Genomic DNA, 144179 nt, shown 5'->3' on the forward strand with positions numbered 1-144179 from the left:
GCTGGGCTCGTGCTTGCGTTTTTTCGGTTGTGTCGTAAGCGTCTTGTCATACCGCTAACTTTAGCTTGGTACTGAGCAAAAAAAGATAAGAACTCAACGCGTTCGACCCTCTTTCGAGAAATTGCACCGTTTCATCAATGGATTGATCCGATCTCTGACCTTAGGATCTAATATTTGATCATGGTTACCACCCAAGCTGATAGTAGGACATTTCACAGTACAAGGTTTTATCGTTCAGAATTTTCACGAATGTTAAAGTTTTTCTCGAAAGAGTGCCTGTGCTAGGAGATACATGGCATACCTTGCGACTGAGGCTGCTGTAAGGGCTGCAGAGTGATCCGTTCAGGCTTGGCGTGCGTGACCGCAATGAAAACTATACACAATGACCGTGCGAAAAAAAAGTAAACGATTAAGAAAGCAATAATAAAAATTAAAAAAACGATAAAAATCAAATTCGTGATATAATAATCGTTCGAGTATGTATATATAATGTATGTATAATATACGTATAATATATATAATACCGAGAACCGTACATCGAAGCGTGCGGAATATAGTATACAACGAACACGTTCATAGGAGAGAATGCACAAGTCGAAAGCGAAAAATATCGTTCAGTAGAAAAAATTAAGCTATACACAAAGCTGTTACGAGTGAAAAAAAGTATTATAGGCGTTCACGAAAGGCTCTAGTAAATTGGTCTACTCTCTAATTTGGTATCGAACAACTGGACACTGAACACAAGACTTCTCCAACCGGGCAACAAGATATCATTTTCACACGAAACACGTCGTACAACAGTCCAGAATAAGCACGATGCAAGCTGACGTAAAGTGTGTATTCGAATCCCTCGACCGTTCGCCGATTAAATACTCTGTCCCGATTGGTATTTTACAGATTCGTACGGCAAACACGGCGCAACTATGCAAAATTCGCGTCGTTCCGACAGCGTACGATGCAACTAAACGAATACAAAAAAAAAAAAAAAAAAAAAAAAAAAAAAAAAACGACGTGCATATAATATTAAATGTATATTGGACGATATCGAGCGTCATTGTGATCGTTAAGATAGCGAGCGCCAACTAAACGTGTTAACAATGAACGTTAGTATAGATACATTACACAAAAGAAAATTAATGATAATCCACCCATGGATTTAACCAAACCCGTTTGTGAACATATGAGAAATGACTTCAAGAATGACATTGTAATCGTAAGTTACCATACCGCCAATACGATGAACGAGAAATGCAACAGTATACACAGATGAACACATCAATGAATCTACGCTTGCACTCGTTGTATAGTACACTATGTTACAAGAGACCGATTCACACGGTTCCGCCAGTTCTGAGTTAAATTCGAGTTCAGGATAGACACGTGTATAGTATGTAGCTTTTGAAAAAGCTCCAAAGAACCACAATTCAATCACAGTCGAGTCCAATACGACTGTTTCATAATTGCTCTCGGGTGTCGTTGCCACCGTCTCGGGGACAACTTTCGATCGCAGTTTCCCCCGAACCAAGTTGCACGAAGAGAATGCACAATTTTCAACCATTCTCGAGTCTTACCTGCATCTCCGAGGCACTGCTGGAGATTCGTTCGGACTCCCGATGCTGAGGAGTGTGAGCCTCGCTGTGGCCGTTCACGATACCATTTGGCCCGCTGGGCCCTGGACCGCAACGGGGGTGCCATATCGCGGCGCCCTGCAAGTACATCTCCTCACCGTCACCGAACGGATCGCCGCACTTGGTGCATCTGGCGCAGGTAGGGTGAAAGTGATGATTGTCGCCCGCTTGCAAAACTTTGCCGCTTATGTAACGGTTGCAGTATGCGCACTTCACGCCGAACTGTTTTTGATAATCTTTCTCGCAGTAAGGCACCCCATCTCTGGAGGAAAACAGCAGGATGATTGCATTTGATGCAGTTCCGTCTGGTAAATTGTCTGACTGGCTCGGTTTTATCTTGGAGCAACCAGTTTACGAACTATGAAAATGTTGAGTTTGCTAGTACTAGAATAGATTAGTCAGGTCAAGTTATTTGACTGCTACAATATTTTGACTGCTAATCTAGCAACTGCAAAAATTCTGTGATTACTTAACCCTTGGAAGATGGACGTGGTTAATGCTCGTACAGCAGCAGTGTATACTCAGGCAACTTTGTAAGCATAGGGGAAGGTTGCTGTATTTGGACCATTGTCTACGTTGAATCAATACTGTAACTTGTCATGTGTGAGCAATTTGCGTCGTTTGACTTATCCAAATCAGATTTGTTATACTAAATATCAAACTCTAAAGAATTTTAACTCCAGAGAACCGACCCACATATGGGTACCACTGCAGTCAAAGTGTTGAGTCCCTATCAAGGAAGTTCCCAAGAAATTTATCAACCAACTTCATTCCCCTAATTAAAATTTCACGCTTCAGCAAGATACCTATCCACGTTCTTTAACATTCATCCCCTCAGGACTTTCATTCCCAACCGAACTTCCAAATCCAATCTGTGCTCCCTCTCTCTAATCCTGTACGGTGCTCGGCAATCGATACCAGAGCAGCGAACCTCGAAAGTCAATCTCATTTCCGCAACCAACGTTTTTCGCAGTCTAGAAAATCCGTGCTCGAGGGTGAAACTATCCTCTGTAGATAGAGTCTGGGGCTCCCGCGATCCAATAAAAATTTCACGCGCCCGACGCATAGGAAGCTCCTCATCAGCCTGGACTCCAAGATCAACCGAGACACTGTCGTTGACTGACAAAAACCCTTTTTTTCTTGAACTCACTTTCCCATGTACTCGCCGTGCAGCACGGTGTCGCAGCTGTGGCACTTGAAGCACCAGACGTGCCATTGCCGATCGAGAGCGACCAGGGCCTGACCTTCCCGTAATTGGTTACCGCAACCGGCGCAGGCACCGGGGTCGGAGGGCCCGTCTCCGGCTCCTCTAGTCGCGGTGTTATTGCCGACCGGCGTCGAGGCCTCTCGAACCGGGATTCCGACGCATCGATGGCATAGAGCTTGACCTATAGACAATGCTTGGGTTAGTTTCGCGATTGGACAGATCCGGTCGTCGATCTGCGCTGTTGTCCCGATGACGCACACACTCAGAGAGGCTCCATACACGCCGCCTATTGTCTCTCTTTTATCCCTGGTGCGTATCTTCGACACGCTGATTCATCGTTTGTACGCGCGAAACGCAGCTTTTGCGACGATTTGTTTACTGGCTGATATTTGCGCGTCTCTCGTCGTATAAATAGCCGCGTAATTCGTCGATGTCGATCTTACCCCGACCCCTTGTCTGCATAGGGAGAGAGACTGGTTTCGAGGGATTCAATTCCGTGGGAATGGTTCGCGACCGTTCTTGGTGCTAGATTTTTTTTACTTGGGATTTTATGGATTGGAAATGGTGGAAAGAGCGAGTTCTAGTTGTCGAGGAGAAGGGTCTAGTAGTATCACAACCGTTGGAGGGTTAATCAGGGTGAAGAGTTGTTAGTAGAGATCCGAATGGATCCTTGATACCTGTGGATCTTAATTACTGACTGATCTTGAAAACTTTGTAAATTCTTAGGAACATGAATGGTCTGTAAATAACAGTAACACTTGGATCCAATATCTGTCTATGTTGCCTAACTGAACCCTTTTTCTCCCTATTGAACTCCAGGTCTACCAGAAATGACGTTTAAAAAATTGCACGAACAGGCCGGAACAACGATCGCGCGCAGACCAAGCATCTGGAGCTGGTTCTCTAAAAATACGCACCGGTTCTCTTTCGCGAGAAGATCGATAAAGCGGCCGAGGTTGCAAAGATGCGCATAAATATTTGCCCGAGAACAATGTAACGATCGGATCGAGACGGGGGGAAGGGAGGTAGGGAACGGCGCTTTAACTCGCGACAGGGTCGTTTCAGGTGGTATCTCTCCCTCCCGTGCAGACGTACATTTTCAAGCATGAACCGTGGCAATCGGTACAAGGCCACGCGCGCGTGCACGGTCTCGTTAAGCCGTGTGCGATCCTACACCCAAGTGGTAATTTGCTTTAACAGGTTCGCCGGTAACGCCAATTTCGCGGGTCTCATCGAAAAGGGAACCTACGACGATACCGTTTCGTTGGTTCTATGGAACCGCGCGTGATGATCGTATACTCGTTCTTTAACGATTTTGGAGTCTTCGAGCACTCATCGACGATTTACCGTAACTCTACTCACCTTGCACAAGGGACACTTTTGTCCCTTGACCCAACAGAGGTTGCCTGCATCTCTGACAGTGAAAGCAGTTCGGATGGAACGCGTGCTTCTCGCCCGCGGTGACCACATCGCCCTCCACGTACTCCCCGCAGCCGGCGCACTTGGTGCCCCAGCGTTCCCTGTAGTCCTGCAACAACCAAGAACGTACGTTGCCCCGTGATTGTTTCAACCAACATCGCCAGACACAACATTCATACGCCTGGACGCGGTGTATCGTACGAAGGATCGTGGGCGCCTCTCGTTTTTCGCAGCCGTGTTTGTCAATCGTGGCGCGACCAGCTTCCAGCCCCGAGGAGTTTATTTACGCGCGATGACAAATGGCCCCCTTCACGAGGGGCATTCTTAACGCGAGATTCTCGTTCACCATCGAAACGGGAATAAAACTTGGGAGGGATTCGTGGATCGTCGTCCTCAAGGTTTGCACAGAAAACGTGAGTTAAAGTGAGTTTAGCCCTTTTTTTTTTTAGGTAAAAGTTTGGAAATTCGAAGTCGAAATTTTATCTTATATCATCCCTATAATTTGGGTCGCATACGACCCGGACCTTACTGTCAGAGGGTTAAAACACAGATGACTACAGTTGTTTATGTGGTTTAATAGGCTTTATGTATAGCGGGAGGTGTAACATGAAGTACGAAGCAAGTAAAAATGAAGTGTAAAACGGTGAGACTGCGTTTACCGCGAGTGAATTACGCGCTCCAAATAGTGGCGAACCCCCCGCACGTTCTCTATTTTTTTTTTCTTATCGGGACGGTGATTTTTTATTTATACGTTTCAGTACCTTGGTGCAGTAGTAAGAGCCCTCGCGAGCGAAAAAGCCGCCTTGCGCTAAACTCGCGTTGCACTGAGCACACTTGAAACACCCTATGTGGAAATACTTGTCCTGCACTCGTAGCACCTCCCCGCTGCACTTCTTCTTGCAAGCCTGGCAGAACGTTTTACCTGGAAAAGAGTAAAAAAAAAAAAAAAAATGATTGCGATATTGTAAGCGTGCCTGTATGGGAATCGGGTGACGTGGGGTGTAGCGAAGGAAATGGTGAAGGAAATAAAGGGAAAAGAGTAGTTAGGGCTAGTTAAGGGATACAATAGGAAAAATGGCCTTGAGTAACGGACAATCTGTTCTGTCCTCGTCCATAACTGTAGCTTCAATTTCACGAATTTTTGACACGCTCATGCTTTGTCCTCCATTCTGCTCCTCCACAGACTCTACTTTAACTCTCTAGGTCACGTTAAATGCAGGTTCCATTCCTAGTACCGCGTAACCATCACGTGGAATGATTAATGAGCCGTGTTCAATCGTTCGATAGCTCCGTAACATGTAGTTTAATCCCGATCGTGAATAAAGCCGTGAACGGTAATTCCTGTTATTCCCCATGACCGTGTGTATTAATATTAACGCGGCGTGCCACGGACATAATTTATCAATCTCGAAATAGTCTCTTTTTTCCGACCCATCGCCGACGAGCACTCAGACGATCCTGTGCATCGAATCCTACAGTCTTGTTATCGTTTTAATTCGTGGATCGCGTTCTTTACCGCGAGGAGAAAGGAAGAAACTGCCCCGGCTGATCTTTAATCTACGATCGTCCGAGGTCTTTCACTCGTCGAAGGTAAAAGTTTCGCGGCGAAACCAGTGCTCTCTCTCTCTCCTCGAGCGATCGCTTGGAAAGGACTTCCTACTAGACTCGTGGAAAAAAAATTTCGAGAATTGTTTCGCTAGCAAAACATCCGCCACCTGGTAAGGTGTGCTAATTAATAGCAAATAGAGCGAGACAGCTACGCCTGTTTTATCCCCCAATATGGCCGATTTCTAAGAAACTGTAACATTCTTGTTGGATCGATATTTTCATCGAATAAAAAACAACAACGCTCGATCTCTGTCGTTCCTGATTCGCGACTTCTACTGATCGAATAATGTACCTCGATCTACGTACAGTCTGTCTAGTAAAAGCGTGACCGGCCAAATTATTACCTGGATGCAGTTATCAGAAAAATTCCGGTGAAATTCTTTCATTAGACAGACTGTATGATCATCGATAAAGCGTATCTGGCGTTCGAACGTTCTGAGGTCCGAAGAACTCAAGATAAACCGGCCGTGGAAACGGGCGAAAATTGAAACGAGTTCCTGGCATTCCGCTCGAAATTTTACGAGGCAGCCCAGAATTTCATTTATCCGCCGCGATTTCACCGGTGCAATTCGCGGTTTTCCAATGGCACGATCATCTGCAGACAATTAACGCGGGCTCCCGTGGTTATCCTAGCAGGAACAAATGCAACCTTGCGAAATCGATATCACTGGAGATCGCTAAACCAGGGTCTGAAAATATGTGAAGTACCAATGTACAGATATAAATACCCGACGAACGAAATATCGAGATTACTGTACGCTTAAACGGAGAAGTGGATTTATAACAAGTAAATCCTGTATTACACGGTGGTCGGGTTCGTAAAAATTGCAGCATTATTGTGAATTTCTGTTGTAAGAAACTAGGAACTAGTACATACGAAAAATATAATTAGATTCCGAAAACTAACAAAAGTATCGTGTTATAGGAATATCGTCACATTCTCACACCACAACGTAATGAATTCGGTGGTGAGCCCGAATGTTCCCAGCTGGTTCAATCAACGGTTGTTCGTTCCGATCGACAACTCGGCTCACGTACCGGTCGAATATGGCGCGTTACACGCGTAATCCGGTCGTGGTGTGGAACCTCTAACTAAAGCGTGACTCAAAGGTCCTGCTTAGCGTATATACCTGTCGCGCAGTTACACCAGGGGGAAGAGTGGAGAAAGAAAGGAAAAAAAAAAAAAAAAGAGGTCGTCAAGCAGACGAAGAAAAAGGTGGTTCCCCCGAGCACTTGTCGGAGTGCACTTATGTACGCCGCGAGCCGGGGCCCGCGTATCGAATCCGGGTGAAGGTCTTCTCTTTCAGACCACGCGCAGCAGCACAAGTGGTCGAGAACCGGCCTGCATTCGAGTCGTGAATTTCCAAGTCGTCAGCAAGTGAGATTGGCGAAAAAAATCCACGGATAATATATTACCTGTCCGTCGACACGGCTCGAAGTAATCGGCTGGCGAACAAAGCAACAGAAAAGAGAAACACACGCAAGGAGGGGACGCTTGATTCTGTCAGCCGATCAAATTGTTCGTTGCTCGAGTCGACGCGATTAAATTGTTCTCGCCGGTTTTTACCGTAATTTTCAGTCGTAAGATTTCTAAAGGTAATAACAATGTAGTAAACGTACATTAAGGGTTAATGGATCTTTCGGCGGGGCCCCAGGTTTTTCAATTACCACCACGCACGCAATAAACCGATCCAGTTTTTTTCGCGGTTAATTCGACGTTTGCTGGGCGAATGGTCGTACAATTATTGTATATCCCTGTCGCGATCGTGATCGATGTGGAGGTGGTTCATAGCGTGGGTGGGCGCAGTTTTACTGGGAAAACTTGGGTATACATGTAACACCTTCTCTCGAAGATCAGAACGGAGCGCGATCGATTTTTCGAGTTGCATCGGGGGCTTAGCTTCAGAGCGATCGTAAATCGTGGCGAAACGATCCAGCGAGATACCACCACGTGTCACAGCTGCGACGAGAGTTGACACACCACGTTCTCGGTTACGTAAACGCAATTATATTCAACACTCTGGCGATCGTTGACTTCGTGCTATATTCGTTGCGTTTGTAGCTGGGTCGAATAAGTTGACTTATCGCTGGACTCGCTTGTAACAACGGCGTTAAGAACTTTTAACGTGTTCACTGCCATGGTGGTTGTCACCGGTGATCGGAGCCATTACATTACACTCAGGATTCATTACATTTACAAAGAATAAGATCGCATCAATCTCAAGATTACATTTTTCTCCAATTTCGACCAGAGAAGATCCAAAACCCGTAGCGAAGTTAAGTACAGATTTCGTCATTTTTGGAGGTCAAGTGTCTGGACAGATCAACAATAGACCTTTAATATATTCTGATTGGCGAGATCTGACGTAATAGTACGTTTTTTCGTTACAAAGACCAGGTCAGAATGTATTCACGTTGTATCCTTGGTTACGCAATTGCCGATTCGTTTTTCGTACGCCGTTCTTTTTAGCATCCAATTCCCGGTACACACGATGACAAATGGCAATGGCTGGATAGGTGTTTGTTTCTCCTATTCTACTCCCAGCCCACGAAGTGTTAAGGAAAACGGCGAACGACCGTCAGACTTGTCCAAGCGACTGGTTGACTCACGCTGAGAACTTTTTCTCCGCCGTTCTCGGCTTCCTCCCGGTGAAATGGACATTCCTTTCACGCCTCGAGAAAGAAACCGATTTTTCCTAATCGGCGACGAACGATTCACGGTCACACAAGCGGTGAACGTCGTCCATGTGACTCTCGGATCTGTAGCAATTGATAACAACTGAACATCGAATTAAGCTTAGACTGTGAGGTCTCGTTAACTGCTCGCGAGTGTATCCTTATTAGTCTCAAATTCTCCACCAATCCTCTAGACCAGTGTTCTCCGACCTTTTTTGGGTCATTCCCCACCTCAACAACTCAAAGATCTCGATGTTCCCTTAGCATAATAGTAAAACCAAACTTCCCTTTCAGTGAGGCGTACGACCCACGTTGGGAAACTCTGCCCTAGAAAAATTGCTCCGAAAGTTTTCAATCACTACTATGCTAACAAACTGTACGCCAGAAAGATCCTCGCAACGTGTGCAAAGAAGCCACGAGAGTCCAAGATGGAGTATATCTCGGTAGCTCCGACTCAATGAATCAATCGACCCCATGCCAGTAGGGTACCAGATAATAAACGCCGTCTGTTTCACTAACTTATCTGTTGTTTTGAACGCTAGTCTCTATCTCTTTCTCTCTTCCAGGCGGTCTATAAATTACTCTGGCCCGTCTGTCGCTCACAGTAGTGTTAGCGGCGTAAGAAAGGGGATGTCCGGCCTGGTCTCTCTGCGCAGAGCGCGATTCATTATTGGAAAAGCCGGAGAGAACGAACGGGGCCAGTTATCTTCCCGAATGAGTCGATCGATTCGCCTCGTTATGCAAACAAAACATTATTCCGCCTCGTATCGCGAGACTGTGTTCGCGGTCGAGGAAAACACGATTAGCGTAATCCACTTTCTCGCCCCGACCGATGAGTAATTAGGTCTCTTCGCGTCGTCGAGGCGAAAAACAGGAGCGTCCTCTACTCCGATATTTGGGGCGATGTCATCATTCGTACGAAAATACGAGGGTGACTCAAAAATGATGCGGCTGGAAAAGTCGACAGGATTATTCCACGGTTTCGAGGGAAGGTCGAGGTCTTTGATATAGCTGGAAACGGGAGTTGCATCAGCATCGAGGAATTCCTAATCTTTTCAACGCCTCGAAATGTATGCTTAAGTAATAGGCTCGTCGAAGAATTTCTTGAAGCCACTGGCATTCCATTTGGAGATTTACCTCGTATCTTTTCAACTACCGACGATTTCTTCCTGAGTAATAGGATTGTCAAGGGATTTCTTGAACCCCTTGACACTTTATGTATTGGGGAATTTATCTCTTCAGCATGGGACATCACAAAAATTCCCGAATCAATACGACTGGACCTTATTAAATTATTTTTGCTATACTTGAACTGTGATCTTCCCTCTCCATTCTAATTTTTAAGCTAGAATATTAAAAAATTAAATGGAAGAAATCATATTTTCAGCAGGCTCTCACCGTTCTCTTACTTAAACCACACCTCAATCGAATCCGGTAGGTACGTGACACAATGCGACAACATCGTGTCGAGTGTATAAAACACGCACCAATTTGTCCACGCAACTTGACATTTTTCCAGTGCGACCGGTCTCGCTTTCCGGAAGCATAAATCAAGCTTTCTCGGCTTGTCTCCTTAATCCCGTTTAAACGTCTGTACTTAAGTGACGGATCACGGAGGAGTACAGCGAGTAAGTATGGCGTCGAATCTCGCGGTACGAGATTTATCTAAATCATCAGATAAGGCTCGATAAGTTTCATTGAGACACTCGTATCCTGAAGACTCCCACTCGACGATCTTCCATGACGAAGAAGCAACTCGTCTTCGTCGGCCGGCGGAGCTTATGCAAATAAAGTGCGGTTTAATAGACGACGATTTACAGAAATTTTCGTGTGCGGAACGGTTCACGCCGTATTTAATTTAAAAATACACGGTGACATCACTCGAAGCGAGCGTGCTCGTACATTTTGACGTCATTCCCGCTGTCACGTGAGTTAAAAGCGGACTATCCTCTTTATTCCCGGTGAATTTAATTGCCCGCGGAGTATCGACGGACGATTCTTCATTGTTCTGTGCTGTGTCTCCAATCATCGGAAAATTGAACAACTTATAGATCGATTTACGTGGATCTGATTGTAGCGGAATTATTTGCGGTCGGGGGTCAGAAGATTCGTTCTAGGGACGTTCATACTTTTGGCCGTTAATCTATGTGTTATATATGGCAGTGACGTGATACCCAACGGAATCGATCTTCCGAAGAATCGAATCGTAATCGAAGATCTCCAATTCGTTACCGAATACACCACTGAACAAACAAGAATCTCGGACGTACAGGCTTTCTCGTGGTCGTTTTCCAGACACGAGATCGCGTGGCCAGCAGGGAAATTTAACGAGGAACGCTGACAACGGGCGAGTTCTGTTTGAATTGTGCGGAGTCTGTCGTTCGTGAAGAGACACACCCTCGTCTGGGCGTCACTCCTTCCAATTTACGGCGGCTTTCGATCGACTGACTGGTGTGCGTCATTAAAAGCTAACGAGAAATTGGTCGAATATTCTGCACGGCGAACGAATTCGAAATATCAAGGCTGTTTACTTACTTCGAATAATTAAGTCTGTTTACTCACTTCGAATAATTAAACAATCGCGGGAGAGAAACTCGGTGTTCGAAGAAAATAGAGAAGCCCAATACGTTTACCGATCACTAGACTGCGGATGTGTATGCAAATATAGATTTTTATGAATTTATTTCTCAAAAGCGGTCGGAAAGAAAATTTTATTTGGCCTGTTAAAGGTTCTGGTAAGTTCGAAAAAAAAAAAAAAAGGAAAACCTAAATAAGCTTACTAAAACTTTTTACTGTCTTCTAGATGATCGAATATTCTATAAATGCATAAAATTCGCAGTCTACTGATCACGATCGACAGTAAATCATTCGAACATCGGTAATTTCACATTGTAAGCCTGATAATAATCTATGTCAAGTCTCGTGAAGATTTATACTGTAATCGATTAATGTTTACCACGCCCTCGTTAACTCTGACGTTTACTACAATACCGAAGATCGTAATACGCTACTGGGAAGCGCAAAATTTCCGTACAGCGTTTGGTATTTCTCTGATATGTTATGGCGTACACGTTCTCATGAATGGATCGCTATTGTATACGTTACACATGTATGTATGTACATAACGGAGCAAGCACGAAAGAATAGGCAGCCAAGGGAAGTCTTCTGAATGCTCGCGACTCGATCGCGGATTTTATACGTTCGCGGCGTATACGAAGAGGGTGTCTATACGGTGCAAAGTGCAAACACATATTTTCTTAATTGGCACTCGTCTCTCTGTTCACAAAGCCGCGTTTGTACCGCGAAGCCTCGCAAAGAAGAACTTATATTTTTCGCGTACTTATCAACACGCATATACACTGTCGTTCGAGTTTGTAAACGACTTTATCGTGTTTGCAAGCATCAACCGTTCCCCGATACACCTCATTTCATTGAATGTTCTTCGTCATGCTATCCTCATGCGTATTCGAAATATTGAATTTCGAGCTGAACCGTCTCCGAGCTCAAGAAGAAAAGTAAAGACCGAACGAGGTATCGCGAATGATTGCAAAATCGAAAGTTATCGTTATTGATAAATATTTTCGTTATCTAAGTAAAATAAACTAATCCCTATTTATTCCGATCCATGATATTTAATTCCTCGAACCAAAATCTCTTTGGATACAGTAAATATCCTGGGTATTAACCTTGGAAACACGCCCTCGTCTTCGAAACTCCATAGGAAGAAAATTGCGTGCAAAATATTAACAAGATAGTGAGACACAATTGCAAATGAATCTCAAAAGAGTATGGTATCCAAAGATGAACAGAATTCCTAAATCACGTGTCGACCAACGATTAACTCTCGTAATCCTCCCCGAAAGCGTTTCAGAATCGTGAAATACGCGAGATATTTAGAGGCAAACACGGTAGCTGAACGATCCCGTTGAAATTCCAGGGGGCCGAATTGACGACGGCTAATCGCGTGCAAACCGGTAAGAGCCGCCGTGGGAGGCGCTCGGAATTTCTAATGAGCGATGATAAGGCGGGAAACGTCGCGACAGCTGGACGAATCCGGTGACCTAAAACACCTACGAGGCCCCACTTATGGCTGAAAACTTTTTATTTGTTCCTAGGCAACATCCGCTCGAAACAGGCTTAGCGATTTCGAACGGTCGACGATTTATTTGGCGGGAAACGGAGGGAGACATTTACGCCTCGAGGGATCGTAACGACGTTAGAGAGAAGAAGAAGAAGAAAAAAGTTACATCACTGGTGTTCACCCACACGCTGTTTGTCCTACATCCACCGTACCCCGACTCGCAGCATGTTAACATGATTCATAAGCCGGTCTAAATGGGATGTCGCGAAACGGTGTTTCCAGGTTACCTAAAATTCCCCCTGAAATTCCTTGTTATTAATTCCCCCGGTTCAACGAACGGACGACCTATCATTTACATCGTTTATTAACTAGATATTTCGTGGAGTTTGCCACGTCCGATTCACTTTGTTACGATGTTCTTCCTTTAGTAATTCGATCTATTACTGGGAAATTCAGGTGTCCATCCTCCTACTTATTAATTCAGATTAGATATTTCCCTTTGCAAACGCCCACGGGACATTCCTCGTCGAATTGTGAATTCGAATTCACAGACTTTCAACGCAGAAAATTCGATCTTCAAAAGATCGACTGACTTTCAATACGCCAATCAATTTGTTTACAACCTGAATCGTAATATGTACAGACAGAAATTCATTTGAAGGTGCTGACATAATAAAACTCCCTGGCCTGCGGTTCAAAGCGGAAGCTTAAAGAGGAAAACCGCTAAAAACAGACCGCATTCCTCCGTTTCGAAAAAGTGAACCGGTTTCCACGGTGTTGTACGAGGAGGCTCCCGTAATAGCGATTCATCGTCGAACAGCACGTTCTACATAATGTTCCTCTCTCCGCTTCGGTATGTTAATATGATTCATAAAGTGGTCTAAATAGGATGTCGCAAAGTGGGGTCAAATGCGACGACCCCTAAGTGGCCCGGCTCTTTCTCCCAATGCACTCTGGGTCAGAGGAATCGGGGGACGATTGAATGCGTCCGATGCACCGTTTACCAATCACTGACCAATTATTATGCACTTCTCGGTTTTTTTTTTACTTTGCGTCCATTGAAAGTTGCGAACGAGCGGTAGCAAGCGTAGAGAACGTGTCCACGGAATGTTTGGGGACGACCATTAACAGAATTAACGCCTGAGCCGTGAGCCGGCTGACAAATAATATAACTGAATTACACCGTGTAAATAAATTTATTTAACGGTTCGTTGACGACCAGCCGTCGTAAAATATCTTGTTGGCTGCTTGAAGCGCCTGGATACATAGCCGGAGAGGTTCCATTGCCTGTTTCAAGTTTGCACGATAATTACACTTCAACGATAGAGGGTATCAAGATTATGTAACGAATGGTAGTCGCGATTAAAAAACGCAACTATGGAACTGAAGAGAAATCTACAAAAAAAAAAAAGCAACTTCAACAATATAGGATATCAAGATTATGTAACGAATGTTATTCGCGATTGGAAATTGCAGCTATGAAACTGTCTATGCAACTGACAAGAAATTGCATTAACGAATACCTGTTTAGATTGTGTTTCTTGTAACTCCTAATTCTTAAACTGTAGTCTCGACTAAAAATTGCCCGAGAATCTGGCGGTCTGGCGTTATCAGCGCTCCACTCGTTTAATAGCTCATTCTCTCGTTATCGGTATTTTTGCACGCTGTATCTGGGCGTATTAACGGTGTATAAAAAAAAAAAAAAAAAGTATAACAAATCGGACAGTTACGTGGTGATAAGAGCCCTTCCATCGCTGTCTTCTTCGTTACTCGACATACAATTCGACACTCGGAAGAGTTCCCCGTTCCGAAACAAGACGAAAAGGAGGACCGGCGAAGCACACGCGGATTCTTCCTGTAATTCATTTTTACGCAAGCCAGGCTAACACAATATAACCGAGCGTTGCGTATGCAACAGGATGCAACGGGCCTTCGGCGTGTAATTAACTGCATTACAATCGTGTTACAACTATTTAATAATGTATCGGGCATCGCGGGACGGTAGGCCCACGGGAAATGAATGGAAGAATTGAATTACAAAGTGGCTCCTCCGTGGCACAACCGTGTACTTAAGTTCTATCTAGGCGTTGCCGATTAGCGAAACAATATCGCAACGATTGCGGGTCCACGATGCAGAAAAACCGGTGGATAAGCATTCATTATCGAGCATAATGGTACGTTAATTGCCTCATTTTGTGAAACAGTCCAGTAAGAAGGAATCACCACAGCCAGAGAAAACTCGTTTACAACTTTTCATAAGTCATTATTTCCTTGTGATTAGTTCAATCCTTTTTTTTGCGTAATGGACCAAATTGTTTTCCTTTACTGCCTGTTCACATGGTGTATATTCACTAGGGAAACAATCAATGAAAATGTGAAGTACACTTCTAAATCGGTAACACACACCGTCAGTTGAAACACTAGAAGTGATAACGTACCCACATAATAGATGCAAGGCTAAAATAAATTCGCAAATTATTTCCAGATTGATCCATTGATAATAAAAGTCGACGGTGCTTCACCAACTGCGGATCGTGGTTGCTTAAAGATTCATCGTCCGTGTCAGACGGTCACGTCCGTTTGATCGGCTCGTCACGAACGGAGGGAAATCATGACAAACTTTTCAAGGAAATAATATAAAACGATATCGAAGTACTTTTTTGCACTTATAAAATCGTAGTCGGCTTGAATGTAAAGTGAAATCTATCGCATTCTTTTTTTTTTGGGGGGGAGAAACTGCTCCAGCAAGTTTGAAGATGAACATAGATTCTGGAGATCTAAACGCGCCACTCCCTCGTTATAATCTACTCGAAGGACCCGTGCGAAGAGCGTTAATCGAGGGAATTCTATAAAATGGCCAATCGCGTACTTCTTAATAAAGCTACCTGTCGTCTGTAACCGTCTTATCTAATCACTACTTCTTCGCTATCTGAAATGACTCGCTATTGCCGATTTAAAATTCGACACGCTTCTCTCTCTCCTTTCTGAAAATACAACAGCGTTATCTGCGAATGGCGGATGATGTCATGCGACCATCGAGGAACGTTACGTATATATTCTACATTAACCGATATACTTAGCTGTCGTAAGCAATGGACTCTAGTCCGACTTTTGCGCGCTGATAGTTCAGGGAAAGTCCAATCTGACGCGACAATTTTCGCAACAAGAAGCTACTGTCTCACGATCTTGATCACAGCATCGATATTTGGATAGAGTGCACTCTCGGATAGGAGTAAGCGATGGGACTTGTAACAAGAATTTCCCTCGAATGGAGATTACCAGGTAATACTTCTGCCGAAGAAAACAGTGGTTTATCTATTTAGAACGTTACAATTCTAAGACGACATTTAACATACGATTCGTATCTGAACAAGTGTTCAAAATGACCTCGTTTGCAGTGCCCGGTGTGTGTGTATGAGTCACCATTCCCGTTTAGAATAACTATCATTTCGAACCAAGAAATAGCAATTAATCCCTCCATTAATTACACGTTACCCGATAATTACGTTGCCTATTAGTACACGCACTTCATAAAACACTGTACAAACGATTCTGCCTGTACTCGGTGACATTTCATGAAACGAATAATTAAAAGCTCACTGGATATACAACAACAATATCATTCACACCGAGAGAAGTCGCCTACTACCCTCTCTTACCCTTCTTCAGCAGCTTCTGCTTCAGTTCCACGTCCTTCTTGACCCCGTTACTTTCACTGGCTATGAAATTCTCGCTCGTCTTCGACTTCATTGTCCCAGTCGGTGGTCGTCGACTGTTGCGTAACAATCCAGCGCGGGCGAGGCGGCGGACTACACCTCCGTTTCTTTTTCTCCGCTCGATAAGATAGCAGGCGAATACCTTGATACGGAACGCGAGCCAGTGAATTCGGTTCGACGTGACACGTTCGCGATATATTCGAAACTGATGGTTTTCAGTCGATTTAATTCAACTCGTAGCACTCGAAACCACTCGCGATCCTCACTTTCACACACGATATCATCGGCACGACCGCCGATCGTAGACTGACTGCGCCGCCGCCTTCGTGGTCGTCAATGTTCGGGATCGGCGGCGCGGGGAAAAAGAGAGAGAGAGAGAGAGAGAGATCCGTGCGTCGAGTTTCGATTGTCAAGTGAAGCCACGGGGTTCCACTGACGTTTACTTTTCACGGCCGTCACCCGGCGTGATTGCGTGCGGCTGATCCTGGCACGACGACGGCTTCGTGACAGCGAATGTCGATCCGTGGGGAACCGACAGGAAACTTTGAGACCGGGGAATCGTTTACTTCGGAACTTGCGTAGCCAACTAATGAGTCCTGCGCTAACGGGAACGGGATATACGGGGTGGGCTGCGATTTCTAGGCGATAGTAGAAAGAGTTTCATTCAATGATTTCCGAAAGAAATTATTTTCTTTTGTACGAAGTGACTTTGAAAATTGGATTAGAAAAATACAAATTTTATTGCGTTTTAGTTTCTACTGAACATTGCCTATATCCTCTACAACTACCTATTCATTCCTTTTTTCAGGCAAGAGATTAGGAGTCGTCCCAGGAACATTGTCCCGGCAACAACACGAATCATTCGGTGAAGCCATTGTACCAGGCAGGCAGGTTTAGCAATCCACCTGAACGAACCGAGCACAATAATACTCAAAGACGTACTACGTCTAGTACGGCGGGGGATCGGTTCCGGTAAAAATTGGAAAGGCCGCGGATACTGTTTCGCCTCGATCGCTTTCAGGCGCAGCACGCGAGACCGAAACTTTTCGACTCCCTCCCACACGGGGGTTGCGTAAACAAAGTCTTTGATTCCAAGGTATTTCTCCGTCGGCGTGTCTGTATACGCTTCTGTAACACATACCAGGACGCTATCTGAAAGCAGATAACGCTTGGCCGGTGTAGAATTCCCGCTCTCGATGCACAGAGATCTGGTAACATAATAACGCGATCTTGTAATTGATTTCGTGATAAAGGTAGTTAGTTCTTCCTCCCCATTGTCGCGGGGAAACGCGCAAGTGGTGGACGCAATTCCGATCGAGGAAACGGTTGTTCCCCTGTGGCTTGCTACCGTTCTTACGCAACAGCACCGTGCAACTACCAGGCCAAAGTCGAACTTTCGGTATTAGCCCCGGAATTCATTTGACGTTAACGAGCTAACGGTTCGGAAGTTCGCCGTGGTCGCCTGATTTCTGCGTACTTAGAGTCGGAAACCACGGGTACACAACCGAGGGTAAACAGAAATTTATGCAACTGCCTCTTCCGTGTTGGTCCTCGACCCGACGATACCACCTTGATCTCCGTGGAATTTAAATTGCCGGCGGACGTGACAGGCGTGTTGTGAACAGTACCAAGAATCCGTGAATGGTAACTCTACACAGAATGACTACCCTCTTCCCACTCTGCATTAATCGAATGATAACGAAGTATCGCGAGTTGCGAAGAGCAACTTAACCGTTCCTGCAGTTACTTATATCAGTGGCTACAACTGCTGCGAAGACACTCGAGAAGAGTGTTTTCGTGTTCGAGTTATCTCACAAAATTACCCTGCTTTGTTTCCGATAGGATCGCATTTAGCGACACGGCTGCTAGAGAGATAATTAGTCGTGTGTATACGGTGCATTATCGCGGGATATTTAAAGGCAAGAAAGGGAAGAGGAAAGGATCGTATGAACGCGATGCAAGATCGACTGCCGTTCGAAAATAGCCTGGGGGGGGGGGGATATCGTGCAACTAAATATACCTGCATGCTGATTGGTAACAGCCTGCGATGTGTCTCATACAATGCGTCTTCTAAGGCCAAGCCGTAGTTTTCTTTATCGTAGAATGTATTTCTAGAGTATTCGAACCGGAATAATCTGTTTTCCCCTGTTTTCACGTACAACCGTCGATCCGATGAAATATCCACCCGGTTGTTGGACTTTCGAACGAGAATTTCAACGAGAAAAAGCCGAGATTCATTCGGCCGTGATCGATCGGCGCTCGATCAGGAATGCGTGACGCCCGGTATCGTGGCGTCGGAATCGGAGAAACGCGAAACTGGATAGAAAAATAAGACGAGTGTCAATATGTACGTACATGCGTGACTGACAATGAGTCACGTACTTTTCGATTCTTTAAGGCGAGTTTCTTGTTCCGTGCTCGTTATCGAAAAGCCACCGCCGCCTATCCCAACTTCGACTCGTAATTAGCAGATTGGTTATCTGCGAACTACGAAAAAATCCCGGTACTCGATTGAAGGGTTTCGTGGTTCCCTCTCTGACGATGATTGCACAAGACGTCGATCCGTTTAGGTCTTGAGGCGGTACGATGACCGCAATCCCCACCGCGCTACCATTTTGTCACTTTAAACTTGTAGCCAGCAGATAAGAACGTTGTTACCTCTGGAGACGTTTGTAGGATGCAAGAGGACGGTGAAACTTCGTGCAGTCTTCTTTCTGAGTTCGTACGTCTATTCCGAGGCTACGAACATTGATGAAAGTTAATTGGACACCAAGTTGGGAGCTCTTCTGAATTGGTGCACCCTTTGATCTTCCAGTTTTGCCCCTGAAAATTCTTTGCTTTTGTGATCTATTAACAAATCCACTTGGAAATTTCAGGTACGATTTCAAAGTTCACGTTGTTGTTAGGAAGAATTTTAGAATTCTTCTGTTGCAAGAATAGAGCCTAATTAATATTCAGATGTAACTGTATCTGCTTATTAGATAATAAACACCATTTCCCCGTATTTCGCTGGTTACATAACCAGAGAGTTACGTTACATCCACTATGGAGACTTCCTTGCAGGATCTCCACCAACTGGTAACCCGAATACGGTAGGTAGGCGAAATATTGATTCGCGGATAATCAGGAGAAAGGACACCGGGGATTCGAGCCCCGTGGTCCTTTGTCCTTAAACAGGGAGGATCCTTTAGATTCCTCGATTCTTTTCTTTGACACTTGTGCGTGAATGTTAAATATTGTATTATAAGTTTAGACACAATTTATTAACTGACAATCGAGTATTCCTCGTACATAAGTTACACAATCGATATCATAAATAGTAAATGATTCCTCGTAACGAAATAAAAATAGAATAAATGTCCTCGTTTTCGTGAGTATTAACTTTGAAATAAAGATTTATCTGGTGTTTCATTGTACCATTATCAAGGTGCACGTGTAATAATCGATGTAAGATTCGCAGTCAAGGTTCGTCTTCTCGTTAACGAGCGTCAGAACGACTGCGACAAGTTCCGGTGCATTTTGCTGCACGAGATTTTCCCTTCCGGCTAGCGGCGCAGTGTGAATCGAATGCAACGAGAGTGGAGAGGGTGGGTATCGATCTGCAGCGGTTGCAGTTTCACTGAAAAGCGGCAACGGAGTAAACGACAACTCGGAGAGGGTGAGACCCTTGTGCCAAATGTATGTCAATGTACAAGGGACGCGAAAAGAAAATCAATACCATTCGTCGATCGTTGCATTATTTAGAACGATAGTCGAAATGCACCCTCGTCGCGAAATAATACACCACGATTCCAGAGAAATGACACGGCTACACTCCCAACGCTTGTCTCTGCGTTAGTACATAGTTCTGAATTAAAATCGATTCGGCTGTGAACGATACACAATCATACTTGGACTAATCGTTTTGTAAATTGATTCACTGAAACACAAACTGCATGGAAATTTATTTCGCCCGTGAAAAATGTGATAATACAGTTGATTTGTTTGTGATCTCATGCAAGTATTTCCACAAGTTTCTTGAGGCCCTAAAATCCCTCCTCATCACACGAGGGTTAAACATTATTTTTTGTAATAAAAATCATGTTTTGATCTCTAATGTTATCTACATAAGCCATTTATAACTATAACGGTATTAGCATATTTATTACTTTTTAATAGAAATCTAATTTTATAATTAGATCGAGCCGTAATTCCTTACAACATACGGTTTCCACTACGAGCGTCCGTGTATGTATAATATAAATGAGCAATCTAGATATCGTTACACACGTAGCATACACGATGTCGCGAAATTCGAGTGTATAAATATCAACCGCAATTTCCTGCGATACAGATAACACGGCGATTACACTCGAGCGAAGTCAATATCCAAAGCCAACAGACGCATACACGGCACCGCGTCTGGTACTTCGGTTCATTAAGCTTGTTGTATTCGTGTGCACTTTTACTGAATTGATATTAATCATGCTTACCGATGGATCAAGCATCTCCGGTAGATACAATCGATACACAGAAATACACTGTTATTCGGCTTTGTGAGCATGATAAAGGTGGAAATTGTGCATAATATCATCGATTGAAGAAAATACTACTTGAGTCGGTAGGATAAACTTTCGTCTCGCAGGATGCAGAAACGCTGGGGCTGCATGCGCTACGTTGCAGCCGCTTCTCTCGACGCTGCATGCGTATTGAAGCGCACACACGATGCATCGTGCAAGGCACGGTGGTTGCGTGGGTAGAACGCATAATTGCGAGGAGCAAATTTACGAGCGTGGCGTCCTCAGATACAGCCCTGAAACTGCTAGTGCACACACACATACGAACATAGGGGCTACCGAACAGAACCTTTCCGCCCTTGTCAATATTTCATGTCGATTTTAAGAATACTGGTTGACGTATGATTTGATTTGAAAAAGTCAATCTGTACGATTGTACGTGTTCTAGTGATAAAAATTGTTTATTAGGTTTTATGAATGTTCTACAGCGGACTATTGTAAGCAGGTCATAAAACACTGTAAGATATTTCGGTAAAGTTTATCAATTCTGTCAGAGTGGGATACTTTTATGAGCAACTGTATACGCGGTTATATTGGGTCGTTCGGAAAGTTTGCAGCGTTCCAGGTGTCTTTATTACCTTTTTATTTGAGTAGCAAAGAATCGATTGATCTGGTAAACGTACACCGTCTTCGAATGTATATTTCAAATGTATCCACTGTGTAAATTACTCATCGACCTTTTTCTTTTTTTTATTAGAGCAAAACAAACGAAGATAGTAAGTCTATACGCAAAGAACGATTCAAGTTAGCTTAAACTGCGAGGTATATACAGTAAAATCGGGCTGTTACAACCTGACCAAAACGATGACCTACAAACTAACTTCCAATTAGTTAATTGAAACTAATTGAAACTAATTGAAAACATGTAAAAATTGCACAAAAAATGTGAAAATAAAACCGAGATTGCGTATTAAGAACCACAGGCCAGAAAGGTTGTACCTTCAAAAAATCGAGAAACCATCCGAACGACCCAACATGTCTGACGTTAGACCGTCGTCTCTGAAAAGGTAGAATCTTCGTTTGCATTCCAAACACGCATGGTTACGCAACAGTGTGACACACGTTGAAAACCCGAAGATGCGACGCGTGTGCACTCGGTCCCGTTTTTCTTTTACGTAGGAATCGATGCGCATAGGACGAAAGGTGTCACGGTGGGAAAGGAGAGGTGAATAAAGGGTCGGCGGTCGGCGGATTTTGGGAGTCGGTAAAGGTGGCGGCCCTAGACGAGCAGGATCGAATGCGACCCAGGCTAGCGGGCACCGCTCGAGAATGCAGGTCACTCTCTCTCGAATAGCGCGAAAACAAAATGAAAAGGAAAAACAGCCGGTGCGCAGAGGTATATAGACGTGTCCGGCTCACCCTAGGAAACGTCAAACCGATGGATCCGTCTATTTATAGAGGCCCCGAGCGAGTTTAGCGGGGGTACGATCTTCGCGGAAAACATTCGGCGTGCTCGTCACGAGGGAACGGGGGGAACACCCGTGAAAATCGGGCGGAAACCGCGAACGAGGAGGCACACACACAACAGGGGCGTACCCCGCACACACAACGCTTTTTTATTTTCGTCGGCGAGAACGATAAGCGTACACACGGGATCCACGCGCGCACACATGCTCTCGCCCACAGGGGGGAACAACGAAGCCGCGAATAGAAAGAGAGAGAAAAAGCTTTAGCCGGCATTCGCCACTTGGTTTCCACTTTCTTACTCACCCATCTTTACCGTCTGTACCCGAGATACGATGCTTCCTGATCACGTGTCGTCGCAGACGGTGAGTTACACGATCATATTACACCACTGGACACGATTAAAAACGACACGCGCGCGGGATTTCACTTAGGAAATCACGGGAAACGCAAGAGACCTTCTCACCACCGAACGCTCGACGTCCGACATTGTAGTGGCGGCGAGCGCGACAACGCGCATGCGCGTCCCTTGGACCACTGCCGTACCTAGATTTCGAATCGCCTCGCGTTTTCTTCTTGATAAAATATGAAGAAAATCCTTAGAGTGAGGATTCTAATTGGTCTATATGACTTCTTTCAAATTTCTAAGTATCTTATTCATATTCTCTGATGTTCTTTATGTAATTTAAGTAGTTTTATTGCTGGAAATCGTAGTTACGCTAATTGGCGCCAAAAAGGGGAAGCGAAAGAAATAGTACTGTTCATTACGTGCGCGTATGTATGCGAGGTGGGAAACGCAAGTTCTTCGAGTGCAGTGAATCTGTGAATTAATGTATTTTTGAACAATATAATAATGGATGTTTAAGAAGCAAATGGTTCTGAGTGATAGAAGTACGGAAAGAGAATCAAGAATCCTGGAAAATATTCGTCGTAACTCAATGCATTAGAAATTAAGCGGTCGTGCCTGGTGACGGTGGTAAGTATTAATTGAACTTTAATTTACATGCGTTGTTCAAACGATATCATAAATGAATTATTGCGTATAAGATAACGTAAATAATTCATAAGCACTCTGCATATTATTAGCATTTGCAAATGTAACATGACACTGTTAACTGTTGTTGAATATCCAATGATTATTGGGGGTTATAAAATTGAAAAATGGCGGCACTTTTGAAATATTCTACACTTGTGGTCTAGGAAAAAATGTATGTGTACTACACTATTAAACTTATTTTTCCAATTAAAAGGTACGCTATTGTATACAGTGTAGCAGTAAATTGTTTAAATAACAAATTTTGCACACGTTTTCGTATTGACATTCGATAATGTCGTGTTACTACAATAGCGTCGCGTTTTAAAGCAATCGAACTACACTACAGTCGATAATATAGGTTACTAAATGTAGTACATACCATTCATCAAAAAGGCAGAATTTTATGAAACTTGGTATTTCATGCTGCAGTTTTTATTATTTTATTTACAAATAAACATAACCTGACATTTAAATCTATAAATCAGAATCTTGAACTTAAACAATCAAAGCTGCGCTCAATGGAATATTTAGGGTTATGTACAATCGTCTCCGTATAATTACCATTTATCTTATCATTCGAAACTAATGTTTCTGAAACAGTAAAAAGAATACCAATAATATTATTAAGTTCCGTTATTGTTTAATAAACTTAGAAAAAACTGTCCTCATTCACATTGAACGACCAAGTTTACCACGATCGTTCATCAGATGGAGCCACCGTAGCGTTGAGATGCTTGAAAGAGAAAACACTAATATCTATATTACAATTAGAGCACTAATTGAATGCATCCTTTTTCTGCAAACAATTTCATTACTAGTTCCAGCAAGAATATAATATACGTAATATCCTAATTACAGTAAATACTAATATTTCAGCACGCTATCCAGGAGCAATCACGTTTTTGCTAGCTATCACTTCATGAACCACGGCAACCTCCTAACTGTAGTTTTCCCTGTAACATTAATCACGGAAGTTTTTACAGTGGACACGTAAATAGAATGTGTCCGGCACGACAGGCTCGCAACAGCGTTATTTCTCGCTTCATTACGCGCTAATTTGTAATTTCTGATGATTGCGTGTCTTCGGACATACGGCGAATCAAGTAGGAAGAATTTGAACGTCATTCGAATCTGTAATTCAGTACAGACCCAATGAGACTTTATCGTTCATTATGTTCGAATCAAGATCAATTTGTCGACAATCGAAGCTCTTATATCTAACGCCAGTTAGCTTGTTGAAGTCGTTTTTCGGATCTATTCAAATCTTTGACGGACTCCCAAAATATCCCGTCAAGTTCCCACCGGCCCTAAAAGATAAAACAAAGTCACCAGTCGCGTTACACGGGCATTATTCACGCGTGATCCTTTCATTTTTGATTAATTCATGGAAACGGGGGCCCGAAAGGCGCCAATGGACATCCGCGGGCACACTAAATGGAGCCGCTCCGACGAACCGTGAAATTAGGTAGCATCGTTATCGAAACACTGAACAGGAGTAATGAAGACTTGAGGCTGATTGTACCGGGACCCATGCCAACGTCTTCGATGGCTAGGATAAAGCCCAGTCGTGAATTTCACTCCGCTTCGAGTAATTACTCGGTCCCTGCCGTTGATTGACTCGTTTAGGCTCGAACCGTCTGTTAATCGATATTAATCAAAGTAGCGATCTCTCACAGAGGCCTGGTCTCACGGTATCGGTCGTCAAAGCAAAGAATTAACTTTAATCGACTTACAACGCGAACGACATACCTACCACGTCCACGGTGAACCAGTAGATAAAGTTAGGCGATTGTTACGTATCCATCGATATACGACTGCACGCGAAATTAGTTTTTTCGCGGTCTTTACTTACCCATTATCATGCATGAAGAGATTAACACCAATGGGGCCGTGGACGTATCGTGGGAAATGCAACTCCGTTTGCTCTGAAATGGCACTTCGATCATCTTTATTTCCCATCAAGATTCTAGCATATCGCAGTTTAATCGTCAAGAGGTCTAAATTCGAACACGATGAAATCACGATGCTTCGTTCGTTAATTCTCCACCGTTTTGAGTCCCGAGATAAGGCATCGGGCGACTTCCTCCGTTTCTTCCCTCGGCGACGCTAAAACCGCAAACGGGGACGAGGAGGCGTAGAAGCAGTCGCGGAGGGTGGGAGGGAGGAGGAGGACGATGGTTAAAAAGACGGCGATTAGTCAAGCGAAATCGTCCATCACGTCTGAACATACGAGGAACACATGCGGGGTCTAGCTTCTGCCGCACCTCTCGAAATAGAGGGAGAAAGAGCGAGGAGGCGCGCACACAGGGAGGGAAAAGGCTATGCCGGGGGCCGAAAGTACCGAGTTCTTTTCGGCTAACCGCCTACTTAATTAAAACAACATTAAGCCGGCCGGCTTACGCTGTTCTTCATGGACCGTGCAGCGGACAGGCGAACCGCGAAACACCAAGAAAGAAGAAGGTGGAAGAAGAGGAGGAACAGGGTGAAGGCACACAAGACGAGAAGAGAGCAGGCAACGTCGTAGCTGTTAAATCTCGGCTGTAACTGCTCTGAAACCCACGAGTGTGAGCTCTCGGCTCCCGCGCCGCCTCATAAACTACGTTCCTTATTAAATTATGTACATTTGGCCGTCTCCGCCTTGCGTATTACGCTCTTTCCGTCCATCTTGGATCCGGCTGGTTGTCCTCGCTAACCGATTGTGACGCTCGGAATAGCCAGAGCCTTGCTAATTCAGAGTGATCCTACTCCGATGGTCACACACACATACGCACACGGTCCCATCAAGTAATTTGCGACTCTGATTTCAGGATAGCCGAGATTACTACGTATCTCGATCTAATCCGGTTGCGTATAAGTATTGAGACGTGTTGGCCAACTGATTATACCTCTTCGTACCTCTACTCATACGGTGGTGTCCTCGACTTCAATATATTCAGCGATGACTAAGTTATCTACTGTGACGACTTTATAGTTTAGCCGACCGAAGGCGGTTGGCAACGATTCCGTCGGCGGTATCAATGAATAAGAGATTCGGGACTTGGAATCAACTGGTCAAACATGAACCGTGACCTTATTATATCGTATCGCTGTGTTAATTACGTCGTAAAGAATATTGCTTATTAAAGGAGATCCGCTTTCGGCAGCGAACGTATTCATGGCGTCATTTTATTCGCGCTCATTCCGGCGGACTGAAAACGATATTTCTTCTCGACGATACTGAAACTCCTCGATGTTTTTACTCTCACTGGGAACCGACGAAAGTTTCTTCTGGTTAAGAATTATGAGTCTGTATCAACGAGACTATTCCAGAATCGGGGAACGAAGTAACGGCCTTAGTTGTCAGCGCACGCTAACCAATTAAGTGCCGATGAACGAATCACACGGGAGTGTGTCTGGCTTCCATCGGGGGCCGCGATGGCGACGGGTTTTGCGTTATTTAAACGGCGTGAATTTAGACCTGACAGGTGTTTCCGTCGTCCGCCTGTCAGAGTTTTTACTATCGTTTGTTAGTCCCGCGACCGTTTCTCGTAAAACCGTTGCCGTACCGCTGCCGCTCATTACAGTCGTTCATCTCTTAATCTGACCAAGCCTCGCGCGCGGTTTTTCGGTCCTCCGCGGTATGATATCCGTCCGACGTTCCCCGTACGTGACCTCGTCCGCGTAAAGGTATCAATCTATTTAAAATTCCATTTGATTTAATTAGATCGAACAGATCGGGATAGCAGTAGTACATGGATTTAAGCCGAGACTAATTCGGAGTAGACACGCGCGACGGCGGCGGCGCATCCGAGGTGGGGAAACACGCAAGCACGCGCTAGCCAATTAAGTGCAATGCTGAAGACGAAAGGGTGAGAAATGACCGTGACACTTAGCAGTCTTAAGTAGGAAGATTTAGAGGCGACAGGTGCTCCCGATAGCATCCTGGTCTCGTCCCCTCGAGGCGGCACGGTTTTCCCTTTCGAGCTACCGCGGCCACGGGGAAAAAAGAGTACACGGACATGTTGTGCATTTTGGCAGGCAAACGGCTCTGCGTATTAATAATAAGCGCTTGACACTACGCCAACTGTCGCCCCCTCCCCCTTTCTACTCCTATAAGCAAATTACTGTAAACCGAGAGACGAAATTTGCATCGCGCGAATGGTATCTCCTCCCCGTCGCGAAATTTTAACCGGTTACATACGAGACTCGTTTAGTCATTAGCTGTCCATCGATCTGACAAAGGAGAAGACGGAAGAAAATACAACCGAGGACAATCATGCGCAGCTCTCAATGTCATGCGTGTTCCAGAATCGTTCTCCGAGAGTTTCAACAATTCTGCACGATATATACATGTGTGCGAATTCTCGAGAACAATTTACGTGAAACCAAATGGGACAACATTGGTATATAAACGTCAAAGCCGAGGTGTCCATCAACGGCTCCGTTTGCGATGAGCTTCTCGCGAAACTTTGTTTCTCTTTTTTCTTTTCGCAACCACGCGAGTCCCCACGCGAGTTTCATGAATAAAAGAGAACAATGTCCGTTTTGCAGCAACTTCTTCTGTGCCACGCACACGTGGTACCGTCCACAATAGGACGAATTGCGCGCGGCCTCTTCGGGGGTAATTTAAGTGGGGATCGATCCCGTCCCGAACGAGAGGCGCTCCACCGTCCCCCGGTGGTATTCGAGCCCCACGCACAAAAGAAACGCGCCAGTGTATTCTGTGAAAAAGTAACTATATACGTAATGAAAAAAAAAAAAGAAAAAAGAAAAATGGCGAAGAGGAACACACGAGGCGGACCTGATACATGGAAGAAAATTAAATGACCGCCTACGAGTCGGTATTTAGCGTATTGTTAAGGAGCTCACCGAAGCGTAGCTCCTTCGAGTATGTATGTAAGTACTCGGCCAGCGGGTACGTTCTTGCGGGAGACATTGTGTTGGCCGGCGACGCACTTTGTGTCCAATAAGTCCGAAAGAAACAAGTAATTGCCGTTCTTTAGGCCCGTCAAATAGCTTGAAAATTATGGGAACGTATTCGAGGGGGACCCTCGCTTCACTACCACGACCTCTCCCCCCTGTGACGAAAATGAATTCCACCACCCTCCCGGTTTAAACATTGCATTTAATGTTGCAAGAATTACACAACACGCGGTTAATAAATCGAAACTATCGGGGCCGCACACGACGAAGCGTTCGGTGACTCGTTAATTTATGCAGAAAACGTTTAATTCCTGGAGCGCTGTTCCATTATCTACCCCAGACATCAGGCGAGAGGAGGTCGCGTAGTAGGAAGGTACACGGTAACGAGACTCGAATCGCGGAGTTACGAACTTTGCGAGTTTAATTGGCCGCTACGAGTTCGCCGCTTCGAGTTTAAGTTGGGATCCGTGGAGCATTGATAAATTAAGCTTTTCGTGGGGATCGGTAAAAATAGAGGTACGAGGGGCACGGCTGGAAAACGGTTTGTGAGATTCAAGCGAAGAGTATTTGTAAGTGAACGTCATTTATTTTTCTTTCTTTCCGGGACAGAGATGAGCTATGCTTTACTCGGGAATTTATGAAATTATTATAAGTAGAAAGTAATTGATTGAAATTCTGACTTGAACTGATTATTATTATTGTAGAATTTTTAACTATAACATCTGCTTGACTAATGCATGTAATTAATGGAATTTACGATAATTCTTAACTAATGCGAAATTTTGTAAGACTGGTAAAAGTTACTCGCGTAACTAGTCGGTCATCATAGTGTTAATGTTTACAATTTAGACGTCTGAATCGAAGATAAAACGTAGCAAGGGACTTAAGTTTGTTGTTATTTTCGTGACGGTAAATAATTCAGTTGTTTCCTTGGTGTTCGTTCGAATCCGTTTCGAGTTCGACGTGTTCACGTGTAGTCGAGACTCGCCATTGTCTCAAGAGGAACAATCAACTCTTTGCGGTCACGCGTTCCTTCCCTTTTTCGGGGGGTTTTTATTAGTGAAATGATCAGCTGCGTCTGTCAGGTGTTCCAGTAAAAGAACGGATATAAATTCTTCCCTCGTATTTTCTCAAATAGATCAATAGCACAATTTCCCCCGAACCCCTATATATTTCGAGACGTTTCGAATTTGGCTTCGTAACGCTCCGGTGTCGGACGATTAATGAAGGGGTGGCCGAGCACTAAAATTTCACCCTGCTAAACATCGGTTCTCACTTGTTGCTCGAACTTCTTTCGTAATGCTGGTACCATTATTAAACGGACCGCAAGACTTTATTCCTTTATTGCTTCCGACGGTTGCTTCTACGATAGAAAATACTTCATTGTATCCACAACCACGAGAAAAAAGGTTAATTCCAAACGAAGGTAACAGTCTTACATTGATCAATATTCCGACATCATAGAAGTCAAAGTTTGATCTTTGATCCTCAAATTCTTCAAGTCACAAACTCTCCCTTTTTTACGAATCGACGATTCATTGTTGGTAAACCACATAATTAGAAATTCAAAGCTACATTCTACTTTTCAATGGTCAGCCTGAGTCGTTCCGTCGTACTATTAATACCTTTACCCCGTTCTCTTCACAATTTCTCCTCTATTCTCGTTACAGGGAAACAGTGTTTCAAGAGAAATTCCACGCGGTAAAAATCAATCGAACGTTTCCACACCGTTCATGCCGACTGATGCGTTCGTTCCCCGATTGTTCATCATTTGTCCAAGGTTTGCGCAAAAAGCCTATGACACACGGTGGCGCGCGGCGTCATTCTTCGCCAACCGTGGTGCACACACGTGAATGGCGGCGCATTACGGTCCCGCAAACGGTAGTGACACCTGAGCAGTAATAATCGTATACAAACGGCAGTTCATTTTATAGTTTGTTGAGTCGTCCCCTTATGGTACACGGGTTTAACGCGGCGGGGACGCGTCCATTATTTTTCTCGTTCGTTCGTTCGTTCGTATGCGCATGTTTATTGGCCAGTAAAAAGATTGATGCGTTACGTTCCCTGACGTTCTTTCGGGAGTTGCACACCGTCTTTCAACGAGAATATATATACCAGTCTGTACTCCCAAACAACTGGGGGGTCCGGTGCAAGAGGGAGCTATGTATATCATAAAATGTTGAAAAATTAGATTTTTATTAACTCCGACATCTCTTGGTGTTTGTACTATGATTCTATTGTATAACGATGAACACTATTTTTCATAAAAGCCTTAATATCGGTATTCTACCTCGAAACAAATTCTATTCGAAATCGGTCTACTTTAAAGGAAAAAAAAAACACAAGTTTACCATTATTTTTATTGTCGTGACCTGCTCATAATACTTTGACTATCTGTAACGGTTCCGTTTACAACCGGGTTCGATAAGGGCGCCTATGCTCCGTACCGATAATTGCAGAAACATCTGACAATAAAAAAAAAACTTGTCTTGGTTGTACAACGATAAAACATTTACATCGTCGATAATAGTGAAACGGAGCGATTGTTCACCTTGAGGAAATATTAAGAAATATTGGAAGCAGAAGGCTTTGTAAAATGTATCGATTTCGGTCTGAAAAAAAGGTGGAATTGAAATGGAGTCCTCTAGTGCTGAACGATGGAGGGCACGATAAACACGAAAACGTTCCGCGTCTCCAGCAGGCCGAGACGGTAACGAAGGGGTTTAAACACATTGTTAAAACTACTTAGTGCACCTTTTATGCATCCGGAGGGGACACGCCCCCGCTTCCTGGTCCCGAACTACGACGATGACGACGAGTCGTCTCCCCGGGGGCCCGCACTAAACGGCGGGAATCGAATTTTATATGGAGATTGCCGTTGTTCCCGGGGAAACAGTAAAGGAGTTAAGGGCCTCTTAAAATGGCTGTCGTTTGTCCGTAAGAGAGGCAGCAGCATCTCTTGCCCTCCCCTACCTCCCGACGTTCATTCTTTTCCCGCGCCGCGGTAAGGGTAGCTGCTGCTGCTGCTGCTGTTATTATTATTATTACAAAGAGGCGTCCGTATGGCATAAATAAATCGTAAATCAAACCGCCCGTCATAAACGTCGAAAAGCTTCGAGACAGTTCGGACCGTACGATCGCCGCACAATGGTGCCGCAATTTTGCAATTTGAACGCTTATAACACCTCAACCCTATCTCGCCCTTGGCGTACGCCCACCGTGGTTCAGGGCGCTGTAGCTATGGAACCGTCCGCCAACCGGTGAAACGCGATTACCTTCATTTTTTATATCATCGTTCTCGCGGCGGAGACACGAAGGTGCATCCGCGTCTGTGAAGAATCGATTTTCTGGATTTACCACGTCGTAGTCGCGAATGGTCGCTCGTCGTATATTCAGAAATGTCGCTCGTAACAGAGAAAGTTCAGGAGAGACGCAATAATTTTTTTGGTTTTGTACTAATTAATACGTTTTTTTTTATTATAATAACACACTCTCAGAAAATATCTGTTCTTAAGTTTCATTAGAATTCCCCTTCCTGAGGATCAAACGATACCAAGATGGCGGACGATCAGGGACTCCACACGACGGTGGTTGTTTCCGAACCGCTGCCTCATTGTTTATTAGACACAGTGTCTTGTAGGTAGCACCACGCCGATCATTTCCTACGTTCGTGGGGTCCCTGTCTTTTTACCCGACGATCCTGGTTCCTTTTGGTCCCCCCTTCGTCCGTTGTCTTCGCAAGCCCCGGCGGGAACAAAAACGTTTAACGAAGTCGTTCCGATCGAACGATTCCTCATCGTGGCGTTCCGGGCCACGGTCACCTTTTTTTCTCTTCGTCGAGGCAATTAGAATAACGTGCAATAGTCTCTGTGTGTCCGGGGCGGATTTACTTAGAACGCCGGTGAATTAATTAAAACCCTGATTGATGCGGGCTCACCGTGTTTCCTTGGTGTTTTGTACAGATTATCCGTTCGTAAATCTGTTGGAAAATCGTATTCTGACCGCCTGGCTACCGTAACGATTATTCCGTGGAGTAACGTACCCAGCGGCTAAAAATAATAGAAACGAGTGTGGATTCGATACACGCTCGAATTATCCAATGGCACGTTTTTTTTTATCACGAATTTCCTCGGGCGATGCTATTAGAGGATAAACCGTTTCGAGACCGTATCGTTTCCCTTGGACTCGGCGAATGACGCAACACGATAAAGAGATCAATTGCAAGGAGAGAGACCGTGCTATGGTGGCACAGGTATAGCGGGTAGGCAGGGGTAGGTCGAGTGTCCAAGTTTTAAAATAAGACCGGATTCGCTCGAGGGTGCAATTAATCATGCCGGAAAGAGAACTGCCTTTCGGGGGTTTTATTAACCAATTACCCGGGGACGCGGTATATTCGATGCTCCGAATAAATATCCAGCAAAACAGCGTAGGGGAATTAATTAACGGGATCATTGGACCACCGGTGCCAACTTGATCGTTCCACTTTGGTGCTTAGACGAACGTATATTACCGATGGTACGAAATATGTTGTTTGTGCATATTTATTTATCCTTGGTTCTATATATTTAGGCTTCAAATGACAGATAATGATAAAAAGATCTCCGTATATAGCTGGTCACCGAATAGCCACAACAATACCTCAACACCTGTATAGATGTCTTTCCTGTTCTATTATTTCTAGAAGTCTGACGAACTTGTTTATTCAAACTATGAAAATTTCTCCACGTCGAACTATAGATTCCTTCCACGCGACCAATGAATTTCTCTGGCAACGTTCCAGGACTATAACACGCTGAAACGACAGTACAGCAATGACGATGCTACATATACCGATCTTCGGTTTATCAGCCATAAAGTATCAGCGACGTAAAAGTTCTTTTATGTCACATTCGAATTTCTCCGAAGAAGAAATCTCTCTTCTACCCACAAAATAGTAAAATATAACTTCAGTCAGCCTCCCTTCGAAAGTAGAAGAAGGCATACGAAATTACTGTCTGGACAGTTAACTACATTAGAGAACCGCAGTCCGAGTCACGATTCAATAGGACCGAAGGGGATAGGATCCGAGACAAGAAGAAGTCAATCACCGTCATTCAGAGAGTGAGACGTAATGGGTATGGGGTTGGGGAGGGAAGGAACAGAACGCATCTGTTCCGTTCGAAATCGACAGGATCACGTGAACGAAAACCTCGAGACGCAATCGTTTCGAGTCGTTTCGCGGCTTCCTGCGAACCGCCGCGAGGACCTCGCCCCGGCCCGAGAAGACGTTATTTCGTGCGGAGCGGTCGCCGTCGCGGCATTGTTGCCGTGGCGCGGAGGATGCACGAGAAAAAAAAGTGAAGAAGACGTCAAAGAGGATGCGGCGACGATATATAGGAGAATAGCAGCGTATTGCCAGTTTTAGAGTGGAGAGCAAGAGAAAGAAAAAGATGGAGAGAGAGAGAGAGAGAAAGAACGCTGCACGAGCGCAGTGTGTGCGGTTCGGTAACGCGTAGCGGCGGGCGTAGCGTGTGGCGTGCATACCACCGTGGTTGTATGTCTCGTCTGGTCCGGTCTCTCTCCCCCGCGGACGGTATTCTCTCTCTTACGTTCGCGGTGGTACCAACGGCGGCACCCTTTGATCTACCCTGGCCACGCCCCCTTTTTTCATTTTTTCACTCCTTAAAAGGCAGATGGACAAAGTGTATTGTAAAGTGGGCAGCGCGCCCAAGAAGACACTCAGCGGAGGAGAAGAAGAAGACGAAGACGAAGAAGAGGATGAGGAGGAATATGAGAGAAGGAGAGAAAAACAGATAGGTAGATCTAGGGAAAGGTGGGAGAAGGAAGAAACCAAGAAGAGGGTATATTGAGAGGAAAGAAGAGAAAGTGAAGGTATGGAAGATAGAGATGAAACCGCAGGGGGGAAAAAGAGATAGAGAACGACGCTGTAGGTGAGGCTGCTGGCTCCGTGTCCAGTTACAATTATTAAGGACTCTCCCCAGCTGAAACGGGAAGAGAAAGAGAGAGAGGGGTGAACGAAGGATCAGAGAAGGAGGCAGGAATCGGGCGAATGCTTCGCTAATTATCCGATCCCCGCGTCTCGGGGCTAATGGGCCGAGAAGGAGCGACCGAGAGACAACGAGAAAGGGAGAGAAAGAGATCGCCGGTCACCGGCAATATCCAATTGATCATCCGACAAACCTTGCTGATGAACGAGGAACTTCCTATCCCATCACACACAGCCTACCCGTCCTCTGTAAAACCTGCTGGCTCCGCGATAGGCCGGCGATATTGGACGAGCGGACTCGCTGTTAAGTCACCGTAATTCCCTTCGAGCGCTGGTGTTTTGTTCCGACGCCGATTCGCGCCTGCGCCACGGCGTCAGGCTTTATGGTCCCAGCGATTGTTTGCGCACGTCAGCCGGCTCTTTCAATTTTCCGTTTTAATCGTCCGCCGCCGGACACTCTGACGTATCGAGAATCATACCCAGGTCGTTGGTGTTAATCGATGAGACGTTTACAGAGAGGATCGGGAGATGGCTAGCGATGATCGGTAGCGGTGAAAGGGCTCCGTTGGTGAAGTTCGTCCATATGTACCCTGGATCTTTGGGAAAAGTAACTCTGTTGATCTTCACAACACGAGATCTCGTTAGTCCTCTGTTATTCTCGAGTTGTCCATTCGTCACTTTTGAATCTTAGAATGACATGTTTCGCGAGGATCGAAAGATGAAGACAAGACCCTGTTCAATCCTGGTTCTCAATGTTTGACAGAAAGGGATACTTCAGGCAACTTGGTACACAATTGTATATCTCAATCGAACCTCTATTCCAGCTCTCAATCGTCGTTCGACGATACATTTCGAGACGATGACGAAAGCGATTGGTCGCACAGATCACCGAGACCAATCGCCACCCGTGCGATCTTTGCTGTTTAATGGTTGAAACAAAAGTTCCATCGGGACCTGGTAATCCATTTCACGGTCGAGTCACGTAGCCCAGAGTCTACGCTACTTGGCAGGTTATTCAAATTTTTAGCGAATCACGGTGGTCCCTAGGGCTCGGGGGCCTCGAACTGCCTCCGCGCCGCGGCTCGGCCACTACCACCGTCATAGGCAGAGGCATCGTAGGTGAGACGAGGTGACTGGACTGCCGAACTAATTCTCCCGCCTCTCTTTTTCTTCCTCGTTTCGCCTCGAACGTCTCCCCCTCTTTTTTTTTCTTTTTAATTTCGTTTTTTTTTGTTAGTTCTTTGCCGGCCGACCAGCACGCAATTGTTGCTGTCTTTGTACCGGTTATTGACGTCCGCTTTCGCGGCGAATTACTCTGCCCAGAAATGATGTCTTAATTGGAAGTTCGGGGAGGGAGGGGAGGGACAGAAAAAGTAACGCTGCCGGAGTGGTTCATTTATTAATCTGACAGACGGTAGTCGCTGCTCGTTCCATTTTTTCCTGTTGCTTTTAAAGAAGAATCCTCTCGGGACAGCGGGACGATTCTTGTTTCACGCAGACGACTAAATTGATCATTCTCGAGATGACAAATTGAAGTATACCAATTATAAACGCATTCGGATAGTCCGTCTAACGACTGACTAAATTGACGATCGAATTACGCCGGGGTTTTCTTTGCGCTCGAAGTACCAAGGAAGTATTACGCTAATCACGTACAAAAATAATACGATGATTTATTCCAGAAAATTAACATAATTTATCTCGACGTTATCCGAGGTGAACAAGATCATCCGATACCCTAACGCGGAGACATTCCTGGCGGGTATATACACGTGCTCGTGGCACGAGTTCGGAAAGATCAATTAGAATCGTTTGTAAAATGTAGAGACAGGGTCGTTGCGTCGTCGCTGTGCACGTAGAACGCACTCGGATAGCTCCCATAGAAATTATTTATTTAACCGTAAGACAGTGTGTCGGCCGGATAATTTGCGTCGAACGACCCAACGTCCACCGCGTCGCGGCGGCGGTCCGACGGAAAAGTATAGTTGCTCGATGTTCGGAACCGCAATTAGCCTTCGAATACGATGCTAACGACAGTATTATAGATGTCGGGATCGTTCGCAAGGAACTATCGATTAGCTCGAAAAAAATGGAAAGTTTGAAAGGACGGGGAGGAGGTGGGGCTCACATGAACGCGATATCCTCGCGGTACACGAACCCTTTACTCGCAGAAGGGGAATGTGTGGAACTTTTTGGACCGATTCCGTCGTTATTTCAGCCGCTCGACGATTACACTCCCCTCATCCCCGCACCAGTAATAAACGATATCGACGAGCTGAACGTATAATAACCGCGAGCCGTATAATTCGAACGGACCTCGCGAATGCTTTTCCGCGTTTCCTCGGCGCCAGTTTCGTTTAGCCAGGGAATAATTGTTTTATAATAGTTACGAAAGACGAGGTAGCAGAGTAAATGTCGGGTTTCGGGCAACCGTGATCGTTAGTTTATCGTGCTTAGTGGTCGCGGTTTGCGATTTCGAGGCCTCTCGAGGCGTACTCGACCATTGGCCAGGAAAACGGAATCGAGTTTGCTTGTGTCGCTATATTGCACGATAAGTTTCGTTCAATCGTGTCGCGTTTTCCTGGTACCTGAATGTACTTTTGTATCGAGGTGATCGAATGCACTCTTGGTGAAAAGGATTTTATATAGTATGGCCGTGGAACAGAGTCCGTTTCGGAAAGTCTGGTAACGCAAATGCAAATAATAGATCAGTCTCGAGTATCAAATTCAAATCAAGTTCTCGTCCCTTTTTGAACCAATTATTAACCCCTTAAATGGGGAAAGAATTTTCGCACTGTGGAGTTTAATCAGAAAGAAAAACAATGTCTTTTTTCTTCTAATATTATTACACAAAATTACTTGAAACGCTATTTCTCCGCGACTCCCTTCGTAATACAAAATCGGACAGATAATATCCGTCCGTTTAAAAACGTAAAAGTGACCATCGATCCACCAGCCAGGCCCATTTCCTCCCGAGGTATCAAAGGGATAATAAGAAACGCTCGTTACCTCATTGAAAAATTCAAGCATACACGAGGCATCGCGCGCGTTGGGGTGGTAATTTTCGGTTCGAATGCAAATGGAGTGTCGACGAGTTCATTATGGGACCGGGCGTTCATCGCAGACGCTGGTATACATGCGTACATACATACGTATCGAGAAGTGCTACCCATGCAACCGGCCACCGGTTTCGTGATCGTCCCGCAGCCAATAACTTCCGTCGATCCTCGGCCCCGCGTGACGCCTGTGGTCTGACGTAACGCGTCAATAGCGTCGCGTATGTATGTACTTACATATGCACGTCGTCGTTGGAAGATCCCTTTCTCAAACAGCGACCGACCGTACACATAATACATGCGTCCTCTTCAATTCCATCCGCCATCTTACGAGGAGCCAAAGGATATGGTTATTAAAATTGCAGAGCAGGGTACGAAGCGGACTTCCTCGAAGGTAACGAGTGTCCGCGCGCGAGCTCCACAAGAAGAGAGAGAAAGAACGAACCGCGCGTTGTCGTGAGAGATCTCGTTGACACGGAAAAAAATATTCACGTGTAAATGCACGCGTTTGACACACACACACACACACACACACACACACATACACATACACATACACGTACTCGTGTCCCCCATTTTCTACGTATGTATAGTTATTTGCACCCATTTTCAATGTTGCGTCGTGCATCATTACCAAGGGGGGTCGCGGCACAAAAAAAAGTCGTGAGAGTCCTTCTCGGTAAGCGTACCTATCCGGGAGTCGTGTTCTCTTCTCTCTTTGTTTTTTTTTCCTCTGTCCTTTTTATCGGGCAGCAAACAGAAACGCGGGACCCCCTCCTCCCGCCGTCCTGAAAGTGACCGTTCTGGTACCGTTTTGCGCACCCGTACCACAGCAAATTGGACGTTTTAAGATGTATTTTACCCACGGCAACAAAGGAATCATAGGGAATACGGCTCTTTAGGGACATTAGCCGCCATCTTGGAGCGCAACGACGCGGCGCGTTCCGCCCGCGTGGCTAATGGAGGGAAATCCATCGGTGGAGAGGGTGGATGGTTTTATGAAATTCTAGGCCTCGGGTACCGAACCGACACGACGGTGGTGTGGCGTCATTAGGATCGGCCATTTAAGCGGTTTCGTGAACCCAAATGATATCCCCTTGGCTGCAATCTGTGCTCTGTACAGACCGATGACCGATAATCGTGTCCTTCTTTCTACGTAAGTCGTTACGGAAAGAAAAACCTACGGATGCCTTTTTTCTTCTTTTTGTCGTTTCGATACTTTGAAACTAGAGAAATTGAAGAGTACAATATACCGCCGCGTCACTTTTAAATGTCAATTGTGGAAACGTTCCGTGGCTTGCGGGCAGCCGTGCATATTTAATTGGGTTCGAGTTCAGCTCGTGCGACAGTATGTCCGATACGGAGTGTTCAAGAGAGAGAGAGACAGAACGGTTCTGGGGTCGATAATGTGTCTCCGTTAATTCGAAAAGTTTCCATCGTTTGCGGGCATATAAGTTTCAAATTGTGCACGATTCGCGGGCATGGGGGAACGAAAGAGCGGGCATGTGGGCAACATAGATTTTCCATGGAAATCAATTTCTTGCACATGAAACGAACGCTCTGATTGCGAACTATGAATGTTTTGTACCGGACGATTGCGCGTAGGAAAGTGATTACACTATTATAGTTGCGTTGTTACCTCTATTTAGGATCTATAATTCCACGGAACGGGCACCGCTATTATTATGCCGGGATCACTTTTCAAAACTTCGTGCACGCTTTATCGAAGTTTGTACGATTCTTCCAACAATCTGTCGGCATGAAACAACAAGAAGACTCTTTCTCCCCTTTTTTTGCAGATTTTTTACTCGATCCTTTTACGGCAATTTTCTTCGATCCGTCATTTTTGCTATCATTGTTGTTTAAAACTTTCAAGTATCTGTAGATGCTTCGTGTTGTCTCCCGGCGGTTTTATTTCTAACCGCTTTCAGGTGGAATAATCACGCTGCTCCGATTTTCTTTCTTATTTTCAATCGCGACGAGGAAACGCAATATCAAACGAAGACCGATCAATTTATAGATTACATACCCCGCTTCTATTTTTGTGTTAGGTATAAAATTGTCGGTCGAAACGTTGCTCCGTTTAACCCAGTCACCGAGACTGCACCTGCCAGCCGGGACAATTATTAGAAAGCAGCGTTCGTTCGACGCTCTACAAATCTACGTGACTTATACACGCTCCGGTGTTAATGATACTAGAAACGATTACCCGGGCGCACGCGAAATACTCGTAAGCTCATAAACATTCTGCACGTTCGTTCGCCGGCGGCACGGCGGTGACGCGGATAAAGGATTTCGCGGCGGTCCGTGTATTAACGAGACCCACCAGCGGCGTACAGAACAAAAAAGAAACGTCGCCCTGCGAACGATCTTTCGATGAATCGTGTCCGTTGCTGGAATTTGTCAATCTAGCAAAAGAGCTCCCGCACGAAATAATAGGTATGTTAAACGAAGCTTGGTACGCACGAAAACAAATTTGACGTACCCTTTGATCTTCCGAACTATCAATCTTCGTGACATACACAGCAAATGATGGAATGCAGTCCATATTTAAATTGTGGTAATATATTTCTTATAATTTGTGTAGGTACATAACACCTTGCCTTTTTTTCTCGAGCTTGTATAAATTACACTCATGGCTGCTAATATTCTCTAGTATCACGTAATATTTGTGCAATTTATGTATATGTACAGTGAATTTGCGAGAGTGATTTAACCCTTTCCTGACCAATGGGATGTATACACGCCACTTGAGTACTCGAACAAAAATTGATCTTAATGTAGCGTTACAGACTCGATTAATGGTAGATAAGCAACAAATTAATCCTGAAAAAAATAGTTCAAATATTAGTTAAAAAGTCCTAAGAATAAGAATAATCACGATACAAGTATGAAGAGGCTTCATTTTTTGAATTCAGATCTTCAAAATTATTATTTACCTGAATTCAAATCATCGAGGTTTGGTCGCTTTCTGTGCAACTTGGCCCAATTATACTTCAATGTCTCGATCTAGATCCGATAAGTTCTTCCAACGAGAAGGGTCGTCTTTAGCTTCATTCACCCCCGGTCAATAAGACGTGAGGAACGCGCGAATGGGTTCTCCGTTCCCCGCCACGACGCATCAAGATGGAGAACACGCAATTTTTCGGGAACCATCACCATGTTTAACCGGTCATTTGAACCCAGTGTGAACGAGGCTGGCAACAATGTCGTGAGATCGTTTCCCCGGGTGTCTGCACGGAAGAGAAGAACGTCCATTGAAGCGGTGCGCGGTTCTGTTTGTTCACGTTCCTGAAACTTTTACGCGGCACAATAGCCCCCGGGGTGGCAGTTAATGGTCCATCATTTAGCGACCGTCTGTTTGTTTGCACAAATGTTCGATCCGTTAGCCACCTTGTGTCGCCGTCGCCGCTGGTGTGAAGTGTCGAATCGAAATTGCGAGAACGTAAACCGGATACCAGTTACGGAAAATAACAGTGTTGCGAGCGGTGACGCTACGAGGTGGCAGGACAGACGTGGCTTTGCACCCTCCCCCGCGTCGCCAACCCCAAGGTACCTGTCCCGACATCGTGCTTATTATTTCCGGTGTCGTAACAGAGTCTGCTATTCTCAGCGAGCATCAGCCTTTTCCTTGTCTCGTAGACAGAGATCTAGAAATCTATCTTCTTCACAGAGCTATGTATTTATTGTAAAGATCTGGAAGAAAATTTATCGTACAACAGAATTTTTATGATTCAATTCATACATCTGTGGATTCTTTAGCGTTTACGTTTACATTAATATCGTCTGTTTAATTCGATGAATTATGACAGCAAAACGTACGTAGACAGAGATAAACATGATGTAACGAACAAAATTCCTTTCAAACTCAACGATGTATCTTTTATCCCGAACGGACAGATCGGTATTACTGTTTTTTCTATTGGAAACGAATGAGCGTGAAAAGAATTTTTTTCTGTCGTGTCACGTTTGCCCTTTAGAACCGCTTGCTTCCAACCTGAAATACCATTTTGTGGCCTGTTTCTGGCGGACCACCCTGTAGGATAGCACGCTGTTCCGACACACAATAGTTTTCCCAGCATCGAAAATATACCTAATAAGTTCCCATTTTCCTAAACGTCTAAAAGTCTTCACTTAACCTTTCGTTATTTCAATTCTCATCGAACATATATTTCGAATTACAAACAAGCATTATATTTTCGTGTTAATTGAAATCGATAGCAGCCGGTAGTCGGGGCCAGCCATTTTATTAACACAAAAACGATAAAGAACAGTGGACAGGAGACAGTGGCGGTTGGTCGTCGTTGGGACGGTGGCTCGAGTGCTTGAATATTTGATACGACCACGACGGTCGGCCATCTTGCGTGCCCGCGGAGCATTAAACAACAAGGGTTGCTAGCCTCTTTATCTATAGTCTCGTGTAGACCGGCTCTACGTTCACGCGGACGGCAACAAACAATTGATTAAGTTAACTTCTCGCGGGGTAATGCAACGGCGATGCCACAGCGCACATGGTTGTGTACTTTATCGATGACTCGCGTCACGATGAAATTATGGTTCTTCGGCTTTGCAACTGGGATTGCATTATGGCGATTCGTCGCCCGTACGGAAGCATACACGTATTGCGTACCATCGATGCCTGTCCTCGACCCACCGATTCTTCCTGCTTTCCCTTTCGATATCACAATTTTCAGTGCACCGCAATTGTCCGCATGAAAGGACCTATTTATTGCTTACTGTTCGTTGCCACTGGCCGATCTGATCTAAGGATTGCTTTCGACGGTAACGATCGTTCCTCATGAATCGTTATATGGTTACTTTCATGGGCGTAGCCAGGTTATAAGTCGAGGGGGTGGGGGGTGAAGTTTATCTTAAGGTAAATATTATTTTTCTTTTCTAGAGGAGGACAAAATCCATTTTTTCCCTCTAGAGTAAGGAAACGGTCTCTTTGTTCCTGAAGGGAAAATTGCAAGTACCCCCTACTCCACCTGGCTACGCCCCTGGTTTCGTTCACGTTGCAAATTCGTGAAAGTTGGAGAGCTCGACTAATCGAATATTTGACTTAGACCGCGATTTTAGGTGAATTTCCACGAAGTTTTGCGATGAGGAAACGATTTATCTAAGAACGTGGCCGGTCTCGTGACCGGATCCAGTAAAATGTGAAGCGCAAATAGAGGGGGCTCTTGTAGGTGGTGGAAGTTGGTTGCGGCTAGATTACCGTTGTCGAGGCGAATCGAAAAGAGGTCTATGCTAGACGGACTGATTGCTGTTGGAACTCATCTGCATCGACGGAATTCGCTTCTGACACGAACTCACGCTTCCTGTATTCCCCCTCCACCTCGCCGTGGATTGCCCCGCGGCGGCTGGTTCGTTCTTTCAGCGAGGTTTCCGTGGATTCGGTACGGGATCGACGAATTACTCTCGTGAAATTCACTTTACCTTTGTAATTTTGACGATTAAAGGGTTCTGTATGACGAATTTGTCTATGAAACGTGGTACACGTGGCTGCAACACGGAATAACAAAATATATATCACGTCATACGGTTTAAGAAACTTAATTGCACGCTAATTCTGGAATATTTCACAAGTCTGTGGATTAAAATGTCCAATCGTTCAGGAAGTGAGAAAATACTTTTTTCTTATCTTTCATCCATTACTCCGATCTCTTTATCCAGATAACAAATGTCCCCATATCTGCTCTCGCAACACCTTCTCGACTCCCCTCGCAAGAATCCGAAAACGGGCCCCAGCCAAGCGACTTCCGGTACCCAAGAAACCGCAAGAGTGGCCTCTCTGCGAGCTAGTAATTAAAACGATCGGAGGACTGAAATAAGCAAACGCGGGGTTGGAGGGTAGGTGGGGTTCCGCGGCAATTCCGGGCGTTGATGCACAGACGAGATCCGAGGTAATCAACGAAACACCGTAACCGTCTCGTGTATAATACCGCCTTTTCACCGGCAGCCAGCATCTTTCCCCCAGTGCTTCCTCGTGCGCGCGCGCGCGCGCGCGAGCGTGTTCTCTCTCCCATTATCGTGTCCGCGCCACCCCGCATGTAAATTGTCCGCGGCGGGTTTCCAGCGGCTGGTATAATATCATTTTAATGACGAAAAAGCTTCGCGTCGGTGGCAATTAATCCCTGGAAAAAATTCATATACACCTACTTTTATGTGTGTGTGTACAACCGTCGATTATTACCGCGGTGTCTAACGTCTTCTGTCTTCGTCACGTTCACAGTCCAATCCTCTTCTGTCCCTCGATATTGCGCGACCGTGTGGGTGGACGGTCTGTAATCGAGATTAGAAAATGTCATTAGACCGTAGGGAGATGTATATACTGGCGCGTTTGTCTCATCCTGAAACCGGGCTAAATTGTTGGAAATGTTCCGCGTACGAGGGCAGGTACGACTGATGAACGCGAGAGGACGAGGCACACGAGGACAGAGGTGGGGGGAGGAGGAGGACTGTGGACTACGAGTTATTATCCGAGTGGCTCTCGCTCTGGAAACTTTTCGTGACGGCGGAGAATAATTATCGCGGCGCGGAGTCTCGTCGGAAATTTCGCGGCGGGAGGAGGACCGTCTATTAGTTTCGCACCTGGCCCGTAATCAGAACGGTGGAAGAACCAATCCCCCGTGGATGGGTCTCTATAGGTTCCCATTCCGTTTGCGGAGGGAATTGGCGACGCGAAAGGGGAATCGGAATTCGAGGTGTGACAGAGTTATTAGCGGGAATTTTTTCTTGGGATTGATGGGGAGATCTTGTGGTACGGAGAGTCTGAACGATTTTTCGATTTAATGGTTTTATTTGTACAGGTCACATCCAACTTTCGGTTATTAGTAATCACAAAAGAGTTCCTACGGTGTAATATACAAATTTTGAACAACTTCGTGCACATTTTAGTTTAGTAAATCTATATTTTAGATACCCTCGTCGCTGGTATGATTTCGTGATCGAAGAGGGTTAATCGACTTTCGTGCTTGAAGGGAACTAAAAAAGTTAGTACAGAGAATAGTTGTGTATATACAGCACCGGACAAATGTTTCCAGACAAAAAACCTTTTGCTGTACTAGTACTTTATTGTACAGTGTTGGCGCTCCGTTTAAGCCGTTTGTAATGTTTTGTTTTAAAATTTTTCTCTCACACCATCCTGGAATGGATAAAATAAAGATATAACACAATATGAACTGTTCATGAAACTCATGTTTCACGATACGATTTACTGCTCATAAATGGAACGTCCGAATACTTTCGTCCAGCTGCATATACATACATAGATAAAACTTGTTTTGAATTTCGTACTATGTAGGTATCTCCGTGTAATTTTATGAAAGCTAGCATTTTTGCAGAAGTTTTGTCACATCAGCAAACATAAAGAGAAATGTCTGTGCCCGAATTCATTTTTCCGTTATACATACTGTACATTTTATTTTCTTATTCATGGAACAAACTTCAGTGTGAAACAGAAGTTAATCTTTTAATTAGAGGGGAAACTTGAGGAAAAAGTGATAGGAGTTTAAACTTCGTAACGAGTAAATAGATCTATCAACTGTTTTTTCCCTCCGCGTAGTTCACAGTATCGGTGTATAATAGTGTCTCGAGTGCAGCTAAAACGTAGGAACTACTTTCAAAGCTATAATAAAGCTGTCGTCGGGCTGCCTATTCCACAAATCCACGGAGAAAAACGCCGTCGGATCCAGAATAAGAAACGAGATCTGTTTTCGAGATCCCGATGATTTACCATTCACCGAGTGCTCGAGCTGCGGCGTGGGCGTTACATCGCCTCGAGGAACTTGCAAACATTATTGGAATAGAACGACCATGCCTGCTATCGAATCAAATTTGTTAATTCAGTCGATTCTTAGCACTAGACCGTGAATAAATCTCGTACGCAATTGCAGATTACTTCAAAGAAAAAGAACCTGACTCATGTGGAAAGATTGTTCACGTCGAACCTATTTAGAAAATACGAAGATTAGCCAGAAAATATGAAACGTAATGATAAGTAGGGAAATCTTTTAGAAAATTGAATTTCTATACAATGTATTTTTATCATAGATGACAATTTTCGTAGCAATCTCTTCTGTATTCGCTCCTAAATGATAAACGAAGACGTTTATTAACACGGTCCGTGGCCAGTGTGACCAAACTTTCCATTTTGGCCACTTGGGTTCTTGCTACCGATATGATAATATCAATTATTTCGACTTACTCGTCTCGTTACACACCACACTTTATATATCGCCTCTTTTCCTTCATGAAATTGGTATTTTCATTCTTGGAAACGTCATATGGTGTACACTGTACCTAAATGTTTGTAGCGTGTTTCGCTTTGGGCAATCGTTGACCCACGTCACCCACGTGGCGTGAACGGAAAGTCACGCGAGGAGGTCTGGCTACGGAACGTATCAAAATATATATACATATATATATATATATATATAAAAGAATTCTGTCATGATACGTTTAACCCTTTCGAAACAATGGGCGAATATAGTCTCCCACCTTGAAGCGACCTCCGTGTAGACTATGGACGATTACAGTCGCTCGCCATTATCTACAACATAACTACTCTGTCCATTAAACAGTTCTTAAACTGTCGAAGCAGAATTAATATTAAATTTCATTGCTATTAACACGTTAAGCGCAATCATGCTTTAATCACTGTGTAAAAAAAACCCCGCCCATTAAGCCAGAACGTAGTGTATTTATTTGAATACAAATGGCGTTTATCCTATTACGTTTCACTCGAACGTTTATTTTCTTATTCAAAGATTATTCATAATTCAATATGTGAACGTAGGGAAGCATTGCCAACGTTTGTGTCGCGACAAAGTATATACATGCGCGGTTCGTGCAGCCCCATCGTGTTGTACGTTTCCCAACAGACATGGCCGTATCGAAAGGGTTAAACACTACCTGTACACGTGACGATTCAATGGAAATAGCCTGGAACGACGAGTTCGTACGAACGAAAATCGACCAGTGTCGATGACTCGATCGCAAACTTCTTACGGAATCGTCGGATCGTCTGATAATTCTCGGAACTCGTAACTACGTCGAGGAAACGGCGTTCAGGCAGAAGTTTCCCGGTAAACAACAAAAAAAGGGGGAGGGGAAGCTACCGACGGCGTGTAATCAATCTTTCGATAGTTTCGCTTAATCGACGTAGCGGAATGGCCGTTCCGCAGCGAAACTATAACGGTACAAACGGTGGTGGAATACGCGGCGCGAGGGTTATCGTTCGCGAGGCAGTAATTGGAAGATGATACACCGCGTTAGGCTTTTAACCGAGCCAGGGTAATTGCTTGTGTAATTCTTAATTTCACGTTACGCTGGAATTCCGAAAGCAGCCTCCCTCTGCTCGCACTTCGTCCGTCTTTTAGCTGGTATCTTCCATCTCGATGGTTGTGTGTCCGGCACGCATACATCCGCGAGCGCATATGTGCCTACGTAGCCGCGTAGTAACACGATAGACAAACGCTGACACGCTTCGTTAACGTGGCTCCGCGGTCTCTCGCGCGCTAATTAATTCGTAGATAATTTTTAATTTCGCCTCGCGCCGCCGCAGCCGCAGCCGACCTCGACAACCGGCTGATTTACGCGCGTCTACGTAATTAGCTGACCTGTCTGTCAGATGCAGACCGCGATACGAGAAAATTATAGCGCGATTTAAGGTCGGGGTGTTGCGCGGGACAAACCTGTTAAATTGATTTCATCGTGGCGGATCGTTGTCTTGGATGATCTTTCTGCTTTTGATTTCGGCGGTGGGAACGATATTTCTTTGATGTGGGGCAAATCCGACGGAAGAGAACTCATGGTAGAGTGTGGACTTGGAAGTTTCATCTGTTAGATCGTCTGAGTACTTGGAAGTAGGGATGTTCGATTCCTATTCGACTCTTTGGAAGATCGATTCCCTTAGGTGGCAGCGTTTAGCTACCACGAATTGAGGTAACTTTGTCCCAAAATGAAAATATAATCATTTTTGATTTTGCAGCTCCTTGGGAGGTATTTTTTACGTGAAATACTAAACTTGGGATAAGGACTTTCGGATAAAGTTACTACCTCACTGATTGTGAGTCGAAGTTACCCCAACTTACGATACCGGAAAAAGTAGACTTACTGTTATTAAATTGTATTTAATTAGTGCGTAGATCTACGTTCTTTAGAAATGGATAGCTGCAGATCAACCAACCGAAAGGAACATCTGTCTTGTCGTTAAGATCCGTACACCTACGCCGCTTCGTGGCCAACGAATTTTAAGACACTTCGCAAGACACTTCCATTTAAACACGTACAGAGACTTCTGAAGATTGATGATCCAAACGTGGCTGGCCACGCGTGGTGCCCCGTCAAGGTAAACAGGAAAGCGTCAATAAAACACGGGTCCAGAAATCAATGGTTACCGAGTCATAAGGAAAAGTTTTATTCAAAACGTGTACGATCGCTCGTTTCTTAATGCCCGACCGGGTGACAAGTGGTCTTGGCTGACACGACCTTGCACATCCGCCATTTACTCCGCTCCAATCTTCGGTTTCATGCTAATGATTCGGTGGGCAGGACGCCAGCTTGTCTGCTCCCGTTCGGCAATCCTCGCGACTTCGCGCGCACCTCTTTTGCTACTCTGCTGTGTATGTATTTATTCTTAGAATCCTAGGCACGTTTACATCTGCTCTCTATCACAGCGTGCGCGAAACGTTCTCCGAGTGTTCAGCTTTCCGGAAGTTAGATCTCGCGAGCGAGTTTACCATTATTGCTGAATTACATTTCATAAGTCTTAGAGTATATTACACGTTCCCTTGTAAGAAAAATATTAACGTTATTAATAATCGTTGGAAAGAATCTGTTTCTTAATCTATTAAACAATTAACCGCTCAGACATTTCTATGGGCCCACCTGGCAGTCCTGTAGGTATCAGCACAGCTGCCAATTATCATTCGTTGTCGCGCGGAACTGTTGCAAAGTTCTATTAATCATCGCTGATTTGGCGTGGGCTCGGATCTAAATATAAAGGCCACCGATTAGACCGTCGACAACGGTACTCCTTGGCCGTTGCTTACCACGTGCGCCTGTACGCTCCGCCGGCGACGTATTATTAAATGTCAGATCGCTAATGAAACGCTCGTGTAACGATCTAACGACGTTGCGGTAATATCTAAATACAACCGATAATTGCTGGGCTCGATTGTGCCGATTCTTAACTGTACAATAAATTCATTAATGAATTCGTCCTTTTACGATTTTTCAACGGGAAATCGGGTCAGAAAAATATATATATGTATACAACCAATTACTGGTATGTGGTCTATCTACTAATAAACCTGATTGTGAGGTGGTCGTATGATTGATTATCTCCAAAGCATCATTTGAATTAATTTTCTGATTGGCTGCGTCCTATTGTATATTACAATAGGATGAAACTATTACAATTGGAAAATGGACATAAATCCTCAGAGGAAAGCTTTATAAGTAATCCTATGAACACTTCTTAGGCGAGTAAAGAGAAGAAAATAATATTTGATACCGTATTTGAATCCCAATTTTCACATCGAGCCAAGACAAGGAGCTAACATTTCCTGCACACAAGACCAGTTTCCATAAAAGACGCATTCCTCGGAAGGATTCGAAAAAAAAGAAAAAAAAAGAAAGAAAAATAACACAAAGAAGCCACAGAGCTATTCGACTTTCTTGTGTCCCATCGACGAAGTGGATCCGAATCGTTCGACTGGTTCTCTAGCCCGTCAGATCCGGAATTTGTTTTTCTGATCGCGCGTATCGCAGACGCGCGATCTCAGGTAGCCAAGCATAAAGTACATCGCGAGGCGTGTGTTCGAGGTGTAAAAACGTCGATGAAGAAAATGCACGGGCCTGAAAGAGAGGGAAAGTTGAACGTGGAGGAAAAGGGCTCGACGAGATGCCGGGTTTGCGGGCGAGAACGAGACAGAAGTAAGAGGTTAGCGTGGCTGGTAAAGGGATTCAACGAAGGGTTGAGGGGTGGGGGCGAGAGACCGGAGAAGTGACTCCCACCAGACGCGCGCGCGGGTAGGCTGAACATCAAAGGGAACCGACTTCTCGTTCGCGAGGTGAAGAACCGGCCATCTCCGGGCCACACACGAATTGCTTTTATATACTTACTTTAAGTTCTGTGCCACTAAAGTGTAATACCTTCTGTGAGCTCGCTGCGCGCCTCACGCTCGCGCGGCCATTGCTGATACACACACGGAAATCCGGAAGTCAAGCTGGATGCATTGGTGTATACGTACTTGTAAACAGGCTCGATAATACTTCAAACGTACAGGTATTTTTCTTTAGTTCAATTCACTGTGTAGAAGATTGTGATCGCGAATGTAAGACCGTGGTAACTTTGGAAAGGATCGAAGATTACATCTTTAGAGGACGAACAGGTCTTTCCGTGACTTTTTGCATTTTCGAGTTAGAGTTTTAATGTTGTACTATGACTTTCGGTCATCTACAGATTAATCAGTGATTATTGGATAAATTAGATTACTTATGAAATTTGACTTAGGTCTGTGGAAATTCGACATTTTTTTTTAACCCTTCAGCGACGTACGCACCATATGTAAATATACATCAGTGAAAGTACTGTGTTTTCTCAGAAAAAAATATAATAACTGCATGCGTATCCTACTATGTTTCGAAATGTTTCTATTCATTCTAGGAAATAATACTTTACTGGATTATGAATAAGAATAAGGTTTTTTAGAAATCCGGGAACTAGAATTTAAAGTTAGATACACATTTTATATTTTCATCACATCACTGGGAAGCTCGTTTTTGACAATTACTCAACGATTATTGACATACCAGTTCAGACCTTACCCGTGACAAAACACGTATATCACCGAAGGACTAAAACGAAAAAGCAAAAGTTCCCCTGTAAAATCTTCTTGTTAACAAAATCAACCGTAAACTTTTTCGACTAAAAGTTCGCGGTAGAAAATCGATCGGCTTCAATCTTCGTCGCGAACTTGCTCCAAAGTCGGGTTCCCCTGTATCCTTCCACCTCATCCGCGCGCTACGTGTGGCCGAGGACATCGGGCCCCACACAGTGGGTCCGCGGGCACGGCGGCACGGAAGTCGGCCGTGATCCGGCTACGTTCCACGGGCCCTGACGTTGCTAAATTGAAATAGACCCGTCGAAACGTTGTCACTTCGATCTACATTAAATCGTGGCTCCCCCCTTAACAGAAGAAAGAAAAAAAAACGATTGGGTACAAAACGTCTGGGGGACGACGGGTAAATAACACGGGCGCCTACAATTCTTTCGCGCTCGAAGTATCAAGTCATCAACGGGCTATTCAGCGGCCAGTGTTGGGGGGAGGGGAGTGAGGAACGGATCACGGTCCCCGGGCATGACGAATCCGTCGATGTCGTTGGCTTTACGAACCGAGTTTTTAAAAGAGATCCTAGTGTCGCGACGGTCGACGAGAGGGACGAACCTCTGTTGTGCGTGAAACGGTGGAAGGGATCATCGGGCGTGAGGCGCGAGCCGGAACGGAAAATTGATGGAACGTCACGGAGTGGCGAGCAACAAAAAGACCTCGGATGCCACTCGAGAACACAGTCCACGAAAATCCACACGACGCGGATCCCTCTGAATGGCCCACGAAACGATCCCTCGTGTCTCCCCTTGTTCCTCCCCCCCCCTCCCCTTCCCGTAAAAGTGGTTAGTGAAACTGATTCGGGCTAAATGGAGCCTAAATGGAGTTGGAATTGACTGGCGGGGCTCTACGCCGCTGGCTGGCTTTTGTGCTCGCGGGACAAACTCGGATGTTTGACCGCCCCGAGCGACGCGATTATCGGGGCTGAATGCGACGAGCTCTGGGCCCGAGGGGCATCAGGGTGCTTGTCGCCGCCATGTCACCAGCTTGCCACGCGCTGCTTTCCGCCGCTATTGCCCGACCAATTGCTTTCGTTTCGTTCACCGATACACAGGACTCTTTGAAGCCTCTTCTTTTGTGGGACTCTCATGATTGAAGAGGAAACGTTTAAAAGTTCATTGATTTTCATTCAAAGACATACACATTTATTTCATTCGAATGTTTCGAAGGTATTCTAGGTGTTTCTAACTATACAGTGTCTGTATATTGTATAATATACAGGCCATAGATATCGTTACCATTACAATTCACAATTACCTTCTTAACAATAACAAACAACAAGAAGATGATACGTATTAGTATATAATTGTAACAATACAGTGAATAGTTGAAAAAGTGAAACAATCGACAACGAACGACATATCGTGTATACTTTCCAGCCAGAACTGGAGGACACAGAGGAAAAGGGAATGAAGACATCGCGAATTAACTAACTATCGTGCAGAACGGTTCGGAGCGATGTGTATATTATCTCGTCTTCGTTCCGCGGAGTACAGAAAAATATTTATTGCCCCGCCGGGTTACGAGCGGTTTTCTGTTGAAAGGGCAATTCCGCGGGAATCGTATCCGTCTCAGGGTCGATTAGCCGGGATCACTCCGCACGTCCGCCATGTTGGCTCACGACGACGGCGGCGCAACTGACCGGAGCCCAGCGTGGATGCGCGGCGGCGGTAACCGCAAACAGGAAATACACAAGGAATTTACGACGTCGTATGGCAACCGAGCAGTGAGCGAGCACAAGTGAACTGCGGTTAATATCGAGGCGCGGAGTTTCGAGAACGATACCAATGGTGGCCATTCGAAAAAATATCGCGGACGTCCGAGCTTGCGCGTGCGCATTATGTCGCAACGGAAACGGGATGTAGTTGTCGTCTTCGTCGTCTACCTGGAACCACTGCTGTTTCACGTTCGACCAATAATTACCCACATGTATACAACTGTCGTTACTCTTCCTTCAAACACCGAACGACTCGCGGTGTGATTGCGTTGCAGATGCTTCTTTCGCAGAGTCAATCGCTTACAATTTATTCACCGTGATGCATTATCCCGACGAATTAACATGACAAGAGGAAGAGAAGGGAAGTGGGATTCCATATCCTGTGTCTGTGTTCCCGACGTATCACCGACGAGTTCCTGATTCGATTCAACCTATTCGAAAGAGGAACAACCCCGGAAGGTGATGCACGCCCTTCTCCATACGGGGACCAGTACCCCATCGAAAACTAGACCGAGAATATACACCGCTCCGGAAGTACACAGCCATCGTGGATCGTCCCTTCGCCAATTATCGGGGTCATTCAATGAAGAGATTTATTGTAACTCAGCGTGATGGAGTATCTTCCCCTCGAGCCGATCAGGGCACGCCCTGAACGCGACACGTCAAATTTCGGAGAATAACTTATGTGTGTGTGTGCTCGTCAGCTGACCCTGTGGTCGTCGAACAGCTTCATTCGATGCGTTCGAAGTAGGGGAAATCTTGGTGGTTCCATGCTCGAGTTTTTTTTTTTTGCTCGACGTGGAAACTGGCCCACCCCTCTTGGATGGTAATTATTATTATTCTCCATGGTTCTTTCTCACTCCCTCCATTTTTTCTTCCGTTGTCTCGGTTAAGATTGAAACGTTGATGTTACATTATAGCGTCGAGGGGGGAACGAGTAGATTAAACGCGTTTCGATTAGTCGTCCGCGTTAACCGCGCTTTCTAAACGGCCGCGTCGTAATTCTCGAATAATTTATAATTTAAATGCGACGCCTCGGGGCGACACGTCTCCGCCATGAGAGAGATAATAAAACCGTCGAGGGAATCGTAGATAGCCAGGGCCCCCCCTTTGCTTCCAGTATTTTGCATCGACTTTCGGCGGTCGCGTTCCCCGGGCCCTGGTGTTCGCCTGGTTGGCTCGACCGGTAGCCGGGTCCATCGATTTATTGGTATCGATGGGCGTGTCTAGCACTCGTTCGCTATCTGCTCGCCACTCGTCCTCTATTACGACCCAAAATATATACAACGTTGCTATTAGTGTATCAAACTTCAATGAAACTTTACAGATGTAAAGTGGCAAGTTTTTTCATGACTTTTCATATTTTGGAGTTCGAACTTTTGTATATTTGTTATAGTATGATATATTACGAAAAATAAGCTTCCTGTCGGAGGACGGTTAAGGATTAAGTATATAACTCTTAGATTAAGGATTTGGTATATAACTCCCTGCGTAAAATTTTGTTGGATTATTTAAAAAAAAAAATAGTATAGATCATCCTGAGAATGAACACCTTATTATCCATTTGCTTCTCATCAGTCGAACGCCACATCAAACTTGAATGGTAAAGATCGAGGGTAGAGAGGTTCCCTAGAAAAGCGTAATTTGCACAATTCTCTCGACACTCGACGGATAAATCGAAGCGAAACGAACGGTGCTCGCCTCGGTGACAGGGAGATTCACGAGTACAAGCGGGAGCCAGGTTTCAAGGAGAGAGAGAGAGAGGTCGACCGACTCTTTCCGAGTATCGCGAATCGATCGGACCCAGAGTCACGGTTGCAAATAAAACGCCCGCGGAGAACCGAAGTGCTGTAGCCCGTATTCATCGGGCCTTTATACCTACCTGTCCGTGTTCTTCTGGCTGTGGAGACACGGGGGCTGTAGGCGTCGAACGCCATCTCGTCGTGCCCACCCATAGACACCGAGCCCGAAGTAGGCAAGCGTATCTAACGCCTGTATACAGTTCGGTAAAAGACCTAGGCGCTCGTGGAGTCAAGTCAACGAAGAGTCTCTAGTTTCCGAGTTCATCATCGATTTCGGATTTACATGTCCCGTGCGCCGACACCGCGATTTGTTCCGGTCACCGGGCACACAAAGCCCGTGGGAAACGCTCTGGAAATTAATAATGGCAAGAGGATCGGTGCTCGTCGAATCGCCGTAGCAGCCTCGGAGAATGAAACCTGATTGCCTCGATTCTACTCTGGACTAAAGTATTTTTCGAGGGTACTTTGGTGGCTTTCAGCAGTGTTCGAGAAACACCTGAAGAGGGTACGGAATACTGTTATGTAATCGTTTGAGAAGATTGTTCTTCGTGGTTTGAAATTTTCTTGAAGTTTGAGGATTGTCGTGGAAGAGAGTATCGATCGAACGATGGACGGAAAGAATCTTCGTGTTCCACGGTGACCGAGACGACACTCGATTTGTCAGCACCCTGACTTCGCTGGCTGACGTTCTCGGGCTATATCGAATCATTTCCGGGCGATAGAACACGAATTCCCTTTCTATGGGGGAACAAGGAGCGTGGGGAAGGAGAAGACCGGCGACGCTAGCTCAAACCTCCTCGAGGGTGTCGTTAGTTTGTTGACAAAGCAATGGACAAATTCTGGCATATAATCTGTCTGTAAAAAATGTCTACCAAAGCTACATCGAACTGTCGATATTAAAACGAAAGGAATATTGATATTAAAACCATAACGTGAAACTTTTTATCACCGTTCAAGTTTTTGCAGGATTGAAGAGCCATTCGTAAAACTGGTTCCGTCAGTTCAATCTGTACTTCCAAGCGGCATTTTACTACAATCTTTATTCCTTTAGTTCCTATTCCGCGATTAAACGTGTTCACAGTTCCTGGTCTGAAGGTCAGTTCGTTCACCTTTCTTGTAATTTTTCTTCTTTCAAACCAGGCCCAACAAAGTTATTCAGCAATGAGAACATAATGAAGTCCTACGGGCAACAATGCGTTCTCCGAAGTTTCTATCGGGACTGAACGAACAGAAGAACAACGCGTCTTTGTCCGCGTTTGATTCGCCGTTCTCCGATTTCGCCCCCTCCAAACCCTTTCGCGGCGGATCTCGATAGAAAAGTCTCAAGCTCATTGTCTCCCATCCGACTCGCAGTTGAGCCGGCAGCGATCTTCATTCTACGAGGGTCGCGTGCCTAATAAGAGATGCTTCGGAGACCCGACACCTTCGCAGGGGTTAACAATGGCCGGTCGTTTGTCCAATTGGTCCCGGCCATCGGTCGGCATTGTTCGAGTCCTCGAAGAGACCTCCGGTCATCTGCAGGTATTTACCTCGATAGCCGCAAAAGAGCGATCTCCAAGCAGTTTCGTGGCTTCTTTGTGACCCTCTGAAAGCTCCCACCCATCGATGAATACCACTTCCACCCTTGATTTCTGCTTGTCCATTAAATCAAAATATTCTTCCCTCAACACCCTCTGGTTTCTCAATACATACTACAATGGATTCCGCTTATTTGGGCCATAATCGAGGTAGCCATTTATATGGGGCAATGCTCAAAGAACACAACCTAACTGAATATACCATGATACTTATAATTGGGACAACCGCTGAATTGGGCCGAAAGGAGACCGAACTGGAGTCCATTGTATTAACTGGACCATTTCATTTATTAAAAACGACATCAGGATCCGCTACCTCTGTAAAACATCCACGATTTAGACATAACTCTTTCTTTCTCCGTATTTCAAAATGGAAGCTAAACAACCTCAATACGTATCTTCTACCCCTAATCATCCCCCATTTCCGCCAAATCAAAGTCTCCCTTTCCAACAGCCTACTCAATATTTCAATTTCGGAGCGACTCGGTCGGAACGCGTCGAATCTCCGTCGCGATGGTTATCCCCCACCCTCCCCCTATCAACCCCCGTTTTCCACGTCATTCGAACTTTCCCCCGGTGGAGGACAGATAGTGTCGGCAGTCTCCAAGGAAACCTCGTTAAATCAGTCCGGCCGCGCGTAATTTCGCCGGGCGAACCTGGAGGAGCGAGAGGTCGGTGATGAGAAAAATACGGGGCGTCACGAGGGGGGGGGGGGGGGGTAAGTGGTGTGACGACGACGACTGTCGCGCAACCCCCGGGGGTTGGACATAAAAATTTCGGCGAACGCACGTTAGAGGGCGCCACGATGGAAGGGGAGGGGGCGAGAGAGAACGGTTGCCGCGGCAGGCGAAGATATAAATCGGTCCCAAGGACCAGTTCGTCCGGGTTCGTTCGCCAATCAGGTCCAAGGAGGGGCGTGGACTGGTGGGAAGCGGCTGGGCGCTGAGCGACGAGCACGAGGGTGGTGGTACCAGGAACAGGCGCGATAACCTTGAACAGGAGAGAGACGACGAAACGGACGAGGGCGTGTTGAGGGCTGTACGATGGGGGCCGAGTGGGGTTAATTCCGACGCTGTGGATACTACGGTCGGTATACGTACCCGCGGCACACGTGGAAGGGGAAAATAGATAGACTCCCTACCCCCCTATATCCACGGGACGAGGTAGACAGAGAGAAAGTGAGCGAGGGAAAAAGAAGAGAGAGGTAACCGAGCTCTGCACATGCGCGGAGCCACGTTAAACTGCTGTCGGAGCGGGTTCGCGTGACTCGTTCCTGGCTCTCTCGTCAATTATGGCTATAAGTACACGTATCGCGTCTAACGCGGAGGACACAGAACGTGATGGAATAGGTCGATACCGACCCGAAGACGTCGTGTACACATTATTAGCGGGCGTCGTCGCGTTACGGGGCGCGCCGCCACGTTTTTGAGCGAGACCCGTGGCCCGAGGCGGTCGATGGTCTGGGGTGTCGAGGAATGAAGTTTCGCGGGACAATAGGGCACGAAGTTTGCGGTCAAACAGGAGATTAATTTGGGTAGAAGTCCTGGAGGTTAGTGGGGGCAGGATATTTGTCTGTCATATTCTCGAAAGCTTTCCGAAGGTATGTGGTCTTTTTGGAGGAACACAAATAAGAATTCCAAGTCCATGATTTTAGGTGAAGTTACACTTTCGATTAGGGTCGAGGGGCCAAGGTTTGAGCATGAAAGATGGGTTATGGAAGTGGACACGTACACAAGTTTTACCTTTAGTTCACCCACTCTTTAGGCTTCAATAATTAACAAACCTTGCCTAAAACATAGCAGGAAGGGATACAACCCGAGTCTTTGATAAACCCGACATCTCACTTTTATTCATAAAGAAATTACACTTCCGCCCATAACTAACAGCAAACATTAAAAAGCATTGGTCGATGGGGTATCACTTAGGGCTATTATATTGATATTAAAGCTCGATGGACAACGCTTATGCTGCTATGAAGCAATAAAAGTGGCCTAAAGTGTATCATTTGTATGGAACATCTCATTTCCTTCGTATAGAACAGGTGTCCTAATACTTACGAATGGTTGTGTACAAAGAATCGTTGACAGTACCAAGGGTTGAATCCAGAGAATAACAAGAACGATGAAACGTCTCGAAGACCACAGGCCGCGCGGTGCTCTGTCAAACACGGGGACTCGGTTTGGACACCGATGGAGGTAACCTTCGAGAGTGGACGCAAACAAGTGTTCACCATGGACTGCGAGTTGTTCACTGGATCGTTATTACGAGACGCACGCGGCAATTACTGTTAAGTATAGGTGTCCATTATATCAGGTGAATGAGAGCCTCAGATTCGATGGAACGGCTCGATAAGAATGACGGCGTCGTGGATAGTTATTAGTGCTCGTCACGTCGCTTTACCCGTACGACTACGAGTATATGTACCTCGCCTCCTCGGTGTTCCATTAACCATAGAATACGTATCTGAACCTGATTCTTTGCCCGTCGCGAAATCGTTGTACGCGTTTCCCCCGTATCAGTGGATTCACCTGTAACCTGCTTGGTAATTTAATTGGGTAGCCACCTTCTGCACGTATTTAACGAGTTATTAAGCCGGACAAGGTGTAAATATCTCTGTAGATTCAATTCGTTGATATTCGATGAAACATTTCATGCTGTAAAGCAACGTGGTTCGCGTGGATGCAAGAAAAATGGGATCGTCTGGTTAATGCACTAAATCGAGGAATATACGGCCTAAGTCGTCTGAATATTCGAAAGATAAGAATGGTTAGTCAAGTGCAACATAAGCAAGATAGAACTGAAGATGACTTTTTTAATTTTTGGAGAGCTGGCAGCGAAATAATGGAAAACAAAATTATACAGAATTTTTTTTCATAAATTGGTATAAATGTGTAATAATGGAAAGGAAATATATTATACCGTAAATATTGCGTTATGTTATATGATAAGGGAATGGATCATATGTGACCTGGTTTCTGTTGACGTATCTTCAATTTCACTTTGAGACTCGTCCTAATGTGACTTCATTCGCCAGCAGGATTTCCAGCTAATATTCTATTCATTCAGCGTGAAATACCGTCTGATAATCTCAGTTTCTAATGTCATCATCACTCCTTGCAGAAATATATTTTTAAAACGATAACGGGTGGGTGTCCTGTAAGCGACCAGTCCGAACAAAGAGGATCGCCAACGAGTCACGCCATTTGGAATATGTTAATTTTCCTACAGAATTCCGTTCAGATATAGCAACAATTCGTACATCGACCTCCTAACATTCCGTGAAATGTCACGAAACCTTTGCCAAAGGGAAAGCCGAGGCCGTTGGTGGGTCCACGGGATACGCGAAACACTCTTGTCTCGTATTGCGAAAGGTCTTCGTTGTGCATGCTTATTTATTCGACTACGGATCCAAACGCCGAATCCAGCCTGCATAAAGTCAGCGCGTATCCGGCAGATTACAAGCCAGCGTACTGTTATCGCATAAATATCCCTTCATTAGCGAGCAGTCGCTAAAGCTTCGGTCCCCGGTGCCAACTCGTTTCGTCACGTTTCGCAAATTCTCTCGGCCAGGACGGTGCCTTGCCTCCTTGTTTCTTCATCCTGGTCGTCTGCGTTGGCGCGCGCGCGCGCGCGTTGGAAATCCAAATGACTTCGTTTCTGTGGTCTTACGGGCAGGTGTTGATGGGAAGCGAAAAGACGAAGTAGACAAGAAGATGAAACATCGGACCAGGATACTGATGTTGGTTTTGCGCATAGTTTTTTTTTAACGAATCACGTTATTATTATGCCTGATGATCTTGTGAAACTTCGAACATTGGTTGATCAGAGATAATTTAATTTATACGTATGGTACATTCCTACAGATAAAACCTGGTGTGGTAATCTAAATGGTTAGTATAATAATAGCCGCAAATGTAGAACCAACGGTGTTTATCTATACAGGGTGATACAAGAAAAAAGATTCGTAACTTCTATGGTAAAGAAAATTGTAAATGAAAACTAATAAAAACTATCTAAAACCTTTTGTGACCAGGAAAAAAAAAATGATAAGATAATCTATCGTTCCCCCCGAGGCGAGAAAGTCCATTGCTGTAACCGAAGGAGAAAATTGTTTATGATTTTGAAATTATTCAGTTTTCGATCCATGTTTATCAGAACTTTTTTTCATCACGCGGTGAGTACTATCTACCCTAGAAGTTACGAACCCTTTTTCTGTATTACCCTGCTGATCAGAATTCGTCGCACGGATTAATAGACGGTCACTTTGTGTCCGAGTTAACTATACGCATTAAATGGCACCAGACGGTATCGAGACCAACAAGACTTTCCCCTTTCGGTACCAAGTTTTTCCATATTCCATCATCCGAGGAAGATTAAAAGGGAGCACCGGAGATTAATTCCCAGGGGGAATAGACCGGTCGGATCGCTCAAGGCGCTCGCGTGTGGTCCAATTGAGGAGCCCGTCGAAGAAAGAGGAAAGGTGAAACGGGAGGAAAGTGTAAATTTCACCGAAAAAAAGTGCTCATTGATGAATAGTTTATCGTGTCCCGGTTCACGAAGACCGCGAGAGCCCGGCTCCATGGGCCAGGCCCCCGTATACGAAACTCCCTCTCCACCACAATCACCACCACCACCACCACCATAACGATCCGGTGTGCACGAGGTTTTCCCCTTCCATCGGGGCAGGACAATGGGGCCCTACCTAAATATCGGGGGATCATGCTAAACGGCGGTAGATCAAAGGGACCGACAGAATCCAGTGGCGAGCTATCATAATAATTAGGCTCGCTCGCGCCTCTTTGTATCGGGATAGAAAAGCCGACGGGAAGGCCGAGAGACGAAGAAAAAGGGCCGAGGCATGGGACCGCCGCTCTTTGGTTAGCTTTGCTCAACCGACTCTCTTGCTCTCCCATTCACACTACCCGTTCGCTGAATCGCGGCCAGAAATACACTCGGCAAGATTTTATACCGATTCTCTTGGACCCCCAGATCCTTACCCATCTCTTTGCTCTTGCTACATTGTTTCCTGGGACCGTGATCGAGGTTCCATGTACGCGTATGATTGGAAAAGTAGGATTGCATGCTCATTTAAGTTGTCTTGCAGTTGAATACCTATAGGGACATATACACTACCGGCCAAAACTATGGGATCAGAATTGATGATTGATGGAACAGTAACTCATTACTCTGTTACGATATAATAAAAACTTAGGAGTACTTTTATCAAATCATTGTGGAATAATATTTTTCTATAGAGTAAGTATTTACTTTCCGTCAGACGTACATATTAGTCTGAAATGAATATTTTTTAGGGAGCATTAACCCTCAGAAGCCACACCCCACCCAATATACGTAAACACTATACTAGCACGAATTGGAGTTCTGAATTTTTGATGATTAAGAACTTGAAGAGAATAAAAGCCAATTGAACTCGTAACATATTTTTTAGGGTAAAATTTTTACAGAAATTCAATGGTAATAGTTGCAAAAGTGAGAAATAATTTTTTAACTATGAAAATTTATTATAAAGATATATATATACGCTGGTGTAAATTCCCACTAGTGTGGTGTCTGAGGGTTAAAGCTCGACGGATAATGCTTATGTTACTATGATGTAATAAAATTTGTCCTGAAATATATAATTTTTACGAAATATCAGATTTTCTTTATACAGACCAGGTGTCTTAATACTTACGAGCGGTAGTGGATGTATTTCAGGCTACATTGAGTGGAAGAGTAACATTATAGCTATACTAGGGGAACCTGAAGCGTTTCTGTGATTTTGGAGCGAGTTGGAGGCGTGGTTTTGATTCGATTAGTGGCAACGTCGTATACAAAAGAATCTAGGAGGTTCAGATCAAAGTGTTAGCGTCCATTTTTGATTTTGTCAGTGAAACGTAAAGTGTTCGAAAAACGTTGAATCATTACTTCTTTATTAAAATGTTACAACAGAAACATTATACGTAGCAGAAACGGATTAGATCATTTTGTAGCGATCGGTCTTATCCTATGTTGTAATACCAGAGACACCATTAAACTATAATAAACGTATCGGTATATGTTGAAAATGAATATGTGAATTCGTGGACATAAAGTGTTTCGCACACGACACGGCTCACAGTCTCTCCACCGCAAGAATCTCGAGTCCCGAGCTCGTATCTCGGTCGAAAATCCCGGGCATTACACGCAAAATATTGGCTGCGAACTCGTTCTTCCTTTTTCCGTTCGGTTCGACGGTTGTTCCTTCTGTCGTTTAACTTCATAGTCACGCGAGGCCTCCCGAGATAGAGGAGTGTCAGGCAGATGGGGCGCAAAAAATACCAGGGTCTCTTCCCCCCCGGTGGTAGTGAACTGTGAAGGAATAAAATGGGGAGGGGGGTGCAAAAGCAAGATACCCATTCCATCTTCGACGGCGCAAGAAGAGCACTCTCGGCCACCACCGCCGCCGTGCAATTTCTAACGACTCCCGCGATACCCACCGATGGTGTGGATATCTTTCGCGTGGTGTCTGAACATCGGCCGCTAGGTTGTCGACACTGATTGCTACAATTACATGGACTGAATCGATTCTCAGGAGTGACCCGCGCGGTAGAATAATGGGTCTGTATGTAATAGTCGCGATACACCTTTCTCTAGACCCCGTTCCGGACCAGCGACGCTCGAAACGACGGTCATTCGGACCGTGATTTTTCCGAACGATCGATGTCCTACACGGGACGAGCGAGAGAGAGGACGACGTTTCCAACCGATATCCGGAAACATGTTCATCGTGGGCACCGCACCGGTGGACTTCCGCTTGTACACGATCTTCGGAGATCAATCGCTGAAACGCGAGCAACCTACCGAAAAAAGAACCCAAGAGACCATGGCGAACTTTACGTTTCATGCCAGGGAAGCGACTTCCACTGGAAAGTGATCGTTACCGTTTATTGGAATCGGTTCCCTCGACTATCTTCGAACTGGTTGCGCTCCGTTCCTTTTCGATTCTCAGTGTTTCGCGGTTGATATTCAGGGATTACGACCAGCCATAATCGTATTTATGTTCCATAAAAATTCGATGAATGATGCAATAACCGAAGGGGATACATGTTCGAATGAAGACGCGCGCGTCTGTAAGAGGCGGGAGGAGGGGGGTCGTTACAAAGGTCGAGGATGGTTGTAAAAGTACGTGGACAATGGGCACATAGTATTGTACTTAAGTATTTTATACTAATAATACATTCACCTGTCGATAGACTGTACCTGCATATACTTATTTTATTCCTCTAATCTACATACATACTGTCTGTAATTGCCAACATGAATGTCTATTGATCAGAATTGCATAATCCTATGTTAACAGATGCTTTATTGTAAAAGTATATATTACTAAAGTTATGCAATTTCTAAAATATCTGAACAATTCACGTTCGAAAGTTTTACTTGAAAGAGGTTCGAAATTGCATCCAATAGCATAATAAATTTTCTACACCACGTACGGTGATTCATGTATTCGTTCACTTTCAAAACAACAATTAAGTACACAAGTTTTTATGTATTTTCTATTCATACATATTTATTATCTTTCCTCCAGTCACCATCTCGTGAAAAATTTTTCTTAATTCTGATAAAATTCACGTGTTGGTATATAATTCGATCAAATAAATGCTACAAAGCCTTTCACGAACAAATTTGCGAATCACTATATGTTTCTTCATATGTGTTCGAATCCTCTTTTTTTTCTCCAATCTATGAAATCGTAAATTAAGAAAGCTTTATTATACTTTCTTAAACTTTTTTACCTCATTACTATTCATTACTACATCATACATCAGAATCACTTAAAAAATTTCTGTCCACTTGATGGAGACGCTCGCCTACTACCTCCCCGTGGCATAGAACGATGAAAATCATCAAACGATTCGATCGAGTCAGCCGCATTGGTTCGATTACCAGAAACCCCGTGGATCGCGCGACGGCAACGGCGTCCAGTTTTTGCCAGGGCGGTCCGATAAGTCCCGGTGGAGCGGAACCTAGGAAATCGGCGACGGCCCGGGTGGGATGGAACCACGGCGGTGGGCCTCGTTAGGCGTTTTCGTCGTGGAGGGTCAAGTCCCACGTTCCGTAGGCCTCAGCACTGGGCACAGGAAGAGATTTCAGAGGCTGGAAACACGACGAAAGAGCGACGAGGAGAGGCCGCTGGTCGACGCGGGGGTATCGTGGCTGTGTGTGGAAAGGGAGGAAAGAAGGAAGAAGAAGGTCGAAGGCCGGGGTATATACGCGGTGAGGCAGGTTCGCGGTGCAGCGCCACAGGACGTTAAGTACGTCTCGTAAAAATTCCATCGGGGCAGCGTCATTTTGCCGTGTCGTAGGGCCACGTTTAAGTCCGTCGTGGGGCTAGATGGGGGCGTGGCCACGAGCGGTACCGCCCATATGCCAGACCCCGGGCTCGGTTAGGCCACGTCCCCCATCGCGGTAGAGGTGGCGCGACCGTGGGCTACCGCGTCCGTAGTAGAGGGGGGGTTTCAAAACGATCGAGCGCTCCCACCTACTGTTCGTATCGAGGCGGTCGTGAGAGAAGTGCCTGCCCCTGCGGGAACAAGAGCCGGGGCCGATACCGAGAGATCCCCGTCCCCGCGTACCATTTCGAGTCACTGGCTTGGACTGGGCTGATACCGAAGGCCCCACGAACTCCACCGTGTCGCTCGTTTACCATCGACGTTCCTATTGACGTTTCGTCCCGCGTATCGACCGCTTGTTTCGCATGCCCGACGCGTCGATCCCCAGCTGGCCTCGGGACCATCGGACCAAGTTCGAGCCTTGTGATCATCGCTCACGGGTGCTGTGACAGTGTGTACGCGCGCAAACTGGGTCGTAGAGCATTTTGTTCTTTACGCGAGTGCATCGACATATCAAGGTGTTGCCGTGAGATGAGAGTTCGTCACTGACTAACCGAAGGTGGTACCCACGTTGTTGTTCACGACAGACACGGGGGTTTACTATGATCGCTCGCGAAACACACGATTTGACAGTGCGGACAGTGGTTTGATCGAGGAGCTCGGAGAACAGTACGTCGTCTATGGTGATCCCTGTATCTCTCGTTCCGTTCGGTTGCTTTGCGGTACACCACGAGAGGATCCCGAGGATGACGAGCACGCAACCCTGGACGACGGGACCGTGGGAGGCTCTAGGTTTTTCCGTGATGTAACGAGAAACCGTCCGTCGAGACGATGACTAGTGGACGCTCAACGGGCAGTACGATGACGGTGCACCGTTGAACGGAAAAAACTGCATCGAAAAGTCGAGCGGCCGGTGTTATAGTGCCGGGACACACACAGTTCGCGAAACCCCGGGATGACTCGAGCGGTTCGAGGAGTATAGCTCCTCCGCGCGGTATCGGTAACAATTCTGGTGCTCGAGTTACATACTACGCTTTAAACGGTTTCAATGCCGTCGATAATCAGTGACGAGCTGAAAGCCGCGCGGGAGCACGCGGTCGTCGTGTGTTCGACGTGTGTACAGTGATCGAGAACTCTTGATTAGTATCGTGCGATGCAGGACAAAGATTGAAAAAGTGTTTCACGAAGTAATTGACACACTCCAAGTTCCTTTTGAAACCTAAAGAGAATCGAGACCGACCATAAGGCTGGAACGATCATCCTTCAGGAATGTGTACCACGGAGATGACGGAATCGTACACAATGTCCCCGTCAACGACGGTGTCTTCCAGCGCGACAACGCCTGGTTGCTTGGGCTCGCCTCCTCACCGACGGACGCCTTGCAGGGGTTCCCCGGGTCGTGGCGACGCTCAGGACGACGAGGACGAGATCTCCGTCGGTTGTCCTAGTCCTTTGCCACTGGTTGTGGTCACGCCCAGCGCCGAGGACGACGAGAGGCTGTCCCAGTCGAGGGAGGACTATGACAGACTCAGCCCTCGAAGAAGCTACCCCAGAGAGTCCGTGATCGACGACGAGGATAGCTACTCCAGGAGTGACTACAGGATGTCCAATGGTCGTAGCGTGCGTACTCACGAGAGCAGCGGCGGTGATTCCGTTACCACCCTCAGGGAGGACGAAGAGGACGACGAGGACGACGAGGAGCTGAACAGCAGGACCAGCAGTAACGGACCGTCTGCGGCCGGTGCCACGGACGATTACTTCAAGCCCCTGAAACGGCTGAAAATGGTGCCGATGCAACAATCCGACGAGGAAGACGATCGAGACCGGGGTGACACAAACGAGAGAGGCGTGAAGTCTTTCAGTATTCTGGACATCCTGTCCCATCGACCGAAGGCGAAAATCGTTCGTCCATGGGACACGGTCGAGTCTAACCTTAGTCACCATCATCGTCACCATCTCCAACAACAGCCCCATCATCAGCATCATCTGCACCATCATCATAATCATTCCGCCGCGCCCAGAGATTTGTCTCTGATGGGCATGTCGCTGACCTCTATGTCCGGGTCGATCAGCGAACCACCTCTGAGCAGCTCATCCTCGTCCGGAAGAAGCTCCGTTTCCGACTCTGGGAGTCCTGATCCCCTAGCCCATCATCACAGCCTGCATCACGGCTTGCATCCCGGTTTGCATCATCCTGCGTTGCAGCAACAACAGCAACAACAACAGTTCAAGAGAAAAACGTCGCAACAGCACGGTGGCCAGGGTGGACATCACGGAAAGAGGACGACGGGTCAAGGAAGTCCTCTGGACGCATTGTTCCAGATGACGAGCAAAACATTCGACGCTGGCGAACACAGTCAAGGTGAGCGTTTTGAAAATCATAGTATCGTGAAATTATTCCGTGTGCTCGGTTGTGGAGGTTATTATGAAAATGATTACAAGGGATCCGGTGACAATAGAGCAAAAATTTAGTGTGTAAATCGGATGGGAACTGTTTACGTGTCTCTTCTACCCGCGAGTCACGAAACAACGTGACACTAGAAAGTCACTTATGAAGTAATGTTTGGTAGAGGAACAGCTCATTGACACGTGCAGATTGAACTGAATAGGACCGAGAGTGAACGGTTTTTATCAATGGTCGGCCCTGCCTTTTGTATCGCTGGGGTGTATCCACGGCGTTGAATGCGGGTCTTAATTTTGATTGATGTTCCTAGCGGGCGTCGATGGACGCTGTCCAGAGTATGAATTTCATTTTATTGTTCTTCGTACGGCTTTTATTGAATTATCCTTGGAAACTTTTCGATTCGTTTCGTTTATAGAAGATTAATAACGAAGTAGAAATTATTCGAACTACGAGGTGTTTCATGGTCGTTGTAGGTACAATTTCTATTTAAGAGTCGGCCAGTTTGGACGTATAACGTAAACGGTTTGCCCTTTGATCCGTGCAGAAAGTAAGAAAAAAAAATATAATTATTAACGCTACTGTCATTGACGGGCACGCCTCCAGCAAGCAATTTCCTCCGTAAGTCTATGGTAATGTTCCTTTTGGAAAACAGTTCAACGATTTCCACGTCCATTGTACGGTCTGATGACGTGGAAATCTTCGTCTGTTGGTCATCCATCTGTGGTCATTGTTCGCGTAATACGTTGGTATTTACCTTGCTTAAAAAAGCGAATAATTAACGATAAAAAGTTCAGTAGGGTGTATTTATCGTGAATTTTGTTTCGAACAGATGTCACCCTGCAATTGATCCCTATTATTCTTATTATGTAATTACCTGGAGGAGAGCTGTTCTCGAGTTACATTTATTCGCATAAACCTGCCGGAAGACCTCTCTGACCCCGCAATCAAGGGAATTATTACCATATGCTTTGCAAATCAAGTGGACATTTCTTTCGTTTAGGTATTAAAAGCGAAGCACATTTTTTCTCTATATCGAGGTTACATTCCGACGATATTTATATGTTTTTCGTTCATCGATCTTTGGATATCGACTCCACACTTTCAGCAATTCGGTTAGAACGCTAAAAAATTCCTCGATCGAAATCTCAATACTAAAGTAATATAAACAGGTGATGAATGGTACCTACTCACCATGGCATCACTATAAAAACAGACCAAGTATGCCATGTCGGAAAGTTGCGAAATAATATTTCTCTAGAACTCGATAGATTCTATTCCCCAGAAAAAATAGTGTTTCCTTTTAGTTTAACCACGATACAGCATGGATTGAAATTTTTAAGGTGGTTTTTAATGTCACGCAGTGTATATCATCTTCAATCTTTTTTCCAACTTTCCGACAATTACCAATATTTACGAAACAACATTCCAGGATAAAGTTTACGGTATCAACTCAAAAGATAGTCGTCGTTCCAGAACTCAGGAACAAGTTACGGAACGGTTATAGAAAGCACTCGTGGTTCGATACCGATCGATATTTGCCTACGGTGTTCGCCATCGAAGACAGTCGGTTCTTGCGGTGACGGAATGCTTCGAGGGGAAGGGCGGCTTCGGTTACGATATTCAAGAGGCAAGAAACGGCTGGTAGCGTAGTCGCACGTTCCAAGTGCCTGCTTTCCAGAAGCACGCTTCCACGAACGCTACTAATATTAGTAGCCGCGTGGCTGTTACGAGGTACACCGTAATTGAACGAGGATGACATTTTACTTTTTATCTCTTTCTCTTTCTCTGTTAACCGATCCCACTGGCGCGGTATTTCATCGTTCTCGGTGTCTCGGCTCTCTTTCCGAGTTCGTTCTAACCGCTCCGATCCTCGGATACGGAAGTATCGATCTCGCGGCGAGATTGCTAGAGGCGATTGATGGGGCACGAGGGACTACGCGCGACAAGCTTAATGGAATACACACATAGTACCCAGGCCATTGACGGGAACATCGATCGCGACGTTTACCCGTTGTTTCCCCATTCAATGGAAACACGACCGACGATTTATGTATCATCGCGAATAGTTAGCGTCGCTGCTTGTTCGCAGGTACTAGGATATTAAAGGTTCGTTGCTCGTGTACTAGTGGTGGGTGACACAGTATCGATATTTCGAATGACGATACTTTTCTGTGTCCGAAAATTATCGGACAATAGTCGACGACAGGGGAAAGGGAGGGGGGATCGATGGGGAGCAAACCCGATTCCACCGATCCCGCGTTCCCTTTCGAAATTGCCGGTTATAAAAGTCTTCGTCTATTCGGTTAATTACCCAGTATCTTTTATTGAGACGGTCCGTGTCCTAATGGAATTATAATTTTGCGTCGAGACGTGTAATAAAACGAAAAATCTCTTCGGGAAGCATGGCCGGTGAGGGTGTAAAAGAAAGGCTCGAGAGACCAAGAAGCCCCCCCCCCTTTCTTTTTCGGGGGGAAAGATAACTCTAAAAAATTGGATTTACCGATTGGATATTCCTATTAGAATGAACGTGTAAATACAGAGACGGTATCCCCGATCTCGTCGCCCCAGCCCCCCCCCATCTTTCTCCTGTTTCTTTAATCCAATTACCTGGAGCAGTAAAAACCCCCGGGGTCGAGGGTGGAACGGTAGACAGGGGCACGGACCACACAAACAGCGAGACAGAGAGCGCCCCCTTTTTTTCCCCGTTGTGGTTCCTCCGCGTCTAGAGGAGCGACCATAAAACCCAGTTTTCCGTAACATTCCCGGGGCCTCACGAAAAAGGAAAAGGTCGTAGAATCGAACTTCTGCGCTCGTCGTTCGACAGGGGGATTAAGATCGGCGAAAAAGAGACGCGTATACAGGGGTACCCCGCAATAATCATCGTAAAATTAAGGGGTTTATGAAACGAGAATTGCGGAAGGGCACTCCGGTGGCCGGTCTAAGGGTCCTTTTCCAACGGCACCATCCTCGTGATGGTCCATTGTTTACCACGGGTTCAGGCAAATTGTTTTACAACCAGCCCTCCCTCTCTGACTGTGTTTGTTCGAGAAAAAGGGAAACGATTCTTTTCCATAGTGCCGACGTAAACATCGGGCCTTGTGTGCCTTCGTATACAATAATAGGATGCTATAAAAGTATTACACGAACCTCGCCTTTGTATGATCTATACTCAGTTTCGATTCTTACTGTACATCCATATCGCACCCCCGCGAGGCAAGTGTCGATAGCCAAGAATTGTAAATTTTCATTCGAACGCATAAAATATCTCCCGATACGTAGTTCCACCGTTAAAAAATGTCATTATGTATGTACTGTGCATCTCGCGAGCTGGGCCAGACGCGCGTGGGTCCTCACGAACGCGCCATTCGAACGAAACAGAAACGAACCGTCGTCCGTCGATCGAGTTCGCGCGTGTGCGTGCGTGCTCGTGTCTCTGAGGGCCCCTCGGTAGGTAGGTACATAATTTTGGGCCCACCTATACAAACTGGAGACTACTGGCACGAGTAATTTATTATGTGGCGCGGCGAGAGCGCATATGTCTCATTTGCATATAGCGTGATACAGAAAACGCGAGGCAGGATTTCCGACAGCGGCCACGGTGGCCAATATGCGAAACATTTCGACAAAAGCGGACAACCATCGTCCTTGCCGGTTTTTTTCACGTCGGGGCCCCCTCGGCCGACCCCTCGAGTGACGAGGGACCGATAACCCGAAGGGAAAACTGGAATGATTACGGACAACGACGACGTCGCGCTGTGTCCACCGATCTTAAGGGGTGAAGGGGGGTGGAGGCTATTTCTATGGATTGGTAATTAGTCTTTGACATCGGCCGCCGGTGATTTGTCGCGGTTGACTGGCACGGGATGGGTTTATTAACACTTAGCCGGGTCGCGTGTTTCACGCAGAAATCGCCGGGGCTCTGCTTTGGCCGCGCGCTGTTTCTTACGGACGCACTTCTCGCGAAACTTGTATGTGTGTATGTTCTGAAAGTGACAAATAAGAAGAACCGGTAGAAAGTGTAGTCATCGACTAGGTTCGCCATGTCTGCTATAAGCATTCCATGAGTAAATCTGTGAGTCACTGTAATTTTAGGTGACACATAACTGTTTGATTGAAAGATGAGGTAGGAAACGCAGAATTAATATGTTGTGCAACGTGCGTTAAATTTTTACTTTTCGATGGAAAGTAGGGTTATTCGGTTAAGAGGGCTCCAATGTCGATGCGTGCCCATATTAGAGATACAACTGAAACTTTTCATTCTGACATGGACAAGGACCTGAAAAATACAGGAAAAGTAATATCGAAACATTAACTACGCGCGTACGATTTCTTCCGAAGATACTGATTTTTGCAATTTCATAATCGCTCCGAAGTTCGACCGTTCGACGGTACTTAAGGTTTTACCCTCTCGTTCGAGTTACGAAGGAGCGTAGAGAAAGGCGGGAAACCAGAAGGGGGAACGCGAGCCTCGGGCAGCGTGGCATAAAACCCGGTGCGCCTTCGCTTTACGCAATTTATGATACGTTCTTTAAAAGGGCTAACATCAGGCAAAGGAGGCGGCGGCTTATGGAAACATTATAAAGTTCCCGATTGGCCGCACGCGTATTGAAAATTGCCCGATATCAAGTGAAATCCATTTCAAGCACTCGGGCATTTACATTTACATCGATGCTCGACAGTCGATCGAACGTTTTTCGTCCTTCGGTGAGAATTCAAAATGTTTACTGCTTCGAGAAAAAAACACTAGATCTTTAATGGACATATTAAAAATAGTAGATAAGAAAAATTCATTCTTTTTCTATCTTTCTCAGTGTTCTGCATTTTTATTCGTCTCAAACTAGAGAACATAAATACATTAATAATACAGTAGAAGAAAGTATACAAACATAACAATAGTTTACATAATGTATAAATTTAAACTTACATTCTAGGTTATGTTTACATGGATCTCGATGTTACCGTCATCCCTTGGGTCTTTTATCGCCAGACATATTTTTTTCTATCTTATAGGATTCCGAAAGATTTGAAAAAAATTAGAGGGTAAAAATACGAATAGTATTTAAAGTTAAATGTTAAAATATTTTTTTCAATAACAATCTCCCCGTTTCTTGGATATTTGAACGTGAAATTTCTTTTGTGCCACAAAAGACTCAAGGGGTCATGGAGGGTTAAAATGTCTAAGAAACCATATGTCCTTCGATTCGACAATGTTTCAGGATTAAATCGATCCCCCTGTCATCGTATCGTTGAAGATTTCGAATCATCACACGATCCACGGAGCTCTTCGTCTCACGTCTCTCTTTCCCGTGGAATTTCATCATTACCATTCTCTCTCCCAGCAGAGCTCGGGACCTCAGTCTGCTGGGGGTTTCGCGGTATATACGAGCCCAGGCAGCGTGTTCCTGGGTCAGTTTTTGCACGGTGATCCGGCCGTCGATGGTGATTCCGTTCCCTTATCCCCGAAGCCACCCGGAATACGCATAAAATGTGTTGTTCACACGACCGATCGGAGAGCCCCGACAAGCGCAGCGGCTACCTCCTTCGACCCCGAGGAGCCAGCCCCGGTTGCGGTCTCGGGGCCCGGAATTACAAATGATATCGAATCGAATCGCTCGTAATATTATCCGATACGTGTTCCATTACCGGTTGCGAGTCCAGCGGCCCCGGGATTCAAATTAGATTACAGGTGGGGTTAGGGCTGTATATCCCCTACTGATCATACGTACTCCCGTGTCCAACGTTTCTCTACGTACGTGCACGTTCTCGCGACTCTGCTCACCGATATATTTGTATCTATATAGATTTCGACGAGCGCGTACACGTGTATGGGTAAGGTGGAGGCACATTTACAGAATAACAGAAGAACCGATGGAACAGACGGACGAAAGGACGGACGCAGGGCAGCGAGTCCCGAGGCCCCCCTACAACACGGTAGCCTCACGTATCCGCAATTTACTTCTGATTATTATGCTCTCTATACTTACGCGGCATTCTTATCTCTTCTTTCTTTTTCGTCTTCCTCTCCTCTCTCGATTCCTCTTCTTCCACTTCTTCTTCCATCGACATCGATCCGCTACCCCCGTTCCTCTCCCTACGACCATAGTGTCCATCTTTCTCGCGGGACCGGAGAATCGAGACAGGTATCGATTTACGACGGGAACCCAATCGTTAAATTCTCGACGATATGTACCCTCCGCGTGGACCTCTTGGATCGCCTGTTCGGGTTGCAGGTAGCACTTTTGGCTAAGCATCGATCGATAGATCCTTTACCGTTGGAGATTCGATCATTGGCTGCATTGGTACTTTCGAAGACTGAAGAGTTTCGGTTGGTTTACTGTGTCAATTATATTCGACGAGTTTCCATTAGGCAAAAGAATTGATTTTTATGAATCCTGGATATAATATTTTGGCATTGCTCGGTTGAAAGGAAGGTTTCCCCCTTTTTAATTTCTTTCCAAAATTTACAATCTACTCTAATCAATTGCAGAGTATTAATCCTGATGTTCTCCTCACTTATTCTTCACGTTTCAGTCTTTGGTAAATTTGGATGTATATGGTGAAGGTCTAATTGAATCGATTCTTTGCAACTTCCCTTAGAACCCGTCAGAAAAACAACGTTACTTTCCACAAACATAATACAAAGACTTTGTCAACAAACTTACAAATTAAATTCCCCCTCTATAACCACAATAATCAGTCCTACAAATGCAGAGATAAAGAGCAATGGTCACGATTTCTCAGATTAAACAGTGCCGTTTCAAAATGGCATCGAGCAACGAAAGGGGTACGACCGATGGCCTCGGTCTCATTAATAAGCCGCGTTACAACCGACGTCGACTCGGCTGGTTTAACTCGTAAACGAAAGTATCGATCGGCAAATTGTATCTCTCTATCAGTAATCCGTCGCTTTTTCATCCATCCTCACGATCGTTTCGCGTTATCGGCGACTCACCCTTCCCCTCTCCCCCTCGAATTACGTTCGGTATCTCCGTTTCATCCTCGTGAAGTTAAGCATTAAACGCGAAGACGAGCGATGGAAGACGTTTTCACATTCGCGGAACACGCGTAACGCTCCTTGGACGGCGGCTTTTTACTTCTACCTGCCCCATTCCCCTTCAGCTACCCCGATTTTACGCGAACGAGTCCGAAGCCAGTGTCCGTGCGCGTCGTAAAGGCCGCAGAAGAGGCGACCGCATCGTAAACAGCTCGGTATGTTGCCCGTCGATTTTTCTCTTTTTCGCAAATACGGAGCAAGTCCTAAACCCCGTCGCGGCGGTTCGAGCGATCCAATTTATGGTGATGGATGGTCGCGGCGGATGGATCGTCTGGTAAACTACGGATTATAAGCGTTTATAGAGGTTGTTTACCATGTTGGCGAATGAACTGCGATATACTTTTCGGAATTCTGTAGAATCGATGGTATTTCGCGATCGAGCATAATTAAGTTTGGATTGTTACTTCGAACAATGAACCTTTCTTTTATCGAGACTATTAAAGAGTTAACCCTTGAACGCCCATCGGTGACGTATACGTAATAATTTTAATATAACGATTTATGGGTTTGGGGAGTTAAAGGGTTAAAAGGCGACAGATTATCGACGGAGGAATGTCTAATTTATAGTCTGCTGGTTCGACAGACACTATAGCCGACCTGTTTCTCGGTTAAAATCGAAACCACCCCCTGGATTCGTTCGAGTAGCAATGATTTCATCGCTCGAATCTGTACACAGCTTTGTGTAGATATTAATTTATTATCGTTGTTTTTCCTACTCGACCACGTAGTTAATTACGTTTCCTGATTGACGGACAATGGTACGTGTCCATAGAAGCTCGTTACAGCGACAAACGGTCAGCCTGGTAATTACGTTAAGTATGGCATCGCCTGTAACGCCGCGACTACGGGACACCGGACGGTAGCGTGGCTTCGGAATTATCAGTCATAATAACGAGCCACCGTCTACTCGTTTCGGTGTAACGAGCCACCGATGAAAATATTTACGCTTCGAAACGATTCTGTAATTAAACGCGTCGTCTGTAATTGTATGAATCTCTCTCGGCGATCAATAGCGATTTACACAACCGTACAGAGGTCGAAGTGGATCTCTTCGATCAATGATTCGATCATCGATTAGAGTGAAAAGCGGTGGGCGAATAATAAGGTCGGTCTGGATATTTATAATTGATTCACTTATGGTCGCGACGCATTTAGATCCGGATGTATGCCAGTTGTGTAGTTACTAACAACAAGATTCTGAACAATCACTTCTTTTTTCTTTTTTATTTAATAGCAGCGAACAACTTAGAGGGATAGTTTCACTGTTCCAAGAACTGCATACGATGGAATTATAAAATTATCTGGCCATAGCATTTCTTTCCGATACACTTTACTGTACTGCACGTAATCGCATTATCGTATTAGCTTAACAATACGACTAAGTAGGGAAGGGTTTAATAATGCACCGTGCTTAACTGTTTATTGAGAAATTACTGCAGATTAAAACTGTGGCCCGATATCACATATACGCGACTATGTGTCCGAAACTATTATTAGTGCGAAATAGATAGATTTGGAATAACGCCAAGTTACCATTGTTACGTTACAATGATAAAGATCATTGACTTCCTTCGCTTATTCATTTACAGTAACAAGAATAAGACATTCTAGAAGAGAAGTAAAATATCGCGTAAATATTCTTACGCAAAACTGTAATATCTAACAATCCAATACCGTAGGAACCACGTATGTATGAATCTAAAAAGACTGACGAACACTTTCACATCTAATTATCAACGATACATTCACCGACAAATCTCCCCATTCAAAATAAACAAAGATCACTCCGTTTCAAAATTCCGATTTCCGTGTCCGCAGACTTACAACATGGCCGCCGTCTCTTTCAGCCTTAAATTGGAGAGCCTTCTTAACCGGATAATAAGCTCGGTTCATCTCCTCGGTTCACTTTCCGTCTCTCCACCGCGTGACACGTGTATCGTTTCTGCTTTCTTTTCCTGTCCCGGAGACCGCGTATTAGTCACGTTAAAGGACCACTCGAATTTCCGGATCCTCGAGCCTCCAGGCGAAACGGGACGACAGTAGAGAGAGAGAGAGAGAGAGAGAGAGAGAGAATGCCTGGTGAGGAGGATACGAGAGGGAGGGTGGGCCGTACGTTTCGAGTTGTTGTGACAGTTTGCCGAACAAACAAAACACCAGTCGTTTCCCCACTCCACCCTGGGCCAGGCGAGAGCCCGGATGCCGGCAGAACTTTTTTACCCGAGAACCAGGCACCCCCGCTGCGTTAAGTGACCATTCGGTTTTCAGACAAGTGTGCGTACGGGTCTACGCCACTTCGAAGACACCCGAGACTCTCCTCTCCGTGGCGACCTCCTCTAGCTCCAGGTTCTTGGATCCTCCAGGAAACCTGACGGGGGTGTCCTGTTGCGCCATCGATTCACGCTGTTCCTCTTCCTCTTTCAGGGAAACGCTCACCGCATGATGCCTTTTGTCTCCCGTGGGCCACCAGGAAAATATTGTCAAACACTTACTCCTCTTGATTTTCAAGCGTTGCGACCCTGGGGTGATCGAGGGCACGTAACACGGAAGCGTCGTTCTTTTGGTAATGGTTGGCTCGTTTTCTTTTATTCCAACATGGTTTCGTAGGTAGATTTACAGTTTACGAATGTGTGTAGTATATATTTTATTGACCCTGTTAACTCTTTGAGGCGTACGATTTTAAAGAAAATAAAAACCCTACCGAAACTGACGTGAGGTAGAGAATTCCATCCATCCCCTTGTCGTACGTGCTATTTGATCTAAATAAAAGATGTTCCATGGTGTGCATGAAATTTCATGATTTTCTTCCCACGAACGGAAAGTGGATTATCATTACAGGAAAATCGAATGTTGTAAGCAGTTTCTTAATGCTGAACAGGGTGTGGTCGTGAGAATTAAATTAGAAATAACTTAACTTGCATAACTCATAACTCGTTGAGATTGTTTCCCAATAAAAAAGTAGTGATCTTTTAGATGGTTCCATGAGATGTCAGGGTGTGAACTTCGTCTACTAAATTTCAGGTCTAATCATAAGGTTTTCTTTCGAACGTCCTCGTAGAAACCAAGATGTAAACCAACCAATGAGTCCCTTCGAATTTTAATCGTACAACGCGATTACCGGACGCGCAAAGTGCGTCAGTTTTGCGAGCGACATGGCGGATTCAATTCATTCCGTGCCACGGTTACCTGGGCACACTGTCCGGAGCCATCGGGGTAGGTATAATACGCGCGCGCGACGGTCTATTAATGCACGCAAGAAGGAGTCGATTGGCCTGAAAATTATGACCGGTGCCCCGCGGTTCGTGTAACTTTGTATTACAGAGTGACAGAGCCCGGTGCCGTGGAAATAACGGGGTGCATGTCGTAATAAAACGTCACGGCCAGTCGAATTAGACGTAAAGTGATGTTAATGATATCATTTTACTTAGCCGGGGATGAAACGGCCGGCCAGAGCACGGAAACACGGTGGTGGGTTCGTACGCGACAGAGTCGACGATGTGTAGGTACTATTCGTAGGAAAAAGGGTTTTTACAAACGGATAGCGGTTTAAACGGAATTACTCACACACGCTGAAATATTACTTGAAATATGCTCCCTTTTTGCCTGGCGGCGAAGGGGGGGGGGAGGGAGTACTTTTACACCTGTATTTTCTCTCCACTTCAACGGAGTGGCTTGTCCTACGCTATATTGTGATTTCAGGTCTTACGAGGCTTTTCAAGTATTCATATCGCCATCGGAGTTTATTTATAACAGCTACGCGGTTTCCCTTTGCTTACCGTAATCGGTGTTCACTTGTTCGTTGTATTATGAGTTTCTTTTTAAGGAAACATAAATATGTGCCCAGGTAATTAAACCACTGACGACCGCAGGTTTTAAACTTCTTACGTAGATATCGCCGTGTTTCAATAAAATAGTCTCAGAAAGAATGAATTGAAATAAACCGATTCGTGTCGCGACATTATCCCACTATCAAACACCATTCTCGATAATCACCTCGATCGGTCTCTTCCACGCGCGGCGGGGGCACGCGAGAGGGGGGGTCTTCCCACCCTCTTGTCGTCTTCTAATTCCATCGCGTTGTCGCCCCGTGCATTCTCGTTGTTGTCCTGTGTTTGCGCGATTCCATTCGCTGCGCGTAATCCCGTGGCACCGCAGCCGTTCCTCTCCACAGGATTTCCACCGATAACTCAGCGAAATTAGCCAGAAGCCCCTACGGGCCGACCGCTATTGCGGGGGAATAATTCTCAATTAGTCGGTGGAAGAGATCGGGCCGCGAGTTCCAGGCTAAGTCGTATTTATGTCAGTCGCCGAGTCGGCGTCAGTTCGTCCTGCACGCTCCGGCTACGGCCTTATATTAGACCCCGCGGCCACGGAGATTTATGCGATCGATCCGTCTCAGTTTGCCCGTGGATCTCTCCCTCGGTCCAATAATCGTTCCGGCCATTCGTCTACCCCGCTCGTTTTGTCGTGACGGGCGACGCGACAATCTCTTCCCTATCCTGCTTTTCCTTCCTCGATCATCCCCCCTTGGTGAGGAAAGGGGGGGGGGTACCAACCAACCACCCCCTGGCTCGAGTTCAGCCGCAGAGAACCACCCAGTGAAGACGCGTGCCCGAGGAAAATCGGTCCCAAGCGAGAGAGACACGCAGGATCGATGGGGATCTCCCGTGGCGGGACAGAAGGAATCATTGTCGACCCTCCAACGGACAAATAGAAATAAATTTCCCGCAGATTACGCGCGGAGGAGAAGGGGATCGAACGCGTGAATCTTGCGACGACGCGACTATACGTCTTTCGATTTACGGGATTTTCATCGAGAGACTTTATTGCTTGTTTTCCTCTCGTGGCGATGTGCGAACGATCGGGGATTTATTATACGATCTTGGGGAATTAGGAACATCAGCGATGCGGGGGATTCGGGTGGAGAAGTGTTGGTAGCTTAGGGCTGCCCTTTGGGTATTGAATTTAAAATAGAACTACCGACAGTGGGCGTATATTTATATCTGTCCGATAGGTAAACGTGTGACGAGCTTTGAAAAATATTCAAATTTAATTTTAATCGTTGTTATAGAAGGATACTGACCAATCGTTTTGGCTGCTTTGGTAGTTCTAGCGTTAATAGTGATGAGAAGTGATGTGCTCTTATCGCGTAGGCGATCTGTTTTTTCGGAATATGATTCGTTGGTTGACACACTCGGCGATTCGATGTCGGCTCAAGAAAGTATGAGAGATAGAGTTCAAGGATCATTGACAAACTCACCTATACTTTCAGACATTCAAACACACGATTCCCCTGTTATATTCCTCCCTAAAGTAAAATTTCCTCTTCGAACAGTAAATATAAACAAAATGGTGAAATTATACATCACAAAATTAGCAACTCGAAGAGGACAATGGAAAGCGACCAAACAAACCGAGTATTACCGAACATACCGATCTACTTACCCAAAATTTAGCATCTACCGTCCAAGAGTTCGCCAGGAAAACGTTAATCACTCGATCAATACAGCGGAAGTCTGTCCGTGAACATATGTCAAATGTGAAATCGAATTTATCATGGAGGCCCGCAGCAAAGCTCCCCTCTCTGCCCCCCCCCCCTACCCTCGTGCATACGACCGAAAAAGACGGTGAAACCGTGCGGACCGGTTGGAGGGGGAAGTATGGCCGATCTTTGGACGCCAATATATAATAGCTTTCACGGGCCCGAGCACGACGAGGCAACCGGCAACCACCGTTGAAATTGATTTTCGCGTGTCACGTATTTTTCGGCCGAGGCTCGGGCCCTGATTGTCAGAGGATGCCCGCAGCAGCGGCAGCAGAGCGGCTCCTTTTTGCCGCGCGCGCGTCTCTCCGGTCCCTGTTGGGCCCCTCAGCGCGTTATACGTTGCGCGTGTATGTATGTATATACATATATGTGTACACCCGAGAAGTGGCCAAAGAGCTGCCGGGGAACGAACGAACCGCAACACACGGAGGAACTGGACGGAACGGAACTGAACAGAACGGAAAGAGGGAAGAGAGGAACGCGGTAGAAAAGAAGAAAAATGAGCGTCTTTGGGCCGCGAGAAACGTGAACGGAGAGAGAGGAGCCGAGGCGTAAGAATAGAGCCATAAAGCCTTTTGGAGGCTCGCGTCAAACCGCCGCGCGCGGTCCCTCATTGTTTCGAATTCGAGACTTCCGTTCGAGAACCTTTCCCGCCTCAACCCCCTCCCTCTTCTTCAACGGGGGAATCCTTGTTAGATCCTCGGGCCATTGGTCGAGCAAAGAGACGACAGAATGAAGACGTGAACGGCGGTCGAGAAATTTCCATCGAACAAACGCTGTCGATTCCGTGATACCCTCTTTTCAGTCGAAACACGCCTATTTCAAACGTAATTAGGCGAATTATGCGGACCTTGCGCTCACACGCGCGCTCTCTATCTTTCTTTAGTTCTTGTTGTATTTCTGGTTCTACGGAAATCGAGTCCTCGTGGCCGGACGTTCGCCGTGGCCCCAGTACGCACGAAACTTTTACAGCCGTGTTAATTCCATCGACTCGAAGGTGCTAAGTGAAACAAAAGCCCCGCTGACGGACAGGCCCGCCTCGGATCACAGAAGAAACGCTGTGTTTCTCGACCGTGCGCGAAACGACTTATCTCGTCTAAGATCGAACGACTTCCCGCGAACGTACACTTTAATTTCGTGTAAATTTCTACTTTCGGACCGAAGATCTCTGGCGTGCTAGGCGTCTGTTGTGAACCGAAGTGCGATTGCTTATCTTCTGGTGTAAGACCAGTGGCGGATTTGGTAACGTTATTTCTGGATTTATGGGTCTGCCTTCCTACAGGTGTTAGATCGTTGGGAAACGAATGACCGATCTCTTTGGGCTTCTGTAGTCACGAGGGAATGAAATTTTTATACAATACCGGCCCAAAGTATGGGACCAGAGTTCATGATTGATGGCACGGTAACTCATTATTCTGTTACGATATAATAAAAAAAGGTGAAATCAGTGCGTATACAAATCATTTCCAGTCAGTTTTAGCACATTAGCTTTCATCAAATCTTTGAAGAATAATAATTTTCTTTTCCTTTAATTATTACGTTTGGTTTCCCATGCTTTTGGTCTGTAATGTTGTATTATGAAATCACCGCGATGAATGGGGATATTATTTCGATCGAGATGTCATTCGTGTATTGTAGTCTTCGTGTTTCTGTAGATTCTCGGGTATTGACCTGATACGAAATATTCTTTGAAAAACAGGTTCAGTAACCTACAAGACAAACAAACGGGTAAAATACGATTAAAGCAAAATCTCCTTGTGCCGACTTATTAGTAGAATTGGGTTGTAGATTCATTGAATATTGATTGCACCCAACCGTCAAACTCCCTTGCGAACCTATCTGTTTCTTGGAAACACGTTGCGCGCCGCCGATGGCAACAACCATACACAACGAACGGGTATAATAACGTCGTCTCATAAATTAAGCGTGTTCCTACCATCTTGCAAGGAAACTTCGGTTTCGTCGCCATCCAACCGTCAAGTTGTTCCGAGTTTTAAATATAATTCATGAGCTAAACAACACCTCGGCAAAGGTGATAAGTGTGTCAGTGGGAAGTTTTATACAACAAGGTATTTCAGTCACGGAATAGTTCCATCGTAAAGAATTAAAAGAGGTCCCTTAAGTGATAGCCTAGCGGCGGACATGTTGTATTGTGTTTACGGTAATTTGCATAATTTTCCGTAAATCAATATCAACGTATAACAACCTTAAAATAGGATACTTGTCGAGTCTCTCACAATTAGAAAAATGATTCCCAACTGGAGTTAAACAAGTTCAATCATCGACGATCCAGGTAACTCGACGGTAGAGTGTCAAATGGTACAAACGATCCCACAACAATGAAAGATTTGATACGGTTTAACGTCCAATTGAGGTTATTCGGCGTAGTTTGAACACGTTAACGGAATGCAATATCTCGCAAGCCTATGTTTATACCAATCAAAACTATAACGTAAGTACTTAACTCGCTTCGAACGATCCACGAAAGACGGCCATAGAGAGAGAGTTCAAAGACACTGGTGGACAAAAGATGATCCCCGTTCGCGTGATACTTTTACGAATGTCCGGGCATATGTAATTGGAAAAAGGCACTTCCTTCTTTACCGGTCACTCTCGATCACGTGTCGATCTTCCTCGCCGTGCCAAAAATTACACGTTCGCGAGTCCATTCCTCGAGAGTGGCAGTCGGAGAACAAAAGCAGGAGCAACGAGGTTGCTCGACGTCATTTACGTTCGTATCGGTTGTAGACGCGCGTTTCCGGTTTCGTCGAAGGGGTAAACCCGGTTCGTGGCGAACACGCGCGCACCAGGCAGCGGAAGAGACTGTACAGTCTACAGGGTGGACGACGAAACGTGATCAGCTTAGATCATTCTACTGCTGGCTGTTCGATCGAATAACATGATTCAAGGAGAGCTTTAATACGATCATACCAAAATTTTTGTTAACTCTTTTTCTCCGGAGTTTTCAAGGTCACCTGCTCTTTGTATATGAACCTATAATTTCGTTTACGTCCATCTTTTAGCGGATACTGAGACAAATTCGACAAGCATCGTAACAAATATTCTTTCTTCTTCGAAAGCAAAGAAACATTAAGGAAATAGCATTTACCTTAATTAAAACGATGATTCAAACTGGTGGCCATCAGCTGCAATGCACTCGCGTAAACGGTTAAGTACCGACTGCTTAGTTTTATTTATCAAATTATTAAAAATTTTCGATCGAACTGCTAGCACTTGGAATAATTTAAGCTGATCACGTTTTGTGGTTCACCCTGTATACGTGTGTGTTGCATACGAACGCAATCACATTCACCTCGAGCGAGGTAACACGCCGCGCGAGAATGAAGAGTGTAGAGGCTAATCGATTCCAGAGTCATTAGCGCATTAGGCATGATAGCCTTGCTGGATACGGGAGCACAGAAAACGGCCATGTTTGTTCTAGATTAATGTCTCATAGACATGAACGTCGGGCGTTTTACATTCTTTAATTGGACAGTTCGGCTATATATAAGTCACTTTAGAACCGGACCCGGTTAATCTGGAAATCTCTCTCTCTCTCTTTCTCTGGCGGAGCAATTTTTAAAATGTCACCGACCGGCCGCGATTTGCAACGAGACTCTTTCAGATTGTTCAAAGTGATTTCACCCTGTTGCCCGCGATACGGCGACCGCTCTGCTGGCTGACCGGGTGGTAGTTGGTGTTGCTCTGACGCGGCGATTAATTGAATAATCTTGATAGTACTTGCGGGATAATTGGACAATCTGGATTGCGTTGAGCAGGAACGTTAGGACGTCGGAAGAAAATCTTCGAGTCAGAGATTTCAGGCTTTTACAGCACGAAATTATAGAGTCATTATTCTTGAGGACTAAGGGTGTAAGTTGTGTCCGTTTGAAAAATGATTGTAACTTGCAGGACGAATTCTCGAAAGCCTCACCGGCCGCAACTTTATCGAGTGTTTTGAACGTGTAATGGTAAATATGGTTTCCAAGAACTAGTTCCATCGTGAACTAATCGATACAGATTCCGTTTAACCGAATACTTATACTACTCTTAGGCCCCGTTTTAGGAGCAAATACTTCATTCTGACCGAAAACCTTTTCACATGTTCAGAAATATTATAATAATAACACTTCGCAATAGTGTGGTATTCACGTATGCTGAGGTGGAGTATGGTGTCTATCAATATTATACAAACCTCAATCTTAAATGTACAAGCTCTACGGTCGATGACAAAAAAGTTTTTCCCAAAACAAGGACCTAGAGTGACCTAAAAGAAGCTTCTTCGCAATCTAATAATACCTGCGGCGTTAGAGAGATTTATCTCTCTCATATCTCGAGTGAATCGTCGAAATCGCATTCGCGGAACGATTTGGCCGCGTTATCGTCGCTATTAACCGACACGAAAACATAATACGCGGTGGTAACGATTAGGACACGGCATCCCCATAATGAGGATCGCGTGTGCTCCCGGGATGCTCGAGTGTCGGCAGCGGCGGCGGCGGCGGAAGGTTGCTACAACATTTTCCTTGTCTTCTTGCAACCTTCTACCCTTCCACCTCCACCGGCGTATCCTGCAATATCCGCTCTTTAAGGGTGAAACGCGATACCCGCGCTACTACGGCGGGCGGTTCGTTCGTTCGATATCTCGTTATAATGTGGCAACAGCTAACACTCGTTAACCTCCGCCGGGAAACCTTGCTCTAGTTCAATCATGTAACAGTATCCGGGGCTCCTAATGCGCGCTCCTATTTTGCTTAAACAGAAAATGCTCTGCCCACAAACGATTTCTATTAGTCTTTTTACAATTTTCAGTATAATAATAATTTTTATTATACGGGCAACACCCTTCGGTAACACAAATATAAAGAAGGATAAATACATAAAAATACAGGAATTATTTATGATCGATCCGCGTTTCATAACTTATTAGAAAAACCTCGCGATTTATCTTTTTGAAACGTACCTAATCCGCTAACGAGCTTCGATCGTATTTATCCCTAACACGGCGTGATACCGATCGCCAACGAATCTGCTGGTTCAGCGTTTAACGTCCATCGGATAGCTACTGGCTTTCCGTGACAACTTTAAAAAGTCCCCCCCGCGACTCGTTTGCCGTTATTTCCACGCTCGTTCTTCAACCGCGTAGATAACAGAAACGTCGATAACGTCCTCGACATCGAGAGCATGTGTGTGTGTGTCGAGCGATCGTTAAAAATTTCGCCGGTCTTAACGATCTAAAATTACAAGCCGCCCCCGTTCTAGTTTTCTCTCCAATCTTCGACGCTAGTTCGAGTCTAACGACTTCACCTGGCTGTAATTGCATTCAACCCTTTATGAAATACAGATTATTCGGTATGCAGGCGATCGAACTCGGAAATAAATCATTCCTGTCGATCGGCCGTAGAATCGATGATAATTCGTCTTCGGGTAATTCAATCGAGTTAAAACGTAATTGCCTTTAACACTCGGAATACTTAATGATACGTGAGTATACCTTTCGTGTTCGTTTATTCTTCGTCGTCGTTATTAATCCACGATATTCTTGGCGTAGCTCGGTGGAAGCGTTACTTGGATATTTCCTATAAAATTCGAGGAATTTATACCAATAGCAAGTTGTTCTTAAGAAACAGGGAATACTCAAGAAGTACACATAAAATGTAAGTACATTGGATACGAAAAACGAATATTTAACAATATAGTACCTATTGAAATATAATCTTCATTCCTGGCCATAAAGACCAGAGGAGAACTGCAGAATTACTGTTTCAGTTAAACGAAAGTGTTCACGATCGGACAACAGAAAGGCCGTAAATAACGAAAATGTTTCACCTGAAATCATTTGTTAATCAAATAAAAAAAGCAATCGTGCTGCGTTCGCGTACACGGGCCGTCTATGCGTCCGAGAGTTCCTACACCATTGAAAACAGATCACACGAGCACGAAAAACGGTCGTTTATGTCGGTCCTGATACCTCGAGCCTTGGTTATAGCTACCAAGCCGGAGACGTATGCGACTTACGAACTATTCGTTATTTATTTCAGTTTATTTTACCGCGTGGCTGTCAGGTCGTTCGATTTCTCGCCTATAGGTCGGCATGTAAGCAGATCGGCTAATGTAAACCGTGATGCATAGAATAGACGGGTCGCGGGGAGTGTTCTTAGATCCGTGAGAATACGGGAACAGTCAATTAATGTTATCGACATCGTATTGTGGATTATATAACGTTACGGAGCAACTTGGGATTCCTGCAAAAATTCTGCGAACTGATACTCGATTTTACAGAAGAAATACTATATCAACTTTTTTTTTTACGTCGAGAATATAGTGGTTTGCCGAATTCGGACCATCGCCTAAGTTAGACCACTACCACCGTAACTTGTCAAGTATAATCAAATTACACCCTATGATAGACAGTACATGTATGACACTGGTGATTGCATCAACAAACTTAGCATAGGTATAGGAACGCATATAGTCTATCATACGGCAAGTTACAGTAGTGTTCCAATCTAGGGGATGCTCCAAATTCAGGAACCTTCCCATACTATCAAAATTTCATCCTCCAGCTTGCGAACAATGTAATTCATCATTTTTTTAGCACCATTTTGATCCACTACAGATTACTCGTACGTCTAATTTCCCAAGTTGTTCCTTATCCACCAACTACACTCCATTTTCACAAGACCTCGATTTCCTTAATCTACCATGGCCGGGCTCGCTTGGCTAAGGGTATCTAGCTCAGCGGAACGTCTCTGGTATCGATTCGCCGACAGTGGCAATGACAATGCCGTTCACGTGGAAAACAAACGATCCACCCACCCCCTCATTGGAAGAGAACGGTGATCGTAGATGCGTCGCGGAAATGAGCTTCTCCCGGTTGTGCAGACCCCGTGAATACCAGCGACAGTGTCGCCGCCGTCGGTGCACCGTCACTTAGTAGCTGGTGAAACGCGGGTTGCGGGGAATAACACCCGCCTCGTTCTACCCCGTGTGTCTCGACCCCGAAAACTCGCGACACCACCGTGGGCGGAGGCGTTGCGGAACGACTCCTAGGTGAAGGGGCGGGGGGCACGGTGACAGGCTTGCTGGGGTGGGGATGCCGAGGGGATGCTGACGGGGGAGCGTTAGGGCGGGGGGTGTCAGTGTCGTCGCGGGGAAATCGGCCGGAAAATGGGAAATCCAGCGGCCTGGTGACAAATGGTTGATCGCCAACGGTAGAAGCTTAGCTCTCGGTGGTGGCTCGCTTTTAGACGAGTTTCGAGAATGGTGGTGGAACACAGGGGGGGGGGGGGGGAGCTATGCGGACGAGAAATTTCGTGAACCGCGCACGCCCGGTGTTAGTTGTCTTTCTAAGGATTTTCTGGAGGTTTTGAGGTGTATGTACGTGTAGATTAAAATATAGGGGGTGCAATGGCCGTGATACTGCTAGGGAGGTAATTCTTCGTGATGGAGAACGTGGACGATGTAGACAGAGATTGTCTCGTGGATGGGTTCGTAATCTACACGATTTTATCCGTTTCACACAATTGTACCTATTGCAGGGTGTTTCCGAACTGGTGGTACAGCCCGAAAAGGTATGTTTCTACTTGTGAAAATAAGTCGAAAATGTGAAATAAATTTTTTTCGTACAATGCTTCGTGTTACAGATCATTTAATTTGAAAATCTGTATTTATTTATTAGATTCTGTTTCTACTTTTTATTCTACATTTTCGCCTTATTTTTGAATATAAAATTTTATCCTTTCAGGTTGTACCACCAATTCGGAAACACTCTGTATAACGTGAAACGATAGAAGGCGGTATCGTGATTGATGGAAACTAGCAACGGCTATGCCATTAAGAACGATTCTCAAGTGGAAAGAGTAAACAACGAACAGACCCGTGAGCCCAGTCGGGTGAAATTTGTTCGTTGATTTATCGAATTCATTGTAAGCGGAACTGATTGCTCTGAAAATTATAGAATTAGATAGGTATGTACCGATACCGCCTCGCTCATTTATTCACCACTAGCTCCTGTTCGCAGGAAACGCGTCACACGCGCTTGCATGCAATAATTAAATTCCCTCTTGTTCGAATAGATCAAGAGGCTGCTTCGTATTCCCCTGCGTAAACACAAAAAAAACCTCTCTACGATTTGAAAGTCAAATATTTAACTCGATGGATCCTCCGCGATTTCGCGTTTTAAAGCATTGTGCAGCGTAAAACACCGGACACTCTTCTTCGCCACATAAATATCCACCGGTTCGTTTTTGTATTCACGGCTACTTCATAATCACCTCGAAACCGGACAGTTATAGCACCGTGGAAGATCTATATGTGTGTCGCAGGCCGCGAGGGAAATGTATATCTGTAATATCGATAAAGTTCACCGCGGACGTAAAAGTGAGTCGATGGAAGAATTTATGCGAGCGTGACGCGATAAACGGCGATTAAAATTTTCTAACCCTGCGGCCTTTTCGCATTGACAGCTTCTGTTTGTCGCCGTTACAGCAGAAGAGGGAACTGGTATTACATCCTGTGTAGTTTCCGTTGAGCCGACAACAACCACGGAATTTCCAGCCGTGTGGTGTACACGAAAATTATTAAAACAGTGCAGCTAAGGACGAGTGTGGTATTGCGCCATTATCGACGTAATGACACCGAATACTATATTACATGTATACCCTTGTATTTGACAGGCGACACCAGAAACTTTTTTATTGTATTCCTGTTTTATACTCTGAACGCCGTGTAAATAATCTAGTAATTACTATTCCTGGAGAAAGTTTTTCTACCGAGGCCACGATTCGTCGTTGATGATAACGTTTGCGATATTAGAACGATTGCAGGTGGCCATTCTAACGCGTGTGATGCTCGTCTTAAAGAAATTTGTAACCCAGGATATTCTATTATTTTGCGCTGGATATTCAACTAATGAGTAAATATATCCCCATTAGATAATACCCGATGAATATTGAATGTTCAGAAGAGAGAAAATTTAATTTACTATTCAACTATCTATTCATAACGTTTGAATTAAAGATCATGGAAACGCTGACTTCAAGTTGACACCGGCGGAGACACGGTCGCTCGTCTCACAAGGGTGAAGTTTAATTATCCCGGAGGAATTTAGTAATTTTACATTTTACCGTGTCCCTGCTCCCTGTGTTTCGCACTTTAAAACAACAATCCTCTAAATTTTCCATTCGTTTCGGTCCCACGGAATGGCACTCGAGGCCCTTCTCCCTTCTATCCACACCATATTTCGAGTCGTCAATGGCCCCTAGATTTCGATACTTAAAACTATTCCATTTTCCACAAAGCATACAGGATAAAAGTAGAAAAACGAGCACTTTAAACGACCCAAGGGCGGCGCTTAATTATCCCACAGGAATTCAGCAATTTCCCCGTTTTATCGTCGCGCTGTATCGCTCTTAACCTTCACGGAGGGTTTCTTCCAGAAGGCAGGAAACGGGCCTCTGGCATCCAGCTCGGAACCTATCAACGAAGGGAACGCTTATTTTTCGCAAGGGCATCTCGCGGAGCTCGTGTCGTCGTTGATCGCGACGGTTCTGTTGCGGAAAAGTGGTTTTTCCCCGATGCCAAGCAACAATACAAGAGAACGCCCCGCCCTCGCTCCGCGTAAAATAAATGGACCGATTTATGGGACCCGGCCACCGGTTCGCTTAATAAAATCTCAGCTATGCCGATACATTTTCCTCGGGTATTCGCCCCTCTCTCCGTGGAGAAAGAACGTTCTTTGCAGGAGGGATCGTGAGACTTCGAAGGGATCGAGTAATGCTATTTAAACTTGGTTTCGTGTTGATCGAGGAACACAGTGCTTTGCTGTTCTTATTAAAATTCCTTGGTGTACATCAGAGCATTTACTTGAATGCTACTGTTTCTTAGATATTTTCAATCATTCCTATATAGGGTGACACAAGAGTGAGTTAAACATGTAGAATATCATTTCTACGTAGGAAGCTTCGCTTTTGAGGTTTATCATGAAACTTCAATAATACTTAGATCGTTGGTCTGATCATGACTGGGTATGTTCACTTATGTGTGTTGTTACATTTTTGGTTTAGGTAGTTATATCAATGGGTGGCAGGTAATAATGTAGTAATTTCAATGTTGGACAAAGATACCTATCGCGTTCGAAAGCAGGTGTACATAAACTTTCATACAGAATTGCTTCCTGTCGGATTATACTACCAATTCATTAACAACCAATATATTTCACCTTGCGTCATGTGAGCCGTTCAGAGGCCAAAGTGACTAACTTCACTTTTTGAATTTCTTAAAATTTCAGTGGAGATGCACTTGATTTTTGCGTAACATTGTATATTATAAATAAATTTCTTTGATATGGTCGACTTAATCACTTTTGCAAATGTACGGTTCGTATATGTAACAGTAACAGGTATTTTCTTCGTATAATTATTATTTGTCGACCCCTTTTTGTTGACTTTCATATTGGTACCCTACGTAATCAAATCGATCATTGTTACTGCATTACATTAATCCGTTTCAGTTGCTTCAATTTTTTTTTTAAACGCTTCAGACTGCTCCAAACAGTAGTCTTCCCGAAATTCAACGCACCTGGTCCCCTCCGCGGGCGAGACCGTGCGCGTTACACGGGGTCAATAAAACGGAAAATTGCTGAATTCTCGGGGAATAATTAAACGGCACCCCCTAGGCAGACGCGTCACCGCCCACCGAGAGCCACCCCATCCTCTCTGGATTTACTGCCGCTCTCGTGGATCTTACGGCCGTTACGAATCGGTTACACCTTTCCGCGCGAAAACGATTAACGTCGCGTCGCTCCCCATGGTGAATCAGTGGTTCCAGGCTTCCGGGCGAAGACACACCGACGGAGAGGTTGAGAGGGGCGGGTGCGGAGGACAAATAGTAGGAGGGCGAGGGGGAGATGGTGTCGAAAGAGAGGAAGAAACGAGGGAACAACGAAGAGGGTGGCGGGCCTGACAGAAAGAGACAATGCACCGGATAATCGCGCGAAACGATTTGCTCTTTTCACGGCCGATTAAGTCCGCAATCTGTTGACCGAGCGAGGCAAACGGCCTGGGGTGGATAGACGTTGAAATAATACAGGGGGGTGTCGGTGCGGGACGCGTGAGTTTGGTGGATGATCATCACCCATTATGTATACACCTTGCGCCGTTGTCCATTGGCTTGAGAGTAATTAGACGAAAGGGGGTTGTTACGCGAAAATCAGGAATCGTGACGTTTCGGTGTAGTCAATATTCTCTGGGAGAACGTTGTCCATTGGATGAGAATAATTGGATGAAAGAGGGTTGTTGCACGAAAGTCAGTAGTATACAGGGATCATAATACGTGGAACTCGATTTAATAGCGGATAGGAGACGGGAAAACCATGTAAAAGGGTCACAACTGACTGTACGAAAACATTTATCGGTTAATATAGTAGTTTCAACGACTTGTTTTAGAAGTTATCCATCGTTAATAAGTATAACTAGTGCGCGTGTTATAAGCGAGGGAAGTTTGTTTAATGAATTTATCCACTCTCTTTTGAATTCTGAACAACTGGCCAATTGAGGCCAATTATGTATATGTATACAGCTCATAAACTTCGCCGTTCTTTAAATTTCAGTACCTGTCATTTTCAAAAATTTTGATCGTCGTTCTCATTATTTCCTTAAGCACACAATTCTTGTTAGTTGGTCAACGACACACAGGTTCGCTGTTCTTTTTTTTCTTTTCTGCCAACTCGAATTGTTCAGTCAGTGCATGACGACAGACGATTCGCTGAATCACGTGGGCCCACTTTTGAGCGGCCATTTTTGTGCGTTCCCTCTCCTCTTCCGAACGATAAGAGGAAAGTGTCCTGCGGGCGGACGAGGCTTCTGCTTCGAATCATGAACAGATACTCGTGCGGGCGGCGTGTTTGAGGACTTATCTCGGGCTCTGGTCGGCGCGCGGCTGCGTTCCTCCCCGTGCGTTTGAACATGGTGCCGTTAGCCTGTTCGCCGCGGGCGACCTCCATTCATGCATCCAATTTAGACGTCAATGATGCAAATAAAGCATCAGGTTTCTTAATCGATCATCGAACACGATCCTCGGCTATTTTTCTTCACCGTACCAAGCGTTACCGCGAAGATATAGATTTCTGACATTTTTAAATACTGTAGCTCGAGGCCTTCCGGGTCTGAAGATCCTGAATTCCCAAAGTCTGAAACCTACCAAATTGTAGGTTCTATAAGTTCTAGACTTTTTAGATTTCGAATACTTGCAAATAAAAGTTTCCCAACTTCCATATCTTGCGAAATCTATAATATTCCATTTTCAGGCTCCTTTCCTAAAGTCCCCACTTCTAAATGTCCAGAAATCCGAAGTTCAAAATTCCAGACTCTCCAAGTTCGAAATCTTTCAATATTTAAACTCAAATGAACCGTCTAAATTCTACACTTTCGCGACCTCCAAACCACCCGTAATCCAAGAACTTCGGAATTCCAAGGTTCTCGAGTGTACATCGACACGTCGTCGTACAGCAAGACAGATCTCACAACAGAATCCTTTTCCACGTTTCCCTCGACGGACCAGTTTATTGTCAAAAATTCAAAGCATTTGTTATGCTGTTCGTTGAAGCAGCAGTACAGCGGTTCACGTGGCAACAATCCAACCGTGCGTCACACGAAATGTCGTTCGGAGCCCGCGAGCAAGGACAAGGTATTGTACACGGAGAAACGAGCAAAGAGGAGGGCTTGCCATGGGGGAACGGTTACAAGCGGGTGTGTCATTAGTCCAGGCGGCAATTAGGAATAATTTCGGAAAGTAAAGCCGCGGCCGGGGATCGTAATTCACGCGGGAGACAAGAAAATCTTTTATCACCGTGTCGTCAGCGTCGTCGGCCCGCGACGATGGGAGTTGGCGGCCCTCCAATGCGTTCGCGCGCGCACACGGGGAGTCATTACCTAATTACCCGTCCCGCTTTATGAATACTTACGTGTCGGAGCCTCGTCGTTCGCGGACGATTCCAGGAGACAACGACACGTGGGGAAAAGATCCCGGTGAAATGAACCGGCCGTAGGTCAGTTCGTAATTTCGCCCGGCGAGATGTAAATTCCGAGTTTACGCTGTAATCCTTCGCCGACAAACACGCTACGCGTCCTCTCGGTGAAGACGGTACACATTTGGCGGGTGCGATGAGTATAATAGTAGTAATAACAAGTCCAATATGTAGTCATTTTCACAGATACTTACGGCGGTAATAACAAGCCTGATAGTCAGACGGCGGATATTTTTACAATTCACATTTTGAAAAAAATGGATGTTTAATCGTGATTTTCCATTCTATAGCTTTCGTAGGTTTCTATAGATATAAAGTACTTAAATTGTAAGTTCTATGAGACTTTAATAACGCACTCACGACCGTGAAAGTACACATCACTAGATAGGTTTGTCTGCAATTTTCGGGACTACTAAATTTGAAATATTCATCTTTTCTCGGTTGTATAGACAGCTTGGGAAAAAGGAATAATTTGACATTATCAGGTTTGTCAGTCAGTTTGTCAATGGCTTTGCTCCTTCTTACGATCTTTTCCTTTTTTTGACAACCTCGCTCGACGAACTTACTTTATTAACAGTTCGTTTTTTTACATTGCAACTGTTATATCTGAATATCTCAATCTCCACTGAAATAGTTAACAGAGTCCAAGTTCCAGAAGACGTTTCGGAATTAAACTATGTATGTGTATCACGGTCTCATTAAAAAAGAAACAGTTACTCATCCCGTGGTCATAAGAATGTCACGAGAAGTCATTAACCGGGGTGAGTATCGCACCCGCGAGGGGTTGAGAGTACATACAAACGGTCGAAAATATAGAGGGCGTCGTGTGTTACGATTTTCCACGCGCGCTAGTCTCCTCCACGACAACTGCTCACTCTCCTCCTCTTTCCCCCACCCGCGCCATCGCCGACAAACGTTTCAACTAACATTCCACGGAAGCCCTCGCAGGAATGGAGTTGTTCGCGCTGGCGCGAGCATCCCGGGACACGACGAGAGATTTGTAGGTCGATGGCGGCGACGTTCGTCCCTCGGTACCCACACAGATACATATTTTTGTCGAGAAACCATCCACCGTCTAGACTCGTGATGGGCGATACAGTATCGATACTTAACCCATAAATATCGAAACCTCGATACATTCGCTGCATTTGCCGTAACGTAATAGGTCGTAAGAAAAATAGACCAATCGCAATCTGTTTAAATAAATGATTTATTTTCATACATGTGTTTATCGATACAGTTCAAATCAATCGCCATCACTAGTGTGGACACACACACACACAGTTCCGTCCGTAGGACAACGATAGAGAGGAGATGGGAGAAAAAAAAGGACAAGCAAATAGGGAACCGGCCAATAAAAGTAATCGGGGCGACCCTGGGTAAACGACGTCGTCGAACCTTTCGACTACATTCCATGTAAATTGGACACGCGCGCCTGCTGCATGACCAGCTAGAACGCCGCCGTGGTGTGCTGCTCGTTCTGTCGGAAATAAACACCTGCTAATGTCCATTAGTCAATTCCCTCCTGAGCTACAGATTGTCTTTCTTTTCGTTTTTCCATTTTTTTTTTTTCGGCGCCGCAGCGGATGGACACGGTTTAATGGCGTGGAAGTAAAGTACATACATACCGTGTGCCACTCGAGCGCGACACCGAAATCGCTTCGACACACACCGATATATATATATATGTATGCATAGGGGGCCCCGCGCTCCTCCGCTTCGTCGCGTATTTTGCCGATTATTCACCAATGGTAAGAGAGCCGCTCTCGTTTCTTGTTCTCTGTGAACAAGATAGAATATAATTACACCGGTTGATCGATCGACGGGGGCGGTAGACATTTTGAAAGGGAATGGATAGTTAATGGTCGAACGATCGGGGATGATCTCGTTTCGGAATGCACGGATCGTGTGACGGTGAACGGTTATCACGATTTTTGGTATGATTCGCTTCGTGCTCGATCTTCGATTTTATTCTGCCTGACTGAAGTTTTCAGGTTTTCTGGGCGGTTTATTGTAGACGCGCAATTTTTCATAGATTACAAAAAAATAATTCTGGAGACTGCGATCGTCAAGGAAAGCGTAAGGCCATTTAACTTCAGACCAGGTGATTTCAAAATCAATAGACATAAACGTTGATCGTCTCAATTTTTATCGTAGGAAATAACTTACTATTTTCTCATGAAAAAAAATGAAATTTTTTAATGTACATTATCGAACATTTCAAAATGGGGATGTATTTCATCAATCACTACCTGGATATCGCGTTCCTATCATTTATGTTTTCCTAAATTTCAAAGTCGTTTGGACAGAATACGCCACAAGCGGAAGCCTTCTTAAAAATGCGATTTCTATTCTGCAGAGGATCCCCGTAATGGAAAAATACTTCAGGCCAGAGTTGTTCCGTGCCAACAATTGACGCGCGCGCGAAACGTCATATATGTACATACCTCTGCTACCTTGTTTCGCCCGCGTGCACGAGCTCCGCGCAATAAAATTGTTTATCGGCATGGATCGTAACGAGTAAGCGAGAGCGGACGCCTCCACTGGAAACGGACAACATTGTTTCGTCGAGTAGCCGTGTAATCAACGTTCCAGAAAGTTACCTGCACTGTGTCCACGGCCTGGTGATCGCCGCAACGCATCGCGCGGTGCACAAGGACACGCTGCAACATCGTTGAGTCGTGAAATCGGCGAGTTGCCGATTGAAACCTGTCTGAGAGTTTCTTTATCCTGTTGCACGCCCGATTTGCGTACCTTTATGCCCCATTACTTAAAGACAAACACCGTTCCGGGTAATGGCTCAGACGTTTCCAGCTCTCTGATTCGACAAAGTTGACCATAGCCAGCGACTTTCTCGCGATCTATAATGCGCGCTGAATGATTCTGATTAGCGAGTTGAGATTTCGAGAGATCTGGAGTACATGAATGGGTGAAAATGGTACGTTGATGTATCGTGTAATCGTGCCTTGTCCACGGGTCATTTTGTCGATCGTAACAAATTAGACAACGATAGATTGCTTTCACTTCGCGAAATGAAATATTGCAACAATGTTAACCTTTAATACAGACCACTCGTCTTAGGAACAGATCTGAATTTTTTATTTCACTAGCACAGCCTGGTGAAGAATTTTTGAAGCTGTGGCGTTCAAGTACCTTTGATTAACAGTATCACGCTATCTCCGTAACGGTAATGAAAAATTAACATTCAGTACCCCCGAATTCTACGATTCGCGGTGATCGATCCGCTACCAGTCCCAGAGAAATCAACACACCTGCTCGTCGACAAGGGGCTCTCTTGGTGCAACAATATCGATTTCCACGCAGCATCTGCGTCTCCGATTAGTCGCGGATTATTCCCACGAGCGGATCGAGGCATCCAATTACGGTCGCGGGACTCAATCTAGTGGAAAGCCCCGGGGAAAGCAGCGACGGAAACGCAATCGGTTTAGCCACGGTGCGTGTACAGGTGGCGACGTTTGACACGGTGCACCGGCACGTTCGCGTCCCTTCCTCCCCTTTCTCTCTCTCTCTCTCTCTCTCTCTCTCTCTCTCTCTCTTTCTGTCTGTGTGTTTCTCCCGTTCGAGATTACCCCGATCGATCGATCGGCTCGATCCTTCCAATTACCGTTCAACATAGGGCATTACGCAACACGCTAATCAGCCTCGGTCGGCCGAATCGCAAGATTTTCCGAGAGCCAGGACTCTGACCTTTACTACGAACCACGCGTACCGCATTCTCATTTCGTTGATTCGAACGTTAAGCTTCGTTCCCATTAACGATCACAAACTCGATCGATGCTCATGCATAAAAGATTGGAGTCTATCGATTACGAAGCACGTTTAATACACGTCTAACAAATTCATCGACAGATTGCCACAATTACTTTCAAGGATCAGTAGTCAGAAAAAGGTAGAGTACGAAAAATGTGAGATTATTCTCTACTTAACACTAGAACTACCGACGATAAATGCATATCTATTTCGATCGGTTACATGACAAACTTTGGAAAATCTACAAATTTATAAATCGACTGATTTCTTCACTTTCATATTGTAATAAAAGTTGTAGAAATCTGAGAAAAAATATTCCCTGTCATTTTAACTTGTTCGGTAATTCTAGTGTTAAAAGAATGGAGTTATCTCCCGCGTGAACAATGAAGGTCGCTCGTGTCCCTCGTTCCTTGATCACCTGTGTGGATCGAGCTTAAAGTGCACACGACGGATCGAGCCGTATCACGTCGATACTATAGGTAAACGAAGTTACCGAGAACAGGGCGCAGACTGTGCTCTCAGAAACTTGCACGCGTGCACGGGCGCGTGAGGCTATCCGCGGCGTGCATCGAGCGAAATTGATTGATCGAAGGATCCCTCCAATTACGTTTAATGGCGAGTGCTCGCCGGGTTTATTGCAAAACGAACGACCGGACGCCGCGCGGCGGCGATTCGAGCGACCCTGGGACCGATTACACTTTCCGAAAAGAGCGCACCGGTAATGTTTCGGGAAAATTACATTCGTAAACAGGCCTCCAAACAGAGGAGGAAGGGAGAGGCGGGGAGGTAGCTTTAACGACGTACGAAACGCTTCGCCGTAATGTATTCGCTATTATTTTAATGCCTGTACCGCGATATCGGGGAATACAGCGATGGGATCGAGCCTATCGCGTGGATCGACACCAAATTTTGTGTTAACCACTTCGCGAGTTAGTTGTTCGTACCTTATACCGAACCTTCTAGTTAATTGCAATCGAAGAAAATGGTGGCCCGGCACAATTCCGTAAGATGCAATTTTGTTTTTGCAACCAACTGACGTATTCTTTGCGACCGTTGATACAGGTCGTTGGGATAGATCGTGATCCGACATTTTGCGACGAGTGGATCGGTTTTGTTCGTGACACAGAGCTAGACACCTGGAAGGAACTTGTTGAGACGCTTTGGAAAACTATACTGGATGTGAAATAAAATTTTTCGATTGAATGGAATCGACTGATTTAACAGATTGAAGTAAACGATAACGAAAAACAGAACAAATAAATGTAGCGGTCAGAACTTTATTTTAGCAGTCGAGGGATTCAAGGTGTTTGATACCCATTAAATGGTACCGAGCACTTAACAAGCACGCTAACGAAATCAACCTTGGATCGGGTTTGATCGATATTCCTCGATACAGATTGATCTTGATCTCACCGGTATCTGGCAAAGGAGGCGAGGCCCCGACACCTACAATTACGTCTGATTGCCTGTTCATACGGATCGAATGAAGATGAAGAACGCTAATTTTCATCGAAAGCTGGAGGAGCACCAGCAACGATTAATCATGTGTTGATTGTCACTTATCGCTTGGACCAACGTGACATTTTTTCTTATTACCTTACATAAACCTAAAAAAAAAAGGAAACAGAAATTTATCGAATCAAGAACTCAAGTCGTAAATTTCGAATAGATGAACGTTCGATATTTTATTATTCGCACCTATTAAAATTTATACTTTATCCACGATAACATCGACAAAGGCATTAAGAATGAGTACGACTCAATCAAGAAAATTGCATGGAAGTTTTGCCAGTTTTCTCGGTTCCTTCGCTCCTCGAGGCAACGAACCACCGTCGATGGTACACCTACTGTCTTCCCTCATTATCCACCAAGTACACAGTTAATAGTCCTCGACGACACCAACCGTCATCCGCGAAGAGTGGGTACCGCCTCAGATTGATATCAAAGATAACGAGCACTTAAGGGGGCGCCAGCGAAATTTCATAAAGCGAGCTGCTCCACCGCTTAATTAGACAGTCGTAATGGCGACTGACGAAGCTAAACGACGTCCGCGCGATCATGTTCCTCGCCTTCTCGAGGACATTAAGTCCGCGGCGTATCCAGCCTGATCGAACGGCTAATTGGCCGGTCTGTTTATTAGGAAAACATGGATTTTAATGTCGCCGGGGGGGGGGGGGTTAACGTCGAACAAAGGAATAAACGCGTTACGATCCGCTCCGTTTCGGATCTGTTGCCGCAGCTGTCTCGTTCGCGGCCATATTTTTTTTTCCTTCTTGCTTCTTATTCTTTATTCTCTCGTATGGAAGCCTGTAAAGCCAGGTCCAGACACGTGCAACAGCGAGCACGAACACGCGCAGCGCGCGGCCAAAATCTCGTCCACACTCGAGCAACATGCAACAGAAAAGTAGCCTTGAAATTCGGCAGAAATATATAAATTGATCTGTTTATTAGAGATCTGGATGTTTCATCGCTCGAAATTGATTTACTGCGCTGGAAGATACTTCATCAGGAGTTATTACGAAAACGTCAGTACATAGAGTGAAGATAATGGCCACAATCGTGGAAGTAAGATGGATCTTACCTTGCTTCAGTCTCCTTCGAATATTTAATTGGTCTCTTTATTGCCTGCTTGAAGATTCCTCTTACCATCTTCGAGATTGACTCATACTCAAAGACCTTGAATCTTCGTGGTCAGTTAAGTTAGCTCTTTGACAGAATAATAATAAGATGGTGCTAGTGTTTCAGGTGATAGACACTAAAACGAGTAGAAAGCGTACATACATTATCGGCCGAAGGTATGGGTCCAGAGTTCGTGTATATGTATACTAAATCTATGGATCTCGAGCCAACATAGTCCTTAATTTATAATTTCCTTATCACCAATGATCAGATAATGGGCACTTGAATTGTGCATACAACGACGATCCATCGACCTTCACCGTTCTCTACAAGACAATATAAAATCTGGATCGCTCTTACGCCGCCGGAAGGCGGCATCCTTGAAGGATTTTGGCACAGTTTTTGCGTGAGTTCCGTGACGAAGAGGTCGATTCCGGTGTTGCGACTCTTTTTACGGTCCCAATTAATTCGAGTGAAAAGGTATACGCCAACGGGCCGGCACAAAGAAGCAAAAGATCGAGGGCCCCCGACGACAATCGATTCGAACGGGGAAATTACGATCCTGATCATCGGAGGATCGGGCCACTATTGTCTCGTTTCCTTTTCTCTCAACGAAGCGTGTCGAACACAGACGCGTATCAGATCTCGTAGAATCCCCGAAGGCTTCGGACGTTCCGACACCGCGAACGATCGTGTCCCTTTATTCTCGTTACCCCTTCTTTTAATCGGCGTTTACCCACGCGCTGGCGAAAAAAAGTATTCTCTCGATACGATCTTCCGAGGGTACATGGCGATGCGAACGTTATTGTCTCGAAAAATGACGCTGAATGACGGGGCGGAACGTTGCAACTTTCTCTCTCCTTCTGTCTCTGTCTGTAATTAATTGTCCGGCGTATAACTAATCGCCGACGTCCTTACCTCGATCAATCACTCATTAGAATGGCAATTAACAATAATATCGTCGATTAATCACCGGAGTACTTATCGACAATTTTATCCAGGCACAATGAACGAAGATAAAGAACGTGTTATTAAGAGGTTCGAATCCGGTAATTGATTGATTTTCTATTCGTGATCTCTGTTACTCTGTTTTTTGCTCCTCTTTTCGCGGGCAGGAAAACACGGGTTTTACTCGACCACTCCGATCACGCAAGTGCGTTAATATGCGAGCACCGATTCATTAATAGAATCATTTGTCCGTTACAGGTTTTTCCGTCGGTCGACAGGCGCCTAGACTCACCGAGATATTATTAATAAGGCCGCGTCAAACTATCGTGTACGCGTGTATTACCCGAATGAATAATGCGAGTGTGCTGTTGCGTCTTCGAGACGCTTTGATCCTTTCACCGCCACTCCCAAATCCCCTCTCTCTCTCTCTCTCTCTCTCTCTCTCTCTCTCTCTCTCTCTCTTACCTTTACGTTCTGCCGATTGGTGATTTGCATTCGACCGCGAAGTCGCGATTATTCGAGGAAAAGAATTGAAAATTATGTAGAGGCTTCTTGGTATACTCTTTGCTTAAGGAATTTCACCCTAGGCAATGCTTCAAACTCGGCAACCTTGCCCTATCCCTCGATCTCTCCAGGTTCCAGCTCCAAAAAGTGATTCCCTCGACTAAAATTCCGCCAATAAAACAAGCTTATCCTGTTCTGCGATTCTACTTACACGTCGACATTCCACATGGCTCCTTTTAATACATCCAATTACAACCGTCAACCTTCGCTCCGCTCCAAAATTACAGGCATTACCCGTCGAGGAAGTTAATGTTCCCCCCTGCGCATAACGCGAACACAAAAAGTCCGTTCGACGTTAATGGTATCTGGTTCATTACTGTCTCCCGGTAAAAGGATTTCATAGAATCCCTTCTGTGAGACCGCGTCGAGACGGCCGTAGGTGCAGTGATATAATCGGCACATCGGGACTGTCGACAACTCGTAACAGCGAAAATCGATCAGGTTTTTCTTGCGCGGCGCAGTGCGGCGTGTAACGCGACTTTCAAGCTCTCGTAACCGTTATCGACGGTGTTCCCTTAGCGCCTAAGCGTCGCACACCGTGCCTATTACGTGTCCACGCGAGTCAGGATCATTTCACGGTGATCGGGCAGGGAATCCCGAACCGATGTTTCATCCACTCTCTCTCTCTCTCTCTCTCTCTCTTTCTCTCCATTCTCCCGCGGGTAGGCCATTAAAACCGACGCGCTTTACCTCCCTTCCTCCGGCTCAACCGAGGCCAAGGACCAGTCCGCGAACGAACCATCGAACGACATCAAGAGAACGATTCTTCCCCCCCTCCGTCTGAATGTTACTGTTTTTCTCTCCCTCGCTGCTATCGCATCGAATAGGCCTGGTTTCTGCCGAGTCGAACCACAAAGATGGCCGCGACCCCTAACGTACGCTAAAGGGGCGACGACGACGCACCGTTCCCGATCGACGATATCTAACTAGAATTCGATGAAACGGAATGGACAATTATCAAGAAGCATTGATCCCACACGCATACATAGACACACACTGGTGGTATGTATTAAGAAAATTAAAAGGGGAACAAGGGAGGCAGGGGGGGTGTTGTGTTTCGAGGAATTCACGGGTAACGACACGTTAACGAGGGACTAGCGAGAATTAAAATCGATTGGAACTCTTGTTAACCATTGCAGACCTGGTGGTCACATTTGTGTACACTTAGGAGCAAACTCGGCTTCCGCTAGGGGAAAAAGTCGCGTAGGAGGACCTCTTACATCTTGATAAATTTATTCCAAAAATTCCCGAAATCAAATCGTAGGAGGTCCTTCCCCTATGCCACTTTTTCCCCTAGTGGAAGCCCAGTTTGCTCGTGGATGTAGAAGTTCCATACAATTTCAAACAAAGTCTTAGGTACAGTGTGTTGCTGATCCGAATTTATATCTGATTTTGAATTTTTCATGTTCTGAATGTTTATAGTGGATCTAGTGAATTCAGAATTGAATAACATTGACATATAACATAAAAACATCGGAGTTCGATATCGCGTAGCGGTTTTAATTCGTCATTCTATTAAGCAAGTTTGCGACCCCTGGAATCGGCGACTTCACCCCCTCCCCCAGTTGCCGCGTGACCGCGTTGTAAATGCTAATTATATGGCTGTCAGCTGCGCCTATTTTCTCTTTCTCCCTTTCTCCTCTTTCACTTGTTTCTTTCGTTTTCGTGTGACCTTTCCACGGTCCCGGGCTAAACGACACTCGAGGAACAAGCGAAACAACGCGACATCGGTTTATAGGCGATGGGGTGAATTAGTATTCCGTAGGATCGGCATTTACGCGTTGAACCTTCCTTGCTCGCGCGATCACGTTCGTTTTTTTTAACGAACATTAACTTAAGGATACGTCCTCAGGGTTTGGATTATTATACTGTAGCGGACAAAAAAGTTACCACTTTCTCGAACTGCTGTATCTTTATTATTTCTTAATATCAGTGTGAAACTTTAGCACGTGTTGTTAATATATGTATGTTCTGATAGTTAATTAAAAGCTGTATAAAACCCAGTATATGAAGCTGATAGATTAAGGTTATAGTTTAATGTTAAGAAATAATAGAAATATAATGAATCATAAAAGTGATAACTTTTTTTGTCCGCTACTGTAGCTGAAGGTTTTTCTTTGAATTCTGCTCCAAAGTCTAAGTTCGTTGCGACACAAGACAATGTCAGACGAAAAATTCTCGAATAGATATTATAAGACTTTAAAAGTTAATGGAAAAATAACAGTTGCCGTAGCGATCGAAACAGGTGCCCGATTCGAGAAGGAAACTAATACATACGTTAGGGAAGCAATCGAAGTATTAATTTCCAGGGGTCCGACTGTTGCGTGTAATTAATATATCAAAGGAGAGAATTGTTTCGTTTTATACTTATATAGATATATACTTACATCGTCCAGGTTTCTATTTGGGTCGAAAGCGCCGCTCTATCATTTGTCTAGTCGATAGCCACCGCCCTTTGCCGCGCGTCACGCCACCTTCCGCCCTTCGTTGCCTTCTCTCGATCGCCAGTTGCTCGATCCCCCCTGTCCGCGTACCATACAACGAATACGAACCGTCGTGAACCGAATTAAAAAAAAATTACGTGATCGATCATTCGACCAGTGATGGGGTTAATCGACGGTAATCTTAACAGTGTAACAAGAATATATTTGTTCATTTTCTCATTTGAATCGGACGAACAATACAAGTTCGAGTTTATCTAACAGAAGCCTCAAGCTTTCAGAATTTCCAATGAATTTTGTTGGAAAACTTTCGAGACATCTATCAATTACACATCGAGCATCTGTTATCCCGTTTCAACCAAAACAGTGTCTGGCGCCTCCATTAAACCTCAGAGACCCCATGAACCATTCGTTTCCCGAGAAATTTCGAGGCCGGACGAGAGCGCTGATTTATAGGGGCGAAATGTGTCACAGACAGGCCCATGGGTCCTGACAAACCAACCGCGACGACACGTTCGAGGAACCGCCGGAATGCGCGATGATCCCGACGACAGAAATTGTTTTCCGAGAAGCATCGGCTTTCTACCGCGACCGTGTTACTCAATACCGTACAACCGTGAACCCTACTGACGGATTATCGCACCCAGGGGAATCGCGGACCGCGTTTCCGGGGGGTTGAACCCGCGGGAAATTACGTTGTCCCGTACCTAGCCACACGTGTACGTCTCGTTCCTAATGCGATCCTGGGCGTCGAAGGATACGGAAATCGGTTCACTCGGCCCTGGATGCGTCTGAGTGTACTCTAATTTAGAATAGAAAGACGGATGTTCTTAGCGTAGTTTAATAGATTTTACCTGAGTCTAGTGAATAATGCCCTATGGATTAGATTGTTCCTATTTAATACCATTTATTGTCAATAGAAGTACAGAATAAGATTAGAAACTAAGGATTTGTATTTGTTATTCTAGAGTAATCTGTTTAAGAGGGAACAATGTTTAATATATAGACTAGGAACGAGTTAACCTGCCGATGGTAAATACCAGTGGTTCCCAAAGTGTAGCTCGCAACCCCCCGGGGTGTCATAAAAAGAAGAGGTCTGGTTTAGGTTTTTATTATTAAAATTCGTAGTACACTTAGTGTTTTGAATGCAGGAATTTCTTTCTTTTCTTAAGTAACGTAGTTCACAACAGAGAATAAAACATCATAAACAGTCATAAATGGAGAAACATAAAATCCACAGACTACTAATAAGTCTGGTTGCACAAAGGTGTCACAGACATAACTTGTACCCTTCATAAATATCGTAAGTAAGACACTATGCACTCTTTCGTAAAACCTAATTCAGTCTTTCCACTGCCTTCGATTAAATAAAATATTTCTGTCCAATGTCAGTCGTGTACAATTAAATTCTCGAAAAGATTATGACTGTAAAATAATGTCCTCGGTCGTTAAACGACCACATCGAGTTCACCAAGCCCGATAACATCTTCACCGGAATGTACCTACGTCGGGAAATTAGTTCCCAAAAATCATTCGCCTGGCGATCGCTCAACGACTTCCGGGCTGGCGCCGAAAAAGGAAGATTGCGCTCGTAAGCTGTACTTTTCATTGGAGTGTATTTAAAATGCGCACGGCCGTCCGCACCTCGTAGAAGGACGCTCGTCTCGTCGCGTCTACTGACAGGACGTCGTCTCCCGGTCATTAGTTACGGCGTCGTCACTTCTGCAATTAGAAGCCACTAACCATTTTTTTTCTTCTTCTATTCCCCCTCCCTCCCTCCTCGTGTCTCTCTTTCGTGCGTGTCTTTATGAGCTTGCTCCTGGCGTGAGTCAACACGGCCGGCTTCCCAAGGGGATCCTCTTTTACAGAGTAAGCTGGTAGGTAGCGCATTAACGCCACCATACTTATGCACGACTGTATTCATATCAAATGAGGGAGAACGGTTGCCGGTCGTTTCGCGGACGGGAAACAGACGCCGCATCCTGTCTTCGCGGATTCTGGCCCCGCAACGCTCGCGACTGCTCGATTTGTACATACCGATCCTCGGAAAATGAAATCGAAGCTTCGATATTCAAATATCGCAGGAATAGACCGAAATTGGACTTTCGAACATTTTCATCGTAAAGAGAATATGCAAATAGAAATTGCATAAGTCTTGAAACCTAATTGTTGTTTCAGAAGTATGTGAATCACTGTACCTATGTGATGACAACCCCTCAATTGGATCAAAGGACGCTAGTCATATTTTGGATGCTAGTATTTGTAGCCTGTTCGCTGATCTTAAACTACTTAGGGTATCGTCTTATCATCGCGTGATTTAGCAAGCAACTACGTAACTGCTGTTCAGGCATCTGAGAAATTGTTCGCTGGGGAGGGATGCAATTAACGAGAGTTAAGAGGGTAAAGGGATGGATTTTCTAGTAAAAGATGCTGCGTAATGGTCGATGAAAGCGCCATCTTCGCTAATTTCCGTGCGGAAAAACTCAGCCGTGTAAAAGGCGGGAGCAAGGAATTTCTCTGATAATTACGCTAATCAGCGGCACGTGAATCGGGCAACTGTCTTTCGACGGTTTCAAAGCTACTAAAAGCGTGTAAAAGGCGACGGTAGCTGGAAATAGAAGCGAGAGACGGTGCGGGAGTAGGCGTTCGCGCGACCCTCGTCGAGGATAGAGGAAGATGGAAATCCGAGAAAGAAGTCCGACTTAATAGGATCACAGAGCCGCGGTCAAACGGCTCTTGAAGTCCCTGTTATTTCAAGAGACGTGAACGAGACGTTTCGTGGTGACTGTTATATATTCCTCGTTACATCGTACGTGGCAGAGCAATTGCCTTGCCCCGTTTATCGCGGTACAATTGCCTTTAAAGCTTTCCATGAAATCTTGAGTATTATAGATCGATCATTTTCTCAACACGTTTGCTGCTGTATATCGCATTTGTCCTTTGATAGATTCTATCACATTACTCTTTTAGAAGTTAATTAACCCTCTGACAGTGATGTCTGCGTTTATATTGTCCCGAGTTCTCGAGACTTTCATTGCACCCTTCAGCTGATGATAATTTCTTTTAACAGCTGTGAACGTTTGATCTGATAGAAAGACAGGCGTTCCTCGAATAAGTAGGTTCAAAAATACTTTTAGAAAGGAAACTCATCGAGTTGAACCGAATTTGAGACGAATTCAGTGTACTTGATCAGTTACAAAATTTTTCCGGAACCTGTCGAGGTGTCGACGTGTTTCTAACGACAAGGGCAGACACGCGCGAGGAAAATAAGTAAGTTAATTCGCGCGGTAGGTGAAGTCACGATCGGGGCGAGTCGGTTCGACCGGTGAGCCTGAGCGAAGAGGACGAAGGGAGAGGCCAACTGTTCGCGTCTTCATCAACGGCCCTGAGAGAAGGGGGGACCACCCATCAGGAGCAATATCGTTTCATCAGTCGCTAATATCACTGCTTCGAGTGGTTCAACACCTTGTAACGCCAGGTGGGACGTTAACGGCGCCGCAGGAAGTCCTAATGAAGACAAATCTCGTCCAAAATGGCGGCGATACTTATTTCCTGCTCCGCCCTTCCCTTTCTCTTTTTCCTTCCCTCTGCCATTGTCTCGATCGGAATCAATTCGACCCTGTTCCTCGGAAAATTTAATTAACACCCTCGACCAGAAACGAACGTCGAGTGCAATCGTTTTGGTCTAGAGTACGCCTACTTTCCCGCTCGATAGTCTTTGCACAACCGCAGAATCGGGGTATAAGATGTACCTAACCGTTTTAATGCGTTTTTGTGTCATAACCTTCTTATCGTTATCGACTTAGCGTGCCATAAGATGACAGCACGGTTAGTGGTGAGAAACTTCAATGTGGTCGTGGCAAAAATTACTTTACATGGAAAGGCTCTGAGTCCTGCTATAACGGTTCGGGCAATCTTGCAGACGACGGTGTTCCGGTCTACTCGAAACCCTGGCTTTTTTCAATTTTATAAAGATTTTCAACCTACGTTTTATCCTCGGAACCTCTGATTTAGAATAAATTTTCTGACTATTATTACTAGACATTTATATAGAATACATCTAAATAGAATAAATGTCTGACAATAAAGTCGACTCTGTCAAATGGGAGAAAATAAGTCCTAATCTCTTCAAGAAAGGAACTTGTACGCAACAAATGCAGGTATATCTGGGTCCATGTATCGCCGTTCTTATTCTTGTACCATCCGTCATTAGAAAATTGCATTTCCTCCATATTTCACAAACATTTGCCAACTCGTTTCAGCAAATGTTGAATTCCCCGTGAATGATCCGTAATGGTCATCCAGGTTGCGTAGATCTACTATTGCGACATCGCCGTTCAGAGAATCGTGACACTTCCACAAGATATACCAGACCTATTCTACCCCAACCTATTCTTCTGTACGATGTAGAAAAACTGAAAAATAGCGGGAACAGACATGCGCGCAAGCCAGCGACACTTGAAAGGCTGGAAAAATGCGAGCGCCGCGTGAATAATGGAACAACAGAAAACAGAAATTGTCGGGCACTCCCGACGTTGTTCATACGTTAACGATCCGCCGTTGTTGATGGAAAATGAAGGGCTGATGGGAACATTACCCGTGGCCTAAGTGGGAAACTCTGTGCTATCCCGGATAATTATGTGAGCCAGTATCATGCATACGCGATGTGAACACACACACACACGCACTCTCTACCAGGCAGTTCCGTCGTAGGATCGAGGCTAGAACGCCACACCGTGAAGCTCTATGGCTATCGATCGCGCGTTACACGTCGCGCATGCCACGGAAATAAATGGACAGAGTGACAAAAAAATCATAGGAGACTTCAATCGGAGTCAGCCCTCCCAACCGATGAAATTCCGTTCCAGTTTTGTGACTGATTGTTCGATTGGTCACTGAAAGGACCCTCTTTTGTTACCATTTCTGGTCGGCTGTTAATGGGGTGTCTCGATCTATATGATCTTCTCTTCCAATTTTCGATAGAAAATTTCGAAAATACCAAGTTTCTACGTTTTTTTAATCACATGCTTCTTGGTATAAAATCTTACAAGTAGTTACAAAAGCCACTTTATATTTTCGTAAATGCACGGTGTACTCGTCGAGTAAGTGAATTTATGAAAACAGGGAGAAAATCTTCATGAGGTTTAATATGAAATAGATGACATATAACTATATAATACACTGTACCTAATATTCCTCGTTAATCAGGTACACTCTTTACCATCATTATCCACCAAGGGCCGATGAATATTGATGATCGGATGTAGGATGTAGGTAACATCGGGATCGATACATCGACCCCGAGTCGCTAAGCCACGAATAACTTCTGTTGACATATCAATTCGTATTGTGGAGAGAACACACGGTGACCGCCGTTGGATCTTACCAATTTCCCCTAGATCCTCGGACCATAGGCCACCTCTTCATGATCGCGTAGGTTACGACGGTGTAGTCGTTCTATCTCACTCTATCTCGATGTGTTTGTCGTGGAGGCTGCGATTGACTTAGCCAATAATGTAAAGTTCCTGTCTTCGGAGGTGGTCCAGCTTGATTCGTCGGCAACTTACGATCTCTGGAAGATACGCAACGCAGACTGGATAAGGACGGGGGAAAAAGGAGAACGCGGTTCGGGGGACCAGACGAAAATCGCGCGCGGTTCGTCTGATGCGGGCGAAAAATCGAACGATAAATCTTGCCCCGGCCGGGACGTAACGGTGGTGTGCCCTTGGGCCTAAACGACTAAATAAGTGTTCCAATTTCAAAATTACCCGCTAAACGATTTGTGGGCCGGCAGAAAATATATCGTTGACATGTGGGCAAAGCCCCCTCGGGTTTCGCCAGAAGGAGGGAGGTTGCGTTCTCGGGTTGAAAAGAGAGAGAAAAAGGGTAGGCCGACAGACGGAGAAACGGGGATGGAAACGGGGCCGTTGGAATGGTTACGAGAAAGAGAGGAAAACGACGCGGATGGTTGCCCACGGGAGACAAATGACCGTCGACCGACGGAAGACACTTCCAAATTGCTCCGCGGTGTCGCTGTCCCGCCTCTTTTTGCGTGTGTGTCCCTTCGTATATTCGTCGGGTGGGACGGCTCGTCGCGAACGAACGACCTATTAGCAAAATATTCGGTGAACAACCGGCGACGCGTGCCGGGCGCGGTGGATCTTGCGACGATGTGTATTTTCATAGCGGATGTCGAATGATCCAGCGATTCTTAGTCTTCCTGGATGGTTCCTTGATTCGTAGTTGGCTGTCACCCGGATCGATCGATTCCTGATAGTCTGACAAGGTGTTTTTTTTTTATTTATTAAAATAGAAATTAAGGCTCCATTGGCCCATGTCCAATCAGATTTTTTGCTGTCCCTTACCTGCCCCCTGTTTGATTAGCATTGGACCAGTATGTACAGAAAATCGATATTTCGTTGATATTGGATGCTCGGATAGCTAATCTTTGCACTAGCACCTGGATAGTTAGATATCTACAACACCGGACAATCGATCTTCGGAATTTCTTATTGACACTTTTCACGTAGCAACTTGTACTTGAAGTTCAGTGTTAATACACCTACGGACGGTAAACAGTTTTTTTTTTAGTTTGTTCATAACCTGAACCAACCACGTTGAATGCAGTGGGCGTGACCGATGGCAGGCACCCGACTTGCCATTGGTGCTGTGGGGGTCAGCTGTGACCACTGCCATCAATATTGATTAAAATGAAAAACTTTACGGAGCTTCAGCTACCGAATCATCGACAACCAATATGTAAGCTTCTTCGTGCCTCACTTCTAACGTCAGTCATCCCTATAGATTCTCGAGTGCAAACCGATTATCAACGGCACAGAGAGTACGTTCTCGACTATCCAATCAGAGTCTAATTGTAAACGGAAACGGCGGGTTAATGGTATTAAAGGTTTTATTTCGCGTGTATCATAACGCGGTGTCTTTTATCCGCGGCACGGGGCTGCGATAACGCGAGAATCAAACGGAATAAATCCTGCGAATGAACGATTAAGATACCATCGAATTTTCCACTTATCACGATACAATAAATTTATGAGAACGGCGGAGGCCACTCGACTCAATCGACCAGACTCCCTCGTGCTTTTGCATTGGATCCACGGCACAGAAAAGTCTTTCCTTCTCTCGTCGTTTCTCTTCCTTTCTTTTTTTTTTTTCTTCGTTCGGCTCGATTCCGCGCCGCCTAACCGGTCGGCTAGGTTTTTTCGTCTCGCTCCAAAAATCACGTCGATCCTCTTATAGGACAGGACGTTCTCTGAAACTCTTGTACATACTCCTGTTTCCCGCCACCCGATAATTTCACATTATACACGCTTCTGCTTTCCTTACGATCGCGTCTAACGACCGATGCAGCCGCACGTTACTTCCTCGAACGATTACGCCGCGAACGAGTCATGGTGCTTTGTAGAATCGTTCCTTTTTTGTTTCCCCGATTATGGACAAAAAAAAGAACGAACGAAAAAAAAGGGAGGACCGACGGGGGACCGGGTGAAGAAACAAATTACAGGCATTTCGAGATCGATTTACATGTAACGCCGAGCCGGGCCCCGTTGGCATCTCGATCGTTGCCAGTGAGAGTACATATACAAGCTAGCTAGCTGGCTGGTGTACGGTTGTTTTGTGAAATTGATATAGTTCTACGTTTATCGTGCCGCCGTTAACGCGAAGTCACGGTAATTTGTTGAAACCGGAATGTGTAAAAAGAAGGGGTCTGCTGCTTGCTTCTTCTACCGGGGGCCCGTAAGTAAGCCCGATTAAATCAATTGTAAAACGTCGTTAGGCTGAAAGTCTCTTCCGTGTTAGTAGCAACTAAGTGACGTAAGACGATTATGGAGTTTGTTAAAGAAGAAAGGGGAACCCGATTGTAAGAATGTCCAGAAAGTTTTTCTGCTTCTTCACTCTTGCGAAATAAGTCAGCTCGAGATAAATGCAGTTATACCTTCTACCGAGTGTTTTGGAATTTTTGAAATACAATTTTGTGAGATCGACCAGGTGTTCAACGACAGGTGAAACTACCGTTTACTACGTCCTTATTTTCCAGTTCTGTCCTATTACGCTCGAAGAAAACGATTGCAACACCGATCGCACTCGATAAACATTAAAATCGATTTTTCCTCCGTAGCGTTAACGAACCGTCGAAGCTTGCGGTCGCAACAAGATATCATTTGAACGGATACCCGCTGTCTGACCGTATCAGAGCCAGTTAACAAGAAACTGTTACCAAATAATCCATTATACCTGTTGCTCCTCGTTTCAAGATCGTCGCGGCTCTTAACTCCGACGCTATTCTACTCGAGTGATTTCTGTCGGAGCGGAACCAAAATGGCCGCCGTCGACTCGTCGACTGTCCCTACGACCGCGCTCTGTCGTCCCAGCGCGTAACCTTTTACATAAAATTAAATTCTGTCACCTTCTCGAACCTCTATTCATTATCGGCCAAGATTACAAACTATGGAAACTATGAAGAAAAATTGAGAATCACTTCGAAATGTTCAAACTTATGAGTTTTCTTTCTCTATAAATCTCTACAAGATCAAATCTTCTTAATCTATAGACGACCTACATAGGTATGTCTACGAAGGGGTTACTTTTACCCAATTTCATGAACTCTAGCCAAACCGTAGTCCATATAACACATTATGTTAATGGGCAACGTAGCAGTCGGTGCCAGAATAAAGAGAAGCCCATACATCAAAATAATTCTACTATCCAATAAATCCTCCGATAAAGGAGGCATCGACGTAGAAGCTAGTCGTTACAAACCCAGCCCTCGAATAGCCAAAGGGGCAACCATGCCCGACCACCTGCCGCAGCCAAGAGAACCGAACCGTGCCTTTTGACATCGGTCAACCTGGACCCGAAGACGGCCCACGAGGGCCGTATTCGATTAACGCACGGTGACTCTGCCGAAACATCTCGCGGTGGTTCGTTATAAGGCCCCCTGTCTGTTCGTTACGATTATCCTCGTCGTCCGTCTCGTTGATCCGCTCGAAATGTACTCTCCTTCGCCGATCGAGTCTCTCGTTTCACGAGGATCGATAACTTTCCCATAAAAATGATCTGGCCCAAGTACCTCGCTGGTTGTGCAATGGCAGCTGATTCAAAGTTGCGAAACGGTCGTGGTTCATTAACTTCGTTAAGCTCAACGCGCGAGCAACGGCAACCTCCCGCCTGATTACGACCGGCGAATATGTATTAAAAGCAGCGTCGTCATTCGCCCCTTCTCCTCCCCTCGAGTCCCCCGTTTACCAAGCCATCGACCGTAAATCACTTTTTAACGCGTTAATCCGCAGAGGTACTGGCGTCCATTAAGCGGAAGTCACCACCGACGGCTGCGTTGGCACTCGGTGGTGCCGCGGTTTTCGCACGTCAATTGGCGTGCCTGTTCGCTATTTATACTGGCTGGAGGAGAGGAGGTCTCTAGGCGCGAGTGGTTCACTTGGAATTTCACCTTTCGCTTCTTTACGCCTTTTTTTCACCTTCGCGAGACCCCTATTGGCATAAAGAATGTGAAGTCTGGTAATTGTTCACCTGGATCATAGTTTCCCAATCTTTCTTGACTAACCGGTCCCTTTTCAAAGTTCTTTCTGTCCGACAAAATTTCCAAATGTGCGTGTAATCTTCGAATATTAAAAGGTTGGAGTGAAAATACAGAAAGTAATATATATCTAATTCGGCCTCCTGAGACTTCAACGCCCACATTAGGAACCTATGATCTACATAGATCACGATGTTGTGTCATGTTACTCATATTGTAGGTTCATTTTTCGTCTTGTTTCTGTAAACTCGATAAATTGCACGTGCAAACGAATTCCAGAAGTCGAAATAGCTAGCTACAATGAAAAGTTCATCGGCCACTTTTGCCTAGAATTGCTTCTGTCATCGGACTGAAAGTCGGCGCGTCATCGTTGCCTGGGAACACGCGAACCACCGGTATCTCAGCTATAACATCAAACTAGCTATTCTTTCGCCGTACGACTCGGCGATTCGATGAACGAATATTTCCGTGGAATTCGACGGGTCGGTAACCACCGAACACCCAGAAAGTGAAGCTCTCCTAAACGGCGCACCGTGTACAGAATCCCCCAGAGCGACTCGTCGAGTCATTAAGCAGCTTTTGCATTCGCTCCGCCGGCTGAAAACTTGGAGCGGGGGAACCGTGCGCACCGCGACGTGGAAAGAGGAGATGAAGGAGAGGCGAGAAGAGTGGATCGTGGGCTAAATGCGAGAGAGGGCCTGTATAATCACAAAGAAAGGTGAGAAAATCCGCGACTCGGAGATCGACGACTGTACCAGGCTGCTGGCGAAGGGAGAAGAAAGGGGAGTGGGGCGGAGGGGAGCGGAAAGGGTTGCGAAAGGACAGCCGAAGCGGCGAATTCGTGAACATCAAACGAATTAAATCTCCGCGGAGAGTCGACCGCAGAAACTAATATCTCGGCGAGCCTCCGCATTTTACTCTTTCTCTCCTTCCTCGACCACGCTCGCCACCGTATTTCTGGCCGGCAAAATGGACGGCCGACGACAAAATTGTTACCCACTTTTCTCGTACACCGAATTAGATTCACCGAAAGAATGCGCAAACCGTGGAACGAACGGCCTGTCACTGGAAGGAAATGACGATTTAAGGAGGAATAAAAACCGTTTCGATCGGTCGAGGCAACCCCTTGCCCCCCTTGTTATGCTAAGGTTTTTCGCTTGTTACCGTGAAACGATAGAGTGTTAACGTGTTACCGGAAATGGGAATTGACATCTTTGCTTCTGGAAACGTTACAGACCCGAAGTGGAAATTCACGTTTGTTATGCGTTTTAAGGTAGCGATCTGCTTGGATAATAATTTATATATAATCGCGAGGTTGGTGATAAGGTTATTTTGATCCACGATGTGTTAACCCTTGAATGTATAGTGTTGCTATATATCTTAATTCAGTAGACACATTCACACTTACTGCATGGTGTATTCGAATGTTTCATAAAATGTAATAGTATTACAGAAGCATCACTGCTAGATAATCGCTTAGTTGGATTAACGCGCGTCTAGAGAATAGATAGTGGATACGATTTTACGACGGATTCGTTGACGTTTGTTTCGACTATGGAAATAAAGAGGTAAAGAGAGACATGGTTAATGCACAAACCGTTCTAAACCGATGGTTCCTACAAAGTTTTTATGTGGCGCCAGGCTGGCGTGTAAATCGCGTACAATTGGACAATTCCTTAAACGAGCAAAATATATATGACATTAAATTCCGTCTCGTTTCGGTTGGTAATTAAGTCGTTTTCGGTTTAGAAAGCCACGAACATGTTGGTCCCGCGAAAACCGTGAAAAACTGAACGAGAGGTGCAAGCTTCAGCCGTGAAATCTCTTGCTTGGCTCTTCGAGGTTCTCTCCGCCATCGAGAACCGTTACAAAAGCAATCATCAACGTCGTAATAGACTGTAATAGACATTATCCGATTTGATAGGTGTCGATACTGCCGGCGAAAGTTTCGGTTGAATACCGGCGAATCCGCGAACGTTAGGAGATCCATTAGACTGGATCAGCGGCTGGGGAGCTCATCGTCGTAGTAATTTGCAATTAAAGGGTTTCCCATTTCCGTGGACGTAGTCGCTGTTCGTTATTGGAGCAGAATTGTGTACACCAGGTGCCATGATCGTTTCTAGGTGTCTCTGAATCGAATCGTTCCGGGTTCCACAGGATTATTCTCCTGGCAGATTTAATTAAACCACTTCCCCACGATCCTCTTCTATCTCGATCGGGGGGAAGGAGAGAGGGATTGGAGCAGCTTGTCTTTTTCGACCGCGGAAATAGCCGGACGATTTATCGTGGTTGCTTTCCATTCGGCAGGCTAATTTACATGGAATTAAGTGGCCCCCGGGGACTCGGGGCCTGTGGACCCCTTCGTTTCACCTTTAAATTATTACCAATTCATTATCCGCGAAATTTTATTGTAGAAAATTAAATAGATAGAGGGGGGGGGGGCGGGGGGGGGTTGCCGTTGAGCGAACACGTTGGGCTGGTTTAAAGGTTCCGTGAACAGAGATGAGATCGAGGCCGCGGAAACTCGATTCGTTCGTGTATAAATACTTTATTTCTAAATTAGCGACGGGAACACGTTCCTCGACCCGGCGGTAGAACGTTCGGACTGATCGAAACGCGAGAAAAAAGGTGTGTGCCGCGCAGCAGCCTGTAGACACCGGAGAGGAGCAAGGCCGATCGCTGCTCCGTCGCGTCGTCGAGGTTGCTTTCAGGTGGGACTGTACACTCCCGGGTTGCGCAGGTGTGACCGATGGCGGCGTTCTTTGATCCTTGGAGAGGGACTCTCACCGGCTACCTTGTCCACGACTCATCGACCGCCTCTCTTTTTCGTCATTCGTTTCGATTATTTCCTAATGGCCCAACGCCATCGCGCGAATTCCGCCTCCGTTTTTCCGGGACGCTATTTCTCCTCAACACGATGCCGTCCAATTGGATTTTGTTAAATGGATATGACAATGGACTATTTGAATCGCTTTACTTAACGCTAGAACTAACAGTCCTGGATATACTCTGAATTCAATTATCATAATACACTGCCTGGCGTAACTATAAAACTACCCTACAGTTTTCAATCTTTACGTATTGTGATTAAAATAAAAACGATCCACTTTTTTTTCTAGGGAATATAATCTATCCCTTTCATTATTTCCTCAAAACGATTTCATTTGGTTCTTGTTAGAATAATATCTATGTGCACGCGACATTAATTAGATGGTAGAAAACTCGTCGTAGTTGAGGTCGTTGAACGTCTGGATTGTTCATTCTTAATTATCCGGGCAACACGAAACCCTAATTGCCCGCGAAACATACAAAACAACTGGAGTATTGGCATCCCTACGGCAAGAAGCTGTCCTGGAATTCCATAGACTGAACACCGTAACGAATAGGTAATACGATTTTTATGGAGAGAGATCCCCTTCCGTGGCTCGAAAATGCATCTGATTTGTGGCTCGAAGCTGGCCCGGTGTGTAGAGGAGACCGTCTAGAGCCTCGGTATTCAAAGACGCCCGAGGATGTCCGATTCGTTTTGCATTTCTCTTCTATCCTCTCGTTCGGAGATTAAGAAATTTCGATATTAGTAGGGAACCTCCAGCACCAAGCTGTATTTATGGAAGTTCCTGAGATCTTCGAGAGTCCTGAGCTTGTAGAAAAGAATTCGAAAAATCTGAACGGAACAGTTACGCTGCTGTATAAGTCAGAAATTACATTACCGTCGCCATTATTTTATTCGAAGCCATTCTATTTTGTTGTTCCGGAGTTCTTCAGGGTCTGCCAAGGTATTTTCATTATTCGGTAAACTTTTATAAATTTCTCGTTATATCTGTAAGCTAGGAGGAACTAACTTTGAACCTTCAGGAGAAGTAAGTTTTGTACAAAAGGTTTTAATCCGAGTTTTAGACGTACAAGCGGTGCTAAAACAGTGTTCTTGTAGCGCAAATTTTTATTAAGAACAAACCGTAATTAAGTTAGGAGTTGTTCGTATTAAGTCATCTAAAAAAGTATGTCTTTTTGAATGATTATTCAAGAGTAAGAAAGAGGGTTCCTAAATTAAAATGTAACCGAGAACTATCATCAAGAGTATCGAAAATTTGAAAACATCCGAAAGATCTCCAGATCTGTCGAAGATCATTTATCGATTTCCAAAGATCATCCAATCATCGAACATCAACCTTCAGCATCGCTCAAACGCCCACCCTCTAGCGTTTATACATTCCTTCGCGATCATCGTTTCACGCACGCACTAATCCCCCGGTTTTTCCCGTTACTGTTCCAGAGCAAGCCAATCACCTAAACCTGTTCAACAACCGTCAACAACCGAAAAAGAAGCGCAAGAGCCGAACAGCATTCACAAACCAGCAGATCTTCGAGCTGGAGAAACGGTTCCTATATCAGAAGTACTTGAGCCCGGCGGACAGGGACGAGATCGCCGCTCAGCTGGGCCTGAGCAATGCCCAGGTGATCACGTGGTTCCAGAACCGTCGGGCGAAGCTGAAGAGGGACATGGAGGAGCTGAAGAAGGACGTGCAAACGGTGAACCCGTTGTTGGTCGCGCAACACCATAAAACCTTCCTGGAGAACGTACAGGACCTTGGGATCCTGAAGAAGCGACCGCTACCGAACTCGATGGACGAGAAATCGTAGGAACCGCGCCATGTTGGCGGTCTTCGTCGACGAAGAAATTGATTTTCTCTCGAGTTCGAGACTCTTGACGGGAGCTGGAGATCTCGAATAATTGATCGAACCTGTCGATTCGATGTGTTTCGTTGACACGATTCTACTTCGGGTAGCGACGTCAACCATGACCAAGTGGCAGATCCTTTTTAACGTCGATCAGCTGGACGATAAGCATACGTAGTTTCCTTGTTCCGTAGTACACTTTATAAATCGAGAACGTGGAAGAACACGCGGGGGGTTGAAATCGTGGTGGTCGAGATCATTCGTTGCAGAAACGTATCTTCTGGATGACTCGCGCCCTGACAAAGGAATAGTTACAAAGATAGCATCCTTTTCGAGGATGCATTTCGAAGAAACCGGGACAGGTTCGAATTTGGCTGGGAATTTTCGCGTTTCTCCAGAGGAGGTACAAAGACTGAGAGTCTGCATACACGAGTCTGACGAGGAATTCAACGGTGGCTGTTCACGGGTATTGTAAAGGTTTTGTAAATGAAAGACTGCCAAATATTTAGAGTTCCCCCGGCTGACTCTCGATGAATCCGTGTTTCGCGACAGATTGATATTTTCAATATTGTACGATCGTTTTAATTTCGACGCGTCTCGACGGAGGTGACGCTACTGCGGAGCATTCTCGAAGAATCGTTCACCACCCCGGATTGTGGCGGGGTGTCGAACGACGTGTGAGAGGAACGTTTTACGTATTTACGAGAGGCATTAACGAAGTAGATAGAATTCACGTTTGCGCGGCGTGGAACACGTGGAGAACATCGCATCGTTGGAATTATATTTAAGAGTACCCGTACAAGGTATCAGTTTGGAAACGTACACCTGTGTTTATAAATATCTCCTTTGAGTAGCAGAAATTGTTCGTTTGCGAGGACTTACGGTAATTTTATGATTATCGTCACCAGAAATCAGGAGTCTCTGTCAGCGAGGGACTTCGTTGATTAATGTTATAATACATTTGTAATAAAATTGCAATGATAGCAGGCCTGGTGAAACATGCGACGACGTCCATACACACACACACAGACACACACAGTGGTCAACGATAGAGCTCTCGTGCGCGGGTTGGACGAAATATAACTGTAACGTCGTCAAGTGGGGCGAGACAGGTAGCTCTAACGACCACCACTGGGCCGCGATAGAGCCAGGCGGGTTACCACGTGATATAACTTATGCAGGAGCGAAACTTCGTTCCGTTTCAAAGTACAAGAAAGAGCGTATGAATTATTAGTCCGTACGAATGGTTCGTTTCACTTGGGACGAATGAAAAGAAACAACGAAAAGAAAACTGTGTATCGTGGAAAAGTATAAAATAACCGGTTCATTGCTTGTGAAGCTAACATAATTTATAAATACCCGGCTGTCGGTCGCAAAGAGACCATCCGATTCGCGTGTGGCGCACGCGAACGTTTCACGTAGAATCCGTTTATTATTTTATGAAATAAAAATCCTGCCCACCTGAACGAAAAACAAGAAAATAGAAAACAGTAAAATTTTGTCGCCAACCTCTAAATTTCTAAACTGGGTATGAAATATTTATACACACAGGTGTAAACTCTTCGACATTGATGTATCTCTAATGAAGTTTCACATATAGTAACAGTATGTTTTTCCGTGTATGAACATTTAAAAAAAAAAAAAAAAGAAAACAGGGAGGCGCTCTGAATATTGTGTTTTTTCAGCAAAATCCACGAGAACCGCGAGCACCGGCGGGCAAACCTGTATCATACTGTATTTATTGCGAAGAACGAGAGAGCGTGAGAGAGAGAGAAAGAGAGAGGAGATGAGGATGGTGAAGAAAGCCAAATGATCCGGAGAGAAAGCATCGGTAATAAGTTATTAAGTAAATATTATAGCGCATTATAAATTATAAAAGAGGCCTCTCGACGCGAGCCTCGGCCCTGTACATAAGCTGTATATACGTCACCCCCTGCCCCCTCCCCCCCCCCCCTTAACTATCCACTCGCCCTTCCCCTTCCTCGATGATATTCACGTATAAACGAGAGTTGGAGTCGTCAGACACGATTAGAATAAAATCGCGAAGAATTATAAACGATAGATGGGACACTGCAATATACCTGATCATCAGTTTAATTAGTGAGCTTTACGACCCGCGCGTATAAGATGTAAATCCGTATCGCGTACGCCGCTTTAGTGGTTTACGAGGTGATAGACGCGTGAAAGGTAAGACGTGTGCGTGTGTGTGTGTGTGTGTGTGCGTGCGACGTGCGTGTGTATATGTGTGTGTGCGTGAACGGGACTTAGTACTGTGTGTAGTGAGTCTAAATAAATGGAGACATTTAAAATAAACGCGCCGGGGAATAATTGCAATTTTCACTGTCCCCGTCCTGTCCCATACCCCCCACTCTCTCCCGACGGGCTAATACCGGGGCACAGAGGAAGATTTAAGGGACAGGTAAGTCGTTCGACGCGGAATAAGCAATTAGAATCAGACGGAGGAGCATCGACAATATTTTTAATCGTGAGTTACGCGATGCCAGGCGAGAGATCTTTATTGTTTCGGTTCGTTAGATCGTATTAACTGGTTCGGTTTGAAGAGGGTAAAAGTGGAGGCAGCGATTTTCCCTATCGCGGGTTCGTACGGGGTTTAGGATAAATCTGGTAGGATTTTTTAGTGAGACATTCTTTTACTCCATTGAGGTTTATATGCGAAAGGAATCTCAGAAAGAAAGATTTCCGAGAGGAGCTTCTAATATTCTTCTTTCGTGTGACGTTAGGGATTGATTGGGGAATAACATTTTTAACATTGAATGTATGCTCATGTGATATTAAAATTGAGAAAATAATTGAGATCGGAATAAAACTGCGCAAGTTTATGCAAATTGGAAGTTTTACATACGAATATTTAAGAATTGAAATGGAACAGAATCTTGATTTTTGTTCTAGAGGCTTCGCTAAATTAGTAATAACACATAAGAACTATTGAACTTTATTGAAATCTTCGTTTCATTGCAGTTTCCAAGTTAAGGAATGTTTATACATGTATAAACGTCCGCAGTCTATAGATGATAAAAGGAAAGATGAAGAAGACTCGTGACCAACTAATCATATGCGATTAAGTTGTCTGTAGATCGTCTGAAGATGCATCGTTTTTTAACGATCCAACGGGACAAACCACAGTAGATAGATCGTTTCTACACTTCGGTCATGTGATTAATAAAATAATTAATGAAACGAACGTTTTACCGGTAAATTAATTTTTTACGAATTGCAAAATTCCGACAGCATCGTTCACTGCACGAAAACCAGACGAAACAGAAGTCGGTGGACGGTGGTTTGTAGGACGATCTCCGAGCCTTCAAAGGCGAGCGTGAGACGAAGAGGAATTATTCTCTAAAAATAGCGTGATACACGCGGCCCTTCTCAGAACCTTTTTGAAGCCGTTTGCAAGGTTTACTCGAAGCCGTAATTTATTAAGATGAAGTCATTTCCCGGGTGAATCTGTTCGTTGCGAACTCTGGCACTCGTCATAACTAGTCATCTAGTACTTGGGTATGTATATACGTATGAAAAATAATAACAACCAATAGCGCAACATCTCAATGATTCCCTCTAACGAAAATGAAATACCAGAAAATCAGCTATAAAATCATAAATAAATATACGATATTTTCGATATTTTCAGCCCTTATTCTACGAAGATACTAATAAAAATGATGAGAAACAATTGTAATCGAATTCGCACGATATAGACACCAAGAACAAAATTGTAAAATCTTTCTAGACTCTAGAATCTAGAATGTAAAATCTAGAGGATCGTGTTAACGAATCAAAAGTTAAAAGATATTCTATTATCGCGAGATAAACGCGATTATTCGATCGGTCGTGGTTCAAGGGTTAACGACTCGCTTTCAGCCGGATAAAAGCTCGTAAATAGAAAAGCTAACCAGACATCGGCTGTTGTCCAGTCTCTCTCTCACACTCCCCGCAATGAGAGATGTACGAAGAAGATACCTCGAGCGTATTACCGACCTACTTCCTGCCCCGCGGAATATCTGATGCTAAACGGAACGATTTTATATCGAGAGTCTCGTTAATGAGCCCGTCATTAGCCTGTCGTCCATTATCTCGATATAAAACACGCGTCGTTACTCCCCTGCTCTGTTGATCGATTAATCGCCGTTTGAATCTAGGATGTCTATTAGAAGCGTGATTACGCGGCGTGCGGGCATGGTAAAACTGATTACACGTTTTACGGTTCGTCTCGTGTTCACCGACTCTGCACGACGACGGTCTCGATAAGATGCGCCTACGCGATACGATTTACGTACGCCGCGGAGAAGAGAATTAATAAAATATGTATAAGGTTACGTGTTAGGTGTCGTGGGCACATCTTCCCAGCCGTTCGACTTTTATTAAGAGGAGATCATGTAACGAGATCGTCGAGAGGAACGAACTCTTCACAAGTGACTATGATAGAAAAATGTCCGAGAATAACTTACAACGAATCACAGGTTTGTTCAGAAAAACGCTGTCGCTTCTAAGTTGCCGAAATTAGTAAAATTTATCACAAGAGGATTATAAAAGTGACGATAAAAAGAATATATAAATAGAAATTGCACGAAAGTCTTGACACCTATATAATTTTTATTTTAGATGCATATGTGAACCAATGGGTGTGAGTCACTGTATACTTAAGCTATGAATTTATCGGTAACGAAAAATCTCTGATGTAAATCCCCCCTGCCTTTCGTACCTATTTTACTGAATTCATGTTTATTTCGTTCACGTTACCATCGTCGAAAGAAGTAAACAGTAGGATCTATACTATAATTGAACGTACAAAGAACGATCTTGGTCGATGATATTCATTCACAAAAATGTAACCCAACGTGTGCGTCAGATTACACGCGGTTTACGAGTCATCGATGTGTCACCATGTATAAATAATTCTGGCAATCACGGTGAGGTGACGATAGTATAAATGATCGGATCCGCCAAAGATCGGGCCTCGAGTTGATCGATCGGATCTTCTCTCTGTTTCGACGGATCCTTCGTAGCGGAATCGATCTCTGGTTCGTACTGTGGGAGGGTTTGTAGCCATCGCTGGGATCGACGGGTCCCATATATGAAGCAGTAAGCAAGGTAGCCCGCGCCGCCCTGTAATTCAGCCGCCGCAACATCCAAATAAAGAATTCATAATGGCGATGATGACCGCCGCCAATTTTCTCGATATAGCCGATACACCAATAACTCAGACCGATATATCCAGGCCCCGGTGCATCCAGTGTAATTTCGCTTATTGTCCTCTTGAGACGGATCCTTCGCGAAACGAGAATGACACCGAAGAGATGAAAACGAAGGAACGATTGCGGTCCCCGCTTATGTCGATCGATATTGGGTCCGAACGTATTCACGCGATACATCCTATACCGGTCACGAACGATAAGGAGAAACAGAAACGATCACGGTCAAGGTAAAATCGATCCTGTCGTGCGACAACCTCCCCCATCCACGCTTATTTCGACCCGTTCAAATTACGAATCCGTTGCGTGCCATTCCGTCAGGCCGTGGATACTTTTTCGTTGTCTGTTCCCTTTATTCGCGGCTGGATCCGTTGACCGCACGATCGTGGAAAAAAAAAAGCGGAGTCTTCGAGAGGAACGGAAATAGGGGTTCTCAGGAAACGCGTGGAAGATAAGAGAATGGGATAATAGAAATTGTACGGCTCAAGGTCGCTTGCCCCACTCCGAGTCACGGTGTACGCCGTAGTTCTGTTTATACGAGACGCACGTATAATGGAATTGGAGTAGGGGAACCGTGGTCACGTGAAGAAATTCCAAAAGCTTTGTATGTGCATTGCTAGTAGTAAAGAAAACACGGCCGCGTAGGGACACAGTGACGTATTGAGAATAGTAGGGGGCATGTATATCGAGGACGCGACATCACGCTTCCATTCGTATTAGTATTAGCAGAGTATGCACAAGTCGTATTCGTGTATGTGTATAGTTCTACGTCACGTCACCTTCTCCCTGCAGTAGTGAATTCTCCTGACAATGCTGCTTCGAAGATTCTGCTAAACAGTCTCGACCAAGCCACGTTCACCTGCCTTTCCTCTTGAGAAAGAAGACTCCGTTACGGTGAAAGTGTCCTTCCAGTGATCTTGAGGAGCCAACCTGTGTTCTCCCTTCAGTGACTCTGAGGAACCAACTGTGTCCAAGGTGTCCTTCGAGTGACCTTGATGAGCCAAATTGTGTTAAGTGTGTCACCCCAAAAGAGAGGTATGTACTGTCTAAATTTCTCGAAAGATCAAAGGCCAACTGATATTTAATTATGGACATTAATGGACGTGTACGATCATCCACCTCCCACCCAGCTTCCCCGATAATCGTTAACGACATCCAGCTGCGCGGAGCACCTTGGCATTCATATTCCTCAATAACCATCCCCCCGTCCCGGCCAGGATTATTTTCCTGGCATTGACACGCCCCCGTAATTCGGACTCATTTACTCGTTGACTCGCTTAACCCGTCGCGCCAGTCATGCGTCAGTCAGCTGCTGGCCCGCGAGCAGATCCATAATTTCGACGCGTGATCCGTTTCGAAGCACGCGAGAAAACGAGTCTCCCACTCTCTTTCTCTCTCTTTCACTCTGTCTTTCCCCCTCTCTCTCTCTCTCTCTCTCTCTCTTTTTTTCACGGTCCACACGGTGTAATTAGACACTGGCGAATCTCGGTCTAGGCTTTGAAACCCATCAGCGGGCCTCGTTAATACGGATACAGAACCGCGCGTCGCGCCGAAACTCTTTTCACCCTCCAACTTCCATCGCGTTCTTTGTCGTGTTTCACTAGGTTCTGTTTCGTTTTCGCATTTTTCTTTTTTAGATTCCTCCGTAGACCGACTGCCCTTTTTCGCCTCCGTTCCTCCTTCCCCCCCCCCCTATTCCCGCGGGGTCTTTGATCCTCCTCCAGCCAATGAGATTCATTTACACCGGTAGGTGGACTTCTTCGTCGGACCGTGATTCCCCCCTGCTAACGAGAGAGCTCTCGCGGCACCCGGACGCGTCCACGGTGGCTCGTTTTCGGCCTGTTCCGTGGGTGTTGCTCGGACTAACTAGATGTTAATAGTCCCCACCGCGGGAACGTGGGAACTGCGCGTGAACTATCGATCGCCAGGTCCGTGATCCTTCGTTGGCCATCTCGAATTTTGGATTCAAGAGGAACGTGGGTTTTTTGGTAATGAGTCGTTATTGGTTGGGGCTTCTAGATGTTTTGGGAGATATTATTCCGGATATTTGTCAAATGATTTTAATATTTTCAGATACATATTTGTAACTATCGAAAAGATTTCATTCCTTTTTATTCTTCTTGGAAAAGGGTTGCAGACGAAATTCACTTTTGTGAAAAATAGTAAAAGAGTATTATTGAACTGAGACTCCCAACTGATTGTCCAACAGGATTAGATTAATCTAGAAACAATACTTGGCTCGGCCCTTATTAATATCCGCCATAACTTCCAGAAAAAGGCCTCAACCATTAACATTTGCAATCTCGGTAGGTACGATTTACTCGGACCGTTTCTCGATTCTCTTTGATCGGATCGAAAAGGTGCGCGATACAATCTCGTGGACGGGGAATGACCCGCAATTTCCCAATAGGAATCCTTGTAATTTTTCTTTTCTTTTCCCCTACCAGAACACGTCGCGTGACCGTGGCTCGTCAGCTTCCTCCTAACGTCGACTTCGAACGGTCCAATTGCTCGCGTTGAAGCTCCATTATTGTTTGTTCGCGAGGGAACAGTTCATAAACTCCCGGCAATAACGTCGATCAACGATAATCCCACCAGCTGTTAATTAAAACAAAAAGAAGGTCACCATTTTATTCCCCAGATTCGCCGTACAGCCGGCCGACTGTCCACGCGTACCTACACGTACGGGATCGGTTGCCCCGTTTCCGGGGCGGATTCGGGCGTCTCATCCATCAGCGTCGGCCCCGATCGACTGTCGCAAAAACGGACACGAGCCTTGTCCGATGTGCCCGATGCTTCTTGGCCTGAATAACTGCATACCCGATGCACGAGATTTTTTTTTTCTGTTTCTTAATCCGCGTTTACATCGTCCGCGGACTTAATTAGAGTGGTGGTAAATTACAATCAACATCGGTAAGAAATCGTAAAAGTAAAGTGAAACGAGTAAACACTTTTTATACGTATATCCTGATTCTAGACTTTTCAGTCCGCGTTTATATCTTTTGCAGACTTCACTATGGGATATAAGTATTAATGAATATAGAGCTAATGCGAAAAATTTAAAGAGAAGTATTCCAGGTACAGCAGGCGATTGCCCGATGTTCGAACAAAGCTTCTGCGAAGGTTGGATGGTCTTGACCAGCCATCAGAAGAAAATGGAGTCAATATTGATGGATATAAAGAATTAAAAAAAAAATCGTTAAATCTGCAATGTCACGCCGAAACTCCTGGAAATATGATTTCCTAGATGCGATGTATACGTAGCACTGTCCAGTTTCGAAAACATAATCCACAAACTTCAATATTTGCAAAAATATCCGCTGTCCGGTTATCACAGAAGACCCCATACACGCGTTCGATGTACTGTAATGCGAGTTACGCGCGCCTCTTACATGCAAAGTTCGATCGAAATCGACGATCGATCGAGGTGTCCGCCGCGAGGCTGCTCGGCCAAACTCGAGCGAGCCTGGGAAGTGGTGGGGAGCCGTCGTCGAAACGCCACCGATAAATTTCAGTGGAAACTGGAATGCCCGGGACCACCTCCACTGTTACCGAGGTTGCAACACTTCTGGCAACGTTGATCGGACAAACTGCCGGCCGGCCGGTGATCTATAGTGATGTCCCGGCCTCGCACGGTACAATAACCGAGGTGAGATCGAGAGTGTAGGGGATCCGGTGGTCTGTAATCAGGAGCCCGAGCCGCTGGCGGACCCCTGGCTTCGGTCCTGGGCCTCCTTACCATTAACCTATCCGGTATACGTATACCCGTTCCGTTCCGTTCCGTCAACCTGACGTCATCGTGATCCCTGATCACATTCTGTACGCTCGCATGGCCGCCGCGGAACGGTGGTCTACGCGCACGATTGGAGGACCGATTCCGCGCTCGACGGGCCCGTTCCTCGGATTGACCTGCGGAGGGATCTTTGGTCATTAAAATTCTGGGCCGTCTGTTTGGAACCTTTGCAGACTTTGTAGACGCTTCTCGTATAATGAACAGACTGGTACAGGAAGAAATTGTTGCGTGGCAATGCCTGGATCGCATATGGACCCGAGTTTTTAAAATAAAGGGACAAGTAGAAAGTATTAAGGGTCTAAACGGTCCCAAACACTGCTGCTGTACCCAAGAACATTAAAAGCCTTCCGTGGGTTAATGGAGAAATTGATCTCAGGACCCCTGTGTCCAGTATTATAAGATTCTGAGAGCACATTTTCAAACCACCGAGTCTAAATGTGTACTATCGCAAAAGAAAATACTTTCAAAGATCTGAAGTAGGAATACCCCCTTTAATGATTATTTCATTCGGTTCGTCAAACGTCCCGATGGAGGTGTCGACTGAAACCGCTCGAAGCCGTGAAGTTGTATCGCGCCTGTCTCTCCGCATAACCGCGCCCCGACGTTGTCAGTTTTGGAATACGAACTTGAATCGTGGTTCGTTCGTGAATTAATGGTCCTCCTTTTCGAGACGATCGAGGCGAACCTCGGCCCCGAGAAGAAGGGATTAATTTAGTCTGAAACGGGCCCGGTGAATGGATTCACGCAAGGCGGGCCCCGGCCTTTTGAATCAGACTATATTCTCCGAGTCCCGTCGATCGCGTCCGGGGCCCCCACCCCCTCCACCCTCCACCTTTACGGGACATACCGTTTCGATCCAATGTCGCCCGTAATTAACGATCGTTCCGGATTCGTCCGATGGACGGACTAGTTACCGGGAATGATCGAACGGGTAATCAGGATGATTGATTGACGGGTCCGATTTCGACGTTTACAGGCTGTCAGGCCAATGAAATCGCCGTCAGATTTCCGCTGGTTGCGTTTTCATTTATTATTCCAGGCTACTGGCTTTCCCTGTCATTACGCTGGAACCGTATACTTTTCGACGATTTTGTATATAGATATTTTCTTCTTTTTCTCTCCCTCGACGATATACATGTATACCGCGCGGTCTCTAATACGATACGCTAAAAAGACCGATAAGCATCGGACAGATCTAGTTAGTGGTTCCGGGATAGATATACGAACGATATTAAATGGGCACGCGTAAAATTGCACGGTACTGCGTAAGTTGCGATAACTTTGACCCAAAATCCGAAACTTATCATTTTCGATTTTGCAGGTTTTTTTTACGCGACACATCTTTTCACGTAAAAATCGATCCAAACAATTTTTCCAGTTCGAAGTTACCCCAACTTACGGTACTGGGAACACCCGCCGCGTGTATGCCCAGTAACAGAAAACAAAACCGTTGATCGTTTCGGTTTCGACACCGCCGTTTCACCCGGAGGCCAGACAGATATCGCGGTTCCTTAATGGACCGGTGAATGTCTAAACTAATTTCCCTTCCAGGGGCCGTTAATTTAAGTGTCAAACGATGATTAATAGAACGAACGATCGTGTCTGGTCAAACGGGTGACCCGGTGAATGCCCAGCGAACCGATTAAATCGTGTTCGGCCTCTGTTAACGGCCGGTGTACCTACTACCGATAGCAGCGTTACCATTTCACGCTACCAGCCGTTCTTCCGTGGATCGCACCTGCCTGCCGTGTACAAGATGATCCCTGGCCGTGTGATTCGACGAACTCTCAGATCCCATTCGTGTAGCACGCTTCTCTCGGGGACTTGTTTACGCTTTCAGGATATTCCGGGAATTGGAAATCGCACGATGCCCCCGTCGACTCGCGGCCAATTTGCCGGGGAATTACGTGATTTTCCGTTGAAAGATCTACGGGCGTTATGGCGAGATGCCTCGAACGCCGTGGAAACTCGCGAGAATCGAAAGTAAGGATCGGTATATCGGTTGGTCGGAGGGTTTCTTCGACAGGATCACGCGTCCTCGAAGTGTTCGTTAGCGGTTGGACCGTTGAATATCATGGCTTTTTAGCCTGCAGGTGTCATTAGGCCTCGGACGGACGGGTGGACGGACGCTGATTGGTCTCGGCCGATCGCCCTCGGGGACAACGGCTCATCAGCTGTCCGATTCGCGGCCGGGTAACATCAGCGGGGCGGTTCTACAACGTATGTGGCTAGTTTGTGCTCCAATTCCTGTGCCGAGCTGGTTTTCTATTACTGTATTCTATTACGAAACTAGTTAACTCCGGGTGACTTTGAAGTTGTAAGTATACCGATATATCCATATGCTTTGGTCTAAGTTAATTTCCTGTCGCTATATCGCGCATACATCGTGTTCGTATAAACTCTCTTTGAGATATCGGAGTAATAAGAAACTGGGTAAAAGGGACCCAAAATATGACTTGGAAGTAAAACATTGTTGAAGTATTAGCGCGATGTAACAGTAACTTCAAGTAACTTAAAAAATCTTTCTCAGAATTTTACTTTTTTTTTTAAGACTTTCTCCAAATATGATGAAACGTTCAATGTTAATTTTTTCCCATGAAAATATAATGTAGAATGTCCAAACTTCATCTGGTCGTCTTGAGGATCTAGCAATTTCTATCCAGATCGTTCTACCGTCCATGCGTGATTAACAAGATAGCGAAGTTAATAATTAATATTACAGGAATTGAGAATCATTATCGAGTAATTAATATGGGAGGGTGTTCCTTCAGAATCTGAAGTTCAGATAGAATTAAGTGTGAGCCAAGTTAGTTCCTACGAAAATTCCTGTGTAATAACATGTTTGTACGAACAGTACACCTGGAGTATATACCTTCCGAGTGGATCTTACACTTTCCAAAACTCGTAAAACGATCATTACAGCGTATCGAGTCCTCTATAACTGACATTATCGGTACTTGAGCCAAACCATGGAAGCCTGTTCCTAACCCCAGCGCATGTTTCTATCAGACCCAACACCAGAAGCTGGAAAAACTGGTTGTATTTACATATGTATATATGCAAAAGATGTATCTCACGTTCAAGGAATCGTTCGTTAAACAGAGGGTGTCCTGTTTGATCGATCGATCGATGAGTATGAACGGAAATGTCATAATCCGCGATGTAGCTAGAACGCGAAGCCGGCCTTTTTCTTCCTTCTCCACTTAAAGCGAGATTTAGGTTTCGGTGCGCGCAGCTTTCGTCTGAGGCGAGGCGAGGGTTAGAAGAGAGAGAGAGAGAGAGAGAGAGAGAGACAGAGAGAGAGAGAGAATCTAGTAGGTGCACAGGCCGTGGCGTGTGTGTCGGCGCAGGCAGATTAGAGGCCGGAGGATAATTAAGTAGCGCCTTCGAATAACGCCCCAACCCGTAGTACCAGAACGATATCCGATATTCGTGCCCGGGCATTTCCCTTCGAGAGAGATTTCGCCGTGATGCTCTATCTTGCACCGACATCTTGATTCGCCGTATTTGAACGGCCAATCCAATTAGCGCTGAAAAATGATACTCCGTTCGCTCGGCGTGCTTACGAACCTCTCTACCGGGTACGAATACACCCCGCGACTCCTGTTCACTCTCGAAATTCACCGATTTTACTGTACCAACATTAATAAAACCCATCTGTCTTTAAAGTTTCAAAAGTTTTATATATGCATAATCTAATAATCTGCGGCAATAAAATTTATCAATTCTCATACACGATGTCACAGAGCAGAGCGAGAAAGAGAGAGAGAGAGAGAGAGAGAGAGAAACGAAACAACATTAAAAAGAAATATACTAACAACCTAGTATGAACGGTCTCAGGCGAGCTGATCCGTCCGATTCAAGGAATCCCGATCGATTACTCAAACGCGCGACAGCGATCGCGTGTCAACGATCAGACGATCCGTTGCTCGGGCGACGTCTTCCCCCTCGCTCAGACGTTCGCGGAGGAGACAAAAGCAGCAGCGGCAGTCGGAGCATCGGCTGTATCTCGGCCGGGATTCCAACGGATCCCGAGAAGAGAGAGGATCACCCGGCACACGGGGGTTCGTATTATTAGTGAGCGGGTAGTCGTAGAAGGTGTGATTCTGACGTGTCGGACGCCTCTTCTCCGCAGGTGAGAGACCACGAGACCGGACCACGTGGAACAGAGATCGATGCAAAAGCTCGATGAGAAGGGTGGAAGGACGAAGAGGAATGGAAAGGGGGTTGGGGAGGGGAGAATCACAGCGGCGGTGAACGAGATGAGGCAAAGAGGAAGAAAGACAGCGAACGAAATCGTACCGGGACGAAGCAGTCGAGAGACCCGTAGCACGAGGAAAACAGAGAACCCAGGCGGTGAGAGGTAGAGGAAGGTGAGGAACATGGATTCGGTGTGCGGGGAGTGATGAGGGGTGGAGAAGGAGGATGCTCGGAGGTGGGAGAAGATCAAACGAGCCGACAAGCCACGGGGTGGTCTCTACCCGCGCTCCTAGCTCTATCCCATCAGCCAGCTCCTTCGTTCCTGTTTCGCCTCTATATTATTCATATTTCCACGCTCGTCTTCCTCACAGACTATGTTGTTCCGACGATCTACGGACACACACTATCTTTCTCTCTATTCGTTCTTCTTTAGTGGCCGCGAGGACGCGCGAGCCGCATCTCCCAACCCGGGACATGCAATCTCCGCGCGACGCACCGGCAACATTGTCCGAGGGAAACTTTTAGCTCCGGGCCAGGTTAAACCACGGTGTCTGAACGTAAGTACGAAATCCGTACGATTCCCTGGCCGTGAACGACGAGAGGTCCCCGTCTTATTACAGAGCGCCGCCGCCTCCTGGACCAAGCGGTAATTTGCCATCGATGCCCGGTCGCGCGCGCGCGCGCGGTTTACTCGGTCGGACAACGGTCGCACCGTGACAGCCTAACGACGACAAATGACACTACGAGGAAGCGAACGGGACACGCTTAGCATCCAGTGGAATTCAGGTCCCTCCACATGGCCCTCCTGCGACCTCGATCTCCTTGCATTCGGAATCTGAAGTTTTTAGGGATCTTCGGTTCGACCGTTGCTTTTATGCGGTGGAATGCGCACCGTTAGGGAGTACACTGGTTTTGCGACTGGTAACGGATTCCGGGAACAGATGATATCGATTTTACCGAAGATATAAAGTTCTGTTATCGAAAAAATCGTGAGAGTTTGAAAACATCGCGCTCGCGAGTTAGTACTGGAACTCTGGGAATTTTGGGGTGGCTTTGCTTTGGGATGCAGAGTGACGATTCGGGTAACTCGCCTCCCCTATTGTCTTCATTGATAAAAAGTGGAAAGTAATCCGGAAAGAGTTTCATCGAAACGGATCGAATAACAAAATAAACGGATCTTCTATAGATCTTTCTCAGCGTTAGACGAACGAGTCCAATTAGAAGTATCATTGCTGTTTACCCGGCGCCGCAGAAGACAATAAAATTCCTCTGTCTGGACTAGGCCGAGTAAAGGAAGGGGGGGCAAAGGTATAATAGGGACAAACGATTGTCGCTCGAGTTACACGCTTGGTGCACGTGCAACGCGACACCCCGAGCCGAGAGCCGATCGTCGCATTAATAAATTCGCAGCAAATCACGGGTGAGGATTGCGAAGCGAAGAGGAGGGTGATTTTAGTTGCAAATCGCAGAGCGCCGCGAGACCCGACAAAGGCTCCATCAAAAGGACCGCTTTTCTTCCCTCCTTCTTCCGCTCGGATCCTCCTGCCTTCTCCGCTCGTCTCACTTCATCTCTGCCTTCTCCTCCCCCTTCCCTTCGGTCCACCTTCTCGTTCTTTCACCCTTTCCCCGTCTCGTCCGACACCATCCGGGGCCGTTTCTCTCCGTCGAGCGTCTAAGTCGTGCCTTCCTTAACTTACACAGCGGCCGCCAGCTCGTTGTTCCACGGTTTCACCCCAAGTACCTCTCATTTCTCCACACCTTCGCCATTATCATGCAAACATCGGCGACGAGAGAAGCCCGGGCCTCCTCCCCCCTTCTCCGGTGCCGGAAAAGTGCCGCTGCGGTCGCGAGAACCGCAACATTATCCCCGCTAATCGTAGTGGCTAGCGAATCTCTTTCTTTCGGCCGGTCGTGCACGACGACGACGACAGCCCTGAACGGCTTCGCGGTGGATTTTCGACAAATTCTGGCTATATTTCACCTATCCGCGCCGTTCCACGAACGTAGTCCAGCTGCATCCTCTCTTTGGACAGTGATTGCTCGGATGAAAGGGGATCGCTCGAATCAACCCCATTCGAGTGGGGTCATCATCTATTGCACATTAACCCTCTATTATCGTGTTCGGTACTTGTTGACTGTTACACGGTTTCCTCTACGCGTATCTCTATGTATCTCCGACGTTCTTCCAATTCCTTCTGCTCCTTGAATCCAATAATTTCCACGCAATCAGCCGTTCCAAGAGCCCATCGAATCAACCGATTCGGAACTTTTACCCATTTCCCATTGTCGAACAAGCTGCCCATCAACCACAGGTCGCGGAACAACAGAGAAAAAGATCTCCAGTCGTTAGTACAATTTTATCCAGGTCTTCGTCCGACGCCCCGACGTCGTAACAACGACAGGTACCATTCCCTCTTCCGTCGAGGTCGGTCCCATTCTGAAATCGGGAGATCCCCGTGAAAAAGGGCGACTCTGGGGGGGGGGGGCACACGGGCGTTTGCGGTGAAAGAGAGCGGGCCGCCAGGTGCCGTAAGAAATTAGTAGTGCGCCCAGTGCGCGCACGGTGCCGGAGACGAGGCCTCTTCAAGGTCCCTAATAACCTCGCGCCGGATGGTATCGACGATGCTTGGGCCCAGTACCCTACCTCCGTGGGGCCACTCCTCGACACCCCTGCGTTGCATTACCCTCGGCATCTATAGCTCAATTTGCCGACACCTCGCTAAGTATAGGTTGGGTGGGTGGTCCTTCCTGGGACCACGAGGCTCACGGGAGAAAGATGGAATATACGGGGCCTGACCTGGAACGATAGGTGAAAGACGGAGAATAAGAGAGGGTGAGAGGTAGTGAAAAAAGGAAGGGCGGGAAAAGGGGAAAAACTTCCACGGATTTATTTGATCCCTGTCGCGATCCCACGTAACCCCTCCGGATGTTCCGAGGGTGGTTGATGATTTTAATTAACGGTCGAACCCAGACACCACCCCCAGTGAAATTTCTCTGAATGATACTGGAAGAGTGGTTGCGATTCATTCAGCTAGAGATCGGTCCAAGAAGGGGGAGGAAATTACTGCGTGACCTGTGATACCTCTACGGGTGTAGCTTCAGCGAAGAATCCTTTTTACAAATCGAATTCACGTCTATCGAGGATAATTTTACTCGTAGTAAAATAATTTTACTCGTAGCGCGAACCGATCGTCGCGCCTCGGACAAACGAGACTTGTACGATCGCGACGCGGCTTCGTTGCAGAGGACTCTCGCTCGAGGGAGAACATCTGCCATTTTATGGGACATTCCCGACACTCCGTGGATCGTTACGATCTCGTCGACTGAGATATCGGTGGTACATAGATACTAATTTTCACGTCTACGATTCAAAGGAACAACTTGTCATCGTTCGCCGTACAGGATCGTTGCAACTTTGAGACCCCGTTAACGTCACAGAACACGCTTGCCAAAAAAAAGAAAAAGAAAACTGGTAAATTATGGAACGTACGGTTGGTCGGATTATCGAGGGACAGATTTTCTCCTAAATTATCATCAAGCTGTCCCGACTTGTCGTCGGGGCTTCAGTCATTTCTCGGAACGCTTTCTAGGAGCAACGAGCCGTTCGAGGACAGTTTCGCCGCTAGTACCGGCGGCCATTATCGGGTTAGTAAAACTTAATTGATATACGAGCGCAATATCTCCCATTCATTACGTTCGGCGGCGGCACGGCGATGTATCTAGCGCGCGAATGGCTTGACCCGTGCCAAATGCCGGAGGCTTACCGTGAAAGATTCCTTCCGCGAACGTATATAATTCAAAATTAGATCGCGCATGCCATCCGCGTGCCGTTCCTCTGTGCGATCGTAAAACGCGCGGTTTCTCTTTGCCTCGGATCCGCGTATTAGTTGCTGTCCTTCAACGTGAAATTCGATAAATTGAGAATAATTGTAATAGGACTGGTTTTGTGGTAATTATCGAAAATGTTTGCCGCAATTTTAGTCTTTGTACCGTTACATAGGGTATTGATCTCTTGAGAAAGAATTTTCGTATTCTAGAGTATTGGACTATAAAAAGATGTATACAAAATTCCAATTTTTAAACTCGAACGAAAACAGAAAAAGTTTTTCTTTTGGAAGATTATTATTGAAACGAATGACGGCTGTAAAGGACATCGAGGATGCGACTAACGTTGCTAACATAACGTACGCTAATTCTTCCCAGCGGGAATATTCTCGTTTCCAGAAAGAATATACATTTATTTCCATAGCAATAGATAATAAAATGAGAAACTTTCGATTCTAATCGCGAGAAAATTTCACGGGAATCTCGAATCCGTATTTACCTCTCGGAACAAATATGGCGCTTCGGATAGGGGAGAGGATGGCAGGAGCCAGTCACTGTGCGAAAGTAATGACGGTTGCTCTTTTCACGGGAAACGGTAACGCACATTCGGCCGCGGAGGAATGCACCGGAGAGAACGGATCACGTTGTTGCATGACAAGACCGAATGAATCAGGGAGACCATTTTCTGCGCGCGGGAGGGCGCGCTCTTCTTGCACACTGATTTTATTTCCGCTTGTGAATATCGCATAATTAATTCCTGTTTACGACGTATGCACAAGGGAAACCCATAAATATCCCGGTGTTATCCTCCCTGGTTCTTATCCGTGGTGGATATACATACACACATACCTACGTCACGCGATCGTAACGAAACACGAGGAGCACAGAACCGTCCGTCGTCCGCCCGATGGCACGAGGGGATGGAGAAGAAGCTTCTTTGCGTGAACAATGCAAATACGCTTCATTTCCTGCCGCCCAGTGTTGCAAGTGCCACTTACCTTAATTAAGACAGCGTGATTTAATAAAACGGTTGGAATCGGCCCCGATACGCGGTGGGTGCCACGTACGAATTTTAAAACTGCCACTATTCAACGGTTCAATTACGCGGGGAATATGTTACCGAAACGTTGTGACACTCCAATACGTTTGTCGATCGCTACTACCCGGCTCGGTAATTAATTGGGGGCTATTAATTAATAGAAGACCCTTACCCCTACGTTGCTTCTTCCCTTAGAGGAAGCCAAGTTTGCTCGTGGGTGTACAATGAATTGTTTTTTATTCGAGGCCTCGAATCGGTCGTACTGTCATTAGGACCACACCTTGTACAGCGACAAGCTATCTTCCTACCTGCAGGGCTTTTCAATTCTCCGAAGGTTAGTGTCTAAACTTTCGCAGTGTAGCAAATGATCGAGAAGAAAATATATAAATCGATCCAATGGCTACCTTGGTCAGGAAGTTCAATCCAAAATGGAGTCCACACCGCGTGCAGCGCCGATCGATCCAACTCAACTCTGGTCGCTACAGCGACAAAACCAGGGAGAGACTCGTGTGTGGTGCAAACTCGAATCTCCGAACAGAAAGATCAATCGAATCGTAAAAGGAAAAGGAGCATTGGAGGCGGGCCGCTGGTGGAGCGAACGTGGTGAGCTCTCGGTGCTCTCTTGGGTCGAATTGAAAATATCGTCGGTCGAACATAATTAACTAATGAGATCGGGCGTACCATAAACGTCGTTATATTACGCCTCTCCGCGTTACTCGGTCACGGATCTCGGCGGGCCGATAAAACATACGTGGAACAACCGGCCTCCGCCGCCGCCGCCGCCACCACCGCCGTGCTGGTGGAACAATAATCTACGAATCGATTCGGACTTCCATCTGCTTCCGTGGCCCGGACGGCCACCGCCGCCCGAGGCCCCTCGATCGTTAATTAATTTAAGCGCTTAATCCCCTCCCCCCGGGGTGATCCCGCGGCGGCGGCCCTCCTTTTTCCAGCTTTCGTTCCGCGCGGCCACAATCATAATTCTCGGTTTTAATCGATCTATGAGGCGCGGGCGCAATAATATTTTTCGGTGCGGCAGAGACGCGGTGCGTGCGGCCCTGTGTGACTCGTGTAATTGGCTCCCAACTGGACTTCAAAGGGCGCCGCTCTCCTTCATCCGCGCCGACACAGGTGCGACGGAGCACACCGTCTATCGTTCCGTCTCGCTCTATCCCGCTGTCTCTTCCTCCTTCCTTCGGTTGCCCCTGGTATTGAACGGAGACAGACCTATACGGACGAACACGAGTGAGAAAAGGAACGGTATACGGGACGAAGAGGGGGCTACGTGAAAATTACACGCGCCATGCGCGAGACGCGAGTGCGACGAGGATAAAGTAAATCGTGAGTTAATGCTCGGGAGGGGGCAGGATAGTCGACGGAGTGGGGAACGAGTTACAGGTATAATACGCATGTGTCGACGCTATTGGCTTGAGAAAGACGGAACACGCGAGACAGAGTGGGAGGACGTTGCGAGGGAGGAGGATAAAACGAACACGGCTGTCCTTTAGTTGAAGCGAGAACGAAGACAGAGAGACAGGGAAATCCGTGCGTTGGAGTGGGACGGGACGCCAGGTGAGAGGCGAACACGACGGACGAAATCGCTCAGCGATGTTTCGATATTGGGTAGATAGTGTTCGATACGGGAGACCCTTGTCTCGTTTGGTTAATCGTCGGACGTATGCGTGTAAATACACCTGTACCGTTCGAAGGATCGGGGGCCCACTTTTATACTAGCCCGCCGTCGTCGTCGTCGCCGTCGCCGTTTGCATCACCCCTCGCTCGGCTGTGATCCACGGTGTCGTAACGATTAACGATTTGTGCCCCGTCATATATAAGAGGGAACCGCGAGTGAACACAATATTTCGATGGGAAATCAAGGGATACATACCTGGGTGGCTACGATCTCGCCGGTGACGAGCGTTTGATCTAAATCCTTTTTTCGATGGACCGAATTTAGGGCCTCGATCGTAGATTTTGTAGGGCCTGGCGATCCCCGGGCCCCGGCGAAACGGGCCACAGCTGTGTCGGGATCGGGACTGATGAAAAATTATGCGTCTATTATTTTATGTGTCGGTTAATCGCGACGGGGCGCGGAATTTGTGGCCGCCACGCCTGAAAAGCGGATGGCTTATTCCGACGGACCCACCGCGTAGGGATGGGATCAACAATTTCGTCGGACTAATCTCGTTGAGGTATATCCGAATGTGTTGCTTCGAAAAATGAAATCGTGAACGGTAAATAATATACTCGACGTACGTGCGATCATTTATTTCAACGAGACACTCCGGTTTTGTTAACTCTACCAACGGTTCTATCGGATTGCAAGTGTAACAAAAGCCTCGGGAAACGTCACTGCATATTTTACTATCACTAGATTTTAGACAATCTTAAAATTCATAATCTAGTAATCGCTTTTAATACATTCCCGCCGATATAAAACAGTATTCGTTCGATTTTCAGTCGTGAATGTACGCATTGAAGTTGTTCCCATCCCTACGAAACGCGGCCGTCTTTGGCAGCCGGTAACGAGGGAACCCCCTGGACTCTGTTGGTGGATCCCGAGGCCTCGGCACCGAAGGAGTGCCTAACACCCGAGGACACGGGTCGTTTAGGCGGCTCCTTTCTTCGATCATTAGTCCGGAGCCGCAGTGAAGCCGAGGGGTCGTAAGTCCGCGAGTGGCATCCTCTTTTCCATCTCTCTCTTTTTCTCCCCTTCCCTCCCAGCCGTCTTCGCGTGTCTTTATTCGCGTTTCTTCTCCACGACTTTCACACTGGTTCGCCGTTTCTCGCGTCTACGTTAACCTCCGACCTCCCTGACTCTCTCGTTTCTCAGGGGTTACAACCCCTTTAACGCGTTTGTTTTTTCGACCGATCGTTTTCACCAAGTCTGCTCACACAAGTGTATTCGGTTTAAGTAAATCTTGTGTCGATGAACATGACCTGCTCGAATTTTACTCGAATTTATCGGTAGACTATGGATTTTTATGCAATGTAACATTTTATAAATTAATTCGTAAAAACCAGAATAATAGTAGGATTTTCTTTCATTTGTTAAGCATCTTAGTTTGATTTTATATCACAAGATGTGAAATACACAAAAATACTGATTTTGAAATCGCATTACCAAAATTACAATCGATCAGTTTGGCCCGTGAGAGGTTCGATTGTCCAGTGGCTGAGGCCGGAATCGCGCGATCCCTCCGTATTCTTAAAGGGTTCCTTTTTTTGCCCCCTTCCCCCGTTTTTTCGAGCGAACCCCAAGACGTATTTTGACATGGGCGCGGCGAACCCGTAATCGTCGGGCTCGTTCAACAAGCAGGAAGACCGAAGAAGATACGTCGTGACGTTGTCTGTCGGCGTCGATACGCGCCACGAAGCGTCGCAGATTCGCCCGTCAAAAGGCCGGCTCGTCGCGTCGGGCCCTCGAGAAGGAACCCTTTTCTTCGGAAACAACGCCATTTGTATAATCAGCTTCCTTTCGGGAGCTCGGTTAATTATCGTCTGTTGACCCGACAGTTTCGCAGTCTAGAACCTCGTTACTTTGTACGTACCGTGTCTTTCGACGAATAATTTCCTTACTAACAGGACATTACGAACAAATACTCATTATTAGCTAATCAAATCTTCAAACAAATAACCGTTCTACCAATTACAGTTAATAGAAATAATATTGTAGAATTTCCACGGATATCGCGAAATATTTTCCGGTGGAAGATTTTTCAAAAACACGTCGATAATCCTTTAATACGATTTTTAATAATTATTTTCTATATCGATCTTCGACGGTTCGTTATGTACAATTAGAATATTTCTCGTTCAATGGAGACACTGTCCCATCTATCATCCAAGGGGCCGTAATCACCCGAGACAGTCGGGAACGTCGGTACTTTGTCGTTGCTCCCCTATACACGGCCATCTGCGGAAATCGTCGAGACAGGAATTCTGGAAGCTGTACGCGCAAAAGAGCTCGTTTCTGCGAACCGCCACGTTCGGGCGCCATCATCCTTCGCCAGGTGCGGCCCTGCGAAACGCCGTCGCCGTGCTGGGAGTGTCCAAGTGGAATGGCAACATTGCGAAAAAAATATTTTTTTTTCTGACGCGGAGCTCCTCCCTTCTCGTGTTTTTCTCTTTTTTGTTTAATAACCCAGGCCTGAAAGAATCACATTTTTTTATCAGTCGCAAGTTTCATTGAACAAGTTTAATTCTATTTCCGCAGTGTTAATAATGGTTCCTCCAGGCGTCAGCCAATTAATCCCATGAGAAAGTTGTTGGAACCGGTTAAATGACCGTAAGACAGAGGATTTACCAAGTACGAATACAAAATGCTTGCAAAGATGTGGTCCGTAGATCGCGGCTCCTATTTCTTTTATCCGCGCCAGTCAAGAATTTTAAGGCCCCGTCAACTTTCTGTCATTAGGGTCTCTGTCTCTTCCGAAGTCGTTAGAAGATTCTTCCGTTTTTACTAAACCCGTGACACACTTCTTGGATTCACTCGGCTCGTTCAGCGCCTACGCGATCTCTCTTTCGTTTCGTCACAATGGCTTTTCTAATCCCTTTTTTCCCCATGGATATCGGAAGATGAATTCGAAATTGCCTCGTGATATTTATCCAGCAATTTTTGCGCGACCTGTGAACGCAAAAATAATTACAGTTGAACGGAACAAAAGGGATGACTACCGATGATTAATATATTAGAAAGGAATCGATTCTTCATGCATAGACTCGAGAGTCTTCATTAAATATTAACAACATCGTCGTTAGCGAATTTAAAGATTCATTTCTAGGTAGGATATATATTTAGCAAGCATCTAATGGTATTTAATCGATCGGGAATGGGGGCGAGTCTAGATTGAAATGATCGTGTCGAACGCGATGATCGCTAAATCGACTGCCAGGAGATTTCAATGCCTTCGAAATTGCACAAGACACTCGCTCCGTTACGACGAGTCTTCGTCTCTGTCAACTATGCCCCCCCCCCCCTCTTTCCGTCTCGTCGCGTTCCTATTTTAATTCCACCAACACGGAATACACTTTCTCGATTCTATGACGCGTACCTACCGATGGCAGCCGCGCATCGATTTCCAAATCCCCTTTTAACGTTAATTAAACGGGAATCTCCGTGGTTTTTACGACAGGTCGAAAGAACCGACAGGTCGGCGAGGAACGCTGGTTACCACGAGGGCCCCCATTGTGTTTATCTCTCAGAGTTCTGAAAGGCTTTTTATTTGATTGCTGCGTCCTCCTATAATGCATATATCCGTAGACGTGTTCTTACTTTTATTACCGGTGCCGCGCGTCGGCAACCTTTGATTTAATTAGCTCTTGAAGCTGTTACTTTGCCGGTTACCGCCTCGACTTTTGACCGTCCATCGGGAAAGACGTGTCAGGAACAGAGACTTTTCGAGGGAGTCGACGTTCGTCTGCACAGAATCGTTCCTTAACCCTTTGAGTGCTATGGACGCATATATGGGTCCGACGAAAGTTGTCAACGTGGACTATGGGCACGTACTGTAAATCCTCTGTGAGTGTTCGGAGGATCCTCAGCACTGACAAGGAGAGGTCCCAAAGTATAACGCTGACTTTTTAACCAGGTTCAGCACAGTGACATACTTTCTTCGCTTGGAATTCTGAAGGAAATTATATTTTTTTCGGCTACACATGGCTATTAGTTCATGAAATATTTAATGTTCAGCGTCGAGGAACCTTCGAACACTCATCGAGGATTTACAGTATATTCGTTTGACGAATGTTTAGCTTACACTCCCGATGCGAGAAAATGTTATCGGTGTTTGACTTGGACACATATACCATTATGTTCTTATACTTGCCTTAACAACGGCAATAAAGAAATTTTATTTCGTTTCTCAAGACCTTAAGCGAGGAGAACAGCAGGGTTAAATCGGTAAAAATAAAAGAACGAAAGGAAGTTTCGTAACTAGTACTGATCCATAAATATTTTACTTAAAGACTTCAGCAAGAATATCAATTGCAGTCTAGGTGTTAATTCTTCCAAGACTGAGAAATTACTTAATACTTACGAAGTTATGTAACTCTTGTGTATGTATAATAGATTATGTAGATTTACTCGATCTGTTATTACTCTGTATTATTTAGCAAGTATAAGATTAGAGATCCGAGGCTTTCACGGTCTGGCATCATATATGAGTATAAGATTACTCCTTGCACGGTTGTTTACATAGTATATTTATTAATACAACACATTTAGCCTTTCCTTCGTATTTAACATCTTCATTCTATTTTCACGAAATCACGTTTACACATTTCGTTCTCTCCCTCTCTATTAGAAGAGTTACAAGAATCCTAGAACACCCGATACAGGTAAAAATGCATCGGTCATTCCGCGGTCGAAAGGGGTGTTCGTTTCACGGAACAATCTTCCCAACGATCCACTAATTACGAGCGGAAACAAGTTTACCCAAAACCGAATATAAAGTTCCAATAACACGGGAAATACGGTAGCCACCGAAACCAAATATTAGTGGGTCCCGAAAACGTTCGAGCGGTGTTTGGAAGCCCAGGGGGCCACAAATTTATGCATCCCGTAAATTCACCGCCCCCTGAGACCCTGGTCCCTTGGTCGTCAAACTTCTTCCGTCCAATACGGTGGTCGTAACAGAAAACCTCTTAGCCCCCCCTCCCACTTTTCGTGTTACCTGCGTGGAACGATCACAATGTATTTAAAATAACTGTCGGGATAAATCATCAGTCCGTCAAGAGCCCTCGAGATCGACGGTTTCGCGAGCAGTTCGTCCAACGGTGAGGAATTTCTCAATCGCGACTGGTAGCTCCAATTTCGCGAGGAATAAGTGGCCTGGCTCAATTTAGACGATTCGTTACGGTGCGCTCTTCCCGATAAATCGCGGCTTTCTCGCGCGAGCGACGCGATTCGCGGCGTGAAACTACGAGCTGGTAGGGCCCCCCGGTCGCCAAGAACCAGTGCGCATCAAGCTGTAAATCTTATCGAGTTAATTGCAGAGTGGTGGGTATTCGCGCGCGCGAGGGCGCATTCGGACAGCGATTTAAAATGCAAATGGAGCTACGTTTGCCACCAGCTCACGCGCGCGAACAACCGAGGCCCGTGAAACGGCGAGATAATGGGGTCCCCCCGATGATGAAAATTCAATCGTATATCTCGGATGACCGCGAACTATTCGCGAGCACGGAGGTCTCCCTTGTACGGGGATGGTCTTTACGATACAAACGCTCGTTTGCTGCAATAACGAAATAACTAGAAAATGATAATTTTAGGGAAAACTAGTTTGAACATCGTAATTAGACTGCGGATGTTTATGCATTTATAGTGTTTCTTGACTTAGAAACTCCGATAAACTAACGGTTTTAATAAACTTTAACTACTTATATGTTGTTAGTGTGGTGTGGTGAAGATTTTAATACAGAATTCTAACCTCTGTCTTATTTTGATTTTTTTGTTATTAGTGTCTGAAATTGGGAAACTCCCAAAGTACGTGGTAAATTTTGGGAGGTCACTTGCAGGATCCAACCGGTAACAGACGACGACCGTTTTCTTCGATAAGATTAAATAAAAAAACTGCATACTTTGAGTTATGTCCTTGTTGCAGCAAATGAACGATACGTACACCCGGATTTTCTCAGTTTCGTTCGGCGGCGAGTCCTTGCATTAACATGTTCGCCGTCGTAATTATCCTTCACGATCGTTTTAACAGGTATGAATATATTGGGTCGGCTCGCAGAAAAGAACAGAAAGTTCGACGGCGGTTCCTTAAGGGTGGTACCGCGATTCGTAATTGTCAATTTCCGTCTTGGTTTTATTTTCACTCTCCCCTCGGCTTTTTTCGTCTTCTTCTTGTTGCTCGAATAATTTTGATTGGGTAACAAACTGATATTTGTATCCCGATGGCGAAAAATATTCTTTAACCTTCGTATAACGACGGCTGGGTCGTTTCGTTCAGTATGCCTCCATGTTTCGGGAAACGAGGACGTGTCTGACGAACGAAGAAAGTGAATTTTTCACAAGAATACAAATTCTGTATTATTTTTTTACAAATTTTTCTAAATCAATGTAATATTTTTATATAGTGCATATAACGTCTAGTGTGGATAATTATTTTTGTTGGGAAGGATCTTTTCATAATACAGAACGTTGAGTATACTGCCTGGAAAAATAGGTTAGAATTGTGTTAGGGTACATTTGTACGCATTAGAATTATAAACCAAGCCCACTACTATTAGAAGATATGGAAAATATTCGTCAGCCACGTATACATTCTTGTACAGACGCAGAATTTCCTTCCAACTGCTTGTATGTACCTAACAAGCGTTAACGAGCATAACGAGGACATAAACCATGTATCGACATACCCTAGACCAGTTTGTTTTCAGTAATGATCACGTCTAGAGAGACTCGTGTCGTCCTTCTTTTAATATACCAATTACAAACACTAATACCGATGAACGACCAGCATCACAGTCAGAACAAAAACTTTAATGATTCGGTTACCAGCGGCTGACACGACGGCGAACGCGTTTACCTCGCGAAATTCGTCATCCGGTGTACCAAAGACCGAGGTGGATTAGAAGGTACAAAAAGGAAAAATGGACGCCACGACGAGAAGCGCCGGTCACGTTGCTGCTTTTTTACACGATCGTGCTCGAACCCCTTCCTCAAGGACTTGGGTCCACGGGGCGGAAAGGGACCGAGGGAAAAAGGTGGAAAGAGAAGAAAAAAGGAAAGGGTTGACCAGGGGATCATGATTAATCAATTAGCAATCTCGGGACCCCCTTAAAGTCGATGTTGGCCCGCCACGAAAAATCGGAGTAGCCAAAGGGGCCGCCGATGACGCGGCTGAATTCACGGCGAAGATTGTCAACAGATTTTTGGAAAGATTTAGTTGATTGTTTCGAAGGGGAGTGGCGGTGGTTTACAAAGGAAAAACGTGATTGAATACGGTGATGGAGTAATTTTGAGTAGAAGGAATCTCTTCATGGAAATAGGATACGATAGAACATGGTGGCCAAATATCTAATTCCTATGGTAATGGCACTCAAGAAGTATCATTGAACCGAGGCCGCAGCCAGGTTATCAGTCAGGGGGATGAAAAATTTATCTTAAAGTAATTTTTATAATACATATTATTTTTCCCTTCTAGTGAAGGGCAAAGCTTACCGTTTTTCCTATACCTGATACTGGCTAAGCCCATGCATTAGATAGTATAAATTTTATTCTGTAATTCGGAAGAAATTCTTAAAAAAGTGTTTCAAACGACATTCGAAGAGATTAATTGAGTCGTTAGAGGGCACCGCTGTACAGTAGAGAGACGCGAACAGAAATTGTGGACAAGGGATAGCAGTAGCACTCTCCGTAACAAAACAAAGATCGTTAATGTTTTTTCGGATCCAATAGTCCTCAATGTTGGTGGTTCTTCGTCCCATGATAATCGACGGAGTTCCACTGTCGGAAACAACGAAAATTCCGCCACGTAACTCTGAACTTCTTTTCTCTCCTTGATTTGTCCAGCAATGTGCAACATTCCGTTTTTGTGGTCGTGAATAGAATCGCGCCGCGGTTTCCTTCGTATTTAATTAATCCGATCGCAAAAACATCGTTCACGGTTCGAAACACGCTCAGTTTGTATTTCTTTCGCGATTCGCGTTGGTGGCGAGGTTCTTGTACCCGCGCGGTGTATCATTTCGTAAGGGAAGCTTGTCAGTTGTCGACGGTATTAGCCTTCCGTGTGGTCTACATCGCTGTTCATTCAGTACTACATTATTCGGAATATCATTTTCATACAATCGTGAGAATAAGAATCACCAGAACACAAAGTTTTGTAGGTAAACATCACCTGGAACGCCTATATTTACGTA

The 144179-nt window shown here is 45.5% G+C and overlaps 2 protein-coding genes across 10 annotated transcripts in view; one reads left to right on the forward strand and one right to left on the reverse strand.

The window, feature by feature from the left end:
- LOC107189111 (actin-binding LIM protein 2) overlaps positions 1-22770 on the reverse strand; it is a 32246-nt gene extending 9476 nt beyond the window's left edge. For 5 of the 9 annotated variants that reach the window (XM_015577580.1, XM_015577581.1, XM_015577576.1 and 2 more), the window contains exons 1-6: positions 22602-22770; positions 5016-5176; positions 4198-4363; positions 2779-3016; positions 1572-1890; positions 302-373 (exon numbers count right to left, since the gene is read on the reverse strand). In XM_015577580.1, the coding sequence (XP_015433066.1) occupies positions 302-373; positions 1572-1890; positions 2779-3016; positions 4198-4363; positions 5016-5176; positions 22602-22605 (960 nt within the window). In that variant the 5' untranslated portion in view covers positions 22606-22770. The remainder of the gene's footprint in view (positions 1-301; positions 374-1571; positions 1891-2778; positions 3017-4197; positions 4364-5015; positions 5177-22601) is intronic. The other 4 variants (XM_015577583.1, XM_015577579.1, XM_015577582.1 and 1 more) reach the window with 1 other exon arrangement.
- A 42147-nt stretch (positions 22771-64917) lies between these two features.
- Positions 64918-116212, forward strand: LOC107189090 (barH-like 2 homeobox protein). The gene is made up of 2 exons (XM_015577524.1): positions 64918-66010; positions 115845-116212. Exons 1-2 carry the CDS (start codon positions 64918-64920, stop codon positions 116210-116212), a joined length of 1461 nt encoding a protein of 486 aa, XP_015433010.1.
- The last annotated feature ends 27967 nt before the right edge of the window (positions 116213-144179 follow it).

Source organism: Dufourea novaeangliae, unplaced genomic scaffold (genome assembly GCF_001272555.1).
Source record: "Dufourea novaeangliae isolate 0120121106 unplaced genomic scaffold, ASM127255v1 scaffold125, whole genome shotgun sequence".
Taxonomy (NCBI): domain Eukaryota; kingdom Metazoa; phylum Arthropoda; class Insecta; order Hymenoptera; family Halictidae; genus Dufourea; species Dufourea novaeangliae.

Excerpts from the sequence above, each read along its gene's own strand:
- LOC107189090 (XM_015577524.1), top strand. The coding sequence starts at position 64,918 with ATGTGTACCACGGAGATGACGGAATCGTACACAATGTCCCCGTCAACG. Across the intron at positions 66,011-115,844 it reads CGCTGGCGAACACAGTCAAG|AGCAAGCCAATCACCTAAAC; the intron begins GTGAGCGTTTTG and ends TTACTGTTCCAG.